Here is a 132,159-nt window from a genome sequence, read left to right on the forward strand (position 1 = left end):
CTGCTGGTTACCTGAGGCTGTCCTATTTTTATTGTCTTTTTTTCTTCTTTTCTGCTTGACCTTGTTGATTGACATCTTCAGTTTCCCCTCTAAAAAAGCTCCACGAGTAAATACCAGCGACGCGATTCTACCATAACCAACGACTTGACATTCCCTTGACGAGACCAACGAAAACGACACCAAAGATCCCGTGATAGCCACGAGCTTTCTCTACAATCCATAAAGCCGGTACCACGGTCCACGCCACATCAGGGCTTCTGAACACGCACAAAAACCACATATATACAGATATACACATACACATAGTCCGCCAACATGACCGATGTTGCCAAAATGGCCGAAGCCTTGGAGGCGCGCTCCGCTTATGCTCCGTCTGACATGGACTCGGAAACGGTAAGCCCATGGACTGTGCCGTCCACCCGGCCGCCGGCCTCCGCGGCCCGCTTAAAGCTAACAATGGCACGTCTGGCAGGACAACTTTGAAGACGCCCTTTCGGTGCGGTCTCTAACTCACAAGGCACCCTCGATTTCTAACATACACACCCGGACGCTCGCTAAGACGGAAGAAGAGAACGAGGATGAGGACGACAGCAGCGAGAGCTCGGAAGACGACACTGATGAAAACGAAGGCGAAGCTGATGATGATGACGAGGAAGAGGAGGAAAAAACAGACAAGGGCACGTTGACGTCGGCCCGCACATCACCTATCAGCAGCCCAGGCACAAGCAAGCGGTCAAGCACGGCCAGCAGCATCGACAGCAAGGATCAGCACCTGCTTGCCATGGGCCAGCCCGGCCTAGCCCTGGCAATTCCCATGCCGGCCCCCACGGCCGTGGTCAACGTGACTTCGCCCGTGGCCAATCGGCCGACGACGCCCATGGTGCCCATCTTCGACCACAGCCTCAGCAACGGCGCCAACCTCGATAATGTCAGCCTGGACGACGATGCCGGACCGGCCGTGCCCGCTAAAGACGACAAGAAGATGCCGGCGGGGTCCAAGGACTCTTCTGTGGCCCCCCCGCCGCCGCCAAAGGGTGAGTTTATGTGTTTTTTGTCTGTCTTCAGCTCCATCTCCGCCTTTTCCGCCTCCCTGTAGTTGTCTCCTACAACCCTTATTCCCGCGCGTCCAACCCTGGCCCTACCAACCGCCCTTGCTCCCTTGACCTCCCCCATCCTTCGTGTCCGCTGGCCACATGCACCCGGCTCCATTTTTATGCAGTGGGAGTCTGTGTGCTTGCGCGGGCTGGATTGTCCGTTATCATCCGTTGTCCGCTATTCTAGTTGTTTGGTGTTTGTCTCCCTTTGGCTCGCAAGTGCGGTGAGGACTGGCCATGGGCTCTACGGGTGGTCCAGTGGTTCCATGGGCCAACCCCTCTGCTGTGCATGAGCCACCCAGCACTAATCCATTTATTGGATACGCCTAAATCCCCAAAAAGAAGCACTGATGCTTGTTCCCTGTCTGTCTTGCACAAGCATACGAAAGTACACAGTACAACCAACACCCACACCTGCCCCCTCTCGTTCAAAGAAAGACAGCTTGACTGACCCGTGCTGTGTGCATTTGCCGCCGTCTGCAGAAGCCTCCTCTACTTCCACTAAATCACATGGTACCAAGTCGTTGTCTCTTAGCACTCTGACTTCGGCTTTCCCGTCTCTGCCATGGTCACCAGCGGCGTCTGATACTTCCGGAAAGAGCCCGAGCCCCAGCGCCAACCCGACTTCGTCTCCCAACACGAGCCCCAAGAAGGCCCAGAACACTCCTGCCACCACTGCAGGCACCACCATTGTGGCCCCCGCTCCGCCCACCCGCAGACTCACCAGCCCGTTTTCGTGGCTCTCTAGAAGCAGCTCCCGCGAACGTGATTCTGCCATGTCCGCCAAGGACACCCGCAGCCGCCGCAACACCGGCGGCTCTGTTGCCACTGTCAACAGCAACCATGAAACAATGCTAGACCGCCTCGACGAGGAGAACGACAGCGATGATGGCATCCGTAACCCGCACCGTGCCAGCCTCAAGGACCGCTTCAAGGCTCTGCGTCTCAAGGAAGAGTCTGGCGTTCTCGACGGCGAGGACCCCAACGGCCAGGGCACTTTGTCCCCTACCAGTGCTACTGCTACCCCTGACGACCCAGAGACTCCCGTTGACCGCACTATTCACTCACCACTTGTCTCCAACCCGAACCCCAGCCTGGCTCCGGGCACTGTCTCTGGCATCTCAGCCGGGCCCTCTGCCATGTCTTCTTCTGAAGTCGACTGGGACCTGTGGCAGAATGTCGTCTACGAGGGTCCTGCCGCTGTTGCTCGCTCTAGTGCTGAGGAGCTCAATGCTGCCATTGCCAAGGGTATCCCCCACGCCATCCGTGGAGTCATCTGGCAGGTGTTGGCCCAGAGCAAGAACGAGGAGCTCGAGGTCAAGTACCGTGAACTTGTCAATCGTGGCACTGATAAGGACACCATGGACCGTTCCAGCAGCGGCACTGCACTAAGCTACACCAGTGGCGCGGCAGCTGAAAAGACCGACTCATCTGCTTCATCGGTGCGCTCCAGCTCCTCTAATACCAAAGACGCTACCACTCCGTCAACCGTGACAACGGAAAAGAACGAAGAGCTCTCCGTCAAGGCTCTTGCTGCAGCTGCAGCCGAAAAGGCCCGCAAGCAAAAAGAGGACACTGCCACGCTGCAGAAGCTCGAAAAGGTCATTCGCCGTGATATGGGCGCCCGGACAAGCTACTCTAAGTATGCCGCTGCCCAGGGCCTACAAGAAGGCCTGTTTGGCGTTTGCAAGGCTTATGCGCTATTTGATGAGGCTGTTAGCTACGCCCAGGGCATGAACTTTATCATCATGCCACTCTTGTTCAACGTAAGCTTTCCCAAGCCTCCCCTCCTCTCTGTTGACCTCCTTCCGAAGCTAACATTAGTCTGTAGATGCCCGAGGATGAAGCCTTCTGCTTGCTTGTGCGTCTAATGAACCACTACGAGCTTCGTGATCTGTTCATTCAGGACATGCCTGGTTTGCACATGCGGCTGTACCAGTTTGAGCGTCTACTCGAGGACCTAGAGCCTGCTCTTTACTGCCACCTGCACCGCCGAGGCATTTCTCCTCACCTTTACGCCACACAGTGGTTCCTGACTCTGTTTGCGTACCGCTTCCCGTTGCAGCTCGTACTGAGAATCTACGACTTGATCCTGTCCGAGGGCCTATCTGCTATTCTCCGTTTTGGTCTGGTCCTAATGCAGAAGAATGCGTCTGCGCTGCTGGCTATGAACGACATGCAGCAGCTCACAAACTTCTTGCGTGACAAACTATTCGATGTCTACATTGACAAGGACCCCAGCGCTGGTGGCATTCTTGAGAACGGCTTTTTCGGCTCGTCCAGCTCCAGCCTCGATAAGGAAGTTTACCGGGCTGATCAGCTGGTGCGCGACGCATGCGACATCAAAATGACGCCTGAACTACTCAAGACGTACACAAACGAGTGGGTGGAGCAGACGAAGGCCAAGAAGGAGCATGAGGCCGAGCTCGAGCACCTGCGCACGTCCAACGCCAGCCTGACCATCCGCCTGCGCAAGATGGAAGAGCGCCTCGAGGCATGTGACGGCGAGCAGACGGCCATGGCCAACGAGCTCGTGCACACAAAGGTCGAGAACGAAGAGTTGCGCGACGAAAACGAGGGCCTGCGCGGCCAAGTGCGCGAGCTGCGCATCGTTATTGAGCATCAGCCCCAGGAAATCGAAAAGACGTGGAACCTCGAGCGCGACGATCTGATGAAGCGCAACCTCAAGGTCCACGAGGAGAACCAGAAACTCGAGGCTGAGCTGGCTACGCTCGAGGAGGAGCTGGTCCAGACTAAGCTCAAGTACGCCGAGATCAATTCGCAGCACGAGACGCTGAACCGGAAATGGACAGATCTCAAGCGGCAGTTTGCATAAGCCCCAGCGTGCAGTGTCTTCTGCTCCTCGACTTTCTTACCTTTATTTCTCTGCTTTTTCTTTTTACTGGTTTTTTTGCGTTGGTATTAGACCCTCCTCCTCCTCCTCATCTTGCACGTCCCGCTCGGCTGTGTCCCTTCTTCCCCATCATAATGCTTGGTACGCGCCCTCTCCTAATCACCTGACACCAAAGACAAACTCGGCGACATGCGTCCTGTGGCGTTGTCCGTTCCTAAGTGTTTCCTCTTCTTTCTCTTCTTATCATGGCTTTGTACGACTGGCCCAGGCGCCATCTCTTCTTGTATCCATCCACGGTCCTCTCTTCCCTTGCGCTGTTTCGTTGTTTCTTCCCTTCATGTGGTTACGCCTCTCCTCACAACTTATTTTTTTTGATCCTGTTGGTGGATATTCTCTATTCTTCTTTTCTTGTTCGCCTCTTTGTTCGTCGTGCCTTATAACATGTATTGTTTGCGATGAGCTTGAGTCTTAGTTTCCCCCCCCTCTTCTTTTTCTTCAAGATTATGATGACATATTTATTTACTTTATTCTTGTTTCTAACAGTCTTTTTTTGTCTTGTGCGTGCATGTCTCGGTGTGTCTATTAAAGTTGTTGTGTCGCTTCAAGATACTCGTTCGAGATGCTCGTATAGTTGACTATTGCATACGACTCGTGTAGTTAAACTAGTTTCAAAATCTATGTAATCCCGTCACTGGAAAACGAGGGAGCGGTAAGACCAAAAGCGTCCAATGTTCACTAGTGCAGAAATAGATGATGCCAAGACAAAGGGAGCCCTCGTTTTACTCATGGCGCCTCATATTGACGCCCAGCCAAAGAAAAAACAAAAGAAAACAATGACATCATTTCACATAATACATGGGATCACGGTAGCTTTTATATGAGCAAGAGAGACAATGGACTTGACTAGTGATTCGTCGTGACAAGAAAATACACGCTTTTTTTATTGGGGTGAAACCGCTTATTTGTGCAGCTTGCGCTGGTAGAAGGCCAGCTCTTCACCCTCGAGGATGTAGCCGTCGCAGCGACCAGACTGGCCGGGGCGCGAGGCGATGACGGCGAACAGACGACCGGCCTCGAACTGCTTCTGGAGGACGTGGTCGACCTTGCCAGAGGCGGCGAAGCGGACAGCCTGCTTCTTCTCAACAGACTTCGACTTGGGCTCGGGCTCCTCCTTGGCGGCCTGGCGCTTACGGCCAAGAGGCTGGCCGTAGTGGGCCTCGTACCACTGACGGAAGGGAGCAGAGTCGATCTGGACGACGGCGGACTTGGTCAGGGTGTTGGTGCGGACCAGCTCGTTGTTGGAGGGGTGGTAGACGACACCGACGATACGGGTCTTGCGGGTGCAGCCCTCGGAACCCCAGGCGAAGTTACCGGTGTCGAGACGGAGAGCACGGTACTTGTGGTTGCCACCGCGGGTGCGGACAACGTGGACACGCTTCGGGCCGATACGGGTGTTGGCACCCTGGCGGCCAGCCTCGAAAGCTCTCTTCTTCCCTATCGAAAAGGTCAGAACGCATGGTTCTCAAAAGTGGTTTGAGTCCGCATACGGGCTTCGAATGGTTATTATATCACGTACGGTAGTAGGCGCGCTTGGCACCGGTGGCGGCGCGCTTGTGGCGAGAGTCTCTGGAGATACCCATTTTGTCTGATTCTGTGGACAAGAGAAGGAGAGAGTCAGTTTTATCGTCACATTTGGGTGGCTAGCAATGTTTTGCCAGGAATTGGGGATCGGCCAAACGGCAGCATGACGGCAAAGACGTTGCTTCGCAGTTCGTAGTCGAAAGTCGATTCGAAGTAATTATCGTCTGTCGTGACGCTAGCCGCAAGCAAAGGGATATGGTATCGTACTGACCTGACGAATATGCTGGTCAACCAGTTGTCGAATTGGATGATAATCGGAACAAGGACCAAAGCGAGATCTTCAAAATTTGGTTTGGTCAATGTATTTTCGCCAATTTTTGTGAGGGCTTACCGCCCCACTTTAAAAGTGGATAGGGCTTCGATTTGTGTGCCAACGCCACAGCAGTCTACAGTGCGCCACTCAATGCTGGAAGTCATGCTGGAGTGCCACATCTATCTTATGCTATCACAATCAATCAACAATCAACAGTCTATGGCTGCAGAGAACTTGAAGCTGTGGTACATGGGACCGTTCAGTTAGAGTGCATATTGTGATTGTCTGTAAGAAGAAACGCCGCCAAATTCCAGACTGTAATTTCAAAACAAGATTCACTCAACAAAGAAAATACTATGTGAACTCTAACATGGGAATTCGTCATACACGCATGTATACACAGTTCTAATGATTATCCCGGAGTCTCGGAGCGGGGTCCCACATTTGTTTGGAAAAGAGAGCCGGGCTCAACCCGAAAAAATTGGCCTGTGTGATGACTAAGCAATCTCAACAAATTTGGAGGATCTCATCAAGTTGGGGGGACAAGACAAGCTTCACGATACGTGCTTGAAGGCTTTGCGACTCTGCCTACAATACAACTACCACATTCCGGTTGTATAGCAAACATGGCGTCAACCATTACGCTGAAGCTCTCAAACAGAGGTAAGGCAGCCTGGGATGGAGTTTTGCTCGCCTAGAATTGTAAGGGTTATAATCAATACTAACCATCACCTCCGCCATAGCTAAACCTCTGAAGAAGCTCCCGTCAGAGATCACGGTGCCCTCCACGGCAACAATTGAAGATGTCAAAGCCATCATTTCCAAGAAGTGCGGCATTCGTGATCAAAACCGAATTGGTCTTTACTACCCCGCGACCAAAAAGACCATCAAAGATCGCAAGGCCCTGGTTTCCAATGAGACTGAAGTCATGGCTAGCGGTGAGCTGCTAGTTAAGGACTTGGGTAAGCTTTTATACTTTCTCGAGTCCCTTCGTGGGACTACTTGGCTGACTGAATCTTCATGTAGGCCCTCAGATTGCCTGGAAGACTGTCTTCCTGGTTGAATACTTTGGCCCGATTCTCTTTCACGTCGCCGTCGTCGCTCTCCGCCCGTACATCTACACCGGCGCCGATACCACGCCGCTTTCCAACACACAGCAGCTTGCCTTTTGGATGATTGTGCTGCATTTTTTCAAGCGCGAGCTCGAGACGCTCTTTGTGCACAAGTTCTCCGCCAGCACGATGCCGGCCTTCAACATCTTCAAGAACTCCTTCTTCTACTGGGTCTTCTCTGGCCTGCTCTCGGCCTGGGCCATATACTCGCCGACCTCGCTAGCCGCCACGGCCAACCAGCCGCTAGTCGACTATGCTGGCCTTGCCGTCTACGTGTTTGGCGAAATCTCAAACGGCCTTGTGCACCTGCACCTCTCATCGCTGCGGTCGCGCGGTGGCACCGAGCGCAAGGTTCCGAACGGCTACGGCTTCAGCCTGGTCACGTGCCCAAACTACTTGTTCGAGACGATTTCGTGGCTCGGCGTGATTCTGGTCAGCCGAAATTGGGCTGTGACGCTGTTCATTACCATTGGTGTGGCCCAGATGTCGGTTTGGGCCAAGGGCAAGGAGCGCGCGTATCGGAAGGAATTCGGTGACAAGTACAAGAAGAAGCGCTTTGTCATGCTTCCTGGCATTGTTTAGGCTGCTATGGATATGGAGCGGGCGTCTATGAAGCGGATAAATCACAGGGGCGTATAGACAGAAGTATGGGTACGCAGGTGGATGCCACATTACTGCAAATTTACATATTTCTATTACGCTATTGGAGACGCTTCGTGAGGGAACTCAAAACTAAGAATATTGAAAAACTGACTCTGCAGTATAACCACCCTGACATCTTTAGACTGACGGGATCTTGGCTTATGATACTGCAGCCTTTCTGTCGGGCCACAGCAGCGCTTTTATATAGCTCTGGTGGATGATGGGGTGCCAATGTGGAGGGAGGGGCTTGGCTGTAGCATTCGCACCAGCTCTCGGCAGTGCCTCGCCGGCTAGACACGACTCTGGTATTTACACGATGCCATAATCACTGTACTGCTCGTATTCCTCTTCGTGATTAACATTTTTAACATTTTTTCCTTTGTCCTAGTCGTCGTCGTCGCCCCGAACAATCTTCATCGTACACTCTAAAACCAGCATATCCTGCTCTAGGACCTCAGCCCAATTGCGTAGACTGCCGAGTTCCTTGACCATGCGCTCCGCTTCGCCAATTAACCGGCCCAACATTTTATTTTCGCGCCCGAGCGCTGTTGTCGCGTGTTCCACTTTGTCGCGCTGGCTGGCGATTGCCGCGTGTCCGGCGTGTAGCTGGTGCGCGTAGTCTTGTAGCTTTGGGTCTAGCGCGCTGCTGATGTTGGCGACGATGGCAGCGTGTGCGGCGGCGATGTCTTGTGTGGAAGGTCTGAGTGCACTGAGATGGAGATGTGCGTGGGGGCGTGGGCTTGGCGGGACCTCGAGATAGGCCCGGAGTTTGGTGATGGTAGATTGAGGTTGTGAGCCGGTTCTATATAGGCCAGAAATGCCTATTTCCGCTTTAGAAGGAGTTTCTGCTTTTAATGAAGTGCAGGAAAAAGCATTTGTAGAGCTGTATGTGGGAGTAACGCTGGGGGATGACGGAGAGCGACAACGTGCTTTGCGGCCATGGGAAGAGCTCGTGGTCACTACAATGATGGAAGTAGCCGGGGCAGAGAAACAAGGGGCAGACGGAGCCAAGGCACGCCGTAGTCTATGGCCGGGATCAGGGCTTCTATCGGCTCGAGGAAAAACTGGCGTCGACGCCGGCATGACGGAAGATGACATTAGGCAACAGAAACAGTAGATGAATTGATTATGGGCGAAAGATGCAACTTGTTAGCTCAAGGGCGAGAGAGAGATCAAACTGCTAAGAATACTTCTACAGGAGACGAATCTTAAGAAAAAGACAGAATAGAAATCAGAAAGGGATGCGGAAGACATGGGTCGCACAAAACAGTTTTGTGCAACCGGGGATCTTTGCTTGATGCTTGTCATCGTGGTCCCTTTGTCCCGGTAAAAGGCTAGCCATATGACCCCGGCCTATAGCTGAGCAACAGTTGCAGAGTATCTACTACGCCAGAGCCATGAGATGGGTTGAAAATAACCGAAGACATGAAGAGACTGGCGCTTTGTGGCGCAATGGATCAAGACGACATCAACAGATACAACAAGCATCGGAGAAAATAGAGACAGAGTCGTTGTGAGCACCCTGGCATAAAGGAAAGATACATTTGAGACATGCCCGTAGCCTAATGCAAGTGATTTGGAATTAGCACGAAAACAGCGCGTGGGGCTGAAGATGTGGTTACGCGCAGTTTTGCCGTGCTCCATCACGATGAAGGCGGTTGAGGGCGTAGTTACACAGAATATACCATCTGGATAGTATAGCCTTGGATTCTTACCTCCTTTCTTGAGCCAAGGAAGCCAGGGTAATTCTTGTACTGCGAGGAGTGAACGAGAGACCCCGAGAGCGGGACAGACCAAGGGACATACCATGTGTACCAGAGGTCCCGACGAAAAGCTGCCGCACGCCGTGCTGGACAACCGATTACTATCACCAATGGACTGGCCTATCCAGGACTGAGAGAGCCATGGGATGGATGGTTTTGGTGTGGGCTCGTGGCATATGGCCGGGCCGTGGCATCTCATGTGCGTCTACATCTGTGCATATGACGCCTGCTGACATACGGCGTGCAGGAGTGTGCAGTGTAGCGAATCTGACGAGGGGCCCTGCGGCAGTTCGTGTCACAAGCAGTAGGAGCAGAGGAAGCCGGCGGGGTGTTTGTCCGATGCAGTGGCATACTCTAATCATGCGTGGTAGGTCACTTGGAGCTGCAGGCTGTGGCAATTTTGGTAGAAGCAAGAAAAGAAACGCTCTTGAATAAAGTACAGTATAGCTTTGTCTAGATCCACATGACGACCATCAATAACAACAAAAAACAACACGTAAAAAGTATAAAGACATAACACAGCCATGCCCTGCATGCGCTACATATCAAGATCAACAGGAAAACCTCCATCCCGCCCATTATCATGACCTACCCGCCTCTCTTGTCTAAAAAGGCACCTTTGTTCCGTTCATCCGCCCGTGGCCCGACGGGCTCAGAATGCCGTTAAGCGACATGCCCATGCCCATGCCCATGCCCATGCCCATGCTTCCCGAGTCGCCTGAGGCAACCACGTCCATCATGCCGTTCAGACTGCCCATTTCACCCATCGACCCCGTCGACGACTGCGGGTGATGCGTGCGCGATAGCGAGCCCTGACGGGGCAGCATGCCCAGCCCGCCGCTACCCGGCGCACCGGCTCCTGCGCCGCTTGCAGGGCCGCCTACACCATTGGTGCTATTGGCGCCGCCGTACTGCTGCAGAAGAGCGTCGGCACGTTCAAATAGACCGCCGTTGAAGGCACCAGAGAATGACGCGCTCTGGGGGGTGGCGGGGACGCCAATCATGTGCGGTGGCACGCTAGTGCCGCTGCTATTGCTCGGGTTGTGGCGATGTGTAGATCCAACAGGGCTGAGGATGCCACCACCGCCGCCAGCTACAACAGGCATGGGACGCAGGAAGTAGCCCCATGGCGAATGCTGCATCTTTTCAACCGACTCCTTGACGCTGCGGTGGATGGGTCGTAGGCGTAGGAGATGCTCGGTGAGCAACGGCAATTTGGAGCCGTCCGATTTGAGATGAGCGCCAAACTCGCTCCAAGCCTCGAAGAAGTTGTTACAGAGACTCCAAAAGGCCGTATGAGTTCGGATTGCGGGATCTTTGAGCTTCACCATGGACATACGTGACTTGAGCAACTCAGTTTGCCGGATCACAGACCCTGTTTTATCCATGAGTGTTTTCCATGCGCGAATGACTTCTTCGCGCGCACGTTGACTGGTTGAGCTGCGTAGACCCAGGCCGAGTTGTGTGTTGAGGCCTGGCAGAATGCTCAGCACTAGATTAGTTGAGTTGACAAGACTCGAAAAGATGGCCTCAAACTGCTTGTCTTCTTCGGTGTAGTCCACGGCAGCCTTGTTGGCAGAGTTTGCGCTCGAGGCAAATGACTCGCCTGAGCGCGGTGTGGCCGAGGACATTTGCATTGAGCCTTTCCTGCCGGTACTCGGGGCTCCTGGTCCATACGGCATGTCTGTGGTAACTCGAAGCGCTGAGGGTGTCTGGACGGGGCCTGGTGGCCTTCTGTTTTGCCATGCGCCAGGCCGGTCGGCGGTGGGTGTCATGGCAGCATCACGAGACGAAGTCCGCGACCGAAGAAGCATGGGCCGTATAGTCTCGTCAATCGAGGGCCGCAAAGACGGCACCGGAGAGGTGGCAGCAGTAATGACGGTAGAAGCGGCAGTGGAAATAGAGATATTAGTACCCCGAGTAGAGCTGGATTTTGTGGTGGTCATGGTGGAATAGCCTACGACGTGAGGTGCGATTGAGCTGAGTGTCACACGCAGCTCCATGATGCTGTTGTAGAGCAGAACGAATAGCGTGCGAATGTATCTCGGATCTCCATGGTCGACAAAACTGTCGACATTTTCTGTCAGAAGCGCACAAACGTGAATGTACGCGCCGATGAGGGCTTGGCATGCACGGTAGACGTTCTCGTTTTCGCCGAACGCATAATTTTCATCGTGGTTTGCCGGGTCGTGTTTCTGAATTTCCTGCTCCAGCTCTTCCACATGGGAGTTGGTGTTGTAGAAGACAATCTCCAGACTGGAGCGCTTGGCGGTGCCATCGCCGGTCAGGCTCATTAGCATCTGGATGGTGGGGTGGACTTGAAAGACAGAGTACAGAATGCCCTTGGCTGCCTCGACGACAGGATCAAAGTACTTGGATTCGCGGCGCCGCTCGGGTAGAATCGATAACCTCCGCACATAGATGGGTCTTTGCATGTGTGCATCACCAGGGCTCAGTGGGCTTGGGCTCTTTTTGCCAGTGGCATTTCCCTGCTGCATGGCAGATCCATGGCTGAGGCCGCGGTAGTGACTGAAGCGGTTGTTGGCGTTGGCCTGGACTTCATCGAGCGTTGTCAGCTCGGGCTTCTTGGTGACGATGCCCATGCGGCGGTTGCGGCTTTCGGGGCGCTCGTGGATTGCACGCTGGGTGGCTTCGGAGTTGCTGCGCAGACGCTCGCTGGGATTTCCAATGGTAAGGGGCATAATACCAGGCTTTCTCATGGCGGTGCTTTGCTGCGATAGCCCGCGATAGTGTGAGCGTGAAGACATGGATGTGGGCGGCGGCTGGCGACCGTTGGGCGAGCGGATATCCGGCACGTCGCTCCCGTTGACCTTGATGGGAAAGCGGCCACTAGCCGCACGTCGAATGTGGTGGCGGGGAGTTTCGGTGCCTTCGCTAGATTCGTCGCCCGTGAGCTCGACTTCCAGCCGGCCGCTGAGGGCGCGCTGCCGCAGGTACCTCTTGATGTGTGTTGTCAAGGCCACTTCGTGGTCACTTTCGCGCATGCCTTCGCTAGGCGGGCTCGGCGCCAGCAGCTGCTGCATGACATCGGGAGCGGGGAATGTGAGATCGTTGCCCTCCAGCTTCAGGACCTGCAGCGAGACCATGTCTGCCAGACAGAGCGGGAGTTCTTGGATTCGGTTTTTTTGCACAGCGAGCACTTTTAAGGAGGACAACTTGACGATTTCTTGGGGAAGGGCGCGCAGTTTGTTGCGGCCCAAGTCGAGGATTTCCAGGGATTTAATGTCACATATCTATACGAGAGGAGTGTTAGGAGAGGCAGGGTGCGGAAGCAGGCCGAGGGGGTGGAGAGAGCACAAGGGACATACCGTCAAAGGAAAGTCCTTGATCTGGTTATTTCGGATGTTCAAGTAGCGCAGCGAGGAACACTCGATAAAGCGCGCGGGAAAGCTCGTGAGGAAGTTGTGGGAAAGGGCGAGGCTACGAGGGCGGTGGTTAGCATGGTGGTGTCTTGTTCGGAGGGGGTTTAGGGCGCAGCCAACCGTTCCAGTTCGTGGTTGATGATATCGACGACCTCGTCAGGCAGTTCGCGGATGTTGTTGCGGCTGAGATCGATGGTCACGCCAGGCTTGATCTCTGAGCCCATGCCGCTGGCTCCGGCCGTGGCATTATTATCGCGCAGGGCCGTCTCGAGGGCGGTGCGGGCCAGTTGTAGCACCTGGTCGTGCGAGGGCGCGGGCTGGGCGGCCCGCGGCTGCGGAAAGCCGGACAGCGGTGGCAGCGTCGACCGCAGATTGGCGGGAATCGGGGGGACCTGGGGGATGGTCGGCGGAGGCAGTCGGCGGAGAGCATGAACCGGGTTCTCTGGGAGCCCGCGGAGCTGGGTGGCGGCCCCGAGGTGTCCCGAGGGACGATCCATTGGGCCAGGGGATGCGGCGCACCCTGGGCGTCAATGGAGAGGGCACGAGCAGCGATGTGTTGGGACGACGGAGCCGGTGTTGGCGCTGGAGTCGGGGATCGGCGGTGTGTGATGGTGATGGCGGAGAAGAGGCGGCTGGTCAGGACGAGGGATACTCGGCACAGGCACGCAAGACGGGCTCGGAGAGGGACCAAATAGGCGGGCAGAAGACAGCAGATGGAAGACGAAATACAGCTCACGCAACAGGCCGGCAGACACCAGCAAAACAAACCATTCCTTGGATGTACGGCCACGACCAGGAATCGCAGACCACGCGGAGACTTTGCGAGCAGGATCGACAGAAGAAAAGAAGATCGGGGCGGGAAAACAGTTCCTGGGTAAACACTGGCTGGCTGGTGGTTTTTGTGGCCTGTTGTATGCTGGGCGGCCCTGGACATCCCCCTATAAGCCGCCCGACCACGACCCAGACAGGCCTGTATTACCTGCGTTTCAGCGTGTGCCGCAGGGGTCCAGCGCAGGCTCAGCACAGGTCTAGCACGATGTTTCTGAGTGTTTCTGGGGGGCTTTGGGGGTTTCTGCCAGACTAGCGCTGGAGCTCCGGCGCTCGGGCCCCTGTAAGCCGTAGTGGCTGCGGTGCTAACGAGCCAGAAGGAGCCAAAGAACAAACATCGAAGCCGTGGAGGAAGCAACGGCCAGAGGCTAGGCCCCAGCAAGGAGAACGTGACAGGGTCCAGGCTCGCAGGCCCGAGCGGACTGGCTGATGGGTGCACTGGAGTTACATGAATGACATCTTGTGGGCATCTTTGGAGTTCTGTAGTTCTAGTCTTGCTCTCTGAGCCATCTGATCTCAGTTTCACACGCACCTCCTCTTAGTTTCCATTTCCAGGCATTTCCTCCCACCACATCTTTGCCCCTATCCTGCCTGTGCCGTCTTTGTCTAGCCTGTCCATTTGCCTTGAGCCCAAGCCCATGGCTACGCCTCCCGTGCGCCAACTCCCACGCCAGTGACCCTTGAAAAGGCTCCCCCTTGTTTCTTTGACCTGTCTAGCATGTTGCTGCTGGTCTTATCTACAGCTACGATGGACCTTATCGTCCATTTGGCTGAGCTTCCTCCTCGATCTCCAAACCCTGGCTAACCCTCAATTACTCACGTGCTGTGTAACCATGAGGGTTAACCCCCGATTGCCATCACAGATCGAAACCACCACTTACACGGCAGTTACTCTATTCAACCCTCCAAGTCCTAAAGCCCCTCTTTTCTCAGCCTCCTCCTTCTCTCCCAGACAACACATCAACATACAGCCACCGCTTTGGCGGCCTTTGTCGTGGCTGACTGTAAATACTCCACCAAAATCTTGCTCCAGCACCAAACATAGCACCGCTTTCTCCCCCGTCAACACCTCCCCGTCAATTGTGTTTTCCTAGCCTCAGTATTCTTATCAAATTTGCCATCATCACATAAAATGCCCGGGTCACCACCCCGCCGTACGAAGGGCAAGCAGATGCCCCGGTCCTCTCGGGCTTCTCCGCAGAGCTCTCTCCGGCCCCCTCCGCAGCTTTCGACAAGTGACGTATATGAGCTCCCTTCGCTCCATTCCAGCCAAAGCACTCTCGCTCTCAATGATGTAAGCCCCCCCGAATCTGATGATCCTGGCCTCTAACCACTTACCACATCGTCTTTTTTGCTATAGCCCGCTTTACAGTGTACTTGCCCCCCAGACATGACGAACTCCCGGCTGGGCCGAAGGCTACTTCTGAAGCAGGATCTCTAGCTGATCCCTCTCTGCTTCTTTGTCTACTTCCTGACCTTTGTTGACCGACCCAGCATCACCAAACCGAAGCCTTGGGCATCTGGTCCAAGTCATGGCATCGTAACCATGTTGATTACAACTCCCAAGGAATATTCCATTGTCACATCCATGTTCTTTGTAGCCTACACCATCTTTGCCGTTCCTTCCAACTTCGTATTCAAATCCCTAGGACCGTCTACCTGGCTCGCTGGCATGGTGTTTTTCTCTGGTTTTATCTCGCTCATGACTGGCTTTGCACGCTCGGCCTGGGAGTTGACGCTTTTGCAATTCCTTCTTGGCATGTTCGAGGCCGGTGTCATCCCCGGGCTGGTTTTCTACATCTCGTTCTAGTATCGACGTGAAGAGCGAGCTATCCGACTCGCCTTGATATTTACAACAGGAGAGTTTGCTGCAGCCTTTGGTGGGCTGACCTCAGCCACAATCACCGGTATAACTCAAAACTACCACCTCTCAGGTTGGCGCTGGTGTAAGTCAGTCCCGTGTGTCCAAATATACATGTGCTCCAATGCTGACTGTACTCAATAGTATTAAGGATGGAGGGAGTACTAAGCATGATAAGTGCCATCGTGATCAAGATTGTGCTACCTGACTACCCAGAGAAAAACAACTTTTTAGACCCTGCTGAGAGAGAGCTTGCTGTTCACAGACTGTTTCCCTTTCGATCGCATAGATCCTCCGAAAATTTCGCCTGGAAGGACGTGCGCTGTGTACTCAATGATTGGAGGCTCTACATCCACTATCTTCTCTACTTCTTAAAAACCATCCCTCTATCCGGTCTTTTTGTTGCTGGCCCTCTGCTCATGCACAGCATGGGCTATACTTCATATCACGCTCAGCTCATGATTATCCCACCTTGTAAGTTCCCGTCTTGCCCTGTACTAGTATAGGCTTCACCATCTCTGACCATCTGCTGATTCACAGACGTCACTGCTTTGGTGGTAACGGTGATCACTGCTATTCTTTGCGACAGGAGAGAATGCCGCGGAGCTGTCTCTGGCTATCTAATGATTGTTGGTGCCGTGGGCTTTTTGTTTCTTGGTAGTCTTCCTGTCAAAAATATTGCTGGGCGTTACATTGCGTTGATGTTAGCTGCCACTGGCTCCTTCGCAACATTTCCGATTCTTCTTGCCTGGCTGTCAATGAACATGCCGTCAACTCCTACTCTGGGGTTTGCCTTGGGCTTGAATGTTGCGATTGGTGCTCCTGCCCAACTTCTGGGAGCTCACATTTACTCGACCTCCAACTTTGTTTCTCAGCAAATATGGGGACATGGTATCAACTCCCTTTGTCTAAGTGTTGCGGCGGTCCTATCGGTGTGGCTGTCTTGGATATACGCCCGTCGTAACCGTCCCACTACCCTGAATCCCGGCCTAACAAATGTGTGGGCATGCTGAGTAGTAGCTTAGTGTACTAAGATGATTATTCATATCTAGACAGAAGAAACACTCATGCCAAGATGGAAACGCCATGGTGTGGCAACCACTTGCAGTATTTTTATGTAACCATTCGCCAGCAAGCTATATATTAATAGACTGTCTTCTTTGTTTGAGTACACTAGTGTTCTTTTCTAGTCGCCTTGAACTCATCTAGACCTCTAGTCGTAGTAGTCTTCATAAGCCAAGTTCTCAGCCTGTGTACTTACCCACTCCTGGCTTGCCAACCCGCGCCGGAAGCGCTTGCGCAGATCATTCGCATCCTTGTGCCAATCGCAAGCATAGTCACAGTCAGGCACCTGTTCCTCGCCAAAGTACTTGCAAATCTGGGCATGACGACACTGGTTTGTTTCTTCACAAAAGAGCGACAATGCCTGTAAGCTGCGCAGACGTGCCTGCATGTTTGGCGTGCCGGCGCCGCTCTCGGAGCGCACCATGCGATGCACGCGCTCAAAGTCCTCGCGGCTGTAATACAAGAAGCAGTAGCTGGCGTTGCCGTCACGGCCGGCGCGACCAACTTCCTGATAGTATCCCTCAAACGACTTAGGCAGGCGCCAATGTACGACGAAGCGCACGTTGTCCTTGTCGATTCCCATGCCAAAGGCCGTGGTGGCGACGATAATGTCATAGCCCTCCTCGTTGTTGATCCAACGTGCCAGTGTGTCCTCCTTGGTCTCGTTGGAGAGTCGTGCGTGAAAGGGCCGCGCGCCCAGCCCGTGCTCACGCAGCTGGGCCGAGAGCGATTCGCATTCATTGCGGGACATAGTGTAGATGATGCCGCAGACGTTCTCTACGCGTGCACCAGCAAGCTCTTTCAGCCGCTCAGGGTTCTGTCGGCGACTGTGCACGCCTCGAAGCCACTTGACAAAATCAGCTAGGCGATTGTCGCCCTGGTCGCTGGTGTAGCGGACCTCGAGGTGGAGATTTGGCCGGTGAGCACTGAGAGAAAATCGCTGCAGTCTTTCGGGGGTGGAGTCGATTCCCAGCACGCGCAAAATGTCCTCGCTGATGCGCGGGTTTGCCGTTGCTGTGAGACACATGATTGGTACGTCTTCAAAGGTCTGGCGAAACCAGCTCAAACGCTTGAAGTCGCGGCGGAAATCGTGGCCCCATTCTGATATACAGTGAGCCTCATCGATTGCTATTCTTGCGAGCTCGCGCTGGCGATGAACAGTTTGCAAGCGCTCGCGGAATCGGTCGGTTGAGCACAGCTCGGGAGTCACGTAGAGAAGCTTTGTGCGCGGGTGGCCGGTGGCGAGATCGCGGAGAATCAGACTCCGCTCCTCGGGAGTTGTGTTGGAGTTGAGTGAGCGAGCATTGATTCCGGCAGCTTGTAGTGCTTCTACCTGGTTCATCTGCAATGAGAAAGCGACAAGTCAGTGGGAAGGTCGGGGGAGAAGATGGGCCACTAGTTCTCAACAGACCATCAGACTGAGCAATGGCGACACAACAACAGTTACTATTTTTAAAGGGCAATTCAGCTGTGTGTCCTTTAAAGCCAGGCGTTATCGCGGCCTGCATTGGCTGATTGAAGCCATCACGTCGTGAGATCTACGGTTGACGTACTGCCCTGGTCTACCACAGCGGGTAGCTGGAAACACAGGCTTTTACCAAAAGAGGTTGCAGCCTGCACGTAGACATCGTGTTTCTTCAAGGCAGCCTCGATTATTTCTCGTTGTGGCGGTCTAGAAAGATCTCACGAGGGACTTGGTAGTCAGCTTGGCTGTGTCTTTGGCTGGGGTCAACAAGGCACGCTATGACATCATTGGCGGGTCGGGATGGTAGCGTGGAACGAGGGTTTGGGGAAAGCGCAGAGAAAGAGACATGGGGATCGGGGATCGGGGATCGGGGATCGATGGGCATAAGCACCTGAAGCTGGTCTTTTTGAACTGCCGGCGCAAGGTGAATTCAATGTCGACGATTTCGGACGAGATCATGCGGGCAGGCAATGCAGTGGACATTCGACCGGTTTCCGTGGAAATTTACTTGTGGAAGAGAGCAAGCGAGCTCTGGACGGGCGCGGCCTCGAATAATTGGATTGTGAAGGAGAGCCTAAGTGACTGGGTGGCTCGTCTCGGGAAGTCTCTGTCGGCGAGTGCGGCTTCGGACTAATCTGTGGGAAATGCTATCTTGTGCTCTCTTCACGATGTCTCAACTGGAAGGCACCTAGGCTATTTTCCAAATAGGGTTATATAGGGTTGTACAACAGCGTGGCATGCGTGGTAGTGGCATGGGGTGTGATGGATCCACTTTGCCAATCTTCCCAGCAGCCAATCAAATGAGGGGCTACGACAACACAGGATGAAGCTAAGGGATACGTGCAACATGAAGCATGCCTTGCAGAGAACCACCGAGAAGCCAAGCGAGAGGTCGTGAAATAGCGAGATGCTTTTAGCCAGAGCCTTACAGGCATACGGGCATACGGGCATACAGACATGTCAGAGTTAGTCCGCCACACCTCAACGCCGACCGCCGAGAGTCAGTGTCAGCCCAATGAGAAGGATTTTGACTGAGGCGGATGTACTGTACTGTACAGGATAAGGCAGGACTTGTGCCTGTATAGAACTATGCATGAAGGTGCTGATATTTTGGTGCAGACATTGAATATAGTCAAGCCAAGTCCTAACATCTCAAACATCTCGATCTCTGGGTGGGTCGATGTGTGTACCTGTACATGTGTCTGAACGCTGATGTGTATGTGAATGTATGTACAGGTACTTGGGCTAACATGCCTGTTCTTGCCGCCCGCATCTGGCGATGCCCCCACTATACGGCCAAAAAGGCAAGCTTGCTTATCGCAGCGAATGTTGCACCTAGGAACGGCTGGAGCAAGAACGAAAGTCAGCTATAGTCATGACTCGGTTTGGGTGTGATGACTGAAAGGCGACGGGGCCGAGTAAAAGGGTGGGTACAAAGCCGGGACACATTGCCTGTATTAGTAGCCGCAGCATAGTACTTGTTGCTTAGTTATAGTTAGTTACTTGTGTATGTGTAGGGCCCAAAGCTAAACAGGTGCAAGTGGGTGAGTGCCTTTCCTGTACTCACTCTCCTGTGCCCCTTGTATACTATACCTGTATTAATGGGCTAGAATGGCGCTGCAGCTAGGTACTATGTGACCCCTGACTAATCAGCCAATGACAGCACGCTAAAAAGGTAACATAGAATGCCAGAGTCGTGGATGGAAGCAGCAGGTTCTTTCCTGATTTTAGACTTGCACTTACGACAAACAGTGAGTGGCAGCACCCCCTAGCGGATATTTTTGCACCCGCCTGGGATCTTTTTTTGCCCCAAAAGGGAAGCAGAGAGCGATACACAAGCACTATATGCAAGCACTCGTACAATACACTGGGTTGTGCCTGTAGAATCGCAAAGAAGCACAAGACAGTGGTAGAAGTAGAAGGGCAAAACAGAATATAATAGAACAGATCAGAACAGAACAGAACAGAATGAAGCAGAAAAAGCCAGCATTGATGCATGGGCCTCGAGTCGCTTAGCAACTGGCGGGGTTTCCAGATGGTGCTATGCTTAGTGTGTCTGTCCTTGTACCTGTACAAGTGTAAAGCTGTGTCTAGCTTGCGTCCCTAGTTTGACTGCCAGTGGGGAGCTTGGAACAGCATCGAACTAGATCGAAGTTTCCATGCGCGGGGCTCTCCTTTCGGGCAGCTTCTCCCAGGCTCTCCCAGGCTCTCCCACCTTCTCTGGCCCCGCCTCTTTGCCAGGCCGCAGCCAAACAACCGGCGGCCAAGCCCCAATATTCAGCTAATACAAAACCCTCTTCTCTCTTCCTTTTCTGCAGGCCAGCTTCCTCTTTCATCCTCATACCCAAACAATTCAAACCCACTCTTCTCTTACACAACAAACTCCGCACACAAATTTTCCCCCACCCAAAATAAAAAGGGAGCTCTGTCCGGTTTTGCCGTCTACTGCATTGCAACTTCTGCTCTTACTTTTCTCTTCTCTTCTTTGATACCCATCTTTAGCCTTTCACTCTTCTTTTTTAATCACGCTCATCCACACATTCACAATGGCGCCCGCTGTTGGTATTGATCTTGGTACCACCTACTCGTGTGTGGCCATCTACCGTGATGACCGCTGCGATGTTATCGCTAACGAGCAGGGTAACCGTACTACCCCTTCTTTCGGTAAGTTGTTCTCCTATGCTCCCTTCACTCTCCAATTCACTATGCTAACCACTTCGCCCTCACACAGTCGCCTTCACCGACACCGAGCGTCTGATCGGTGATGCCGCCAAGAACCAGGTCGCCATGAACCCCAAGAACACCGTCTTCGATGCCAAGCGTCTGATCGGCCGCAAGTTCAGCGACGCCGAGGTCCAGGCTGACATGAAGCACTTCCCCTTCGAGATTGTCGATGTAAGTGGCAAGAGCCAACCCCACCCCTTCTCTCCATGTACACAGTTTGCTAACTCACTCACAGCGTGCCGGCAAGCCCATCATCCAGGTCGAGTTCAAGGGTGAGACCAAGCAGTTCACCCCTGAGGAGATTTCCTCCATGGTTCTGATCAAGATGCGTGAGACTGCCGAGTCCTACCTGGGCACCACCGTCAACAACGCCGTCATCACTGTCCCTGCCTACTTCAACGACTCCCAGCGTCAAGCTACCAAGGACTCCGGTCTGATTGCTGGCCTGAACGTCCTGCGTATCATCAACGAGCCCACTGCTGCTGCCATCGCCTACGGTCTTGACAAGAAGGTCGAGGGTGAGCGCAACGTCCTAATCTTCGATCTGGGTGGTGGTACTTTCGATGTCTCGCTTCTGACTATCGAGGACGGTATCTTCGAGGTCAAGTCCACTGCCGGTGACACCCACCTGGGTGGTGAGGAGTAAGTCTAGCCCAAAGCGTCGGTTGCTTACCGACTTACACCAACCCCTGCCATTTCTGACCAATCAAAACTCGCATACTAACAATGCTGTGTTATTTAGCTTCGACAACCGTCTGGTCCAGCACTTCGTCAACGAGTTCAAGCGCAAGCACAAGAAGGACCTGTCCCCCAACGCCCGCGCCCTGCGTCGTCTTCGCACTGCTTGCGAGCGTGCCAAGCGCACCCTGTCTTCTTCTGCCCAGACCTCCATCGAGATCGACTCCCTGTACGAGGGTATCGACTTCTACACCTCCATTACCCGTGCCCGTTTCGAGGAGCTGTGCCAGGATCTCTTCCGCTCTACCCTGCAGCCTGTTGACCGTGTTCTGACTGACGCCAAGATTGACAAGTCTCTGGTTCACGAGATTGTCCTGGTCGGTGGTTCTACCCGTATTCCCCGCATCCAGAAGCTCATCTCGGACTACTTCAACGGCAAGGAGCCCAACAAGAGCATCAACCCCGATGAGGCCGTTGCCTACGGTGCCGCCGTCCAGGCTGCCATTCTGTCTGGTGACACTTCCAACAAGACTACTAGCGAGATCCTGCTGCTGGATGTTGCCCCCCTGTCCCTGGGTATTGAGACTGCCGGTGGCATGATGACCAAGCTGATTCCCCGCAACACCACCATCCCCACCAAGAAGTCTGAGGTCTTCTCTACCTTCTCCGACAACCAGCCCGGTGTCCTGATTCAGGTTTACGAGGGTGAGCGCCAGCGCACCAAGGACAACAACCTGCTGGGCAAGTTCGAGCTTACCGGCATTCCCCCTGCCCCCCGTGGTGTTCCCCAGATTGAGGTCACCTTCGACCTGGATGCCAACGGTATCATGAACGTCTCTGCTCTGGAGAAGGGTACCGGCAAGTCCAACAAGATTGTCATCACCAACGACAAGGGTCGTCTGTCCAAGGAGGAGATTGAGCGCATGCTTTCCGAGGCCGAGAAGTACAAGGACGAGGATGAGGCCGAGGCTCGCCGTGTCGCTGCCAAGAACGGTCTGGAGTCGTATGCCTACTCTCTGCGCAACACCATCTCCGACCCCAAGGTTGACGAGAAGCTGGATGCTTCCGAGAAGGACACCCTCAAGGCCGAGGTTGACAAGGTTGTCACCTGGCTGGACGAGAACCAGCAGGCCACCCGTGAGGAGTACGAGGGCCAGCAGAAGGAGCTTGAGGGTATTGCCAACCCCATCATGATGAAGTTCTACGGTCCTGGCGGTCCCGCTGGTGGTGCTCCTGGTGCCCCTGGCGCTCCCGGCGCTGCCCCTGGTGCCACCCACGACGATGGCCCCACCGTCGAGGAGGTCGACTAAACAGCTTAGCCCCTGGACTAAGCTGTTTTGCCGCGGAGCTGCGGCTACGACTTTCTGCTTTCTCGTGAGATGATGACGATCCGGAAAAGGGTTTTCTCTTGAGCAGACGGGCTGTTGTGGCAGCAAGGCTCTTGCGGAAGTGATGACTTTGTAGATGCTGTTTTTTTCTGTGTTTATTTTTTTCTTTTGGTTTGTCAAGTGTTCATGGTATTGAGGTCTTGTTTTTGCTTTACATTTTTATAATGTTTTTTTTTCTTTCTGGGTCAGAAAAACAGGTCGCGGAATTGGTCCGTGGCTATTGTACTTTAGTTTCGTTCCCGGAAAGCAGGGAAAGAATTGAGTCCAGTTAAACAAACGTTCGGCACAAAGTGAAGAGTGAATGAGTGCTTGTAGTAGTGATTTTTTGATGAGCTCCAATTGTTAACTATGGGATTTCCTGATTGGATTTTATGCCAGGACAATTGGATTGGTTCTGGTTCATTAGGGTGTTGGTAGTACAATGTTGTTACACAGGCTTGTTGGCACAATTCACTTCTACTAAGCATGTAGTTCTATAAAGAACAGCCACGAGAAGAGCAGATTCTACATAATATCCTAGCGTGCTCACTCGGCCTCGTCAAAGATCGGCACAGGCGTTTTGAAGGTGCTATGCAGTGGCACACGGTCATCTCTGCTACGCCAGACATCCTCTGAGCTGCGGCAGCCGGGAGCATAGTACTTGTCCCACTCCTTGCGGCGATAGTGGCCGCGAATCAGGTTCTCAGTGACAGGGCCGGATGAGCCGTTGTGACGCATGCAGAACCAAAAGTCGCTCCACAGCTCGCTGCACGAGCGCATCTCGCCCGTGCGGTAGATGGACGTCCATTGTCCGCCGAGCGACTGGCAGGCGAAAGCCATGTCAAAGGCTTGACTGCAGGACATTTCGGTCGGAAGGATGGCTTCGGCAATGGGAGCGAGGGCTGGAGGGCTTGCGACGGAGTCGGTGGTGGAGAGGCTGGGGGGCGCCGTGACGAAGGCGGGTAGCCAGTATGGGCGGGTGGACGGGGCCTGGGCTGGTTGTTGGGGGTTGGCGGCGGCGGCGGTGGAAGAAGCAGTGTCGCTGGTGAATAGGTCGACGAATTTTTGGATCTCGGGGTCAGCGCTAGCATTGGATTCGGCGCTGGTGCTGGGAGTAGGCGCGCTCGGCAGCGCAGTCGGCTTGGCCTGCGAAGGCTCTGGTGCTTTGCTTGACCCAAACCAGCCCATGGCGACGACGATTAGGGGTGGGGGAGGGGCGGAATTAGGAGGTAGCAGGTCGAGGATGGGGCGGGATGTAATGCAAAGATGTTGTGTGTGAGTAGGCTGGGTATAGACGTAGGGCGTGGAGGGTCGCAATCGAATTTCTCTTCACAACGTAGAGTAGTCGACAGATTCAGATGATAATTTCGTCCCCGCAGGTAGAGACCCAAACCCTAATGCAAAAGTTGAGCTGAGTGTGGACCAAGCAAAATTGGGCTTCAACTTTGGAACAGTGATGCTGCAGTTAGCATTTGACACCGGTAGTTTCTATAGGACAGGAGTTGGGCTGCAAAAAAGACAAGTAGAAAAGTCAAGGTAATGTAGACGCTGCCAGATTTCTATTGGTGGCTGACTGGAAAGAATTGCTGCCTCAGGCTGGCAGAGAGAACTGGCGTTCTTGTTAATTGTGACTGTATTTGCGTGTAGGCCATGCCCAATAAGCATAAGCACGGCTGCCGGCTGAGCTTGGTTGCCCCTCCATGAAGCATCCATGCAGCATGACGCTTTGCGGCCTGAGGGAGACGTTTTGAGCTTTGCGCTTTGAGCTTTGCGCTTTGAGCTTTGATCTGTGCGCTGTGAGCTTTTGAGCTACGAGCCCCCCGATCACACGATCTACGCACCTACTGCCTCACCCTCCAGCAGGCCCGGCCTTTGATCATCCACTTGATACCGCCATCGCCCGCAACCATGATGCTCCTCCGTCGCACGCAGGTGCCGACACTGGCTTCTCAGCAGCGCCTTTTGCTCCCGCGGCTGCGCGTATCCGGCCCCACCGTCTCCCGTGCCGCCGCCCGATGGCAGAGCATGGCCGCCGGTGGTTCGGCCGGCGACATGCCGCAGCCGGTTGAGGATGCCGAGGTGGCTGAGGACCGTCGGGGCGGTCATATCGCGGCCAAGGAGAATGAGGCGCTGTTCTTTGTCAACAGTGGGTCGAGGCTACAGGCTCTAGCACGCATGCATTCCCGTACTGACAATTGCTACTTCTCCCTCCAGACACGTCTTTCTTGCCAGTACGCTTCGGCTTCATGCTGGAGTGGCTCAGTCCGTCGCAGTCGGACGTCATTCGAAAGCTGGCGAACCCCTCGCGCGGCTCCGACCCTATCAGCCTAGCCCAGGAGGCTATTGAGATCAGCCCCAATGTCGAGATCATCGAGGTCATCCCGCGTCTCAAGGATGGAGGCGCCTTTGTCAAGATCAAGTATAAGCCTGGGACCGACCCGAAGATTCTCGCCGGTGAGTGTCAGCCCGCGGGCTAGTCTCGGGGTAGAATGTGAACTGACTTGACGTCTATACAGAAACCATCAAGCTGCGGCTCAAGGAAAAGCCCGTGCGCACGTGGTACAGCCCGTTCCGCGGCATCGACATTGGTCTGGTCAAGGGCATCCCGTGGCTCGAGGACCTGCGGCGCTTCCCCGGTCGGCGCATCAAGATCGAGTTCATGCCGAAAGAAGCCAACGGCACAGCAGCCGAGCTGTCGCAGGAGAACATGTACAGCCTGTTTCGGCGCTACGGCAAGATCTCGGAAATCACGTCACAGCCGTTCGACTCCAAGATCCTGCCGCGCTACGCCTACGTCGACTTTGCTGCCATGAACGACGCCATCATGGCCCGCAACTGCCTGCACGGCGTGCTGGTCCCGACTGAGCTGGGCGGCGGTAAGGACGGAACACGGCTGCAGACCTCGTACGAGACCAACGTGCGCATGCGTACCTTCTGGACGTGGATCACGTCACACCCCCGCATCGTCATTCCTATTGTGGCTGCTATCGTAGCTACTATCACGGTGTCCGTGTTCGATCCAATTCGCAAGTTCTTTGTGCAGACGCACATCCAACACTCGTTCGACCTGAACAAGACAGCTGTCTACACATGGTTCAAGAGCCGCACATCCGACCTGCTGTCGTTTGCCGGCGGCTCCTTCCACGACACGGCGGCTTTCAGTGCGGTCTGGGAACAGCAGCAGGACCTCATTGACGAAGTCAGGATGTGGACCCGCGAAAACACAGATACCTTTGTCGTAGTGTACGGTCCGCGCGGTTCTGGCAAGACTGAGCTCGTCCTGAAGCAAGCACTTAGCGACCGCAAGAACGTGCTGGTCCTCGATTGCAAGCCTATTGCTGACGCGCGTGGTGAGAGTGCGGCTCTGAAAAACCTCGCGGGCTCTGTAGGATACCGCCCAATATTTGCCTGGGCGTACAGTCTGTCGAGCCTGGTTGACCTGGCGATCCAGGGCACCACGGGCGTTAAGTCGTCCTTTAGCGAGACTTTTGAGGCGCAAGTCGCACGCATCCTCAACACGACCGCTGCTGCGCTCAAGGATGCCTCGGCTTCGGACCGTAAAAAGATGAAGGACTCGGAGCTGTCCGAGGATGCCTATCTGGAAGCCCACCCAGAGCGGCGCTCCGTGGTGGTTGTTGATAACTTCCTTTACGGCGTCGAGGGCAACACCGCCCTCTACGACAAGTTGACTGAGTGGGCTGCCATGCTGGTGCAGAACAACGCCGCCCACGTCATCTTCCTCACCAGTGAAACTGCCTTTACCAAGACCTTGGCCCGCGTGCTTCCCGACCGCGCCTTCCGCCAGGTAGCCCTTGGCGACCTTGCCCCTGAAGTCGCTCGCAGCTTCGTGCTGAGCAGACTGTCTGCCGAAACTGACGACGCAACGACCGACGACGGGAAAGCAGCAGCTGCTGCGGCGAAGCAGCGTATGGAAAAACTCAACCACAACGACCTCAACTGCGCTATCCACATACTTGGCGGTCGCGTCACGGACCTCGAGGCACTTGCGCGCCGCCTCAATGCCGGCGAACAGCCACTTGCGGCTCTAGATGAAATGATTAGCCAGCTGGCGGCCGAGATTGTCCGCATGTACCTAACACCGCGCGCGGCGCCTGCCGACGCTTCCAGCTCCTCAGCCCGCACATGGACGCCCTCGCAGGCGTGGACGCTGGTGTCCCAACTCGCGTCCAAAGAGAGCCTGCGCTACGAAGAAGTGCTACTCTCGGGCCTCTTCGCAGGTGACGCCGTCGGCGCAGCGGCTGCCATTGATGGTCTGGCTGCGCAAGAGCTTATCAGTGTGCGCTGGAAGGCCGGCCGTCCGCGGGCCATTACGGCGGGCAAGCCGGCGTACCGCGCGGCGTTTGAGGCGCTGGTCGGCGACGCAGTGGTGCATGCGCGGCTACAGCTGGATGCGCTAACGGAGCTGGTCAAGGTCGAGACCAAGAAGATTGACAAGGTGGAGGCGGAGCTGGTGATGCTGGGTGGCCTGCCGAAGCAGCCGTGGCAGGTGGGCGGGCGCGTCAAGTATTTGCTGGAGAAACTGGACGTGAGCCAGCAGAGAATCAACGAGCTGGAAAAGGAGATGGGGAGGATGAAGAAGATTTTGAGCGGCAAGGCTTAGGCTGGTGGAGTAGTGCATGTGTATTAGATCGTAATGTGAATAGCGGCAAGAAGATGAAGAAGAAAGCAATGTATGATATCTAGACACCTGAAAAAGCCCCAAGCCCCCGCCCCCCGTTTGCCCGAGATGAATAGACTAACCGGCAACTCCAGCATGGCTAAAAAAAAAACAAAAAAAAAAGAACTCGCTTGAACATTGATGCATTCATTTGCGCGAACCGTCTCACGCGCCCAATCTTAGTCCTCCTCTTCATCTTCCTCCTCCTCCTCCTCCCCGTGCCCCTCCCCGCCCGGCTGCTGCTCCGGCTGCTGCTCCATCTCACACGCCTGCGCGAAAAACACGCGCGCCGGGCTATCATAGTCGTTGACAATGCTATAGTAATTCCCGCGCGGCACAAAGAACTGGCCGCCAGCGCCAATGCGGAACTCGTTGTCGTGCACCGTGACGAGCACCTTGCCCGTGACAATGAAAAAGACCAGCTGCATGCGGCGCGAGTTCTTGGGCTTCTTCTCGCTGCCCGGCGGCAGATCCACGATGCCGGTGCCCATGAAGCCCATGCTCAGCGTCTTGGCGTAGCGGAAGCCGGCGTCCTTGATTTCGCGCGTCTGCACCGCCGCGCCGGCAATCGCGAGCGGCATTGTGAAGGCGTCGAATTCCTCGTCGGGCCCGGGCGGGTCGGTTTCGTGCGACGGGGTCCACAGCAGTACTTCGCCGTCGACGACGCCCGGGTTGCGCTCCCATGGCTCCAGCGGCTCGGGGCGCACGGCGTGCAGGGCGGCGGTAGTAGCTGCGGCGGCGCGCTTCGCCGATGTGTTTGCCGTGGGCCGCGTGCGGCGGCGCTTGGCGGGCGGCGGTAGCGGCTCGTCGTCTTCGACGCGGATGATTTGCTTGGTGGCCGGCAGGACAAAGCGCTGGTTGGCGGTCGGGTCGCGGAAGGTCTCGGCGGCGACTTCGGTGCGCTCGCCCTTCCAGAACTGCAGCGGCGCGTACGACGAGCGGCCCGAGCGCGTGGTGGTGATGGTCTGGTTCGAGTGGACGGACATGAGCCCGCGGCGCTTGGGCGGCGGCGGGCCGCGCTGCACTTGCAGGAGCGATTGGTCGGCGGGCTCGTTCGTGTCGCTGGTGGCGTGGGCGGCGGCGGCGGAGGACTGCGATGCGGCTGTCTTTTTGGGCCGGCTGGCCACGCGCGCGCGGCGGTTGGCAGTCTGTGCTGGCGTGGGCTTCGTCCTTGACTTGGCGGGGCCGGCGGCGCTGGGTTGTGAAGAGGTGGCAGTAGGTTTTGTCTTGGGCGGCGCTGACCTTGAGGTTTTTCGTTGGGGGGGGCGAGGTGGAGGGAGGCTGGCGGGGGATTCTCCTTCTGATGCTGAACCATGGGGGTCTTCCTCTTCTTCCTCCTCTTCCTCGGGCGGCGAATCGTACATGTCTTCGACCTGCCGCGATCGTTTCAAGGGGCTGCGCCGAGCCGCAGGCTTCGGTGGATCTGGTTTCTTCGCGGGCTGGCTCGGCGGTCGGGCTGGTCGTTTTGTAGGGCGAGGCGGTGTCGGGTCTGGTTCTTCTTCGGGTATGTCGTCGAATGGCTGCGGCGCGTCAGACTGCGGAATGAACTCTTCAATCATCTGCATCGACTCGTCGAAAATGTCGCCCTGCGTCGGGGGCTGGAGCACGTCGTCGTCGTCTTCCTCCTCTTCGTCGTCGGAAATGGGCATGAAGCGCCGCGGCTGCGAGCTGCTGGTCGGCTTGGCGGTTGGCCGAGCCATGTGGTGCGCCTTTGGCACGGCGAACAGGTTTCGGCTGACGGCCTGCGGGTTGCCCTTGTTGACAGCGGAGGCGGGAACAGAAGCCGCAGGCGAGGCGTCCGAAGTGCGCAGGCGCAACGACCCTGACGCGCGCCCGCTCAGGCGCAGGTTCTTCAACGCCGGCGAGCCGAGACTGGTTCTAACAGGCGAGCGTGAAACGGGAAGTGCTGAAGCGCCCGAGCGGCGGTTGCGCATGACGGTCGACGGGCCAGGGCTGGAGGCTGCGGGCACAAGTGTGTTAGCAAGGCTGCGGGTATCAGTGGGGGCGGGCGACTCGAAGCGCGCGGCGACATACCTTGGTCGATCTCCATTTCCTGCTCGCCCATGGCGCTCCGGTCAGCGGCGCGCGGCGTCGAGCCATCGGGCTTTGTTGGCGACGAGAAGAGTCCGTCGAGCGGCTGCAGGCCGTTTTCGTCGCGCTGGCCGTTGTCGGGAAGGATGACGCCGGTTTTGCTAGAGAGGGGCAGCGTTAGCAGGAGAATGGCGGAGGCTCCGGGCTCCGGACCTGCGGGACGACAGAGACTCACCGGCCGGCTTGGCCCAGCTCGTAGATCTGCTGCGTCTGGCGACGAGCGGCACCGCGAGGCTGGGACATGGTCGCGTGGGCAGGCTGCGAAGCTGGCCGTGGGAGAAGTCGGCGATTGGTCGGCTGGAGAGAAGGGAACAGGGCGCGTTGGTGAGGGGAGGCAGTAGAATTATCGCGAGTTTTTGTGGCGCCTTGACCCGGAGCTTGTTCTTTTTGTCGAAGCTGCAAGAAAATAAGGGCAAAAATAGCAGAAAATGAGGGGGGAATTTTGCGATTTTCTCTATATTTTCTTCTTTTTTGTTCGTCTAGAAGATGGGCTGCAGAAGAAGAAAAAGGGAAGAAAAAAAACAAAGCCAGAGCTTTCCGGCCTGTCAAAGAATCACAGCGTCGCACACAAAGCGCTGAAAGAAACCGCAGGAATTATCGCCAGAAAAAAAAAATGGCTCACAGCCTTGATTCAGCCGCCTAGAAAGCAAAGAAAAAGAGAAGCCGCGGCTGGCAGCAAAAGTCGCACAGCAGAAAACGTCGCGATAGTTGCAAGAAATCACAACCTCTGGAGCAGAAAACCCAGCTTGGTTCTCGCTGGTCGGCGCATCGCCTGATTGGCCGGCTGCCTGAAAAGCGGGGCGGCTCTCTACGCGTCTGTATACTTTTGGCCTGTCTTCAGCGCGTCGGGCTTTCCCACATGTCGAAAAGCTGCCTCTCTTGCCCGGAACGGCTCTTCTCTGCCACCTGGACATCACCCACAACTCCTCAATGATGTCCGCCGAAGCCAATCCCGTCGTTGACCTCACCGTCGACTCTCCCGCCGCCGCCTCCCCTGCCGCCGCCTCGCCGGTCCCTCGCGCCTCCTCTGCCGAACCCGCCGCCGCCGCGCTGCTCCCCTCCATCAACGAGGCCGCCATCGCCGCCGGCGAGACCTACTCATACTACTCGCCCGTGCCGCCGCGCCTCGCCGCGCCATCTACCACCGCCCTCGGCGAAGAATGCATTCTCGGCGTTGACGAAGCCGGCCGCGGGCCTGTCCTCGGCCCCATGGTCTACGGCGTGTTCTACCTCCCGACAACCCTGTCCGACAGCCTGCTGCGCACGACGCACCACTTTGACGACTCGAAGGTGCTGTCGCCCAGCGTCCGCGCTGGCCTCATGCGCACGCTCGCCAACCCCGCGTCCGACCTGCATGCCGCGTGCGGCTGGGCTGTGACGGCGCTGTCGGCGCGCGCCATCAGCAGCGGCATGCTGCAGGGCGTGCCGTACAACCTGAACGCGCAGGCCATGGATGCGACCGTTGCGCTAATAGCCGGCGTGCTGGCGCGCGGCGTCAACCTGACGCACGTGTACGTCGACACCATTGGCAGTCCGGCAGTGTACCAGGCCAAGCTGCAGAAGCTGTTCCCCACCGTCGGCATCACGGTCGCCAAGAAAGCCGATAGCTTGTATCCCGTGGTCAGCGCGGCGTCGGTGTGCGCAAAGGTCACGCGTGATGTTGCGCTCGAGGTCATGTACCGCCCGCACGCCACCGGCGCTGAGGGCCGCACCAAGGATGGCGAACTAGCTATGGACTGGGGCTCGGGATATCCCGGCGACGGCCGCTGCACCGGCTGGCTGCGGGACAATATGCACCCGGTGTTTGGGTGGGGCCCTGAGTGCCGCTTTAGCTGGGGCACGGCCAAGGATCTAATTGACGGCAAGACGAACTCAGTCAAGGTCGAGTGGCCGGTGGAGCCGGACGGCAATGAGAGCAGGCTCACCGACTTTTTCAAAGCGGACGCCGAGGAGGCCAAAGATGAGCTGGCGGTGTGGTACGGCGAGCCGTCGGGGCTGGCGTTTTAGAATGGCGTTGTGTTTTGTTTGTGTTGTGGGCTGGTCACTAGACAATCACGGTGGGCGGGCGTCTGGAGTTTGGGCTTTTTGTCTTTCATCTACTTTCATACTTCTATTGCGCTCTTCAATGCATAACGACGTTATATTCATACCAAGGATAACAAGAGCAAAACAAGGAACTGCAGTTGCTGCAAACACACAAAGCACATATAAGTACATACTCGCAAGCCCTCAGGCCCGGCCGCCGTACGGCCAAACCAGGCCCTCTGTATGTATAGTCGTCCTCCCACGCCCCCGTTCTTCACAGGCCGTTTTCTTTCACACACGCGCTGCCACTGCTTCCAAACGCAGTGTCTCATATGTCCTCGACGGGCTCGGCCTTTTTGCCGCGGCCGTCCAAGTCCTGGAGCGCAATGTCGTCAGCAGCAGCTGCCGCCGGCATGCCGATGGCGCTGCGCGCCGTGTCCGAGTTGGCGATAAAGTCGCGTAGACGCTCTTTGCCCAGGTCGACGCCCTGTGTTGCGGCAGCGTTGGCCATCTGCATTATCGGGCCGAGCATGTTGAGCATGTAGGCAAGGTATGTACCGCCGGCAATCAACAGCATCAGTAGGAACAGAATAGGGTTGCGAAGCACTAAAGAGGGTTAGCCATCTGTATCGCATCTCGTCTCCCTCGGAAGGACTTACCCATAAAGATCTCGTTCCATCCCAGCGCGAGCATCAAGCCGTAAAAGTACCACGGCACCATGGCCACACCACCGAGGGCTCCACGCTTGGCCTCGACGTAGACGCCGTCAGCCGTCTTCTTGAACCGCACAATCAAGTCCAGTCTCTTGGCCTCGGCCAGCATCGTCATCTCCTCCTCCAGGCTCTTGCCCTCGGCCTCATCGACACCGCCAATCGGCGACGCCTCCTCCTCCTCGTCGACACCCATGTTGGCCGGCGGCGCTCCGATCCACTGTGGCAGTTCAGGCAGGGCGCCGGTGCTCCGCAAGCGGAACTTAGCCAGCAGCGGGATAAGTGTCAGCGTAGACTCGCGCGCCTTGGTGTACACGCCCTCGATGTCGTCGGTTGGGCGCCAGATGCGCGGCACGCCAAGCTCGTCGTAGCGGAACTTGTCCTCAAAGTTTTCGCGCAGCTTCAGCAGAATGTTACCCTCCATGACTTCCTCTTGCACGCGCTCGCGCAGCGCCACCCAGCTCATGCGCCGCAGCTTCCACATGCCGGTGGACACCTCCTCCTCGCTCGCGTCAAAGCTGATGGCACGCTCGCGGAATCTGGTCTCAGCATCGGCCACAATCTCAGTAAATACCTTCCACACCTGGTCCCACAAGTCCTGCTCCGCGCCCGGGCCAGCAGTCGAGGCTGCCACGCCGTCTTCGGGTGCTCCGGAGCCGCCACGGCCCGAGCCCAGCTTTCCAAACTCAAGCCCGACGGCATCGCCAAGCCGCGATCGCACCCAGCGCTCGACACGTACAGCCAAGCGCCGCAGCTCGTCCTTGCGCAGCCGGGCGCTCTGCTGGTCAAGCTCCTTCTCAAACACCTCGGCCAAGTTAGCAAGGTCGGTCCATGCCAAGTCCTCGATGACAAGGCTCTGCACTTCTGCATTGAAGGTCTTGAGCGCCGCCTGCTTCTCGCCCGACACAATCTCGGCAAACTCGTACGAACCGGCACCAGACCGCTGGCCCTGCTTGACCTTGGCGCTGACGCCCTCGTTGAAGGCAGCCAGACCGGCCTTGTGGACGCCGTGGAGATGCAGGTGATACATAGCCTTGAGACGACCGTCAATCTTGCTCTCGAGCTCCTGGCGCTTCCGCGCATAGACACCCTTGTGGTAGCGGCTGGCCTGCACCTCGAACGAAGCCACGCACTTTTGGCGTGCACTGGAGCCCTGCTCACCAATATTCTCTAGCACGACGGGCTGGCCCACACGAACACCCTCGGCCTGCTTCTCCTCAAGTGGGGTTATCGCAGCCTCGAAGTCAAGTAGAACCTCACGCGAGATTTCATCGCAGCGGAACTGGGCCAGAAGTTCCTGTTGTGTGGGCAGATCCAGGTCCTTGTTGTCGACAATCTGATCCCAGATGCCCTGGGCATACATGGAGAAACCGTCGGCAGGAATACGGCGGTGGTACTCGGGCAGGAAAATACCGCCCTCAAGGGCTTCGGTGCCGCTGGCGCCTTCGGGACGGTGGCCACCAGCAAAGCGAGCCCGCAGCTTGTCGACTTCCTCGGTAAACTTTTCGGCCTGGAGAATCTTGTGCGGCAGGGCGGCAAAGCCAAAGTCAAAGTAGTCCTCGATGCGCGAGTTTTCCAGACCAGCGGGCTTGGATATGGACGACCAGATCTTGGTCAGGTCCTGAATTAGGGTGTTCTGGAGGTTGACCAGCGGCGTGGTACCGAGATGGTCACGCAGCACGAAAAAGAGCAGCGAGCGGGGACTCGATCTGTGTGCGGCAAAACGGGAATGTCAGCGGGCTGGGAGCAAAACGGAACGATATAGATGGTGGACATACTTTTTGTCCTTGAGGAACAGCTGCAGGTTCACCTCAAAGACCGTCTTCAGCAGCCCCATATTGGCGCCCTGGTACAGGCCGACCTGGGTCTCCCACAAGTTGACCAGCAGCACCTCGCTGGTGGCCAGCGCGAACAGGGCGCTCTTGCGCTCAAAGTCCTGGTCCTCGCCGCGCTCGCGGCCGTCGGTGCCCTCGACGTCCATGACGAGAATGTTGTCGGCCATGCGGGGCTCGATGTCGCGGGCCTTGTTCTTGGACATCCAGATGCCCTTGGTGGTCTGGCGGCGCTCGGTCTCGGACATGACGGAGAACTTGGTACGGAACAGGTTGTTGAGCAGCGTCGACTTGCCCGTCGACTGCGAGCCGAACACCGAGATGATGTGGTAGTTGAAGCCGGCCGGGGCGACGTCGGTGGCCCGCAGGTAGGAGCTGACGGCGGAGCTGCGGAGAGAGAGGGGCGTCAGTAGCGGGACGGGGCCGGGGACACATTGCGGCATAGACTCACTTAAACTCCTTGTCCTCGTCGATCACCTGTATGCCATGCTCAAAGTTCTGCTCGTCGTCTTTAGCGCCCACCGGGGCGAAGTGGCCGTTCATGGCGGTGAGCTCGGGAGGGGGTAGCAATTAAAGAATCAGAAGAAAAGACAGCGCCCAAAAAGTGCCGTGGAGTGCTGCGCTGTCTGGCCGCGTGGTTGTGAGCCTGGAGCTTGTCTTGTGCGGCAATGGAGGAGAGGGACCGAAGGAACAAGGAGGGGGAAGCTTTTGCTGGCAGTCCCCAGATGTACCATGTACTTGGGGCTAGGAGGAAGAGAAGAGCGCAAAAGACAGGTGGCTGAGGTTAGAGCAGCTACGAAGCGATGGTTCCGCGGAGTTTTGGAGAATTAAAAAAAAAGAATATTATTTCCGGTTTCCAGGAGTCACAAAAAAGATATCGCCGCATCGCATGCAGGCCAACTCTTTATACAGACAAAAATGTGACAAAACAGCCAAAAAGGACAGTCTTACACAGCTTAGCTAAGAAGGCCGCCCACTGCTGGTGGCTGATTTGCGGTGAGCTGAGCTGCAAGCTGCACGTCGCAGCTCTGCAAATACTAGGGTTAGTGTTAGGGTCTGCACCAACAGCCACACCTGCCACACAACTAGCGGTGTAATATGCACAGAACAACCCGCAGCAGCCACACACAGCCACCTCTCCTCGTCTCCCTGTCGTGTAACCCAGCCAGCGTCCACCAAAATGACCAAAAAAGCGGGGGCCGTGGCTTATGCGTTGGTTAAACATCACCTCATGTCCAACACATTCACCCGCTGTGGACAGATAGTCACTAGTAAAAGGCACTATTGAGCCGTATTTTCTGCATACCTTCCGTGCCGTCCCACCCGTGGGCTTCCCGGGGCCCGCCATCCTTTACGTTGTCTTAGGCTCCGGCATCGCATATGCCGAAGCTTGCATGATCTTCTCGATCTCGAGCGATAGCATCTGCGTCTTTGTCGCGATTGACGCCAGCTCCTTAAACAGGCATGACGCTGCGATAACGCGGAAGCCCTTGAGCTGCGCCTTGGGCGTTATGCTGCCGGCAGACATCGCAGCCGCCGTCGGCCGCGTCTTGAAGCAGGCGAGACACATTTCTAGCGCCGTATAGTCCATGCTACCGCCAGCCAGGATCGTCTCGGCCGTGACCTCGGGCGCTACGCGGTCCTTGCACCGCATGCGCTTGACGATAAAGTCAATCAGGTCGTCGACCTGTGGGCCGATCTTGACCGACGCGTCGCGCTGGCGACGAGACTGGACGCCTTCACGTGCGAAAATAAAGCCGCAAAAAACTTCCACCTCGGACAGCGGGTTCATGTAGTTGGGCGCAAAGTTGCGCATAATGTCGCGCATTCCCTCCTCGTAGCTGTGTGCCGTAAGAAAAACTAGTCAGCATCACCCAGATCCAGACTGAGGCATCATCAACACTTACATATTCATGAGCTCGTGGGCATCGCGCTTCTTGGTGTACCAGTCGAATTTCCGCACATCAATAGTGGCGTTAATCAACTTGTCCACCCACTCTTGCACCTGCTTCCACACTGATTCATCATCCGACTTGGCATTAACTTTAGTCGAGTTCCAAATCATGCGCTCGTCTACATTGCGGTACAAGATACCCAGAATGCGCTTTGATTCGTAATAGAGATGGGCCGGCGCGATTTCATCCTCATTGTCAAACGGGTTGGCATCTGGATTGATGGGTGTGTTGTCAAACACCAGCTCGTCAGATTTACACACGATAACAGGCGGTGAGGGCGACATGCTGCAAGGGAGAAGGATGTGTTAGATATTTTTGAACCGGAGCATAGCAACGATGGTGATATAAGGCTTACAAGTCAGGGCGAAATTGCGAGGCTTTCGGCATTTGGTTCACATCGACAGCCAAACCAGTCTTGGAGAAGTCCACTGCGTTAGAGTGCATCTCTGCCAGTTTTAAGCACTCGGGATCCAGCGAGCCGAGCGGCTTCTGGTCAGCCAAAATCAAATGACGGTTGGCGATAATACCCAGCTGATCAGTCTTCATGAAGTCAACAAAGAAATCGGCCATGTCAGATCTAGTGACATCGCGGTCTAGTGTTCTCGGTGTGACGCGCGGGTAATCTGCCGGTTTGAAGGTCTTGAGACCTGGTGTCTGCAGCAGAACCGGGTCCCATATTACGTTGTAGATATCGCCGTCTAGATCACCTCCGCTCAGTTGCGACGGCAGATCACGTTCTCCGTGCTGGCTAAAGACAATGCAGTTGACCAGTTCACGCAGAGGATGGCCATCCGGCGGTGTCCGCTGCATGGCGATTTGAATATCTCCCGGATGGAGGGCCGGCGAACGAGTCACAATGACGCGACCATGCTCAGGCAAATCCTCAAAGACGGCCTCCTGTGGCTTTTGGTCAATGGTAATATAGATTTCGCCTTCGGCCAGAAAGCCTGTCTCGTCGACAATGCCGAACAGAGTTGCGCCGCGGCGCACTGGGATACGTGCCTTGTTCTTGAGCATGCGAAGTTCGCGCAGTACAGCCATTTCAACGACCCGGCGCATAAATGTGTCTTCGTAGTACTTGATATCGCACTGGTGCAGCTTGCGGATCAACGAGGAAAACTCTAGCTTGCGGCCAATCAGCTGGTTGCGTAGGAACGAAGATGTGTTGTAAACATCAGAGGAGATGTTTCTCAAAGCGTCGATTTCAACGCTTTGGAGATCAATAAACCACTGGTTATCCACACCCATGTCTTCTAGAATCTTGATCATCTGGCGGTTCAGAACAAGCCGCAGAGGGCGAGAAGCCATGTCGCAAATCTCCAGGTTGGCAATGTCATCCGAATCGAACTTGACCATGCTCTCATCGCGCACGCGGAAGACCTTGTCGCCATCGCTGATACGCGAGTCAAGAGCCAGCATGCCCTTGGCACCGCCCCAGCGAACCTGAAAACAGACCGGGTAAGAGTCGTTTTTCGGGATGTGGTCCCAGACAACCTCAACGGCGGCATACGAGATGGTGCCAACTCCGTCACTGAAAACACGGGATTCATCGGGGGATTTGAGATCTGGAATGAACTCATAGCGGATGCTGTTGGGTTCCAGAGGCACGGAAAATGGCGTTTCGGAAAAGGCCTGGCCAATACGAGCAGCACAGCGAGCGGGCGTGCGGATGTTTCCAAACTTTCCAAGACTATTGATGATGCGCCCGTAAGTCTGAAGCTCTCGGTTTTCCTTGTCAAAGAAGGCAGCCGAGAACCAGGCGGAATGGGAGCGCAGAGACGAGTGCGAAAAACCAAGGAACTTGTACAGACGGCCGCCAATTTGAATTCCCGTCTTAAATACCTCTTTGAAGCGGTCCATGAGCTCTTCGTTGGAAATGCGGCCGCTGAAGCGCAGATCCTCGCCATCTTCGTCACAAAACTGCACCCGCAAAAAATAGTCGAGGTAGCCGGAGAACTTGCGGAGCACTCGGTTCTTGCTCTCGTATTCTGGGCCTTGCAGGGTGATGCGGGTCGGCGTGACACAGGCCTTATGCACCAAAACCTGCTTATCGTTCATGTTGCGATTATAGACACGGCCCATAGCCATACTTGAGTCTAGTTCTTTCTGGGTTTTTTCGAGCTCTTTGAAAATGACGAGCGGGTTGAGAGACTCGACGTCGGCGCTGTTGGTTGGGTAGGGGATGTCAAACATGGCCTTTTTATACGCATCAACGGAAAACAAGGGCTGTCTGAGAGGGATGGGCTGGTTTCCCTTAGCCTGCTGCTTCTTTGCTTGTTCTATGTTCCGCCGTATTTTCTCTCGGATAAGCTCGATGAGCTTGATGACCAGATCTGGCGTAAGATAGTTGTTCCACACCATGGCTTGAAGCTGGAAGCAGACTGGGAAGGTCAGCTCGGTCTCGACTGCACTATCTCTCAGAAGAGCCATCAGGTTGTTGTAGCTTTCTAGGAATAGCAAGTCAGAACCAGCATTAGGTGTCACGGTCTCAAAGTCGTATTGGTCCACGAGATTAAAGAGATCTCGTTTGTGGAGGCTACTGATAAGATTTTGAAAGGTGCCGCTATTGCCCTTTATAGTGATCTTGTACACCAGACACATATTGGCGATGTATGAGTGATTCTGGATAGATGGCAGATAGCTCGATCTGACTTTTTTGTAGTTGGCGGCCTTTTTTCCAGACATGTTCAGAGAGGAGAACTGGGTTTCCAGCGAAACAGGGCGGAAGAACCGCGGCGGGTATTGCAGCGTAAACATGAGCTCATTGTTGGCACTCGAAGCGACCTCCCAAATTGACTGGTAGACAATTTCGATTTGTGACTTGTCGCGGAAGGTGATGAACATGGATAGGCGACTGAACTTGACACTGGCAGCGCTCAGGGACCACCCCTCGGCCACATGGGCCATCTTGCCATCGGGAAAAATGTGGCATTTGCCGCATGTGAGCTGGGTGGCAGTGGCGTGGATGGGCTGGCTGATCAGCTGCTCCTGGGTCTTCAAAGCCACCTCGTACTTTTTGCGCTCCTTGGTGACATGTTTCGCATGCATGATCTCTACGCTGTCAGGAATCACGCGGCCGGCCGAGGCCACGATCTTGGCGCCGACGATGATGAGTTTGGAGTTGAGCGGAACGGTGGCTGGATATCGGGATAGGAAGAGCTCAGCCTCCTCTTTCTTCACAAAGAGAATACGGGCCGAGGGCTTCTGACGCATCTTAATGCAGGTGAATTCGGTTATTTGCAGTTTTTCCAGGTAGGGCATGAGATTGTCTGCCACCACCTTTTGCGGGCACTGCCGAGGCACATTACTGAGAATGACCTCCATGTTGGGTATTAAGAGGATCTAGAGTCCGGTTAGATGGACGTGACGCTTACTGAGGGGCGGCTGGGGATTACCGGTGATTTTGTCCAAGAGATGGTGTGTAGATGTTACTTTGGCCAAGCGTGGAAGCCAGAAATGAGGGACAGAGGAAGGCAATATAGAGGGGAGGATGGAGAAGCGATGGGATGAAGATATGGGCCAGGATATGGAAATACGGAAATGTGCTTTAGGAGACGGGTAGCCGTAGTTTGGGCCTAAGTAGCAATCTCGCAAACAAGGTGGCACCTATAGATGGCGTAATATGGCAGAGGGCATAAGCTGACAGTGGAGGGCGGAGAAGGGCAAGGACATGTGAGGCAAAGGCAGAGAGGCAAAGAGGCAAAGAGCAGATGTCTGAAGGCGGAGAGGCGCTCGAGTGGGCGCTGGGCGGGCTGTCCGGAAGCATGCGGAGGAGGCGGAGGGCGGGAGCGGGTGGGGTGGGAGCTTCACGTGGGAGGATGAGTGAGAGTGGGTGAGGAGGGTCTGGGAGTCCGGGAGTCTGTTCCAGCGGTGTCGATCTTCACGACACGCACACTAAAGATAAAGAGCGGTAGCGGGCCTCACAGGCGATTTCGGGGAAGGATGCAGTTGGGATAGTGTGTCCACTGTCACACAATGAGTGCCTAAGGTTAAAGCATCGCCGGCATGGCCCTGCGTAGCCGACCTGTCTAAATCTGGCTGGGTCGTGGAAACTTTGAGTGGGGAAAAGTGGAAGCGGGGAGCCTGTTTCATTCAGTGGGGAGCAGTTCGCGATTGGTGCAAGTGTCTGATGTTGTACAAACAGACCCTGGCCTTAGGGTTATGTAGCATGTGACTCTCCTCGACAGCAATTAACGGCATTAGAAGAAAGCCTTCACAAACAAAAACATTCAGCGCTAAAACTACTAAGAAGACCCCTTCAACAAGCCCACAGCTTGTTGGCGAGCCAGAAGGGGGAACCCCAGGGCTTTCCGCAGGCGCGGAAGACCCGGTCATCTCTCCGTGCTTTGCCGGGCGGACCCACACCCGGGAAGGAATCTGAATGCCGGCCCTCACTTGTACGGGTCTACGTCTTAGTCCACGCCTGAGTCCAAATGGGCTACAGGCTCAGGCACTTTGTCAGTCTATAACTCACTCAACGTTGTGCACTAACTCATGCCCGCCGTCCATGGCGTCATGCTTGTCTTTGTCTATCCCTTCCAACCACTCCTCCCCCAGTTCCCCGGCACTCTCGCCCACTTGCTGCCATGTAATACTTGTGCTATTGTAGATAGCCCGGGCTTCAACGGTCCGTAGCCTGTGGGAGAGCAGGCCTTGACACAAAGACAGGATTACAGGTACATCCATCGAGCAGATTCTGCAAACCCGAGGGCGACTTGGCCGATCTGCTTCTATTCTTCTTTTTCTTTCGCTCCCGTCCGCGTTTTCTCAAGTAGCCGGGAGCCCTTGTGCTTACTTCCTCCCTATACCTCTGCCGACTTGCAAGTCTCTGTCTTTCCCTTCCTCTGTTCTCCCCCGTTACACCCTGCGACTCGCTCCGATGGAAGTTGCTCCCGCAGCAACCGAGCTGCTCCAGAAAGCGCAGAAAATTGCCGCCAAGTTCGACTTTGGCCCGGAGCAGGCAAACACTGCTGTGGCCCATCTTGTACAGCATCTAGGTGAGCTGCCCATCTCCCGTTCTTGGCCTTCCTCCCTCTACCGTACCCTCAAGCTAATACCCACAACTCGTGACCCACTCAAGACTCTGCCCTGCGCAATGAAAGCACCACTCAGATTCCATCGTTTATCACCAGTCTGCCGACCGGCACCGAGACCGGCGTGTTTCTCGGCGTCGATCTTGGTGGAACCAACTGTCGTGTGTGCTCGGTACAGCTTCATGGAGACTCCACCTACACGTTGCTCCAGCAGGCGCGTGAGATCCCGCGCAGCGTCATGACTGAGCACAGCTACATGCCGCTGTTTCTCTTTATCGCGCAGTGTATCGCCGACTTCCTCGCTGCAAACGCCCACCTAACGAGCCCGGACACAGCTGGGTCACAGACATCGCCACAGCGCCTGCCGCTCGGCTTCATCTTCAGCTTCACGTTTGAGCAGCACTCGCTGGCGCGCGGCGTTTTGCTGCAGTGGGACAAGGGCTGGGCCATCCCGATGGCTATTGGCCGTGACCCGTGCCAGATGCTGCAGGAGGCCGTCGACACCCTGGAGCTGCCTGTATCAGTATGTGCACTGGCCAATGACAGTGTGGGCACGCTTTTGGCCCGTGCGTACACACATCCGACCAACCCGCCGACACTCATGGGTGCCATTTTCGGCACCGGGACGAACGCGGCATACGCCGAACGACTAAGTAGAATCCAGAAGCTTGGCTTCAAGGCCGATGCGGTTCCGAGCACAGGCCAGGACTTGATGCTCATGAACACTGAATGGGGAGGCTGCTTCGACGACAACACGGCTGCACTGTCGTCAACACAGTACGACCAGGTTCTTGATCGCGAGTCAACAAATCCTGCCCAACAAACGCTGGAAAAGCGGACGTCGGGGCTGTATTTAGGTGAGTTACTGAGGTTAGCGCTTGTGGATCTGTTGAAGGCAGAGCTATTCAGATTCACCATAAAAGACAGCACAACGTGTCCGCTGCTTAAGCGATATCAACTCGACAGCGAGCTTCTGTCGGTCTTTGCAGGCGACAGTAGTCTAGATCTTGCAGAGAGTATCAAAGTTGCGGCGGATAGGCTGCAAGTCAGCGGTCTAACACTCCAGGATGCACAGGCAATTCGGACAATCGCCATGGCTATTGGCCGGAGGGCAGGGCGTATATCGGGTGTAGCTGTTGCAGGAATTATAATCCAATCTGGCCGTGTCTCCAAATCTAGGGCTGGAACAATGCCGCTAAAAGCAACCGAAACACAACCCCCCAAATCTCTTGCTAGAAAAACCAGAGACCCCCGGGAGAACGACGCGACAGGGTGCACCGCTATTTTCAAATCCTTGTATCAGTTCCTAAGACGCATCTGCGGATCGACTTCCCCGCCGGCACCCACACACCCCTGCAGTCAGGAAGCCAAGGCGGCCCCGAAGCTAAATGCAATGCCACAGACATCCTCGCCCACGCTCTCCAGCACCACCACGGCCGTGTTTTCGACAGACTCGGAATCCGAGACAGACGTGGGCGTGATTGACATTGGCGTTGATGGGTCTCTAATTGAATACTATCCGTCGTTCGAGGAGCACTTGCGCAGTGCGCTGCGAGACATTGCCGACGTTGGTGTAGCGGGCGAGCAACGCGTCAAGATCGGTCTAGCCAAGAACGGATCGAGCATCGGGGCGGCTATTGCGGCGTTGTATCAGAGCAGAGAACTAGGGGAGGAAATATAGCCTGGGTCAAGCTTTGCATGGAAGAGTGACAGCGGTGTTTTCTTGTAATGGGTAGCTCAAGTAGGTGCAGGAGGAACAAGGAGAATCATCAACAAAAGCGGTTATATTTCAAGGTGGCTAGGAACTTTCTTGTGGCTGACTGGGTAGTACTAGCCGTCAGGGGACGAGAGTATCCATGGCATTCTGTGTAATGCCAGTCAAGATCGCTAGCATGAACTCAGCGGAGATCTACCCACAGACCAAGAGCGATGGCCCCGAATAACAAATCATTACAAGTTAAGAATTAAATATGTGGAGGTCCAAATACAATAACTATGACAAGAAAATAATGTGCTCTGCCTTGCCAGTTTATGTGCCGTGTCTTGGCTTCTAGCCCAATCTCGGTCTTACTTCTCAAACACATCAGGAGTGAACTTGCTGCGCTGGCGCAAACGGGGTCCAAACTTGAACAGGATAAAAGGGATCGGGATCATGGCGACAGCCAGAAAGGCAAATGTACTGCCGGCCCAGTGCACGCCAAGCTTCTGGTACATTTGAACAGTAAACAGCGGGAACACGGCGCCCATTGTGTAACTCAGCATACCGTTGGCAGCGATGGCTAGTGCAGGGTAAACCCATGGTCAGTATCACGGCGAGGATATGAAATGCTCGAATCAAGGAGACTCACCAGAAGCACCAGAATCGGCGCCAAAGAACTCGACCTGGTAGATTATTATGGACAACTATTGAGCAACAGCCAGCCACTCGTCAGCAATGTTTTACGCAACTCTGGGTATAACCAAAGCACTTACAAAGATGGAAAACGCACCACACCCAAAAACGATGCCGGCTGCAACCAGCGCCGCCCAGCGACCCCCGGCGTGGGCCTCCCACGCATACCAGAACAAGCCAGCAGGAAGCAACAGGCTCCCAACACAAGCAGACATCAGACGATGCTCATTATGCATGCTAACGCTCTCTTGGGTTGCCTTGCGCTCGCCGATGCGAGTAAAGACGCCAAACATGATGGTCGCTAGAAGGTAGCCGATGATGACGCTGAGGAAGCTCAGGCCTACTTCCTTGAGCGTGAAGCTGTAGAAGCGCTGAAGAATGTATGACGTGCTGGCAAAGTAGCTGAAGACTAGCGCGTAGACGTAGGCACTGTAGAATGCCAGGACCGAGACTACGCTGTCGGTGAATAGCATCCTGGTAGGCTTTAACAGCGCTTTGCGCAGCAGAGCTCCTATGTTCTCTGCACTAAGATCAATCTTGTTCTGATATGCCGGGTCATTGCGCAAGATCCAGTTCTTAGAAGTCTCGCTCATGAGAACCGTCGCAACAAATAGAACTGAGCCTAGAATAAGCGCAGTATACAAAGTCCAGCGCCAGTCCGAGTGGCTACCCATGACGTATGCGCCGGCTAATGGGCCCAGCGTAGGACCCAAGAACGGGCCGAGAATGAAGAGAAGCCCGGCATAGGCTCCCGATGTGCTCAAGCCCCAGACATCAGCAATGGTGCCAGCGCCAATAGCCAGTACCGCAGAGCCCGAAAAGCCGGTACAGAAGCGGAGCACAAGCAAGCTGGCAAAATTGGGCGCAGCAGTGCAACAGCCGGTAAAGATGACAAAGGCGCCGCTGGTCGTGACGTAGATCCAGCGGCGACCAAACAGCTCGGAGAACGAGGCAATGAACAGTGGCCCAAAAGCCAAACCGATAGTGTAAATAGTCAGGGTTAAAGGTGCCGTGACCCGGCTGACGGCGAACTCGAGCATGATTTGCGGGAGGGCAGGAATCATAATGGAGGTGCTAAAGGTGCTGTTAGGCAATACAGGGTTAGCATGGTCACGGGCACATGTGTAGGGCTGTCAGGAAGACGTGCATCTGGAAGGCAAGAATGCCGGGGACAATTGTATGGAGTCCCCGGCGGAGCATACTCCAGTTGCGTGGGTTTCGGTACTAGCGAACATCATCGTAGGAGATAACAGGGCCGAGTTCCAGTGCGCCTGAGTCCATGCGGATGTTGTCTAGCGAGGGCGCCTTGGATGTGTCTGGTGGCGATAATAGCTGAGTGTCCATGGTGAAGACGAGAATGACGGGAGAAAGAAAGACGTCTCCCCTCCTCTCTCACCTTGGGCTGGCAGGCCATTTGCACATATGTACTCCTGTCACCCACCATCACTGCTTCTCTCTACGGACTTTGCGTGCCTCTTGATCAAAGTCCGCGGGTTGCACTCACGTGTGGACTTGCACTTGCATGCATATATCACAACAGCAGTCATCCTGCAGGATCAATAGCGTGGGCAGCAGAAGAGCCGCCGAATGAGATGAGCCCACGCAAAACAACGAGCTCACACCGTACCAAGGCAAGCCAATTGCAGCCCGGATGGTCGCAGAGCGTGCAGGTGCCCCCGGCCGCAGCTGACAGCAAAAGGCCTATCGCCAAAAGAGACCGGCAAGTGAGAGCCCCCTCAGAGCCTCTTTGGGTCTCACTGAGGCTCCTCCAGCTATAAAGAGCTGCTTTGGGGGTGACGGGCGGCTGTGAGACAAAGCGATGCAATGCGACGTTGGTGCTGGGTCGTCTTTCACATGATAGTAAACTGCATCATTTTGGACTATGAGAGACCCTTGAGAGCCGATGTCTGTGGAGCTCTGCGGCTCTAGCGTGGCGGCTCTGATTGGCCAGGATGTTCTAGCGTCGAAGCCAACGCCCGTGTATGGGAAAACAAAGTGGGACCAAAGCAACAAGGCATGCAACCCGATTTAACCCTAGTTTTGCAAGTATTACAAACCGCAACACCTGTACTTTGACTCCTAGAGTTGGTGCTGGCGTATAATGCCACCAGTCCTCGTTATATCGCCCTCCCCAACCAAGCCACCGCCCACAGCCACGAATTCCAAGAAGCACCGCCAAGATGTCGATGACCTCCAATACCGACAACTTCTTCCAGACCGAGTAAGCCGGCAGTCCTCGCCTCCTTCCGGTGGCCAATGCCCCGCCTTGGCCAAAGCTGCTAACCAGTGACACATGTACAAAGCGCTACACACGCCAAAAACGCCCGCAAGCTCGCCAAGTCAAACAATGTCTTTGGTAGCCCGGTAAAGCTCAAGAGCAAGCTGCTGGCGCTGGCGGCCGACCCCAGCGCGCCTCTTTCATCCGTCTTTGTCGCTGAGTCGGCGAGCAAAGTGCGCCGCGTCAATCTCGAGGTAAGGCTTGCTTGCACTGTGACCCCCTTCTCCGATAAGGGCGCATTGTGGCTGCAGGGTGGTACCGGGTGCTTTCAGCAGTCTCGCTTTGCCTGTGCCATTATCCATCCCTCGCGGTGCTTGTCTCTTCCTCCCGCATTGCTGTATGGACAGGCCTCAATCCTCCACCGTCATTCACCTGCACTATGCTCGGCCTTGGTTTCCCTCTTTGTACATGACATGTACGTACTGACACCCTTTACAACACTCCTTGCTAGACTGGCGCAGTCTCAAAGTCGTACTCTGGGCCCACAGCTCCTGTCACCTGCCTGGCTGCCACCAAGACCGTGATAGCAGCCGGCTCGTGGGACAAGACAATCCACCAATGGGACATCGCCTCGGGCAAGCCTGTAGGCAAGCCCCTCGCAGGCCACTCTGACTTTGTCAAAGCGCTCGTGTGGACGACACTTGATGGCGTCGACGTGCTTGTCAGTGGCGGCGCCGACAAGAAGCTGATTGTCTGGAACTCCCAGACTGGGACCCAGCTATACATGATCCAGGACCCGACCATCGCCATGGGTTCCGTGCAGCATCTCGCCATTGACCCTGTTCTCAGCACCGCTTCGGCTGCTGTCATCGTCTCGGCCGGAAGCGATCCACACATCCGGCGGTGGCGCATCTCGCTGGCGTCGCACGAGCAGTTACGTGAGACCCAGTCCGCCGCTGCGCCCGGTGCTCCCGCTGCCGACCAGCCCACTATCTGCGTCCACGAGACCGGCATATACCGCCTGCACTTTGCCACGGCCTCTGGTGACGACGAGGTCGATCTATGGACTGCCAGCGCCGACGGCACGGCCAAGTGCCTCTCGCGCGCGCGCGGTTTTGCGCCCGAAGACACCATTGTCCACGGCGACCATGTGCGCGCCGTTGCCGTCACTGAGTCGTGGGTTGTGACGGCTGGCCGTGACGAGGACGTCAAGGTCTGGGACAAGGCGTCGGGGAAACTAGCGTATGCGCTGTATGGCCACTTTGACGAGGTCACTGACCTATTGCTAGTTACAGACCCACGCGATCTGAGCCAGAAAGTATGTAGTGTGAGTATCGACGGTACCATCAGAGTGTGGCCGCTGAAGCGCAAGGAACTAGATGCCTTAGTAGACGAGATGCGTAAGGACGTGGTGGCTGATGATGAGAAGGACGAGGAAAAGGACGAGGGCCTTATGACGGCAGAGGAAGAGGCAGAGCTGGCGGCTCTGATGGAGGATGATTAGGGCATAGATAAAGACACAATATCAAAGAAGATACATGTACAAAGAGCGCCAACGGCTGTATTATTTAAATCAAGTTTTTAAACGCCTGCAACGCCCAGCTTCCCGATATCCACACAAGAATGTCCCCGGAGCAAGAAGTAGCTATGGCCGCGCACAATCTGCAGCAGCCTTGTTCTTCTTGTTCTTCTTCTTTTTGCTCTTTTGTTTCGCAGACGTCCCAACCCCCAGCCCACCAGCATCCACCATCGCCTCCATCTGCCCCCCCTTCACATCTTCATCGACCACCGCAACATCCTTGACCTGGGGCACAGGCTGTGCCCTTTTCACTCTCTTGGACTTTCCCAGGCCACTCCGTCCCTCGTCCTCATCACTGCTCTCGGCGCCCAACATGGCCGCCTCCGTGCCCCTCTTGCGGTGCAGCTGCAGCTTGCGGCGCAGCTCGTCGTCGGCGCGCTTAGCCTGGAGTGCCTGTGCGTCGGGCCGGCAGCCGATTCCGGCGTTGTGCTGTGGCAGGTTCCGCAGGTCTTCGGTCTCGGCGGCGCGCACCTTGGCGGCATACTTGGAGGCCTTGGTGGCGGTGGTTGTAGCGCTGGCTACGGCGGTGGCGGGGGGTTTGCGCAGGTTGAAGCTACTCCGCAGGAGATTGGTTCGTAGAGCCGCGGTGTTCGCGACTACTGCGGCGGAGATGGCGGCCGGAGATGCAGGGGCGCCAGTAGGCTCAGGAGTGGCGATAGCCATGATGATGGAGGGTATGAAGTAGTCAAAAGGGTAAGTGAGAGATGGTGTGTTCTTTGGTTAAAGAAGCTTAGCCCAGTGTTGAAGAAGGAGAACCTAGCTGCATGAGAGCTTTTATAGAGATACACGATAAATGGAAATTGTCAAAGACAACCAGACTTTAGCGATCTTGAAGTTTGTAAGAAAAAGAAGTTGGATATCAAAGTTCTTATATCAACCCTTAGAGCATACAACCCTAGTGCCACACAAATCTGTCAGCCCCGTTGAAAGAAGCGCCGCTAATTGGTTCAAATTAGCAGGGATCTAATTGACTTCAGCCTTGTGCAACGCGCTTCACGCGTCTTGTAATTCATCCAAGCGTACACCTATGAAGCTGCTTTTGCCGACTTGGCTATAACGTCTCGGTTGATGACGCCATAGAAGTGTTTTTTTCTCTTTACATGTGAAGTTTTGTTTTTGTTCCCTTTGCTTCTATATCTTGTCTGCGTCTCACGCCTAAATCCGCATCCGCTGTTCACCATGTCCGACAATGAGATGGATGTCGACGTCCCCGCCGTGAGCTTCCACGCCGATGCTCCCAAAGGGAAACGCAGTGCCGCCAATCTCCCGGTCGAAGCGCAAGACAGCCTCCCCTGGTGAGTCTAAGTCCCCGGGGTCTCCCCCTTCCTAGTAGGCCTGTTTCTGACCATGCCCGCAGGGTCGAAAAGTTCCGACCTGCCTCCCTGAGCGACGTCTCGGGCCATCACGACATCCTCGCCACCATCAACAAATTTGTCGAGAGCAACCGACTGCCGCACCTGCTGCTGTACGGGCCGCCGGGCACGGGCAAGACATCGACAATCCTGGCGCTCGCGCGGCGCATCTACGGCAGCGCCAACATGCGGCAAATGGTGCTGGAGCTGAACGCTTCGGACGACCGTGGCATTGACGTGGTGCGCGAGCAGATCAAGACGTTTGCGTCGACAAAGCAGATTTTCAACATGGGCGGCGGTGCAAGTAGCAACGGCTCTGGCCGCGGCATGGCCACTTACAAGCTCATTATTCTCGACGAGGCCGACGCCATGACCAACACGGCGCAGATGGCCCTGCGACGTATCATGGAAAAGTACACGACTAACACGCGATTCTGCATCATTGCCAACTACGCTCACAAGCTGTCACCGGCTCTGCTGTCGCGCTGCACGCGCTTCCGCTTCAGCCCGCTCAAGGAGGCCGACATCAAGGTGCTGGTCGACAAGGTGGTCGAGGACGAGGGCGTCAAGATCCGGCCTGAGGCTGTCGAGGCGCTGGTAAAGCTAAGCAAGGGTGACATGCGCCGAGCGCTCAACGTGCTCCAGGCATGCCACGCATCAAGTGAGTGTGATTCCAAAACACCAGCAACCAGACGACATGAGACGCGCAAAAACCCTCACTGTTCACGAATGGTGTCCGTGTTTCAACACCGACGGAACCCACCCCTCCCCCGGCCGTCTATGGGTTTGCCACACTTTCCTCCGCGTCATTCTGCATGCGTAATACATCCTGCTAACGTTTCACGTCCCTCTCCCAGGCGCCCCCCTCCAGCCCCGCAACGGCCCCAAAATCGCCGACCAGGACATCCAGCGCGAGCTCATCACAACCGACACCATCTACACGTGCATTGCGGCGCCGGCGCCCAACGCCATCCGCGAAATCGTCGACACGCTGCTCGGTACGGCAGACGTGACGGCATGTCTGACCACTATCAACGCTATCAAGACTACGCAGGGTCTCGCGCTGGCCGACATTATCACAGCGCTCGCTGACGAGCTTGCCAAGCTATCAGTGGCACCTGAGGCCATGATTACGTGGCTCGACGGGCTGGCCGATGTCGAATACCGCATTTCCGGGGGTGCAAACGAAGCCATCCAGACGGGTGCGTTGGTAGGTATTATCCGTAGCGGGGTAGAACTTTCAGGGCGGTGAAGAATGCCGGGAGTATCGGGTTTAAAGGCGCTTGTACTTTGATTTATGCGACAGACGCGAGTTATCTAAAGAACTGCTTAACTCTATTCAACCAACTAGTACAAGTGTCAGTCTATGCTCATGCTTGTCTTGTAGTGCAGTGGCCACACATTTACCATGTCATTGTAGTACTCGAGTGCTACCAGACTCATGGCAGGACCTAATTTATCAGACTTGGGGCTGTGTTGGTTGACCAGCGCAGACTACAGACTCTGTCCTTGCAGATTGCATGCTTTGCTCAAGTATGGATGCAGAGTACCAGACATGCTGTGCCTGTGTGCCAGTACCACTGCTACCTATGACTACAGCTACGTGTATATCCTCCGTATCTTGAATCTGCATCAACGCACTGGCACGCAGGTGCAACGCCACAAATCTGCGGCCGGAGAGCACGAAACAATGACAACGAATACACGCAAGGGCCAAGGAGAACAAGAAGCAGGGAAGACAAGCAAAAGCACAGACGCCAATATGCAGTGATTCGATTCAGGATTGTGAGGGATGGGTTCCAAGGACTTTTTGAAGCCTGCAACTCTGGGGAGAAGAATGCTGGGGGCTCTCCTCTTTCGCACCGAGGATTCTTATTCATTCATGCCTCAGGCGGGAAAACAGCAGGGTGCCAACACGCTGTGAAGCTCACTGGACTGACTCGTCCTGGTCTGCAACAGAAGACGGGGTGCATGTGTTAATCTTGAGTGCTGATTGGGGGGCTGTAGGAATAGCGCAAAAGTCGGAGAGCCCAGCGGCCAAGTACACGCGCCCTGGAATTCTTGGACACACTTGAAGACTCGCCTGCCCTCCCTCGAGCTCAACGTGCAAATAGGGAACATGCATGTCGCATGTTCTTCCGTCAAATGCCATCTTTGCTGGCCAGGGAAAGGCCTGTCATCCCTATCCAGCGAGAGGGGGGAGGCTCAGGCGATGAAATGGCAGTTCTTCTAGCCTTACTTCCCTGGTGTTCTAGCTGGCTTCTGCGCCAGGCCAATCAGCAGGACGGAGTGGTGGAATTGAGATCTTGATATAGCCTGTTCTATGGTGTTCTATAGTGTCTTGACATGGGCAGTGTTCTCGAGCCAGATGTGACTGTCAATGGGGGCTGGAATTGGAGAGTTGGCAGCGGTGAGCACCAACGAGCACAGGAGCGGTATTCAATTCCAGCCCGAAACGGACTTGCCATGTTGGCTGTTGGACGCTGGATTCTGGAGACTAAGGTTATGCTGCCCTTGCGATTAGCATAGGTTATTAGGTCCAAGGATCGGAGGATTAGAGATTCTAGCGAAGACTACCCTGGGTCTAGTCATCAGCTGTTTACGGTTACACTTCGGATATACCATTGTGAATCACCAGTAACCCAGATAGCCAGTTTCAGCCACCCACAAAAGCCCAAACGCCACAGTCGGTGGGCTGCACGCCACAGGAGGCGGCTCACAAGCGACCAGGATTCCAGAACAAGAAACGTGGATCAAACCTGGCCATCCGTTCTTCTGGTGTGCGATTGCTTTTTTTTTAGACTTAGTCACCCTTGGCGGGAAATTAAAGCGTCTGCGCAATGGTGCTCTGCGTTTCATGTTGCTTGAGGAGATGACCCGAGAGTTACGAACCGGGTCAATGCAGCCAGAGCAGTAAGCCACGGTCAAGCAATCGATCAATGGGAGAGGGCAGAGGGGGAATGGCATGCTACGACTGTGCTGACTAGTATTGAGGCATCCTTGAATCGACGGCCCGGACATGCGGCTCCTGGACTGGGCTGGCCTGGCTTGGATCTTCGACTATTGGTCCTGTCTGCCGAGAAGAGGCGGAGACATCAATGCCATATACCACGCCACAGACGCCCCGGTTGGCAGGCCCGGCCAGAGACACTAAGCTATTTGCAAGTCTCTCGTCTCTTGTCTCTCGTCTCCCACCTATTATCTCGTGCCTCGCGTGTCTTGACCGTTTTATCGGCACGCAGACGCAACCGAGTACAAGCGACGCCAGTCCAGCCCAGTCCAGTCCTTTGCTCTCGTGCGTGCTTGTTCTTCTCTTCTGCTGCTGCTGCTCGTGCAACTGACGTGATGGGGCGTCAACATTGAAACAGCGGTTTGACAGCAAACTTGCCACAGACAAACACCCGTCCAGTGTAGTCCTTACCACTCACTCCAGGTGCTGCTGGGAAACATCTAGTCAGTGGTGCTATGTCCGCATCCGCTTCCGCATCTGCCTCCATGGCGCCTGTCCTGCCTGTCTGTTTGTTCTCTCTGTCGTTATCGGTTATTTTGAGTACACGGCAAGATAGAGCCGACTTCGATCGCGATCTCGGGTGTCCTTGTGCTTCTTAGAATAGCACCTTGCAAGCCAGTTAATTACGGTTGCCCCTCTGGAGATGAGCACCTGGGCTATCGGGAGGCGGTCTGTCAACGCCCATGGAGCACGCGAAGCGGGGGTGGAGAACAGACGGAACAACCAACGAAGAATAAAAAGCGAGAATGAATGTGAATATGACAAATCAGGACCATGGGGGAAGGGGGGGATAAAGATGGGATGAGCCTTGCCTGATCAAGTTGCATCTTGTCGATCCTGCTCACCTGTTCTCAGGGGTTTATTTGCTTGGCTGCTCGGTGGTTCTGTGGCTCTGTCGGCTGTGGCCAACTTGCTGCAGCGTTACTGGTGTATTGGCACAACCCGGCTCGGATCTTACCAGGCGCTGTGCTAGTCAAGCCGCAGAGCGAGACATTGGCGTGCTACAGGCTCTAGTGGCCACTAACCACTAGTGCTGCAGCTACTTGTAAGACCAAGCACAATCTGTGTCTGGGTGCTGAGTGCTGGGGGCTGCGCGCACGCTGGTCTTCTCCTTAGCCCTGATCCACCCACCCACTCGCCGACGGGGCCAATCACACCGTATCGTATCCAACTATCCTAGCCTAGCCAGATACCATTACTTTAGGGTTTGGATGCCTGTTGAGGAACCTTATACGAGCCGGGCGTCCCTGAAAGCATCAGCTCGACAACATCAGTCAGTCAGCGTACGCCCTACCGGCACTCGTCGACTTCTCTCTGGCTCTGGCTCTGGCTCTGTGGGTGAGTGAGTGGGTGAGAGCGTGGCCAATTGTCAACTGCTACTTGGCTTGGCTTTGTTGGGTGTCCCTCGACCAGACCGTCCTCGTCCTGATTGACAAGTCCGGGCCACTGTAGTAGGACGCACAACCTTAATTTCAACCTCAGTCTCTTCTGCAAAGCACGCTGCTGCACTGCTGCCCTTTTTCACCTGTCCCGGCCTTTTCTTTCGTGGATCTGTCCTCAGATCTACGCCCCCTTGTTTTGAACGAACGGGGCCCTTGCACGCTTCCCATTCTCCACGGCCGCCTTCCTGACTGGCCTATTTTGGGACTTTAATTTCCCCTGCTAGTCTTCCCCTATATCTGTTCTGTTCTTGTTTCTAGTCTTGGCCTGGAAGCTAGAGCCAAGCTATAAGACGAAAGTGAGCCGACCTCTCGATTGAGCTTGGCTCTCCTTGTTTTTTTTAACTTCCGAACTGTGTGCTTGTTTTCTCCGTCTCTGTATTTCTTTTCTTTTCTTCTATATATTTTTTTTTCTCCACTGTCGTCTATTCTGACTGGCGCGGTGTGTTCCTTTCTTTTCTTTGCCAGCACCAAGGCCACGACTTCGGCCCCAGTCTTTGTATACAAACTGTCTGGCTTTATATTGTCCTAGTCTCTCATCTGCCATTTTCGCATATCGTATCCACGGGTATCGATCACCATGGGTTTATCAGCCGAAAGCCTTCCGGCTGTCCCCCGGACAGTTCTGCTCATGCTGTCCCGGAGACGTGTCCTTGTGATGGCCCTGCTGGTCATCATGCTCATGGGCTTCGCGTTGGCCCCTAACAACTTCATTCCCAACACCATTGGTGAAAGCGCTGCCGCGCCTGCCAACCAGCAGCCCGAAAACAATGCTCCCGCGGACCATGCCGCCCACCAGGACAAACCCGAGGAAACCACCCCCGAGCACCACAGCGCAGTCCACAGTGACGCTGCTGGCACCGCTCATGCTACCTCCGCTGCCCCTGCTGCTGCCAGCCCCGTTGCTTCCGAGGCTGCCCTGATCCCTGCGAACCTGGACCAGCCCGCGCGTCGCCTGGACCCCGTCTGTGATAACTTCCCGGACACCAGCAACATCCTGATTATCATGAAGACCGGTGCTACCGAATCCTACGACCGCATCCCTACCCAGCTGCTGACCGTGCTCCGCTGCATTCCCGAATACTTCATCTACTCCGACATGGAGCAGACCATCTCGGGCTTCCACGTGCGCAACGCCCTGGACAACGTCCTCGAAGAGGCCATGACCGACAACCCCGACTTCGACCTGTACCGCCGCCAGCAGCAGTGTGCCATTGACCAGGACACTTGCAATGCCGACCAGAGCGGCGCCCACAACGGCGCCTCGGATGGCTGGAACCTCGACAAGTACAAGAACATTCACATTGCCGAAAAGGTCTACGCCATGCGCCCCAACTACGACTGGTACATGACCATTGACGCCGATACCTACGTCCTGTGGCCCACGCTGATGCAGTGGCTGAGCAAGCTTGACCCTAACCACGCGGCTTACATGGGCAACGTCGCGCTCCTGGGCAGCTTCCCCTTTGGCCACGGTGGTAGTGGTTACCTGCTGTCCAAGGCTGCCATGAAGGAGTTTGTTGGAAAGCACCCTGGCGTCGCCAATGCCTATGACGTGACTGTCAAGTCGGTGTGCTGCGGTGATTACATGCTGGCTCAGTCGGTCAAGGACAAGACAGGTCTGGATATCCAGCAGATGGTAAGTTTGTCACTTTTACGTACTCCGCGCCTGACTGTTGCTAACCCAATTCCTAGTGGCCTACCATTAACGGTGACAAGCCCTTCACCATGTCTTTCAGCAGATCCACCTGGTGCCACCCCATTGTTACCATGCACCACATGAACAGCGAGGAGGTTGCCACCTTCTGGGACTTTGAGAACATGCACTACAACACCACCGATGAGATCAAGAACAAGCCCATGCTGATCAAGGACATCTACCACGAGTTTGTCGCGCCGCGCATCAAGGAGAAGCGCGAGCTGTGGGACAACATGAGCGATGACGTGCTCCTCTTTGACGCGACCGACGAGCGCACGCACAAGTGGCAGGACTGGGAGTTGCACCGCCGCCCCAAGGAGGAGGAAATGACGCCCGCGCTGCGCGAGGCCCACCACTCTGCCGACCAGTGCAAGGCTGCCTGCTCCGGCTTCTCTGACTGCTTCCAGTGGCGCTTCCGCGGCGGCGTTTGCTCGTTTGCCCGCTCGTTCAAGCTCGGCGCCCCGCACCACGACGACGACCAGGGCCGCTGGGTCAGTGGATGGGAGCTGTCGCGCATCCAAGAGTTTATTGATAACGAGGGCGACTGCCCCAAGGTCTACTGGCCCAACCCGCCCGCATAAGCGGCGAGAGGGTGAGAGCTTCGTGTGCCAAGAAACATGTGGTGGGCTCCCCATCTTTTTTCTTTTCTTTTTTAGAGACTTGGGAGGAGTACATCTGTTTTTCCTCTTTTTGTTTTTGTGTGTTTATGTCCTTCATTTGTATAGCATCTACGTTGGATCTTGGGACCAACTTGGGAACGGAGAACCTGGCGTTGATTTAGTTTTGCTTTTTTATTTGATCTTTTTTTTTTACATTTACATTTTGGTTTCTTTATACACACATATTTGCTCAGACATCACATGGTGCTTCTTGTTAATCGGGACATATGGCCGGGCTTCTCGATCTCTCTCGATCTGTTCGGATGAGATGTTGGAGCGGGTGTACTTGGACATGCTAACTCGTTTATGATACGGGTCGCCTCTGACACGTGAATGTCATATATCTTTGGAGCCCTAATTAATAGTGCTCGTCCTCGCACTGCATTGATGGGATGGGATTCTTCATGTCACGCCGTGGGTGGGTCGCCACAGCGAGGCAAATATGAATCGAGGCAGGCAAGATTAGCTCTGCGCTGATATGCCATTGCTATCAGTCAGTCGATCATACAGAAACGGCAGTTGGGAGCGGAGATGCACTGCCCAGAAGCGTACAGTGGCAAGTCAGTATGTATGTTAAAAGCAAGCAGAATATATATGCTTGGGCAGTTGAGATATAGTCCAGGAATCATCTACAATAGCGCCCGATCGAAGGGCATGCAAGTTGTCTTGCAGCGGCTCTGCCTGACCTGCCAATCATGGCACTGCATTGTATGTGCGTTGTGTGTCTATGTCAAAGGCCCAGATTCTGCATGCACGCTCAACCTGTTGAAGAGGCAGTGTGACGTTGTGCAGTGCTCTGTTGTGGTGAGAAAGAAGGGAGAGTCAGAGAGTGAGTGTGTGCTTGTTTGTCCTGCCGTGAGAAGGTTACACAGGCGGGAAGGACGGTGTTTTGTTTGTGCAACGCGAGGAATACCATTGGCACAGGCGCAGGACGAAACTAGAAAGGAGGATGAGACATTGAAGGTGGTAGTAGGTAGGTTAGACCCGGGCGAGTAGGCGGGCTTGGCTGGTCTTTATTTACAGTCTTGGCTACCGGATGCTGAAGCAGCGAGCATTAGGAAGGATGGCCACGTGTTTTGTGGGAGAAAAGGATAAATATTGGAAGGGTCAAAGGGTCAGATTGTTTACTTTACCTTATTTTCCTTTCTGGAAGGGCGCATGAAAAAAAAAATCAAAGAAGACGGGAAGAGAATATGGTGTGTTTGGTATGCGAGACCGGGGATATGTCGCAGCCTGATCAAGGGCGAGGCAGTGGTGGTGTGTTGGGGCGGTCCAAGCCACTGGGAGGGGTTTCCGATGTTATATTGAACATGATGAACGGTGAGCTGAGCCAGAACAGACTCCAAAACGGCACAGCCAAGGAATAAGAAGAACGGGGAAGCGGAAGGAAACGAAGAGATCGGCCAGGTTGATGTGTGTGGGTCTGAGAATGTAGTAGTTATACAAACAGCAAGTAACGAAGCGGGACACAGACGCAACCGCACCAGCAGAAGAAGAAGGTGGCGGATGTGAAAGCTGTATCTCGTGTGCGTGTGCGGATGGATGTCGGCGTGCGACGATTTGGAATTGCGATCGTGGATGCAAGGGAACCGCAACGTCGGAGCAAAGAAGCAGGATCTACAAGGACAAAGAACAAGTACAAAAGTGCATACACAGGAAATACGATGCCCTCTGGTATGCTTGTGCTCGGCGCCAATGGGGACTGGCTAGCTCCCCTCTCCATTCTTCCATGATTTGTTGCCGAATGGTGTGAGGCCCAGAGGCTCAGAGGCTTGGCGACTGGGCGGGCAAAAGAAGGGGAAAGAAGCAGTAAGAACCCGACTAGAAGGGGGGAGGAAGATTAACAGAACCACGGACGTTCTACTATTGACACCAAGAGCAAGTACGCTGGCTGACACAAGGAGCGCTTGAGAATCACGATACTAAGGCTGCATGTATAGAGGCAGCAGGTATATAGGAGTCCTATGAATTGTGTTGTATATCAGTACTACACAGCCCGCCTTTGGGTGGTGTTTCTTGGCTCACCCTGCTCTCCCCCCCTGCATGTCCTGCGTCATTCAAAGCAGAGACTTACACGAGCAGAGAGGCCCTTGTTGGATGCCTCTTTTGCACGTTCCTTCTGCCCAGCCCAGCCCAGTCCAGCTCAGAGCAGGCAAGGCCCAGAATGACGGCCAGAGCCAAAAGTCAGAAGCCAAAGGCCCTCCCTGACGGTGCATTGTGAGCAGGAGCTATTCGGGCCCAATATCGGCAAGTTGCAGAGTCTGGTTGTTGGGATATCAGCTTGTTCCAACAACACCTTTTTTGTTCTGCTTTTTCTTTGGAATCATGTTTTTGTTAACCCGTCCCCACCAACTTCACTAGCAACAAAGAGAAACACGCCAAAACAAACAAACAAAAAAAAAAACTCACACTATTGAATTTTCCCCCCTCCTCCTCTCCAATAGCTAGACAGCCTAGACCAGTATCAAAAAGAAAAAAAAAAAAAAGAAGAAACCAGCCAGAAATCCAGCAGGCCGAGCACTGCCTCACTGAGCCAAGACCAAAAAAGGCAAATCTCGCACTGTGACACACACAGCGCCCGCAGTGGAGAAGCTACAGTGCGCCGCACCGTGTCGCTTGCAGCGTGCCAGGAGGTGCATGCGAAGGATGTGGAATTCGGCAATTATGCTGTCCCGGACTCCTCGCTCTGTCTTCTCTCTCTGACTGCTTCGATTCACATATGATTCTCTGATGAAGAGAGGAAGGGGGGCGGGCGGGGGCTGTAAAAGGAAGATAAAAAAAAAAGAGAAAGCGAAAGCGATACTATAGACAGATGCTGCAGAAGGCAAGAACCGCACAAAAAGGAAGGAGGTCGAGTCCTTGGTGTCGATCCGTGCTTGCCCTCGGAGAGCTCCTGGTGTTTTTTGGTTTTATTTTTTTGGCAGCTGCCTTTTCTGATGTAAGTACTACATGGTTCAATGATTTCATGAGACGTCGAGTCTTCTTTTGCGTCGATTCCAGAGCGGCTCCTGCTGCAGCTCCTTCGTCGGTCGGTTGCCGGTCTCTAAGGATTACCCGACCACAGATAGAGAAGAATGGCAGAGGAAAAGAGAGAGAGAACGAGGAGACACGAAGCGAGCCAAAGGGGCGGTCCCCGGAAAGCGAGAAATCTCGCTGCCTTGAGCAATCAGCGCTTCCGCTGCGGTTCTTGGCCTGGCCTGTCTGTCCTTTTGTGTTCTTGGGGGTCTATTATTATGTACATATTACCGGTGTGATATCAGTGTGCTTGTGCTTGTGCTTGGTTCCTTGGGCTTGCCGCTGCTCTCACTGTCGAGTCCTCCTCTGCTCTGTCCTGCCCTGCTATTGCATTCAATATCAAGTTCCACCTCTGTGCTGGTGCCGGTCTGCCCTCTGCTCGTGCTGTGCTGTGCTGTGCTGTGCGTTCTTCTGCTGCGTTGGTGTTGGTGTGTTGTTTCTTTTGTGCTGTGCCCTTTTCCCCGTGCGCCGCAAGCTGGTGGCCGATCCGTCCTTGGCCTCCGCTGTCCGTCGCAGCCCTTTTTCTTTTATTTTTCCTTTCCTTGTCCCCCTTCCCTCCTCCTTCTTTTCTTCTCTTCCTTTGTTGAGACGTCACATCACCACTTTCCCTCTTCCATATTCTTCCTGTTCGTATCGTCGTGCCGGCCCCATCGTCTTCATCTGAGGCTGAGCCAAACCGCTGCCCCTCCTTCTGCCCTGGGCTCCGTTCCCTTCTGCCGCCCTCCAACTGGGCCTGCTTGAATACCAGCGATCCCGCCTTTGCCACCGCGCTGTCTCTTTCTGTTCTCCAGTGCTACTCTCTGCTGTGCTTGCCGGCTCCCACACTCTAGCGCCGGATCAGCCTCAACACGCCTGCTTCCATTTGTACCTATGCGCCTCTCCAAGCAGGGCTAGTCTGCTCGCTGACTCGACTTACACACTGCCTTTGCATATTCCCACTGCACCAGGACCAACGCTGTCCTTGCCGGCTGACGTACGCCCTCAGCCTGCTGTCTTGGCTTGCCTTGTTCTGGCTCACAAGTCCCCCCCGACATCTTGCGCCTCCGTAGTCCACCGCTTTGTCCCTAGATGGCCTTTGTTCTCTCTGCCCCGTGTGCCATAGTCTCTTGCCATTTTGCTGTCTCCCCCCTTCTTCCCTCCTGTCTTGGCCTGACTAGCTGTCCTGTCTTACGGCCAACCACAGAAATAACACCACCACTGGACGCAAAAAAAAAAGAGTAACTAGGAGAAAAGTACACCAGTGTTAGCCGCCTCTCAAGGATGCCACACCCTAGATCCGCTCCCGCCGGCGTCTCTTCCTCAACCCACCTCACCATCCCAGACTCCACTTCTTTTGACCCGTCGCTCTCTCCGTCACCGTCGCCGTCAACGCCGAGCGGCCGCCCCCCAAAATGGACCGTGCTGTCCATGTGGACGCTGATCATGGCTTACATGAACACCCATCTCAGTCTGTTTACCGTGCTCAAGGTCGTCGAGGCCTTTGCCCGGGACCCCAGCGATGTGCCCAAGTAAGTTGTTGCGCTCCAGCCTGTCTCTCCCACTGACGCCGCCGCATGCTAACCCGCGCCGGCCGCCAGAGAAGAATCCGCACATAAAAAGATCAGTTCCACTGCCGGCAAGGAGCTGCGTTGGGCCCGTGCCAACGACATGGTCGACGCCCTGAGCCGCCTCAAGTCGCAGGTGCTCTCGCCGCTGTTCCTGAGCCGCGTCAAGGAGGCCGGCCACTCGTTGTCGCTGCGTGTGCGCGAGCGTGCTGCGAGCACCGACAACGACGAGGACGCGGACGCCGAGACGGCGGCGGCCCACAAGCCGCGTCCGCAGATGGCTTTTGACTGCGAGTTTGCGCCGTCGCAGCGCTCCAACACCGAGCTGTCCATTGCCACCACGGCGTCTATGGAGAACGGTATCTCGCGCATCAGCGAGTCTGTGTCCGATTCGGTGCGCAAGGACCCGCTCGGCCGAGTCTTCATGAAGTACCTATACATTCTCATCACGCACATCACCTTTACGCTCAGCTCCAACGTGCACCACCGTCCCAAGGCCGAGTCGCCACTTGAGGCCGACACACAATACCGCGATAGCTGGGCGCACGACCCGGACTCACCGGTGGACTTGGCGGCGCCCCCGCCCGTGCCGTGGGACCTGCTTCGCCCAGGGACTCACAATGGCAAGCTAGACTCGGATGCTTCAGCGGCAGCGATGCAGTGCCAGGGGCCGCTGAGTCTAGGCCACAAACGACACCAATGCCCGTGCCACCTGCTGCCTGCGCTGCAGACTTCAACCTGGGTACAGGCCATGGACGCGGCCCAGGGGCCCACGCCGTTTGCCCACCTCATGCAGACCGGCGACGTAGCCCAGTTTGCCAGCCTGGTCGACTGCTTCGGCAACACGCCTTTGCACATGCTCGCGCTTGGAGACGCCCAGCACAACATGCTGCTGCAGGCCGTTCTCGCCCACCACGACCTCGCATCCCGCATGAACACCATGGGCCAGAGCTTTCTGCACCTGCTCGGCGCCAGTTGGCTACAAGACGAGCCGACACTCATGGCGCTGCTGGAGCCGCTGGCACATGACGTGCGTCTGTTGAATGCGCGCGACCATTACGGCCGGACGTTTGTACACGTGCTGGCCGACACGACCGCCGGGGACGATGCCATGGCGGGTGTGCTGAGCCGCGTGCTGCAGCAGTTCGAAGTGGACGTGCGGCCTGACGCCTTTGGCTCATGCCCAGCGTACCCCAGAAAGCGCGTGTCGCTGATGCCACAAGTACTTGACATGTTTCCTCGGCTGGACATGACGTTTGTGCACGAGCCGCGGCCGGCCACGTCACGCAGCGTCAGCGGCTCCGACCGCGGTGCCAACAGCGACGGGGCGGATGCAGAGAGCCTGCAGAACCCGTCTACGGCCGGCCTCAGCGACCAGGAGTTCTTTGACCACGCCCACCGGCGCAGCGAGGACTACGTCGTCACGCACACGCGCCTCCTCTCTGTCATCTCCCGCGCCTTTGCGGACCCGACGGTCCAGGACGACCGCGGCCGCAACGCCCTGCACTGCCTGGGCGCGGCCATCACAAGCGTGCAGACAATGCGCTCGGAACAGGCCGAGATTGCCGCCGGCAGCATGCCGCGCAAACGCAAGCACAGCCGGTCCAGCGTTAGCACAAATACCAACACGGGCGCTATCGTCAGCCCCTCGCAGGCAGCGGTCTGGCTGTCGCCCAGCTCGGCCGCGCACCCGCTGCCAGGCCCCACGTCGCCCGTTGACCAGGAGCTCGAGCTGGAAGACACCAGCAAGGAGCGCATGAAGCAGCGCATCGAGACCACGCGCAACCTCCTTGGCGTCGGCGTCGACGTCAACGCCTACGACCACCTGGGCAACACGCCGCTGATGGCCTTTGTCGCCAACAGCCTCGAGTCGTCGGCCGACCGCGCCAGCCCGCGCGCGCTGATCAAGCTGCTTGTCGACGGCGGCGCGGACGTGCACGCGCGCAACCGCAAGGGCGAAACGGCCCTGCACGTGGCCGTGCGCCGCGGCAACAAGCTCGCCATGCGCGCGCTCGTCGAGGCCGGCGCTAACGTGCACGTGCGCGACGGCCTGGGCCGCAGCGTGCTCGACGTGCTCGACGAGAAGTTCTATGCTGCCCAACGCGACGGTCGCCAGGTGCACGTGCGCGAGATCGCCCGCTTCCATGTCTGCCGCGCTATTCTGGCCGGCTCGGCGATGGGCGCCCGCCAGAACCCCTCGGCGCTTCAGGAGTGGAACAGGGGGCTGGCTGGCCCAGGGAGGGATGCAAAAAACCGCCGGAAGACGGCTACCGGGCAAAGGAGGAGCCCAAAGGTGGTCCCGGATGATGCGCCAGACGGGCCGGATGGCGGAGACGAGTACCACGTGCGTCAAAAACGGCGCTTAAGTTGACATTGAGATGAGCCTACATAAAACATTGTTCTGTTCTTGACTGTTGAGGTTGCGTGTGTGATCTTGTCTGATTCTAGTGTGGGTGACATCTATGCTTCGCCGGCGGGGTCTCTGCCGAGTTTCTGGTCGTTCACGGCCCCGTGTTCATTGGCGTTGTAAAAGCTACTCTGTAATCTCCGCCTCTAACTACATTCCCGGCTCCTCACACAAAGTCCTTGACCACGGCCCAAAACGCCTCTGCGTCCTCCGTCATTGGCAAATGCCCGGTCTTCGGCACCGCCCTAAACTCCGCCTTATCAAACCCGACCTGCTCTTCATACGCCTTCATGATGGTTAAGAATTTGCCTCGCGCATCGCCCTCGCCCGCCACAAATAGCGCCGGTACTTTACACCCTGCCATCTTTGGCCTCAGATCGTAGTCCCAGAGTGCCTGACACCCGTAACGGAAGCCCTGTAGGCTATTCCCGCTAACCATCTGCGTCATTTTATCGACCACAGCCGTCTTCTGCATCGACGCCGGGTGGAACCAGCGCTGCACCGTCGCCGGCGCGAGCTTTTCGCGAATCCCGCTGCCTCCGTCGGCCTCGGCAAGCACCGTGCGCTCCTGCCAGGCCGCTGTATTGACCGCGCTCCCGCACGTGTTGAAGTCGCAGGCAATGTACCTAGCGAGCCGCTGCGGGTGGCGGATGGCAAAGTTGAGCGTTGTCACGCCGCCCAGTGACACGCCGATCAGCGCGTGCAACCTGTCAATACGCAGCGCGTCAAGCACAGTAGCCAAGTCGTCGGCGAGATGGTTAGCGCTGACAGGCACCGCAGCCGGTAGCTCGCCTCGGCCACGATGGTCGTATCGGAGGATGCGCAGATCGGGGCGGTCTCTTTTCAGAATGTCAACAAAGTCATCCCACATGTGAAATGAGGTCAGCAGCGAGTTGCAGAAGGCCACAGTCGGCGCGTCCGGACCGGGGTTGCCTTCCAGCTGGTACGGAATCGTGAGCCCGTCGAGTGCAATGATTGTTGATTGTAGATTGCCTTCAGGCCCGGGTACGGTAACAAGACTCTTTTGGTCGGCTGACTGGAACGTTGCAGAGCTGAACGGAAGGGCTTTGAGGTTCTCCAGGTCCCGCGGTGCAGGCCCAAACACATAGAACAGCTCCATGGAGCGAATGGAAGAAGCCACAATCTCCTCGCCCTGCGAAGCTTCTATATTCAGCCAGGCGCCAGCGCGCTCAAACTCGTGCAGAACGGCAAACTTGTTGCGCTGCCCGAAATCGTCGGTGTCCTGCACGGTCGACGTGCGGAACAGCCGCGAGCGCAGCCATCCGCCTGTTTTGGCTAGCAGCAACGCCCTCTCTTCCGAAAAGCCCCGTATGTACTGCTCTGCAGCTGCATCGCCGGACCCATCCACCTCAACCTCCTCGATGACCAGAACGCGGCCCCGTGCCTGAGCGTCCGACAGCTGCTCGGCCGGCACAAAGCCTGGGCTCGCATGAGTGGCGACTAGGTCGTAGAAGCGGCGGTCGACGGCCACCTGGGCGATGGTGGCGGCCTCGCGCGGCGACCGGTTGGCGCGCAGGCCTGTGTACACCGGCTCGCGCATCCAGTCCATCGATGTCACGTCATAGACGGCCAGAAACGGCGGGCCGAGCGCGTCGGTGCTGGCGTAGCGCAGGCCGTTGGGGAAGATAGCTGGGAGCCGGAGGCGGGTTGGGCCGTGCTCGTTGTTATACCATTCGTGGAACTGCGTGAGTGGCAGAGTTGGCTTGGGCGCCATGTAGACGAACAGGAGACCGGGTGCCATGTTGGAGAGCGGGTTTGTAGGGTGAGATGGAGGAGGAGGTTGGCCTGCGGGTTCTCCTGGACGGCCGGACAGTGTCTATGAAGTATTCTTGGGCAGCGCCGGGTCTTGCCGCGTGGTGGAAGAATGAGGAACTCGGCAGTTCCATCGGCTGTCCGGGCTTTCTCTTTTCCTGGTGCACATCACTAACACTGTCGGATGTAGAGGCCGGCTATTAGTTTAAACAGTGCAGGGATCTAGAACGTGGGGATCGGCAGTTTGATTTAGAAACCCAGATGGTGTCTCTTAGGGTAAACACACATATATAACACGTGACCCACTTGCATAGGGTTAGTTCAATTGATTTTGACGCGTCTTGGCGCGCTAGCGCGTCTCTGCTGCTGTTGCTATGATCAGGGTTCAAGGGAAGCTTTTGTCAGGACCCAAGAGGAAAGCTGTTTGGAGCGGCATTGCATTGATCCCCAATTCGCCATCTGCCTACTTCCCGCGGCGTTGATGAGCACCTGACTCTTTTTGGCCTGCCAATTGCCATCCGAACATCTCGACCTCTCTATTCCGCTGCCGGATCTCCACCACAAACTCCGACCGCAGCATGTCCAGCTCCTCCCGGCCCCGGGCGCGCCCGGCTTACACCAAGGGCACCACGCGGTGTGACTACAACCGAGACGGAAGCCAGCTTGTCACAGTCGGCGTGAACCCGACGCTGCGGCTGTACAAGACTGGCTTTGATGGAGAACCGGCCAACATTGACGAGTGCCCACAATCCAACCTGGCCGTGGCCGCCGGTGACGAGTACTTTTACGTGGGCGACGAGGACGGCGTGGTCAGCATCTACACGATTGACCCGCCGGCTTTCAAGGAGTTTCTCGTGCGCTTCACAATGCCTGTGCGCGATGTGGCGCTGTCGCCGGACCAGAAGTGGTGTGCTATAGCAACGGACGAACTGACGGTCAAGTTGGTCAACACCGAAGACTACTCAAAAACCCGCGTGCTGCGCGAGCACAACCGGCCCGCGAAACACGTGTCGTTTGATCCGCGGGGGACCATGGTCGCAGTCTCGTGCCAGGACGGCATCGTCTACATGTACTCACTGACCAGCGAGCAACCCGAGCTGCTGAAGAAGCTGGACGGCATGATTGGCTCGATCGACAGCGAATCGCCAGGTTCGGCGCAGGTGGCCTGGCACCCAGACGGCAACGCCTTTGCCGTACCGTCGCCTACGCGCGACATCTACATGATTTCCAAAAAGGACTGGCAGAAGCACGCCACCTTTGATAACGGCCACTCGGGCATGATTACCGCCATTGCCTGGTCACCCAACGGCTCGATACTGGCGAGTGCCGGCCAAGATGGCAAGCTACTGCTTTGGGATGCAGCATCGCAAACGATATTCCAACGCTTCGAGTTTGCTGACATCATGCACCTGAGCTGGCATCCCACCAAGAACCTGCTCTCCTTCACCACGACTGAGGGTGAGGTGTACATCTACCCTGACCTGATCAATGATCAGTATGATGCTCTGCTGAAGCTTCCACTGCAGCGCTCAGTCAGCAACCAGATCGACCCGTTGAGCACAGCCAGCGTCGCGCTTGCAACACGGCCCAGGCCGTTTGATTCAGACCACGCCCGAGGCGCATATAACCTAGATGAATACAGCGACGTGGATGATTTTGTCGTGGACGATGACGGTGCCGGCTACACCACGGGGCGCAAGCGCCGTGCCGACGATGACGGGCCGCTTGGGCCTGGCGAATACCCTGCATCAAAGCGGCGCATGCTGATGGAGCCCCAATTCCACGAAGCCTTCCAGCCGGGCGCGACGCCGTGGCGTGGCAACCGCAAGTATCTGTGCCTGAACTTTTTGGGCGCCGTATGGACAGTCGACCAGGACTCACACAACACCGTGACTGTCGAGTTCTACGACCGCGATTTCCAGCGTGACTTCCACTTCACCGACACCTTTCTCTACGACAAGGCATGCCTGACGGAAAATGGCACATTGTTCTCGTGTCCGGCACGCAATGATGCACCGGCCACGCTCTTCTACCGGCCACACGAAACGTGGACCCAGCGCAATGACTGGCGTACCGAGCTGCCCAAGGGCGAGGAGGTGCTTGCCATGTCGCTCAGCGACTCGTTTGTGTCGGTGGTCACGACGGGCGGGTACGTGCGCATCTTTACCCTCTACGGCCTGCCCTTCCGTGTCTACAGACCCAAGAGCATGCCAGCTGTCACGTGTGCGAGTTGGAAAGACTATGTCATGACTGTTGGCAATGGGCCGGTGGGGGCGGACGGCCAGGCACGGCTGCTGTATACGATCGAGAATGTCAAGCGCGACGAGGTGTGCCAGAATGAAGACATCGTGGCGCTGCCAAGCGGAGCAACGTTGCGGAGTTTGTTTTTCTCCGATGACGGGGTAAGTAGTCATTGTTATGATTTCCGTGACTATGAAAGTACATGCATTTACTGACGTATGACAAGAACCCATGCATATACGATTCTACTGGCGTACTGTTGACGCTACTACACTGGCGCAAGCCCGGCCGCGCATACTGGGCGCCTCTTCTCGACACCAACCTCCTGGCGCGTCTCGCATCAGGCCGCAAGAACGAGACGTACTTCCCCATCGCCGTAGCCAACGGCAAATTCCACTGCATCATTCTCAAGGGAGGTGACCGCTACCCGTACTTCCCGCGGCCGCTGTTGTCCGACTTTGAGCTTTCGGTGCCGTTGCACTCTATCGCCGACGCACGCAAGAAGAAAAAGGCTAAGGCTGTCGGCGGCGGCGACAACGACGAGCTTGCTGCCAACTCGGACGACGAGGCCTCTGGAGCCGAAGACGGCGCCGGCGGAGCGCAGGTCTCCGAGGGGCGCAAGCTTGAGCAGGCCTTTTTGCTGCAGAACATCCAAGCGACACAACTGGACGACGCGGCGTCGGCATCGGCAGCGGGCGGACGGCACGCGCTTCGCTCGCAGCTCGCGCGCATGCACACGGAGCTTGACAAGACCCTGCTACAGCTGCTGGCCATTGAGTGCCGCGAGGGCGAGCACCGCGGTATGAAAGCGCTCGACCTCGTGCAGCTCTTCCACGACCGTACCGGGCGCATGTTGCAGGCGGCTGGCAAGGTGGCTGAGCGGTATGAGCGCGGCATGCTGAGCGAAAAAATCCGCGAGGTTGCGGAGAGGCGCGAGGCGGCCATGGACGAGGATGATGAGTGAGTGGGTTGGTTGGAGGGGTAGGAGATGGAGTAGAGGGTGGTGAGTGGCAGTGGTGTTGTGCAATTTGTACAGCTATGGCTGCAGCTATGGTTACGGGTACAGCTAAAGCAGCAGGCTACAGTTGTTCAGCAGGCAAGACTTCCTCTGTTTGACCTAGTGGGCTTGTTTATGCACGATATGATACAACAGCGGCGGCGGTGTTCCTAGAGTGGCGGCATACAGACATACAGATGCATATATAGATGCATATAACTATACATATGCATGTATGTACTGGTATGTCCACATAGTTATTGCTATGAATATACTAGCGCCTGTACAAGTATACACACATGTGCATGTGAACTGCAGTCTGTATTTCTCGGCCGCGGGAGACAAAGCCGGGCTCGAAGAAGGCATAACCAACTACAGCATAAAGCATAGACTGAGGGTGTCGGTCCTGGGACGGGGAGAGGGATACATGTGTGTACGTACATATGTATGTATGTATGTATGTATGTATGTAACTACTACCTGCACGAACTACAAAGTGATGTGATTATCCAGAACACCCAGCCAGCTGACTTGCACACAGGTAGCAAACATGCAGCCGCTTCCCGGCGAACGGTGTGTGTGTGTGACGGGAACGACGCAGCAGCAAAGGGATGAAGGGGGTGCGAGGGGGAGGAGGGGAGAAATCGGGGGACGAAATCCGGTCACGTGACTTGTATGCACGTCTAATCGATACGTCTGGTACACGCCTCGATGTCTCTGTCTCTAGCGAGTTTGGAGCGAGAGCGATAGAGGCAGGGAGAGGGTCATCAATACGTGCTTGTATATAAGCGAGAGGAGTTTGCATTGCAGCTTGGGACTTGGATTTGAGTTGCAGCGCAGCGTTGCGTGAAGAGGAGGAGGTGATGTTGTGGACGTGTATATATTTATGGGAGGAGTAGGGCTGGGCTGGGGCTCGCGTTGGTGGGCTGCAGCGGGGTCGGCCCTGGAGGGTTACTTGCTTGGGGCTGGCTTTAGTGGGGGTAGGCCTGTAAATGCCGGTTTCGTGGCGGCGGGTTTGCAGTGGGGCAGGCCTGTAGACTCTGGTGTTTGGGGCCAAGTTTGGTGGGTGAGCCGTGTATACTTTGCGGCCTGGGGCTTGCTTTGTAGTGGGCAAGCCCTGTAAAAAGTGTCTATGTAGGCCCGGGTCCAGTGCCGGTTGGCCCTCCAGAGCTGTGGCCAGGCTTGGACTTCAAGGGCCATAGCTTCGGCACTAGCACCAGCACCAGCACCAGCACCGGCACCAGCAGTGGCCAAAGCCAAGCGAAGCCAAGTCAAAAGGCAAAGCGCAGCAAAACAAAGCACGGCCGGCACAGCCCAAACGGGATAATGAATGGTGGGCTGGAGGGCAGAAGTGGAGAGAGATAGAGATTTGTACTATATGCATAGTTACTTGGCTAGTTGCAGCACTGGAAGCAAGGGAATACCGCGAGACATGCAACAGCGCAAGAGTCTAGACCACAGAGTAATATCCAGGGTTCAGCGAGGCAAAGAAGCTAGTTCTGACGACATTGCAGAGCAAAGCGAGGGTTACAACTAGAGAGCTGGAAGATTCAGCTTCTTATGCTTTTCTTTTTCCCGCTTGGGTTTCCGTCGCTGGTCCAGGGCGTGCAGGCAACAAGTGCCAGGCGATGAGACTACGAGACAACGTCATTGGCAGTGAGCGTGGTTGGAAGGCAGCACAGCAAGCACGGATATGTTGGCCACAGGTGGAGTGATATCAAGCAAAAGGGCTTACGTCGACGTCGAGGTACGGGCCCAAGTAGTACGTATGTATGTATGTATGTACGTGACAAGTAACTATAACTATAGTCAACTATCTGTATATGGATGCATGTATATGCCTTCGCCGCACCGCAAGGGCCAGCGGATGGCCCAGCCGCGCTGCCGGCTATGATCTTTTGCGAGTGGCAGAGTTCGGGGAGATAGCACTCTTCCAGATAGCTAAGTGGCGGCGGACGGGGAGAGGAAGGGTCCTTGCGTCCCAAGGTCGAGGCGGAGAGACGAACTCGGGCGTAAAGATAGATCCGAAGAGCGGCAGGTACCACCGTCGGAAACAGAGTCTAGAAGAGTTCAAGAAGACACAACGACAGGTAGTTTCCCAAGTTTAAAGCAAGGACTTTGTTGGTTCTCGTCCGGTCGGCCGGCATACGTGAAGAATCTCTGGGACATAAAATAAAATAGAAATTGGACTTTTTGAGAGGACAATAAAGAAGAACAAAAAAGAATTGTGTTCCCCTGTCCCCTGCCCCCCCCCGGTTGCAAGCGCTCAAGCTACAAAACAAAGTGCCAATTCCAATTATTCCCAAAGCACGGATCTTGGGCTCTGGGTGCTGGCTTGTCTTTCAACATCAGTATCTCGGAGGGAAGACGAAAAGAAAAAGAAGAGCAAAACAACAAAGATCAGCATGTTCAAGTATAGAGTACCTGGAAACACAGGGGCGAAGATGCTGTGGGTCCAGGTACAGGGTACATTGGCTGGTGTTCCAAGAGCAGGAAGTATAGGTACATAGTTGGTACTTTGGTATCGCAGCGAGTTTAAGCGTGTCTGGCTGTACTTGTCATGTACCGGTACTGCAGTATCGTCTCCGTGCGTGTACATATATAGGTCCTTCCTTGTCAGTAGATGCCACTTTTTGAATGTGGACTGTGCGCGATCTGGCCCGGGAGGCGTAGTTGTAGTTGGTTCCTGCCTTTTGTTGGTTCTCCTGGTCGGGATTTTTTCTTATTTCTTCTCTTTTCTTTCCTTTTACTTTGGCTCCTTCTCTCGTAGCCTCAAGCCCCTTCCTTCTTTCTTCTCAAAGTTCCTTCCTCCTAAGGATAACAAACTAACTACAATTATGTAGCTATCGTTAGTTGACTGGGTACAAATGTACAAAGGGACAAAGAGACACGAAGGTTGCGACAATCAAAAGCCTTGGCTTTCTTTTGGGAGAGCTCCCTTGGAGAGGTCCGTTGCGAGTAGTGAAGGGGAAGCCGAAGATTTGGTGTCTCGGCTGGCGAGCTAGGGAGGTGTCCAAAAGGAGCAGGCTCAAGGGAGACTGCGTGTACGGCAGAAAAGGAGAAAAAAAGACCAAGACCAAGACCAAGACCGACACCAACAATGTGCAGCTGGCAGAGACAGGCTGAGACTTTGGAACAAGAAGATGAGTGGTGTGAAGACGTCCCATGGGGGGCCCGAGAGCTGCAGGCAAATGAAGACGACGATGTCAGCATGGAAGAAGAAGCCGGCCAGTTCGCCCTGTGCTATAGCTAGCTACAGCCGCAGCATCAGCAGCAGGGCCAGGGCCGGGGCCAGAGCCAGAGGCAGGCTAAGGCTAGGGCTAGGAGGGAGACCAAGGATCATGTGGCATGGGGTTGATTTTGATGGATGGGGCGGCAGGGCCATCGCAATGGGCTTCCCTGCATGCGCTGTGAGGACAGATACAAATGCCCTGAGGCAGACAGAAGCCTTCTGTCCAAAGCGAGCGCCGGCGCCAGCATCAGCGCGAACGCGAACGCGATATATGTTTGCTGTGGGGCTGAGGGCTCGGGACTGTCTCCGTGTCCTTGGGCTGGGCGCTGCCTGGTCTTGGGCTTGTGGGACATCTAGAATGCCGAGTTGGTTGTCGAAGTGCGGGAGGCATGCCAGAATGCAAGAATGCCGTCGTATATCAGACAGGTGCAAGTATGGAGGTTGAAAGCTGGATATAGTTGTGGAGTGGATATTATTAGAATATTATTAGACGGGCATAGAGAAATGCAAAGAGGAAGGAGGGAGCTCCTCGGCTGGGTCTTGCTGGCTGTGAATTTATGTCGAATTGATGTGCGGGACTTTTTTTTTTTTTTTTGTGTAGTTGTGTAGTTGTGAGTTGTGGTCCTTCCACTCTCGTTCTGCTTGTGCTTCTCTTTCCTCTTGGGCGGTCACTTTTTTTTTTTTTTTTTTTTGGAAAGCAACTACTCGTCTGGTCTATTTGTAGGTGCATAGCGCTTGCACTTCTTCTCCTCCTGCTGCTTTGGTCTATGCCATTAATTGTAACTACCCTCTCTGCCTCTGCTCGTACCTGCCATCCCATCCCATCCCATCCCCACCTTCCCTCCTCCTCGCCTTCTGGCCTTCTGTAGCCTCTTCTTCTTGCCTTCTCTGCCACTGCCCCTTCCACTTCTGCCCATTCCTTCAGCTGCCATTGGCCCTTGGTCTGACTGATTCGACCCGCTCCTTCCTCTTCTGTCCGCCCGTCTTTCTTCTTTCTCCTTCCTTCTTTCGTCGCCCTCGCCTCCGCCTTTTCCCCCTCCGCCCTTTTTTTCTGCCTCGAGACACGCACCTGGCGGCTTTTTCTTTCTTCTTTGTTCTCTTTTCGTCGTATTCCATCGCCATTGTTTTTATTTGATTTTGGTCGCGCCGGGGCTCGTCTTCATCGCCGTCTCGTATTGATCACTGCCGCCGATTCTTCTTCTTGTTCTCCCTGCGCCCTGAATACACCGTCGCCGCCGGTCTCGCCGCCGCCGCATCTTTCGCGCACAATCATCGCAACCGGCCCCGCCGCCCGTCTTCCGGCTAGTCTCCTGTGGCCATTGATCTGGGCGCTCTCTTCGCCTCTTCAAATCTCCCACGCCACACGAAACGCGCGATTTTGGCTCTCCGGCCCTTTCGCGCCCTCTTTGCGCCGAGCCCCACATAACCCGCAGCCTCCGACTCCCGCACAACTGGCTGGCCGGGCCATCTCATTTCCCTCCGCCTCCCTTTCTGCATCCGCCGTCTCTGCTGCACCCTTTTTCGCGTCTCTTTGACCTTCGGTATGTCTTCCCCATGCGTGCTAGCTGCGTCTGGTTCCAGCTTCGTTGCGCTCTCTGAAATTCTTCCTGTGCCATCTTGGTGTTTCGCTCTCCCTTGACCTCATTCCTTTTCGGCCATCCAGTCATCCATTTGATTTATTGTGCATACCCTAAAAAGTGTCTGGCTCCAGGTAGCCTTGGTGATGAGTATCAAGATGCTGTGAGAGGAAGGGGGAGTGGCAGGCCGTGGCGATTTTGTTTTCTTTTTCTTTTTAGCTTGGACAGCATCTGTACTACGCTGCCCTCTACTATCTACCCTCTCTCTCTCTATCCGCTCGTCTGCCCTGGTCTTCTGTGGCCTTGTTCCCTGCAGACTCTACATGGAAGAAGAAGCCTTGCGCCTGGATGTATATTCCTTTTTCTTCTTCTTTTTTTCCCCTTCTTTTTTCTTTTCTTCCTCTTCCTTTTCTTAGCCCAGGCCTGCTGGCGACCCTCAATCATTTACCTCCCAAAACCCATCATCCTAGCCGGCGCTTTAGTCTGCGCTGCTGCTCTGCTTCCATTTCCATTCCCTCCCTCCCTTCTGCTTCTGCCCCCCCTCTCTTCCCTCTGTTCCCTCTTCCCTGGCTTCTTCTCTCTGGTCTTCTTTTCCGCCTTCGATTCGCGCTTCCATCTCTGGGCCATGCTTCTTGCTCACTCGTGTCTGCGTCCTGGTGCTTGATAACTGACTTTCCCAGACTGACTCGCCTCGTCTCTCGCCGTCTCCTGTCCTCTCCTCCTCGGCCCGCTCCGTTCGCCCTGATGGCTACTGTCACGGAAAACCCCCATCGTTTTAGTATGCCTATACCCGAGGGCCGCGACGACCACGCCTCGCGAGTCGTGCCCATCACAACGCCCACCATCAGAATGTCGGCACCGTCTCCTGGCGATCCCATGGACATCAGCACCTCCCCAACCCGCTCGGCGCCTCGCAATGGCTCGCTGGCCCCGATGCTCAAGATCGAAGAGCCCCCCAACGAGCCTCAAAACGCCGGCTCGCCCATGGACGGTGTTTCTTCCGCCAACCAAAGCTCCAACAACCAAAACTCCACCAACGGCACTGCAGCCCCCAATGCCGCCACCAATGCCAATTCGTCCGCCGTCAACGGTACCAGTAATGGCACTAGCAGCAACTCCAACCCTTCCACTGCCACCATGCCCGCTCCGCCCAATGCCGGCGCCGCTGCCCACCAGCCCAAAATCGTGCAAACTGCGTTTATCCACAAGCTGTATAAGTAAGTGGTCACGCCAGCTATTCCTGCTGCTCCCGCCCACGGAAACAGCCAGCTAACCCGCTCGCCTTTCCCTCTGTAGCATGCTCGAAGACAACAGCATACAGCACTTGATATCGTGGTCTTCCAGTGCCGACAGCTTTGTCATGTCGCCGTCCGCCGACTTTTCCAAGGTTCTTTCGTAAGTTGAACAGCCGATCGACTACCCGCCGTCACGTGCCTTGCTAACGACAATATCCGCGCCTTTGCAGCCAATACTTCAAGCACACCAACATCTCCTCGTTCGTCCGGCAACTAAACATGTACGGCTTTCACAAAGGTAGGCTCCATATATACATATATACATCCGTCACCGCGTGATTCCCAGAAATCTAACACCCCGCAGTGAGCGACGTCTTCCACACATCAAATCCAGAGTCAGCTCTCTGGGAGTTCAAGCACGGCGGTGGCAACTTCAAACGCGGCGATCTGGTGGGTCTCAGAGAGATCAAGCGCCGGGCTTCGCGCCACGCCTTGGTCCATCGTGAGCTGGGCACACAAAAGACGCCCCTACCGCCTCCCCCTGGCATGGCCTCAGAGCCCATGCCCATGCCTGCCGATGTCACCGATCCGCGAGTCCTCGACCACGCGTTATATGATTTGAACATGCGCCTCCAGCGCAGTGAGGAGGTCTCACATTACATGCAGCTGCGCCAACAAGCCCTGACGGACTCCATGATCCGCATGTTACAATTTTCCCAGGAAATGGCGCGTGCTGTGTCCACCATGGTGCCGCCCGAGAACCCCGTGCATCGCGAGGTTCTCGGGCTCCAGGGCGAGATGGCGCGTCAGCTGGACGCTCTTCGCCCCATGGAAGACCCGGCCCAGCATCACCATCCTCCACACGACCCGTATGGACGGGGCCCATACTACGAAAACGGCCAGATTTCGCCTCACCACCCGCCTCAGGACGACCCCCGCCGTGCCACGTTGGCCGTTCCCCAACAACCGATGCCACGCACCGGTCCCTACTACCGACCCGCAGTCCCCTCTAATCTCTCTATCAACAGCAATCGCAGGCCATACGGCTCCACCGGAGGCAGCCCCCAGACCTCTCCCAACTCCAGACACCCCGCTCCGCCACCGCCGCCGCCGCAGCAGTCGCCTCACCCTCTGTCCAATGTAGAAGCTGCTAGCCTTAACGCTGGCGGGAGAAGACACACTGCCGCCGATATTAGAGCCCACGGATGGCAGGCGAATGTTCCTCCCCCGTACCCACCACACGCAGGTTCGGGCGCACCTCCCCCGCCTCCACCAGGCCAACAACTATCACACCCACAGCAGCCCGCAGCGCCGCACTGGCCGCCATCGCCCAACCGGCCAACGCACGACGAGCAAAAGATTAGAGACTCGCTGTCGTCATTCTCCATGCAGGGCTTCGCAAACTCGTCAGCACCGCGGTCACGGCCGGCCACGCCTCCGCCGTCTGCGTCGTTCCCTAGCAGCAGCAGCAGCAGCGGCGGCAATATGCCAGGAAGCAATGGCAATAGCGGCAGTAACGGCAACGCGGGCCAAAACGGCGTCACGTTTAACGAGTTTTCGTGGGGCGGCCGCGACAATAAGAACCTCAGCGTGCGGGAGTCGTCGGTCCCGCCAACGCGCAGAGGCAGCATGGCGCACATCCTCAACCCCACGATGGATTCGGGCGAGCGCGACGACGATGACTTGCGCGGCGATGACGACAGGAAGCGGAAGCGCATCCAGTAGCTGGTGCGAATGAGGAGAGCCGTGCAAGAATGGGTAGGCGGGGTGGTGGCTTGGAGATAGAAGTCTTGATATTTGCTTTTTCCCTTTTTGCGTGTCTGCTATTGTTCCCCATGAGCTATGGCTGATGCATGCTCTACTATGCGAACGCGAGGCATACGAGGCGCCTTTTCTCTTTTTCCTTCTTTCTCTCGTTCATCTCTGCGCCGAGATGAACACAGGCGGACACGGTTTGGTTTTTTTTTGGGTGTTTTATTTTTCTTGATGGTCGGGTATAGCTACCCGTTTTTCTTTCTTCGCGTTTTTTTCTTTTCCTTTTTCTGTTGGCGTCTATGGAAATCACGGCGACAAATCAAAGCTTCCCCATGGCATCTTCTTTGCTCTTTTTTCTTGGGGAGGGGTAGGAGGGGTTTTTGTTGGCTGTACGTTGTGATTCTCGTCTCGTTATTTAAAGCTACTCTGTCTTGATATCTACTCCTTTTTTTTTTTCTTCTACTTCGTCGCATAGCACTTTGTAAATGTTTGACCACATCTAAACTTGCCCGCCTTGCTAAGCCCGTGATCCTCCCTTGAAGTTGCAAGCCTAGAGCCGTGCGCCACATCTGCGCCACAACCACATGCTCTTCGCTTCTCCGCGCTGCCAGCTGGCACAAGCTCGTGCTGCCGGGCCGCCACAGCCAGCTTCGAGGGGGACACCAAGCTTGGGGCATCTTGATGAAGCTTGGGGGGGGGGGGGGGAGGCTTTGCATGGATGACGTCTGCTCTCTTCTTTTTTCTTCCTCCGAGGGCAGCTGGCATTTACTGTCTCTTTTTGTTGTGTTCTTCCTTCTCTTGAATTGATCCTCCTTTATCCTGCGTCTCTCTGTCTTGGCCCAATTGCCTTGTGAGTCTGCTTGTTTTCTTCTGCCCCAAAGACGCTTGCGCTTGATTCGCCGCGGCCGCCGTGTTCATTCGCCTCTACCACTGACTCTCGTGGCCTCCTCGCCCCGTCCTATCTGCCACCATGCCCGTACGTGTTCTCCCTCTTCCGCCGCCCCGTCTCTGCCGACCACCCCCCATACTAACTACCCGCCGAGCTCTCGCCTCCGGCTCTCTGCACAGGCCTACAACTCCGCCTTCAACACGGACCCGAACCCGCCGCAGCTCATCGGCAACTTCCCGCTGCTGCCGCTGCGGACCAAGACGCGCGGGCCGGCGTACACGCTGCCGTACCCCAGCCCTGCGCTGGCGCCCGGCGAGGCGCCCGACGCGGGCTCCGAGAGCTACGACATCCTCGACGAGGTGCTGGCCGTCTTCCGCGCCAACACCTTTTTCCGCAACTTTGAGCTGCAGGGCCCGGCCGACCGCCTGCTGGTCTATGGCATCTGGTTCGTCAGCGACTGCCTGGGCAAGATCAAGCCGGGCCATTCTGTGCGCGATGCGACAAAGGAGGTCCAAAATGTCTCGCTGGACATGAACTTTGCTATCCCCGGCGATCCGGGCTGGCCGCTGAACCAGGTGAGTGCTGGGAGAAAGCGAGAGAGATGCATACATGGAAAGATACAGACACCGAGAAAGACCTGCTGCTGACCTTGTATCTTGCACCGCAGATGTACGAGTCCCCCCGCGACCGCCAGGAGGCTGAGACTCTCCGCCTGTACATGTCGCAGGTGCGCCAGGAGCTGGCCTCGCGTCTGCTCTCCCGCGTGTACGAGGAGGGCGGCGACGGCAAGCCGAGCAAGTGGTGGCTGAGCTACACGAAGCGCAAGTTCATGGGCAAGGCTCTGTAGCGGCGCAGTTTCAGTAGTCGATTGGCCGTTCTGGCTTCTTTGTGCTATGGACGCATCCGCCCACTGGCGGTTGAAATACATGTACTGTTTTGTTCTCGCTCCTTTTTTCGTGGTTCTATACAGGACTACTCTTGTATCGTGATGCATGTTTCTTTTCATTGATGCCGGCTTGCGTGGCAGAGCACAGCTGTGTGGATATCTCGAGCTCTGGGTATCTTTTTTATACATATCATTCCTCCCCCCGACTACACCCCGCGTCCCCTGCCCTTATGCCTCCGTCCGTCTCCGCTTGAACAAGCCCCGTGCTGCAATCGACCCCTGCACCGGCACCGCCCTCCACCCTGTAAACACGTAGCCTTCCGCGCCGCCCCTGCTCGTCATGAGCGGATGCGTACGGCCCGGCAGCACCTGCCAATGGCGCGCCCTACTGCTCTGCACCGTGGGCGCAACCAGCAAGCTCGGGTTAATCGGGAAGTCGTCCGAGCCAGGCCAGCGCTCGATTTCCTGCGGCGTCAAGCCGGCGGCCTCGGCGGGCAGGGCAGCCGCCCAGGCGCCGCGGCGCGCGACGCTGAAGCAGTCGGCCAGCGCAGCCAGCGGCTCGACGGTCGGCGCGTATACGGCGACGGGCGCGCCGGGCGCCAGCAGCGGCAGCGTGGCGCGCAGCACGGACACGGGGTCCATGGCGCTGGCAACGACGAGCCCGGCGAAGCCGCCGGCGCGCGTCGAGTCGACAATGTAGCGCGTGCGTGCCCAGCGCCGCCGCTTGCGATGGTACGTGCCGCGGCGGTTGGCCTTGATGGCCGCAAGCTCGGCGTCGCTGAGCGACGCGGGCGTGTCGGTGTAGACGTGGTCTTTGTCGGGCGACAGCAGCTGCAGCCAGTTGATGGTCAGCAGGCGCGAGTAGAGCGGCTGTGTGCTGTAGGGGGGATTCGGGTTCGACATGTCGTAGTCGTAGAAGCGCAGGACCGACAGATTCGGCTGTGCGTTGGCGTGGACTAGCGTTAGGGTGTTGGACCCGGCAAAGGGGACCTCGAGGTCGTCTTTGTGGTAGTGTTCGGGGCGGTCGCGCTCGGCGTCTTCGGGCTGCGGCGCAGCGTCGGTGTCGACGTCCATGGCGTCATCCTCTTTTTTAATGGCCACGTCGGCATTGTCATTCGTGTTAGCATTAGCAGGACCTTCTTGGCTGTCTTCAGAAAGAACCTTTTGCAGAATCTCCTCGGGGGCCAGAGGGTTGAGAATCCCCATGCGCTCGGCCATTGTAGCCACTAGTAGGCCGCCCGTGTCGTCAACCACAAGGTAGCGCCCGCCACCAATTTTCTCGCCAACAATCTGCGCGACATCAGCCTTGCCCTCCTCGGGCGGGCCATCGGCCTGGATGATATTCGCCACCTTTTCCTTGCTTGCGTCTTCGGCCTCGTCCTCCTCGTTGGCGTTGTAGTGCACATCGGCCCAGCAGCCCAGCAGGCCCAGCATCTCCTGGCGCAGCTCGAGGATCTTACTGGCGTCTCTCTTCTCCTCGAGCAGGAACTGAGCCAGCTGTGGCGTATCAAGCGGCAGCACCTGGAAGCGGCGAATGTACTTTTTCGTTTTGAGCAGCTTGTACTTTTCCAGCGAAAACTGCGTCTTCTTCTCGAGCGCCATGTGCGACAGCATCAGCTTCTTGATCAGGTCGCGCCCGGCCTCCTTGCCGTCCTTTTTCAGAGCCTCAATCTCCTCCATCGTCAGCGTCTGCGACGCCGAGTCGTCGATAATCTCCATGTTCGACCGCGCCACCTCCACGCCGCTCTCCGCGTCCACCAGCGACAGCTCCTCGCCGCCGCCGATGCGGATCGCATTCGGGTCCGCGTCCGGCGCATCCACGCCCTCGGCCACGCTGCTCTCCTCGGCAAGGATATCGGCCTGCAGCTCCGATGCGGGCACCACGCGCAGCCGGCAAAAGTCTTCGTCGGCCTGCTTGTCGAGCACCTCGTACGTCAGGTGGAACGGTCGGTGGATGATCAGGTTGCTCGGGAACGAGCCGTATTTGCCGAGCGAAACAGTCCTGCAGAGGGGGAAGAGGGGCGCGGCACGCTGTCAATAGTTGATCGGGGGCGGCCGGCGCAGAGAATGGCGCCGGCGACGTCGTGGTAGACCGGAAAGACTCGTCCAGAACTCACGTGTGTGGGGTGGCCTGCATTACGCGTAGGCTTCCCGACGGGATGCGCAGGGCGATCCATTGGTCAGGTTGAACGACAGTTCCCATGGCTGCAGATTCTGCGACTGGGAAAGGCTGTGAACACAAGTCTTGTTCCTTGCGAGATGGTGGATGGCGGATGTTCACCAGTCGAAGAAAATATTCAAGCGAACAAAAAGGGATCGCGGGGGCCCACTTTTACTCTGTAAGACAAGTCTTGATAGGGTTAGGGTATGTTTGATATTGGCTCTACTACAGAGGATGTCAAGCCATGTGCTTTATTGCCTACTGCTTGACTACTGTATTGTCCGCATGTTCGTGCTCTCTACCTTCTCCATCGCCTCGAGCGTGCGTGAAATCCTCTCTCCCATCCATCTCAGAACCAGCCTTAGAATCTCTGGAGCCCGAAGCCAAATTTCGGATATAGCCCCAGGCCGCCTCGGCAGCCATGATAGTCAGACTCAAGAAGCCAAACAGAACAAGCGGAATGATGGTGTATGTGACTAAATCTGTCCAGACAAGAAAAAAAGAAAGCACGTTAGTAAACATGTTCACGGACTTGCCAAAATAAAATCCACGCCAGCAAACTCACAGAACCTGCCGCCGCTGCGCTTCACCACGCCAAACAGCTCCGTCTCCATGATCTCGACGGCGCGCCGCTCGCTCTTCCACGGGCCGACAAGACGGAACTTGGTGTTGAAGTTGGCGCCCATGGCCCACGTGTACGGCAGCTTCCAGCTGCGCCGCAGGCGCCATACGTGCGACGCTGTCGGCGCTGCGCCCATATCTAGCGCCAGCTGGTACGCATAGCACTCGTGGTCGACGCCGCCCTTGGCCATGGCCAAGTCGTAGCCGCAGCGCGTGTGCAGCTCGTAGCTCAGGTCATACGGAGTCACGGCGTTGGGGAAGGTCGCCGGGACCGCAGAGGAGTAGCGGTGTTGGAGATAGCGATAGACCCAGAGCTGGGCCTGGAGCTCTGCGAGCGGGGGTATGGCTCCTTTGTAGAGCGATGGTGGTTAGAATATCTCACTCCCAGAGTACAACGGGGGGAAAAAGAGACGGGAGAGGGGGTAACAGCGCATCTCACCAAGACTAGGCCGCTGGAAGCCAATAAACGCGACCGAGATATCCTTGGACGAATAGATGCCGCGCACATCGGCGCTCATTGGGCTTCCGTACTCGTTCTCGTCGAGCCACGGAATCGCGCGCTTGTAGCCCGTGGCAGAGACGATGACGTCGGGCGAGAAGCCACGCAAGCTGGCGTCCACCTCGCCGTCGAACACAATGACGCCGTTGTCACCGAGCTTGCCCGGCCACGGGGCCGTTTCGATACGGCAGTCGCCGGTGTCGGTGATGGGTACATTGATAAGGGCGGCGCGGAGGCGGTAGAACAGAGATGTGGGGCGGTGGCCAGCCGAGATGTAGGACAGGGCGTAGGGCGTCTTGACGAAGAACACTGAGGGCGGCGCGGGGGCTGGTTAGCCGAGGAAGGTGGTACATGGCATCTTTGGCCGCTTGTCTTATGGCAAGACAAGGATAGCCGAGGCCTCAACTGACATAAGACACTTACCCGAGTCAACGTGGCCGCGCTTCGAGTCCATCAGGCCAGCCCACTGGTCTGGCCCATTGGGCGTGCCGCTAATCAAAGTCTGAGACGCCTTGATCCAGAGGTTGTAGTACTCCCACATTAGCCGGCTGCGCTGCAGAAGAGGCGGGACGTAGGCCGTGTCAAACAGCGAGGCAACGCTACAGTCGACGGGCTTGTTTGGCGGATCATTGGCAGGCTTGGAGAAGAGGCCGCTGAGGATGATTGGCCGCGGAATGATCTAACCGGCGCGGCGGGAGGTTAGCAAGCGAGGCCTGGCATACAGTGCGGTGGGCGGCTGTACTGACTTTGGGGCCACAGAAGAAACCGCTGCGGTGGCTGAGGACAGTCCGCTTTGCGCCAGACGTAACTGAGAGGTGCGCCATGTCTAGGCCTGTTTCACCGGCGCCAAGAACAAGCACATTCGTGTCCTGGCCAAACTGCGCGCGCGTCTTGAGCTGCGACGAGTGCAGCACTACGGGCGCCCTTTCAGCGCCGGGAAACAGTGGCATGTTGGGCTCTGTGTGCAGGCCAGTGCACACTGCGATGCCATCGAAAACCTCTGTCTGCAGAGACGAAGCGCTGGGGGATACGGGGTCTGGGCCATACGTCACCTGGTGCTGGCCGGTGGGTAGCCGCGAGACGTCAGCCACGCGCGTGTTGAACTTGATGGTCTCGGTGACGCCGTACGCATCGGCGTAGTCGCGGAGATACCGGCAGTAGCGTTGCGGTGTGATGAAGTCAGGCGCGTCGGCGGGCAGCCGGAAGTCCGAGAAGGCAGTCAGGTATTTGGACGAGACCAGCTGGGGATGTGTCAGTTATCCCTAGTTAATAACGACGGGGGCAGGGGCCGATGCAGGCTCACCTCGGCGCTTTCGTAGACCCGTTGCTCAAAGGTGCCGCCGACTGTGTCGGACTGCTCAAAGACGACGACCTCAACGCGAGGAAGACCGGGGAAAAACTCGTGTGCGTGTAGCAAGAAGCGAGCAGTTACAAGACCCGAAGGACCGGCGCCGATGACGGCTACGCGGGTCGGGATACCAGCGTCTGGAGTCATGATGAAGAGCCTGGGGAGATTGCAATAGTCTAGACGCGCGAGTATCGAAGGAACAGGGAGCCCAAGGAGCAGCAGTGTATCTTATACTTGTAGGGTAGATCTCGTGGGCCAATGAACTGCAGTCGCCCGGAGCAACCAGCTTTGGTTTGGCCCGTCCAGGAATGGCCGTTTTAGGCAAGACTCGCGATATACAGAGCACAAACAAAAACAGGCTGAAGCAAATATGTTGAGACTGGAGCACAGGATCAACAGACAAGCGTCACTCAGAGCGGGGGCATGCCGGGCTGGTGCGACCTGGACCTTGAATATCAGGAGCTTGCCAGCAAGACCATGGCGATAGGAGCATACAGACAACTGTGGGGAATACGTAGAACACGCGTAGAAGCCCCAGGCCGAGAGCAGGCCTCTATCCTTGCCCTGTGTAGCAATGGACTCTAGCAAACCCGGCAGCATGCATAACCAGCAAACATTCGTAGGCGGATGGCGCAGGCATTTGGGCAGGCCATCCGACAGGGGGGTTTCGGATGCTCTCACCGTCTAGATGTCCACACTGGCCTCATCCCTGCCCGTAAACACCTTGTACATGCGCCTACTAATTGCCGGACCCACAACGCCGTCGGCCTCATCGCCGTACCGGTTCTTAACCTTTGGCAGCGCCTGCAGCGCCAGCGGGCCTACGCCTTCGAGGCCGCGGACCAGGCTCTGTACGGAGCTGAAGCGCGCGGCCACGCCGTAGGCCGACGGCGCCGTCACGCGTATAATCTCCTGTAGCATGCGCGCGTATGTGTCCTCGGCGTCTTCGCCCGAGCGCACCTGCCCGGCCTGCATGCAGAAAGCGGCCGCCGCCGCGTCGCGCGCCTGGCGGTAGGGCGCCGTCGAGATGTGCTGCGTAAAGGTGGCGATCCATTGCGCCGTCTCGAGCGCGCTTAGCGTGTGGTGGATGAGTATGTGACCGTGGAGGACCTGCAGTTCAAGCAGGCCGTCTTCGATCTTGTCGTCGTCTATGTAGACTCCGGGCGCCCCCTTCTTGCCCCGCCGGGGCGCCGCTGCGGCAGTAGAGGAGCTGTCGCTGCCGAGGACGTTCTGGGAAAACTGCCGGTTACGTAGGTTCTTGTTCTTCTGCTGCCAGAGGGTCACTCCTTCCAGCAAGTATATCAGCGTGTACCCTGCAAAGCAGCGTTGCATTTGCGTGACATGGGCTACCATGTTATTCTCATCTGTGGCCAACACCCGCTCCACGAATGTCTGTGCATCCATGACCACCATGGCGTACTTTTCGTCCTCGACAACCGGCTCGACCGGCTCCCAGATGTCCTGGTCCTTGTTGTACCGAGACTTGACATTTCGTCGCCAGCGCACGACACAGGGCACCGGGCTCGTCCACTGGACATGCCGCACCTCCAAATCTTCCAGCAGCGTGCAGGCCTGCACCGTCGTTGTCTCGGGCAGATCGACAGGCAAGAGGACTACCATTTCCGGCGTCGAGACCTTCTTATCTGTGCGCACCTTGTTGACCTCCGCCAGCGCCGCAGCTCGCGCCTTGTCGCGCTTCTTCTGCTCCTTGGCCTCAGCCCGCTCAGCAGCGGCTCGTGCTTTTTCGGCTTCTTTGGCAGCCTTGGCCTCCGCCCTGGCTTCGGCTTTGGCGACAGTGCTTGCGCCGCCCGTCCTGCTGCTCAGGGCACTCATCGCAGACTCAGTGCGCGCCAACTTCGCGCGGGGTGCCGGCCCAGAAGTAGCCAGCGATGAGCCGGCGCTCGCAACCCGCGGTCGGGCAGCAGCCACCGGCGACGAGAGCAAGTCGTCAAAATCCAGGCCCAGATCCTTGGCCGTGGGCCGGTGGGCGCGGATGCTCTGCAGGTCTGGAAAGTCACTGTTCTCGGAGTCTGAGCCAAGCTCGATGATCGGCGCACTGAAGCTAGGTTTCAGTCCCGTGGTGGGCTGGCGCCGGGCCAACGGCGACGCATTGTGCTGCGAGCTGGTCATGATCTGGTTCGCCATGCCCCGAGAGGAGGTCTCGCTCGGTCGCGCAGCGTGCAGGGAGTTCTCCTTCTGGGCGATTAGATTTGCGGGCATTTCGGGGGAGCTTGAAAGCGTGATGGGGTCAAAGTCCCGCGCGTTTTTGGGTCGTTCGAATGCAATGGGAGGAGCTGCTGGTTTGGAGACGGTAGATTCTGGCAGGTTTGGCGATGGCTTCCTTGCAGGGTTGGAAACAACCTGGATAGAAGTCTTTGAAACGGTGGTAGTGATGAGCGATGAGGTCCCAGCCGATACACGCGATGTCAAACCAGTCCTTGTCGATATGCCTGCCGTGGGTAGAGACTCCTTGGCATTCTCTGTCTGAAGCTCAAGCTCCTCTTCAAGGCGAAAGATGGAGTCATCGTTCCAGTCATCAATCAGCAACGAATCGTCTGGAGGAGGACGACGTATTTCCTTTGGCGCTGTGCTCACTGCACCACTAGACACCGCCTTCCTCCTAAAGGCGCCCGGCCTTGTGGTGGACATGTCGGTCGGCATTTCACTGAGGTCGATCACGCTCGTCGGCAGCGGCGACGAAAGGTCAAAGATGTCGTCCATGTCGTGCAGACTCGCTACGCTCCGGGAGCCCCGGGCCGGGCGGACTGGCGTCGCCTCGAAGTGAAGGGGCAGCTGGCTCGGGGCATCAATGCAGACAGAGTCCTCTGTGCTTATCAAGGGCTGCGAGATGTGGCGCCGCTTAGCTGAGGCCCCGTCGCCAAAGTGTCCCGGCTCGGTCTCGGGTTCGGACTCGGGGACCAGTGACTTGCGCTTCTTGGAGGGCTCTGGACTTGAGGATAGCAGATAGATGTAAGTTGACATGGTGGGCAGGTGTGTTTTTCGGGGTGATAGTTATGGGTGGCCCTGTTATTGTGAGGCAAGATGAAAAAAAAAAGATAACCCGAAAGACACAGACCTGCTCACTAGCTACACAAAATGAAAGACTCCGGGTTGTTTTGATGCGCAGTCCCATCGCCAGACAAGACGCGTCTTTGTTTCCCTCCAGACAAAATATCACGAGAGTGACGCCTGGTCACGTGACCTCATCTCCATCCAATCAAGGACTACGGCTATCGGGCAGCCTCGCCGGCCAACTCCTACTGCCTCTCACAACAAACAAATCGTCGCCATGGCCCACTCAGAAGAAGCAGAGGCCTTCTTTTATGCCGTTTGGCAAGTCGTCCAGGAAATCCCCGAGGGCAAAGTCACTACATACGGGCATGTTGCGGCCCTGTTGGGCACACGTGAGCCAAACCCTAAGCCTAATGTTGTATATAAACGCAACCTCCAAATGCTGGTGCTAACTCGCCCACGTCGATTCCAAGCCGAACGTCCCCGACAAGTTGGCACAGCCTTGAAGCAGCTTCCTGTGAATACAGACCTACCGTACAATCACACAAATGTGCCGTGGCAGCGCGTAATCAACGCCCAGGGCAAAATCTCTCCACGGTAGGCCGTCCTTTCGGGGTACATCTTGCTGGACGCCGGGACTAACAGAGACACTTGCAGGTCGCGCGAGAGCGGAAGCAGAGACCAGGCTGAGTCCTTGCGGCGCGAGGGCGTTGAGGTTAGTGTCACAGAAATGGGCGAGTTCAAGCTCGACTTGGGGCGGTATGGTTGGTTTCCGGCCGAGCTGCCAAGCAGGGCCAGAGGCTGATGGAACTAGGGACGTATGGCTCACGTGGCTACTGGCATTCAGTTTTATTATACTTTGACTGTAGGAAGGAAATAGTTCTCATTCCTTGGGTAACTTGTCTGTTCTAGTTCCATCTTCTCATATCCCCCCTGCATGGGATTCTCATAGAACTTCGCGTTCCTTGTTATGACGTTTCTATCAAGCTCAGGAATATAAACTTTATACATTCGAGAACCGATGTGTGATAGGAGATATCCCTTGCGTGCATTGAGGGCGTATTTGGCACCTCTACCGTGGGTAGATCCATCGGCGTGCCTCACAAGTGCTCGTTCTTCAGGCGATATGTGTACCTGTGCGGTAGCTCCAAAAGTTACCAAATGTCCATTGTATGGAGGTTTCCCGTAGAGGGACTCGTGTGGAGTGAACCACCGATTGGCCTTTGTTGGGATGCGGTTACTGATGTACGTTGCCGTTTCAATGGCATGCGGCCAGAAGGTTTCTGGCAACGGGCAGTCTGCTAGCATCGACCGCGCCCGCGTCGCAATCGTGCGATTACAGCGTTCTGCAAGCCCATTTGAGCTGTGTGCGTAGGGCGCTGACTGCCTTATTACTGTGCCTTGTGAGGTGAGTTCTTTGGAGATTGTTGCAAACTCTAGTCCTCCGTCGATTTGCACTGACTTAATTAGCCTTTCGAACTAAGCTGTTATAAAAGCAAACATCTTCTTCAGCACTTGATAAACGGTGTCTGATCGCTTGTCTGTGAGACGGCGTACCCAGATGTAATGGGTTCGGCATCTGTTACCAGCAGCATATACCGGAGACCGCCTGGGGCTAAGGACTTATGGGTCCCATTAGACCAGCATGGATCCGATCGCCCAGTTTCTTTGGACTCTGTTCGTCCGAAGTGGGAGCATATGGTAGAACCTGTGTTTTGCTTTGCATACATACTTCACAGGCATAATTGGTTAGATCATCGACCGAGATGGCCATTCCCGTCGTCGTTTCCACAGTCCGCTTAACATATTCCGGCGAAGCATGTCCTAATCGTCGATGCCATAGCGCAGCCGAGACTGAGGAGACATGTGGAGCGTACTGCTTGTTAACAGCCGCCAACGCCTTCTGGATGAAGGTTTACGCATTACTGCTACTCCATTCAGTAGATAAATACCACAGGGCTCTCTTAAAGCGCGCACGGTGTGTCCAGTCAGGTTTACTATCACTTTCCGTTTGAAATTCACGTTTGAACCAGTTTTCAATATCTGTGATACTGAAAATACAGACAGCTGTGAGTCCGTAGAACACGCATAGAAGCATCCTTTTAAATATCGAGATGGGGAGTCATATGGAATGACGCTCCAGAATCAACAAACCAGCCTTCTTCAATAGCCTCCTGCTCAAGACCAACAATATCTAGAGCATGACCGAGGTCGGTCGTGTCGCCTTTATTCTTATGTGCTTCTTTTTGTTTGTTGCATCCCTCATCCGTGTGAGTTGAGGATCTGTGCACAGAGCACCATTTCGTTTCGTTGCGTTTGCAAAGGAAACCTGCGGTTCGAGTTCCTCGTTAACAGGCTTTGCACGGAGATCATTCCTCACTCCAGCCAAGAAGTCGGGAATTGTTGGCCATTGTTCAATGGAGAGAGAGAAGAATTTGGTCTTTTGCTATTGGTGCCACCCTGGATACTGAGTGTGAAGACCGTCGCACATCCAGGTGATTTGATTAGCTGGTGGGATATGGAGACCGTTCGCGGCTATATTCTCGAATGCCAGCTTCATCTTTTGGGTGTAGAAGCTGGGGTTCGAGATTGTCGAGGGGCTTTCCAGCTCTTTGAGAGCACGCCAGGCTAAAGATTTACTATGGAAGCCCCGTTTCGCCGAAATGAGCTTGTATCTTGGATAATGCTGTGTATGCGTCGACGACATCGTCGTTTTCGAAACCGCCGACTATTCGTTCAAGAAAAGATTCTATTAGACTGTATGAAGGAGATCTGGATTGGGTGAAAAGTAGAGAGCAAAGACTCTATCCTGGATTCTACCATCAAGAAAAGGGAAAACCCTGCGAATTGTATGCCCATCGGATTTGTCGTGCAGATGACAGATTCCCCGCACAAGCGGAGAAAGGTTCGCCACAGATCATACGATTTGGAGGTTGCCACCTCGCACGTGAAATTCCAAGGTCTAACGGGTAACCCTGAAGTCACCTGAGTTAATGATACGACCTATGGCATCGGACATTGGTAGTAGTAGTAGTGATCTTTTACGTCTTGCATAGGACATTAGTTAGACGGCGGTAGTTCCCTTCCAACAAGTTTCAATAGGACGCGGTACTATAACTACAAGATAGTATTGAGAGTCAACTGGGATATCAAGAAAGAATAGAGTAACAAAGGAAATAAAGTGCAACGACTATAGAACAGCAGCAACCAGACACCATCAGCTCCGCATCAGCCGGCTATCTTCCCATTTCTTGGCCTAGGTCTTCTTGGATGCAACCTCATTCACAGCCACAGCCATCTTGCCGAACTGCCACTCGGGCAGCGTGATGCCCGTCTGCTCATTGATTGTCGTCATCAGCGGAGGCAGCATCTGATACACATTGCGCATCGTGTCTACGCCCGCGTTGCTGCCGCTTCCGCCGCTTCCGCCGGCCTCGCCCGTCGTCCACACACTGATCTTGGGCTCCATGCCTCTGACAGCCGTGGCATTCGCCTTGGCCAGCTCGACGTAAGTGCCCTTCTCAATCATCATGAACTGCAGCAGGCCCTGCGGCCCGCCAAAGGCGTTGGCCATCTTGGCGTACGCATCAGCCATGGCGGCAATGCCTTCGGCCTCGGTCTTCTGCTTGGTCAGGAGTGCTTCGGCGTTCTTGGCCGCTGCGTAGCTGTTGGCGTCGGCATCGGCGCGCGTCTTGTAGGCCGCCGCGTCCGTGTTCTTGGTGACACGCTGGAAGTCAGCCTCGGCCGTAGCCCCGGCCTCGGTGCGCAGCTTGTACGCATTGGCATTGGTCAGCTGCTCGCTGCGGGTAAAGGCCGCGCGCGCGTCGGCCTCAACCTCGTACGCCTTTGCGTCGGCGGCCTGTTGCTTGGCTTCGCGCGAGACGACGGCCTTGACGACGTCGACGGCGCGCATGCGCTCCATCTCGGCATCGCGGCGTTTCAGCTCGACCTGGCGCTTGAGGTCCTCATCGCGGCTTTCGGTGGCGCGGCGCGCCTCGATGCGTGAAATCTCGACGTCGCGCGACAGGATCGTGCGCTTCGTGTCTAGCTTGGCCTCGGCCTGTGCGCGCTCAATGTCGCGCTCCGTCTTTTGCACGGCAGTGTCGGCGTTGATCTTGGCAATCTCGCGCTCCTGCTCGCCCTTGCGGTCGGCCTCGCCGACGTTGCCGCGCAACTGGGCCGCGGCCACGTCGATTCGGGCCTGGTTGGTGGCACCTTCGTGGGCCTTGCGCGAGAGCGACTCAAAGTAGACGCTCTGCGGCGCGTCGCGCAGCTCCTTGACATTGGCGTTGTAGATGCGCAGGCCGAACTGGTCGAGCTCGGTCTGGATGTTCTTTTGGATGCGCTTCTTGAACAGCTCGCGCTGGTTGAAGATCTCCTCAATGGTCATGGAAGATACCAGCACGCGCACCTCGCCCTCGACGATCGACTTGATCTTCTGCTCCACTGCGTTGACGCCACTGCGCCGTTGTGCTTCGCTCTCGGCAAGCAGCACGGCGTACTTGTGCAGCGCAGCAGCCGCCTCAGCCGGGGTGCGGACAGGGTTTAGCCCGCTCTCAACATCGTCCGCCGTGGCGCTATCGATGTCCTGAGTCTGCGGAACCCACGGACCGACGGTAAAGACCACGGGCAGGAGGAACTGCAGCTTTTCTTTTGTCATGGCCTGCAGGCTCATGACATAGTCTTGCGGCTGCACGCTAAACGGGATTTCGTTAGTCAGGAGGCATTTGTACACCGGCGCGGTCGTGACTTACCTGAAGCGCATGCACTTCTGGAACGGGAGCAGCCAGGCCGACTTGGTGATCTTGATCTCGCCGTCAACACCCATGCCGGTGATGGCGAGGTACTCATCCGGGGCGGCGATCTTGTAGCCCACCATGATGAAGGACGAAATGGCGGTAGGTCAGGGAGGAAAGTATAGGGCCGGGTTCGAAACAGCGGAAATAAATTCTAGCCAGAATATGCAAGCTATACGAGATGGCGAGAGTGGATTGAGAGACAGTGGAATCCAAGTTGTCTGGCGAAAAGAACAAGAGCCAGACTGCGTTTTATACTCTGTCACAGCCTGTAAACTGCGCCAGTCTCCCACAGCCACCCACTCCCTTTATCTCATGCTGCCCGACCTCTCACTTCGCCAAGGCGACGCCGTGCCGATGACCGGAGAGCATTCAGGCAAGCCAACTATCCTCGCAGCGCGAAAGCCAAAAGAACGCGCAAAGCCAGTCCTGCCACTGTCTCTTACACGTGGCTGCGTGAAACTTGGCAGCATGTCTCCACCCTGCTGATCAGGCGGTGCCTAGGGCCTTGTTTTCCCCAGAGTCGCCCGGCTTGTCTGTCGATGGCGTGACGTCATAGCTTTGGACACGTTCCTGTTCCTGGGGTCTGATTTCTCGGCGGACTGGGCCGCTGGTTAGGCGTTTTTTTCTGGCGTTACACAGGCGTAAACAGGGCGCAACGCGCCCGTTCGGCTTTGCTCGTCTAAGGGCTTCGTTGAGCCTTGAAGAACGCCTTGCCACGGCTTAAACGAGCTTGAACAGTTTTGGGTGGGAAATGGTCTCCCAGCGGCACATGGCTTGCTTTTATCTTGCAGCTGGCTGCAGATATATGTGTAGAACTTTTTTCTCAGAGTGCCGGGCTGCCCACGCCCGGCTAAGCCCGCGGACTCCCCATGCACTGCGAAGATGAAGATTGCCGATACAAAGCGACACTGCTGCTTTTCCTTGCATAAACTACAAACTTGGGACTGTTCCTTCTGTCAACGCCCCTCCAGCCCGAAAACACTCTCAACCCCAGAGTCCCAGCCATGAGCAAATCCACCTCATCGCCCGCGCCGTCTTCGCCGACCACAACCGCGACCGACTTGCCCCCTCCCTACGACGTCGGCTCTCCCCCGCCATCGCTCCGGGCTGTCAGCGAGCACATCCACGCCCGCCTTGCCTGTCTGCCATCGCTTCTGCGCTCCTCAGAAGCCGCCCACGCCTCTTCCCAACTCGCCCTCGACCTCTCCACCATCCAGTCTCTGATCCCCGCCATCGACGAACTCTTTAGCCATCTGACCCAGCTACCCCGCGCGCCCGCTGTGGCTGAAGTGACACTGGTTCCGCGCGCCGCCGTCGACGAGTCGTGGGTTTTTGCCGGCCACGAGACAGAGTATCAGCACGACGATGCACCCGTCGCCGGACCGCAAAGCGACTGTTCTCCGACAGCCGTGCACCGGCTGCGTCGAATCGACGGGCCGCAGGATCCATACAGTCAAGGGCCTGACAACACACCCGTGCCGTCGAGTCTCTTGTTCTGGGACGACTGGGAGCACGCCCAGCGCCTAGCACACTTGATGCGGCAGCCCGACCCGCCCCGCCCCGCACGACAATCCGCTGCCGCGCCGCCGTCCCCCTCGCCGAGAACGTCCGAGCCCAAGCGCAAGAAATGGCGGCTCTTCGGTTCTTCATCCTCGGCGCCTTCCGCAGCCCGCCAACGCGCGCAATCGACCCTCACCACAGCAGTACCAACACCACCCGAGCAGCACCACCCGAGTACCGGCGACGATACTGCCGCAGCGGCCATGACTGTTACACCAGAGGAAGTCACGTTTCGGCGACAAACTAAGCTGGGCCTGTGGGAGAGCATGTCGGGCTATGCGCTAGTGGTCCGCATCAAGATTCCGGGTCGCTGAGGCGGGAATGAGCGGGTGCGAGCGGAGGCCGAGGTGCGGTCGGCGTTGTCCTCGCCCCTGAGAGGCTTGGACTTGGATCTGTGATACATCACACGATACAAGACGCTTCGGACGCTGGCCCTTTATTTATCTTAGTTCCCTATCAACCGTTTCTTTTGTTCCTGATCGTCAGCTGTGCATCCTCCCTTGGATAGGGCTTCTCTCCAGTGTGATCTGCTGGTCTGCCTGCATATACTAGCACAAGTTTGTATGCACATACAAAGTCCTGTTGATTTTCTGGCCGTGGCTTATTCCTTCTGATGCATGTCTTTCTGCCAATGGGTCGATTTGATGCTTCGGATAAATCTTATCGTAGTCCACCTGTTTACTCATTTCGTTCTCGCTGATAGCAGCACGTCCGCTTCTTCGGCCGAAGATGTCGCTTCTTGATTCCGGACCAAGTTGGCCTCGAAGTTATGGTTTCAGTCCATACCATTTTTTCTTCTTTTTTATCAATGCTTCTCGATTTAATACTGATGTTCATCTGTTAATCAAAGAGAAAAAAAGAAAAAGAAAACACCCAAGTGAATATTACAAAATGTTGGTCTGTGTTAGGGTTTGGCATATCTTGCACAATTTTCTCCGCACTTATAACGCTTTCTTACGCGTGCATGGATGGATTCCTGTTTCACTGACACTTTATTACAAAGCAAAGAAGCTTTTCTTTCATCCTGTATCTTGGCGCCAAGAAGTGGATGGTAGGATAGAGAGAGCTTTACACAAACTACGGGCTTCTCTGAAGAAAAGGTCCCTCCCCTCCTGCCAACTGGTCAAGGAACATCAAGAACGACAAAGCTCTTTGCTCAAGGGCGCCCGGCATCAGGAATGTTCCGAGAAAGAGACACCATCTGTCTTTGGAGACATTACGCGAACAGATTGAAGCATCGCCTCGCTGGCCCCTTTAGCCACCAAGATGTTTGGAACGGGACTGGACTGCAGATTTGGGGGCTACATAGTTTGTCTTCCTCGCATGCTTGCGAAGCTAAGAACTAGGCCTCAATGCCAAATCTGACATCCAGAGAGCCAACACAGCATGCCCCTCTCCTCTGCTGCTTTGTAATCTGTGTGAGCAAGTAAAAAGCTGGCAGCCTGGGGCCAAGTCTGGTGGTGAACATGGCTACCAAAACACCAGAAATGACAATGGCTTGGACTTTAGCCGCCGCCCCCAAAGTGTCCCTGTTGTTTGGCTGTATTTGGTGAGTCCAGCTTGTGTATTGCGTGTAATGTGCTGTTGGTATCCGCGTGTATACGAGCACCCCCTGTCTCAGGGGCATCTGATAAAAAGCCTGGTCTCGAGCAGCGGCACTCATGGAAGCAGAAGCGGAGGGAAGGGGCCTTTTGTCAACTATAAATGTAGGGGAACCTGCCGGGGCCCTGCGTTTGTTTTCCGTGAAGCTCCGTTCTGTACCGACCCGGCCAACAAATAAGCCGCCGCCGGGTCAGCACATGGTCGGCTCCGGTGACTACCCTCGGCCCTTTTTCTGCATTCATTCTCTCGGGTTGTAGGTATTTTCCTTGCACCGAACCTCGCCGGGTCCCTGTGCATTGCATTCTGGAGATAAGAAGAGGCAGCAAAGAAAAACAAACAACATGTTGATGTTAAGTCCTGCCCTGGGTGTGCCCCGTGGCACAGAGCAATGGTAGAGCCACCTCTGCTCCTATGGTCCCCGTCAAGTTAGAAGGTCCAGGCGATTTAGAGTTACTTGTAGGCATGCGAAGAAAAAAAAGGTCTGGCACTAAAGCCACGGGCTGGCACAGGATGGAAGCTAGGGCTGTGTGCAGAGTCTACATGATGGTGGATTGCCGATGTAGTGCTATACTCGTACCAGGGCTTGTACCAAGTTCACGACACGACAGACTTAGTCACTGCACTTCCATATGCACATGCGCACGCACACACCCTCGCACTTGATGCACGGAAACATGTGTAAGCTCCAGTGCCAGTGGGCTTGGGGTGTTCAGAGGGGCTAGCTGCAAGGCTTGAAGAAGTATGGGGGGAGGGGGTGGCATGTTTTTTTACATCAACAAGCAAGAGCAAGATGTCAAGACTCTTTTTTTTTTTACAAACATCTGCTGCTCATCAATCTCTAGAACCTTTTGCTGTACCATAGTTTATCTCACTAAACAAACAAAAGCTAGTGAACAAATATCGGTGTCGCAGGGCTGACCTCCGCGCCAACATGGACATGGAGCACTTGGCTCTGAAGCAAGCACGTAATCCTTCGGTATGCCAATTCGCCGTGGCTCCTTTTTTTTCTTCTTCTTCTTCTACTGCGGACGCTTATTCGGCATGACAGCCGCGATCGCGATGGCGGTTAATTACAAAGCAGCCCCCTCAGCGAACTTCTTGGCTGTTGGGGGAGGCGTAGACCGTGGCCATGGCGTGGCGGGAGAGACGGGCCATGTCAGAAAAGGCATTAGTTATTATGAATCAGGACTCGGGCCGTGCAGGGAGTACAAACACACACAGATATATGTAGTAACTATGTATGCATGTACAGTGCTTGTGTCGACAAAGTACATGATACAACTATCTGATCAACTACTTGGCTAGCTATTGTGTATTATGTGGTGTTGCAGGCAGAGCCTCTTGAGGTCCAAATCAGCAAAGCCTGAGCCAAGCCTTTTCGAACCTTATACTTCCAGAGACTGTCACGGCGGAACTTGCAGCCGAGCAGGGCACAAAGATAGCAACGCTAGACCTAAATAGGCAAAGCATACAGCACATCAGACAGATAGATTTCCATCCGGTCCAACGTTAAGGCGGCGCTAGGACCCCAGGTTCCGATTTTAGGGGCGAGTTGGAGGGAGGGGGGCCAGAGATCTCCCAGAGCACAGCTCACGAGTTGGAAACCAGTACATGCCACGCCATGTATAGCATAGTTGACTAGTTGGTTGAGCCTACCCTGGGGCCTGTCTCTGTCTGTCTTTGGAAGTGTTCATGGGCAAGTCTTAAGCGACACACACGCATGCTTTCCGAGAGACTTGCATTCCAACTCAACCTCACCCACTTGAAAGAGACGCCTTGGAAGCCCGCGCCTAGTGGCAGAGGCAAGAGACCGCCGCGGTGGACGTAATGAGCAGAGCGCGGCAAAGAGAGAGAGCCATTGTCAGTGTTATGCTGGTAAAGGCCTCATTGTGCGGAACACCGCCCATATCTAACCGACTCCGTTTCCTCTATCACCGACAGTCCGTAGTACGCAGCCGACCTCACCAACCACTGGCCCCGGCAAAGAGCTCTTTGTGGTGATAATACTGGTATTCTGAGCGGCTACGGAGTTAAGGCTGGAGAAAACACCGATATCAATCAGCTTGATGACATTAACCCCATAACCCCACAACCCCACAACCCTAATATATGGGTAGTTTGCGGTGTAAATTCCGAAGCGAAGCTCCGAGTGCACATTGGCGGGACGTCGCTTGTTTGCATGAAGGTTTGTTGACTCGTGAGCTCGATAGCGAGATGAGCATTTCTAGGTTTCATGAGTGCTCAGCAAATTCGTGTTCAGTTCTGCGATTTGCGTGGTTGACGTCGGCGTCGGTGACGATGTTGAAGCAGAGCCTGTTCCACTTTTATCATGGGATTTAGAGGACAGGAGCCAAGGAGGAAATGTTGCCAGAATAGTCTAGACAGTAGAAAAAAAAGGAAAAGAACAAAAAAACAACCAGACCGTTGATACAAGGAAGAGAAACAATCTACGCGTGTAATCTTTTGATACCGTGCCTGGGATAACTAGTTTTTTTTCTGGTGTCTTTTCCTTTTTCTTCGTCCCTTGACTATGACATAAAAGTGGGCCATACCCTCTCACCGCCTTCCGCATTAGGCAAAAATCGATCTCCAGCGACCGGCACCGGTTCTCCGACAACAAAACGTCGGAGAAGAAATCTCCGACCGCCGACCGGCCTGTAATGCACCGTAGGAGCTATAAGCTTCCCGGCCAATTTTTTTTTGTTTTTTTTTCTTCGCTAGAGTGCTTGTAGCTTTCGCCGACTTACAAACCAAGTGCAGTCGTGCCCCAGGGTTTTTATATGATTTTTTTTCTTTGCGCAATAGGCACGCCCGTTCACATGTTGCTCAATCGTTTGCGGGACGCCCTTGTCCAGGGCGCCCCGGGGGGGGGGGGGGGGGGGGGGGCGTGCTGGTTTCTCTTCTCTGCGGCTTCGTGATGCGCGGGATGCGTCAAGGCCTGTGTCTTATGTCGATGGCAATTTGCGACGGGAGGGCATGCCTAGCCTTAGCCTCTGGTCTGGTCTGGGACCGGGGCGTCAAGGGGGGTGGGAGCCGTTGTAAACAGCAGCTCCGCCAGGTCTCCAGCTCAGCCCAGATGCCTGATGGATGGCAACATACACCCACAGAACCCACTCACGATTGCATCTATAACTCGTGGCCTTGCCCTCGTCTGGTCTTTTCCTTCAGTCTTCTTTTCTTCAGCAGCAAGTTTCTCTGGTGTTTCACGGTCTTAGACTCAGACCCAGACACTAGCATCTGACTTTCTCTCACTTCCTTTTAATAATTCAACCTACTCACCCTCTAATAATACCACCGCCCTTTTTGTCTCCTCTGTTCCTTTCATCGTCTTTACATAACTATCTTCACTCTAATCAACGAACCGCCACCACAATGGCCGAAGCTGAAAAGGCTTCTCTCGCGAGGCCACCCTCCGAGTCGGACTCGGCCGTCGTCCGCGACTACCTGGCATCTGAAGCCCCGCGCCATCTGGGTGTATCCTTTGTCGACCTTACTGTTCTGGGCGCCGAGGGCGGCGTCCAAGTCAGCGAGAATGTCTTGTCTCAATTCCACCCCTACAAACCGCCTAAGCAGTCCAAGTCGGGCACGTCCAACAAAAAGACCATCCTGTCCAACATCACCGGCTGCGTAAAGCCCGGCGAGATGCTGCTCGTGCTGGGCCGGCCCGGCGCCGGCTGCACCACCCTGCTCAATCTGCTGGCCAACCGCCGCCACGGCTACGCCGATATCCAGGGCAAGGTGCGCTTTGGCTCGATGGACGAAAAGGAGGCCGAGGCGTTCCGCGGCGAGATTGTCATGAACACCGAGGACGAGCTCTTCTTCCCCTCGCTGTCCGTGGCCCAGACCATGGACTTTGCCCAGCGCATGAAGCTCCCCGAGTCGACGGCTGCCGAGCGCGATGCCGCCACCCGCCACCTGCTGCGCATTCTCGACATTGAAGACACCGCTAACACCGCTGTCGGCAACGAGTACATCCGCGGTGTGTCGGGTGGTCAGCGCAAGCGTGTTTCCGTCGCCGAGGTCCTGACCACGTCCGCCAGCGTCTACTGCTGGGACAACTCCACGCGTGGTCTGGACGCCTCGTCAGCCCTGGCCCTGATCAAGGCCCTGCGCGCCATGACCGACATCCTCGGCCTGACCACCATTGTTACGCTGTACCAGGCTAGCAACGGCATCTTCGACCTCTTCGACAAGACGCTGGTGCTCGAACACGGCCGCAACATCTACTACGGCCCGGCCGCCGATGCCCAGAGCTACATGGAGCAGCTGGGCTTCATCTGCGCCGAGGGCGCCAACGTCGGCGACTTCCTGACCGGTGTTAGTGTGCCGACCGAGCGCAAGGTGCGCAAGGAGGCCCATGCGACGTTCCCGCGCACCGGCGCCGAGCTGGCCCGGCTGTACGGCGCCAGTGAGCTCAAGAAGAACATGGACGCCGAGGCCCAGGCCTTTGCCGACAGCGAGGCGACGCGCTCCAACACGGCCAAGTTCCGCGAGAATGTGCTGGCGCGCAAGGCCAAGCGCGGCCTGCCCGCCAACTCGATTCTGACGGTCTCGTTCCAGCAGCAGGTGACTGCGTTGGTCAGGCGCGAGCTGCAGCTGATTTGGGGCGACAAGCAAAGTCTGTTCATGAAGCACGGCTCGACGCTGGTCCAGGCCGTCATCTCGGGCTCGGTCTGGTTCGACGCCAAGGCCGACTCTAGCGGTATCTTCATCAGGGGCGGTGTGCTCTTCTGGTCCATGCTGTTCCACTCGCTGGTCGCCATGTCCGAGACCCTGAATACCTTCTCGGGCCGCTCGATTCTGGCCAAGCACAAAGAGTTTGCCATGTACCACCCCGCCGCCTTCTGCCTTGCCCAAATTGCTGCCGATGTCCCCATCCTCGCCCTCCAGGTCACTGTCTTCAGCGTCATTGTCTACTTCATGACCAACCTGCGCGATACCGCCGCCGCCTACTTCACCCACTGGGTGCTGATCTATGCCGCGACCTTTGCCATGACCGCCTTCTTCCGCCTCTGCGGTGCCGCCTTCCCGACCTTCGATGCTGCCTCCAAGGTTTCCGGCTTTGCTGTCAGCCTGGTCTCGACTTATGCTGGTTTCATGATTCCCAAGCCTGGTGAGTGCCCCCCTTTGCGCTTCTGTTGATCTGTTGTTCTGCTTGAGCCTTGCGGAACATTGCGCTGTTCCGGCCGTTTGTACCACCCTGTATTGCTTAGTCAGCAGCCATAACCACATACATCCACTAACACCTGCTCTCTTCTTTAGACATGCACCCCTGGTTCGTGTGGTGTTACTGGATCAACCCTCTGTCGTATGCCTTTGAAGCCCTGCTTGCCAACGAGTTCCACGGCCAGACCATACAGTGCGTCGGCAGCAACCTGGTGCCGTCGGGCCCCGGCTATGCCGATTCCAATGTGGGCTCGTGCACCGGCATCCGCGGCGCGCGTGCCGGCTCCTCGGTTGTCACTGGCGACGAATACCTCGCGGCCATGTCGTACTCGCACAGCAACATCTGGCGCAACTTTGGCATTCTCTGGGCCTGGAGCGCCTTCTTCATCGCCCTGACCATCTACTGCACCATGAACTGGGCGTCGCACATCAGCGGCGGTGTTCACCTGATTCCCCGCGAAAAGATTTCTGCCCATGGTCCCGTCTCGTCCCAGGAGACTGGCGACGACAAGGAGGAGCAGCGTGACCACAGCCAGTCCGAGACTATTGCCGAGACGCCCAATATCAGCGGCGACATGACTGACTCCGACCCGCAGAACCTGCTCCGCAACACCTCCGTCTTCACCTGGAAGGACCTGTCGTACACGGTCAGCACGCCCGACGGCCCGCGACAGCTGCTGGACAAGGTTTCCGGCTGGGTTGAGCCCGGTACGCTCGGCGCGCTGATGGGTACCAGTGGTGCCGGCAAGACGACGCTGATGGACGTGCTCGCGCAGCGCAAGACTGCCGGTGTGATTACTGGATCTGTCCTCGTCGACGGCCGCGAGTTGCCCGTGTCCTTCCAGCGCTCGGCCGGCTACTGCGAGCAGTTTGACGTGCACGAGCCCCTGACCACGGTCCGCGAAGCCCTCGAGTTCTCTGCCCTGATGCGCCAGAACCGCAACACGCCCGATGCTGAGAAGCTGGCCTATGTCGACACGGTGCTGGACCTGCTGGAGCTGCGCGAGTTTGAGCACTTCCTGATTGGCCAGCCCGGCGCCGGCCTGTCGATTGAGCAGCGCAAGCGCGTCAGCATCGGCGTCGAACTAGTTGCCAAGCCCAGCATCCTAATCTTCCTCGACGAGCCCACCTCCGGTCTTGACGGCCAGTCCGCCTACAACACGCTCCGCTTCCTGCGCAAGCTGGCCGCCGCCGGCCAGGCCGTGCTTTGCACCATCCACCAGCCCAGCGCACAGCTCTTTGCCCAGTTCGACACGCTCCTCCTGCTGACCCGTGGCGGCAAGACCGTCTACCAGGGCGAAATCGGCCCCAACGGCGCGACCATGGTTGACTACTTTGCCGGCCACGGCGTCGAATGCCCGGCGGGCGCGAACCCTGCCGAATTCATGATTGATGTTGTCTCGGGAAACCTCGGCCACGGCCACGACTGGAACCAGCTCTGGCTAGACTCGCCGCAGCGCGTCGCTGCCATGGAGCGCCTCGACTCGCTGATTCAGGACGCCTCGTCCAAGCCGCCGGGCACCGTCGACGACGGCCACGAGTTCGCCGTGCCCATCGCGACGCAAACGCGCCTGGTCACGCAGCGCATGAACGTGTCTCTCTACCGCAACACCGAGTACGTCATGAACAAGTTCATGCTGCACCTGATGTCTGGTCTGTTCAACGGTTTCACCTTCTGGAAGATTGGCAACAGCACCGCTGACCTGCAGAACACCATCTTTGCCATCTTCAACTTCTGCTTCGTCGCGCCTGGTGTCATTGCCCAGCTGCAGCCGCTCTTCATTGGTCGCCGTGACATCTTCGAGGTGCGTGAGAAGAAGGCCAAGATCTACCACTGGGCGCCCTTTGTCACCGGCCTGATCGTCTCCGAGCTGCCGTACCTCGTCATCTCTGGCTTCCTGTACTTTGTCGCCTTCTACTTCACCGTCGGCTTTCCCTCGGCCGCCACGCGCGCCGGCGGCACCTTTACCGTCATGATCCTGTACGAGTTCCTGTACACCGGAATCGGCCAGTTCATCGCCGCGTACGCGCCCAACACCGTCTTTGCGTCGCTGCTGAACCCGCTCATCATCAGCAACCTCGTCTTCTTCTGCGGTGTGCTCGTGCCCTACTCGACGCTGCAGGCCTTCTGGCGCCACTGGGTCTACTGGATCGACCCGTTCAACTACGTCGTTGGCTCCATGGCCGTTTTCGCCCTGCACGACCAGCCCGTGCGCTGCAAGGAGTCGGAGCTGGCCATCTTCGACCTGCCCGCCGCCGCCGCGTCCGCCGGCCAGACCTGCGCCGACTTCCTGGCCCCCTACCTCGAGGGCATCGGCAAGAGCGCCAACCTGCTCAACCCCAACGCCACGTCCGACTGCCGCGTGTGCCAGTTCCGCTCGGGCTCCGACTACCTCAAGACGCTCAACCTCAACGCCTTCTCGTACGGCTGGCGCGATGTTGGCGTCGTTGCCGGCTTTGTCTGCTCGTCGTACGCGCTCGTCTACGCGCTCATGAAGCTGCGCACCAAGGCCACCAAGAAGGCCAGCGACTCGTAGAGCGTCCTTTGTCTTGTGTGTGTGGTGTCCGTTGGAAATCTGCAATAGACTTGTTTGATTCTTTTTTTCTTTCTTGTATGGCATCTAGGAGGGGAGGACATAACAGCAGCCGTCTCGTTTCATATCGACTTGTCCTGTCTCTTTGGCGGCCATCTGCCCGACGTGTCTTGTATATAGTTTCAGTACCTTGTTAGTTAGAGTTCTTGTTTTTTCTTCGAGATGTCTTCATCTTTTGCTCTCAGCTCAATTAGACAATATTCTTTTTTTCCTGTTTTTTTTCCACGAGTTGATCTTTTTTTTAACACAAGAATATCGCCAGTTACAAGTGAAAAATTGCATGTATATCACACAGCAAGCTTGCATTTACAAAACTCTATCGCTTTCTAGTCTTCGCTATTTCTTACCCAAACCGGATGCCCGCACTCGGATCCCACACCCTCCGCTTCGCTGCGCCGTCCTGCTGCTGCTGCCCAAGCCGCCCGCCTGCCGAACCTTGCGCCGGTGCCCCTGTTGGCGTCTGCGGCAGACTGGAGAAGTTGATGCCCATGTCAGGCGTCCAGAGCGTCGCCGAGGGGACGCGCCGCGACCCGGGCGCAGCCCCGGCCGGACCGAGAGCCGGCGGGATGGAAGTTTGTGCCGCCGACACAGCGGGTTGCGGGGAAAATACGTGCGTGGGGGACTGCGGTTGCGAAGCAGGGGCTGACGGCGTCGGGCGCACTATGGGCGGCGACAGCGGCGCAGCGTCGTGGTATGCTGTAGCGTCTTGCAGCTCTGTATGCTGATGCTGCTGATGCTGCGGCTGCGGCTGCTGCGGCTGCTGCGGCTGCTGTTGATGGTGCTGCTGTAGCGCATGGTCCTGGTGCGGTTGGTACTGCTGGTACTGCCCATGGGCAGCCTCGGCCTCCTCCGGCCCACCAGACTCTAGCTGCTGGGATATCAAGAACGAAGGGCCCTCAAGCATAGAGACTTCGTGGAGCATGTCGGGCTCTGGAACCAGTCCCGAGTCGCGCCGGGGCGTTGGCGGAACAGTCGAGGCAGAGGGCGTGTGTTGGTGATGAAGAGAGTGGCGCTGCTCGAGTTGTGCCGGCGGCGAGCTGATGTGTGTGCGCTCGATGAGCGGGGGGAGGAGAATTTCTCTGCATTAAAAAAAGGTGGAATTTTAGTAACTTGTAGGGTATTTCGATGGGAGGGGGCGATAGGCCACAGGACTTAGCTTAACATACTCTTCGAGACTCTGTGCATCTAGCCGTCGGTCGTTGGCCCATACCTTTGCCGTATCGCGGAAGTGTGCGCCAACAATCTTACCCAGATCGTTGTAGAATTTTCTACCAGCCTCCGCATTCTCCAGAACCTCTTTATACTTGTCATATGCCGCGTTCAGACTCTGCAGAACCTCTTCGCGCTCGCGGCCGCCGCGGTCGCCAACCACGCGCTTCTGGCTCTCGAATTCGCGGTGCACGCGCGCCAGCTCGCCCAGCACATGGTTCTGCTCGTCCTCGTCGGCGGCCAGCGCCGCCAGCTCGGCTTCGTACATGGAATCCAGGCGGCTCTCGAGCCACTCGTCAAAGCTTGCGGCATCGAGGGCGATGCCGGGGTATGCGCGCTCGAGGCGCGTGGCCTCGCGGCCAATGGCACTGCGCACATTGTCGCTGCGCGCCTTTTCGCGCAGCATGTCAATCTTTTTGCGCCGCCGCGACTGCAGTCGCTGCACGTCATTGTAGCTGCTGCGCAGGCGCGCGAGCACCGTGCGCAGGCCCTCGGGTATGTCGGTCCGCCGGCTCGAGGGCACGTAGTCGAGCAGGGCGCGGTCGCTGCCGGCGAGCAGCTGCAGCTGTGGCTTGATCCCAGCGTACTTGGAGCGCACAAGCTTGTCGCTGGGGATGCTGGCTTTAAAGTAGCTATCAATCTCGCCAAGTTGCATCCACAGCTTCTTGCCCTGTTCGTCCTCACGGCTGCTGGGCCGTATCCACATCTCGCCGTAGGTGTTGCGCATGCGCTTGTCTTCTTCTTCTTCGCGGCGGAGAATGTTTTTGCCCTCCTCGAATGTTGCCAAGTCTGCTGCCACCAGCTCATCGATGTCCCGGAAGCTGTTCTCCACGCGATGTGGACCATTTGCCTGTCGCACTTCCTCGGCTCTTTGGATTAGGCTAGGCGGGAGCCCCAGTGGCTTCTCCAGGGCCTGCAATGAGCCAGGAAGACCGAGAGAGTCGAGTGTCGCATTCAAGGTTTCCGAAAGCCGGTCAAGAGGCTGCACAATGTCGTTGGTAACAAGCCGGTCTCGACGCTCTTCGTAAATAGAGACAGCCAGATGGACTGCAAATGGCACTAGCTTGCTAAACAGTGGCGGGCCAAAGGTTGTGTTCTCGCCAAGAAAGTCGCATGGGCTCGATACTTCCTGAGGGCACTTGGGTGTTGCCATGTTCACTCGATCCAGAGGCTTGAGTTCGATGCGTGTCGGTACGGGTTCTGTTCTCAGTGTCAGTATCAAATCTTCGATGAGCCACGAGTACCAACCACTTACGCAAGTAAATAACGTCGTTATCCTTCTCTGCTCGTTTCAGGTCCTCCTCGATTCTACCCTTGAGTCCGCTGAGGTCACGAGTCACCGTTTTGTTCACTTGGCCGCCCTTGGTTTCCCGCAGGCCTTCATTGACACAAGCCATGGCTTCCCTTAGGCGAGCCACCTCCTCTCCATACCGCCGTTTCTCCAAGCAATCACATGCCATCCGGTACTGCGCCGCGGCAGCGAAGTGATGCTGCTTGGCACTCATATGGTGGATCCATTGTGAGCTAATGGCATTACTTTTCATACTAGCTTCGGCAGCCTCGCGGTACAGATCAGATACGCGTATGGAAAGCTTGGAAATGATGCCGTCTTTGTAGCCATCGGTTACGGCCTTTTGCCACGAGCATTCTTGCGCCTCGGCCAGACACAGCTGTGACAGCGCTTCCAGCGTCACGTCGTCCATGTCTTCGGGTGGATCCGACATGCGCAGACCTGGCAGAATCTGCGTACGCATGTGTGAAAGAACACCCGCAGCTTGGGTGAAGTAGCTAGCAGCCGTCTTGATGCCCTCGGCGGTGCCCCGGGAGGTCGAGTCGGCCAGGTGGCAGTAGAGCGCGGCGAGGTTGTATAGCACATTAAGAAGCTCGTATTTGAGATTGTTGCGGACCATCGGCCGGTCCGAGTGGTAGCCAAAAGCAGGGTACCAGGGAAAGTCGACGCCGATCTGAGTACGGGTAGGGCGTTAGTCTGGGGTGCGAGAGAAGAGGGCCACATCGGCGAGAGCTGCGAAGGAAGGCGGGCGCAATAGTTGCTTCCTATAATACAAAAGACGACCTACATCTATGGGGAACTTGCCACCGATCCAGACTATCTGTGCCGCATATGCCTGTAGCTTTGTGATGCCCAAGACATGAGCCTCGCGGACAGTCAGGGCCCCCTGGCGCAGCGCATCTATGGCCCGGAGGTCCTGGCGGAACATGTCCGGCTGCTGGTCATATTGCGTATTTATGTACTGGCAGATGGCGCCGGAGTAGGATGCGCTGGCGCCGGCGCGAAACGGGAGAATGAGGGCATTCGGGGAGCTGAGGAGGTTGCTAGAGGTCGGCCGCGGGACGGGCGAGGAGATTAGCATGCAGGGCCGGGGGGGCGGGGGTGGCAGAACTGTTTGCGGCTGTTGGTGTTTCTTACTTGTTCATTCTGTGAGCATTTCAATCGGCAAGCGCAACGGACAGGTGCATATAAACAGCACGGGGTCAGCCGAAGTGGATGAAGAAATGCGATGACGATGGAATGCATTTGGCTTGTCCGCCACAACCCTTGGCATTTAGAGGGGCTTAGGGTTCAAGAGGCCTTCCAGCGCCATACTCAATAGCGCCCGATGCATGTTAACGCCACAGCGCCACACATACACTAACTGTGACTAGTTGGTTACCCAATGGCCCCTCGAGTTTCGATTCTTCATTGCTGCGACAACCCTCAACTCCTGGCAATACCCACACAACCCACCGATATTCTCCTTTGCCTTGGCAGCCTGCTCTACTTCGTTACCGTGAACCGTGAATTATCGTGACAGACGCAAGAAGCACAGACCATGGCGCCCACGATCGAGTCCATATGCAAAGATGTGTCCGAATATCTGGCGTCGCAGCAAGTCAGGCCGACGGGCTTGCTAGTCGGCGATCTAAAAAGCTGGCTTAGGTCTTACGTTACTAACACAGGGGAAGCTGTGCCCTTTGACGACTTTGAGGAGCGAAAGCAGTTTGTCCGCGACCTACAACAGTCCATTCCCCGGCTCCTCTTTGAGCAGTTCTCCACAAATGACGCCGCCGTGACCTACTTGTTTTCGGCCGATATCGACCGGGTGCGACGCTTCTGCCACTGCCTTATTGACGCCGAAAGCGACTCGGCATATGAAGTCGTGATTTCGACCGTGGTCGTACTGGTCAGCTCCCTGTCAGGTCTTTGTGAGTACTATATCCACCTTCTGTGAAGCGCTCCTTTCCAATCTAACGATTTATCAGGGGTGTCCCAACAATATAAGGATGCCCCTTCAAACAAGAGTTATGGCTGCCATAATCTGCCCAAGGACGAGACCGCCCTTTCCACTGATACTAAGTTTGCAATCAACTCGGCAGAAGATGAGGTAAGGAGCACTCGAACGGCAAATCCCGTGCCGGCATGTAACCGATTGATGGCTAATACGACACCAGGTTTTGGATCGAGACATGCACGTGTGTGTCGTATCTGGCTTTGAATTGCCCAATGTCTGCCAGATTGTACCCGTGGGGCTGTCAGGCGAAGTGTCTGAACTCTTCTATGACTACCTCGGCGAGCTGGACCCTCAGTTTTGCGAAGACGTTAAGAGTGTGCTTGAAGAGGGGCTGAATAGTCCTAGAAACATGATTTGCCTAACCCAAACCCTTCATGAATGGTGGCGAGACGGTTGGTTTGGCCTTGAGCCGTTCTATGAGGGTCTGGATGAAGGTGGCAACCCATTCATCGACGTGCGGTTCTGGTGGTTGAACCAAACCAACGTTGGACTCTACACCATCATGGGCGGCGGCTTCCCAACTCTTGGCCGATTCTTCGACTTTAGGGGCCGGGCAATTCATAACGGTGACGTTATCAGGCTTACCGCCCAGGACGGAATTGATCTGCCAAGCTTTGTACTCCTGCGCTTGCAGTGGTTGATGCAGCTGATGACCTGCTTGAGTCGGACTACTATGAAGAAAGTCATAGTGCCACAGAACGTGGCACTTCCAATCAGGACATCTCCAGGCAAGGCGTCTGAAGAAACAGCCCTTCAACTCCCAGCACCCGAAGGGCAGGCAGCTCAAGGTCAAGAATCTCAAGCACAAGCACCTCAGGAGAAAACCCCTCAAGCTCAGGAAAGCCCAGCCGAGGCAATTCCAACCAAGGTACTCCAAACCTCGGAAAACTCGCCCAAGGCGGCTCCAGCTCCGGCTCCGGCTTCAGCTTCAGCCCCAGCTCCAGCCCCAGCCCCAGCCCCAGTTCCAGCTCCAGCAAAGGTGCCCCAAGCTCAGGCAAGCCCAGCCAAGGCAGCTCAAGCTCCAACACCTCAACCCAAGGCAGCTCAAGCTCCAACACCTCAACCCAAGGCAGCTCAAGCTCCAACACCTCAACCCAAGGTAGCCCAAACCCCAACACCTCAACCCAAGGTAGCCCAAACCCAGGCAAGCCCGGCTAAGGCACCTCAAGTTTCAGGATCCCTCTTTGGCACTTTATCTCAGCCTAAGGCCCCTCAAATCCCGGGAACTCAACCCAAACAATCCATATTTGGCAGTCCATCTCAACCCCCGGCACCTCAAGCTTCAGGATCCCTCTTTGGCACTTTGTCTCAGCCCAAGGCACCTCAAATCCCGGGAACTCAACCTAAACAAACGATATTTGGCAGTCCATCTCAACCCAAGGTAGTTCAACACGAACCCCACAACCCCTGAAAGACTAAATAGACAAGATAAATATCAAGAAGTGGTCAATACTGGCAGTAGTTGCAACAATCAGACATTTAAGTACCTTGTATCAAAAGATATATCCTGTATTGAGTGACATTCAAGTGAAACTCAAGATTCAACCAATAACTAACGTGCAGAATGCCCGATGTTGTAGCCATTGACGCCCTGAAAGAAGATAATATAACATGCTTGGTTACAAAGTACTAATCTAGTTCTAATACAATTCACTGGAGTCATAGGACTCCTATGCTGGTATCCTTCGCAGTATGTAGCGAGTCCTCCAGTATATTAGACAGGCCAGGTGATATCAATATTGCATCCGAGTCTCAAAGAAGGCCAATCCGAATCCCCCCACGAACAGGTCCATCCAACACTTTTGCACAAGCTCATACGCTCTGCTTCCTTGCCCAGCCAATCCTGGACTTGACGGGGTCAAAGACTACAAATGCAGACTTGAAAGCAATGCTGCCAATCAAGCTGAAGCCGAGCTCATGCGACGATTGTATCCCGCCAAAGCAGTAGTCTCCGTTGCCATCGAATATGGAGAACTTCATGTACAGAGCAGGAATGGCTATTTCAACACCGCCGACATCAAAGGTGAAGTCGGGCATCTCGCTGTCACAGGGGAAGATGACGCCTCCATACCGGTCGCTCCATCTGGCACCGGGAACCTTTCCGTAGTATTCGATTATGTATGGCATAGGTACCATTACTAGAGGACTGGTTGTATCAGCCACTGCGTACTCGGTTCCAGTGCCGGAGGGCTTGGCCTTGCTGGTGAGCCCGCCTACCGTAAAGTTCCAGTAGCCGTCTTCGTTGAACACGTCTGTGTATCCAATGTCTCCTGTGTATTTGTCACTATCGATGGAGCCAAACTCAACAGTTCCGGCAACAAAGTGTTTCATATCCACGGTGAAGACCTTTTCTTCAAGTTGGTCCACCACGTTGTCAAAAAAGTTGAGCTGGGGCTCGGGCCTCACGGGGTTGCGGGAACTGAATGCCATGCCCATAACACCGGACATACCTACCGCAGTCTCAAAGCCATAGGAAGACCTGGCTACCTGAATCGCCTGATTCTGGCAGCCAAGCGACCTTTTTCTAGTACCAAACGATATAGAATCCCGATACACGTCACCTGAGGCGGCCTTGCCATTCAGGTGCTCAATTTGCCATGAATATCCTTGCATCAATCCAGATGAAATGGAGCCCCCCGGAGTATAGGGCTCTTGGAAGTCGTTACTTATGGCCTCTTTAGCCAACATCCACACACCGGCTGAGCTTGTATCAAAGATCAGATTAAACCTCTTGTTAGAATCCCCAACTCTAGTACTGACGGCGAATGAATTGTCGATGGAGCCTTTGATGGCCGCAGAAACAGAGTCACGCTTCCAACGCCGGGTCATTGTGGCGTCCAATTCTCCGGGGACAACAATGCCATATTTTGTGTACAGGCTAGCAAGCGCCAATGGGCCGTCTGGGCTTGATTCTGTGCTGCGGGCTTGCTTGATGGACCAGACACCTTTGGTTTCGGAAAAGACGTCCACGAGAGAGTTCGGGTCGGAGGAGGAATCACGGCCAGCAGAATTGAGAGTCGGCAAGAGTAAGGATAGAGCAACATGTGAGACGGCCAAGGCCGTAGACACAACCGAGAAAATGGATGGACTCATAACGAGTTCGGAACAAGTTGACTTTCAAACAGATAGCTGGAAAAGTACTAACTATGTCGGAGTGAAGAAAATGTATTAGAGTACAAAGGAAGAAGAGCGCGGGGAGGTCATCATTAATAGTACCCGCGTCACCATGATTCAAGGGCTAGTGTAAACTAGACGGTGTGGCTTAGCTTTGCTTTTTACGCTCAGCCAAAGGAACAGTAGGTAGGACGGCTTCACCGGGTGTTCGCTCGGTGGTCCGTGTGAGGACTTTCGTGATGGCTGAAGGCTCTTCCTTCACGATCGGAAAATCGGCCGTGAGAGAAAAAAAGTGGCATATTAACCGGGGCCGCAAATGGGAAAATCACAGGTGTGTGTAACAGGAGACTCTCACGGTTTGCAGAAACCTCCAGTCAACCTTTGGCTTTTCCCATAACTAACTGGTCTTTCGAGTCTGACCTATAGGCACAAAAGGAACTCTTTTCCAATTTAACAGCAGAGCTACTTAACCTGGTCCAAAGGTCACGAGTCTCGTCAAGACTCCCGAGCTGTATCTATTCGCTCGGGATACTTATTTTCTCGTAGTGGGGCCTCGCGGCTTCTTTGAAATGGCATGATGGAAAGGGGCCACTCCTAGAGCCGGGCACCTGAGCACAAGCTACCATGAATAATCAACAACTGTGCCTTTTTGGCCCTCCCTCTACAACGTGATCGGCAAGAGGAGATCGACTAGCTGTGGCCAATCCGAGAAGCAGTTCTCACTCGAACAATTTGCGGAAGTACCTAAACTGAGAAGTATAGTGCCAAGGTGACCAAGTGCAATGAGAGGTCCTAATTTGATAGCAAAGCAGCAGCTCTCGCATCTAAGGGTCAGTTCTTGCACGAGCCACCTGGAGGATCGTTGTAGTACATCGCTCTCCACGAAAAACAAAAATCACTAGTTACGTCATTGACTTCAAGCACCCGTCGTCAAAACGCTTTTGATCTCCTGTTCTAGATGAGCGCCAACGTGTTATGTGGAATATCTACATATTACCAGTCTCCCCAGGCGTCCTTGTAAAGAGTCAGGCGAGGACGGTTTTACAAAAGCTATCCAATCGAGTTGCAAGGAGCTAAACGCAGGGCCATTTTTGCCATGATTGAGTGTATTCTCCAAGGTCAAACCACTGTTATCTCGCACCAATATGCCGGGCCTAACCCTGCACACTTTTTTTTTCATTTCATTTCATCTATTTTACATCAATCGGAGTGTTCGTCAAACACTCATAAGATGACCAGGCAGGTCCTGGCAACCTGGCAGCGGCATAACCGGCTGCCGGGATCCTCCGATTCAGACTGCCTTGGTGACCGTAGTCTCCCAGCTCCGAAGAAACTGTAGACGCCGACTCGGGATTTCCCTGTGGTGATAAGCACCTCCTGGCGCAGGATACATCAGGGGGGATACATGAAGACTGTGATAATGAAAAAGGAAAAGAACAGGAAAAAAAGAAAGAAAAAGAAACAAGTAATACACGAAAGAAAGCACCCAAAGACAAAACAGAAATACAAAAACAAAAACACACCACGCCAAACGCCATCGCAGCTGGTCATTCCTCTCTCGCCCTCTTCAACTTCTTGAGGAGCTGCTTGCTTCCTTTGACTGTAGGGAGAAGCTTTTTAACGAGTCTCTCCGTCAGCCGTAGCCTCTGTGGGATCGAGTCACACGTCCACGGGTGCCACGGGGTCTTCTCCTGTCCACATCTCGGACAATCGTGAGCGGCCCCGGTGTGCTCGAACCTCTGGTGGTACGTGACAAAGTCGCCGTGTCCAGAAATTGCTGCCATCAATGTGCCAATATCGAGTCGGTCGTGTTCCCTGTAGTCCTTGAACTTCCAGGGTTCGACGGGCTCTGGCTTGTCTATATGGGAAGGCCCGTTCTGTGCCCCCCACCACGTCTTGAACTCTGTGGCCGCTTGCTCCCGGCACCAACGTTTTGCCCTGGAGAGCGACATCTCGAGCCCGCCAACTTCAGTCCCAGCAACCCCTCTGGCTAACCGGTCGGCTCTTTCATTGCCGGGGATGTTCTTGTGGCCCGGTACCCATCTGACTCTTGCCTTTGGCGCAAAGAGCCCACCCTGTCTCAGCTTCCAGCTTGCCAGGAGTCGTCTCGTCTCGTCGATGACTGTTTGGGATGTCCCCAGGTCGCCCTCTTCTGCATTCAGACGGTTCACAATGCCCCTGTTATCAAGACATAGGTAAAGGTCGCCGGTCGTCTCTTGCGGTAGCTCGTGGGCCGCTTGCACGGCGTGTAGGGCTGCGATTGCCTCAGCGTCAGCCACTTCTTGCCAGGTGCCCAATGGTTTGCTACCTTCGGCGCAGGTCGTATTGTCTACCACCAGGGTCCACCCGGCCCCTGCGCCGCCGTCTTTGACTTTCGCCCCGTCTGAGTAGGCCCACACCGTATCAGGCCACGCCATGCGCAGGTCCTCTAGATGTCTGGCTACCTCCTCATCTTTGTCGCCCTTTGCCTCGATGGGGTCGTCTGGTCTCTCCTTTGCAGGTCTCACCCCGCCAGGGCTAGGTATCGTCCTGGGCAGGAGCCTAGAGAGAGTCTGAATTCTGTTGCCAGTGTCCCAGTCCTTACACAGGTGGGCGTCGTCAAGGTTGTGCAGCCGGGTTGCCTCTCTTCGAGCGTTGCTATCGAGGAGGATCTCTGCTGGCGGAATCATCGCTGCGCGGTGTAACAGTCCGATTGGCGTCGTTCTGTACATTGGCAAGGCTGCTCGGATCGCTTTCCTGAGGGCTATATCAAATAGCTTGGCTGTCGTGGCGATCTTCCGTTCCTTGTGCATCGGCCACCAGGCGGCCGCAGCGTACGTCAGTTTGGAGACTGCACAGGCTCTCACTACATGTAGTAAAAGGCCCGGGGGAGCTCCCTTGTGGCATCCTGCGAGGAGTCTCAGCCCGCTGGCTGTGGTCTCAATCTTCCTGATCGTCTTGTCGCGGTGCTGAGTGAACGCTAGCTTCCTGTCCAGCTCTAGTCCGAGCCAGCGGAGAGTGCTGCCCTGTGGCGTGGCCTCCATAACGTTCCCGTCCGGTAACTTCACGGGAGGGTTCCCTGCCTGCTTTTTCTTGGTGAGGTGCAGGATCCCCGTCTTTCCCTGGTCCAACTGTAGGCCATTTCCTCTGCACCAGTTATCAGCCCGTTCCAAAAGGAGAGCCAACCCCTGTGCATTGGTCTTCAAATCTGGCGAAGCCCACAGGACACATCCGTCGTCTGCGTAACCCCTGGCTCCCGGTAGAGAGCTGTATAGAGGGGCCATGAACAGCATGTAGAGAATCGGGGAGACCGGTGACCCTTGGGGTAGTGAGCCTCCCAGCTGTCTCGTGTCCGTGACATGACCGTCCATCGCTAGCGCTGCGCTTCGTCCTTGTAGGAACGACCTTGTCCATTTGCACAGTGCTATTGGCCACCCTTCCTCCTGGAGTCGGTTGACCATGCGGTTCGGCGTGACAGTATCGAAAGCTCCTTTGACATCAAATGTAGCTATCGACACTGCGTTCTTCATTTCCCAGCCCCGTTCGATCTCGTCTACCAGACTGAGCAACAGGTCTGAACACGCGCGCTTTGGAATCGCACAAGCGTACTTCTTGGGAATGACGTCTCTTTCCACGGCTTCATAGGCCAGCCGCCTTGCCACCAGTCGCTCCAGGCCTTTGCCTAGGGTCGGTAGTAGCGAGATGAGTCTGTATGCCCTTGGCTCTCGACGGTCTCTCCCTGGCTTGGGGACCGGACACATACGAGTCTTCTTGAAAATGTCAGGGTGTACTCCGTGGGTCAGGGCCACTTGGTAGAGGCGAACAATGGCTTCTTTCAGGTGCGGCCAGGCCTTTTTCCACAGATCGTTTCGGAGTCCGTCCATTCCCGGGGCTGTGTTTGCTGGCTTTTTGATGGCCCGCAGCACTTCTGCCTCGGTTGGGGGGTCCCAGACCCTTCTCCCGTCTTCGTCTAGTGGACCCAGTGCTTCGTCGTCTTCTCGTCTTGTCGGTGCATGCACGTCCAAAAGGAGTTCGCACTTGTCCCTGGTGTCTGACAGCATCTCCCCGTTGGGCTTCTTGAGAGGAGGGGTGCGTTGCTTGGCCTGTTTATGGGCCCAGTTGGCTGCTTCGAAAATCTTTCTCGTGTCGTTGATCTCCCTGATCTCCTTCGCGTAGTAGTTTTTCTTCGCTCTGCGAGCCTCTTTGCACAACTTCTTCTTTGCCAGGTTCCTCTGCTCTGCGATCTCGGGCCTAGCTCCGCCGCTTCTCATGGCTTGTTTCCACCTTCGTCTGGCTCTCCGGTGTACTTTCGCGGCTTCCTTGCACCTGTCATCCCACCAGGGCACTCCTCGTTTGTTCGGCCGTACCTCCGGGGCACAGACCTCCACTGCTTGTTGTAGTCCCACAGTGAGGGCTTCAGCAAGCTTGTCAGCATAGCCCTGCGGGCCCCCTTCAATCGTCTCGGGGTCGTCGGCTGTCAGTCCCTCCAGATCGTCTTTGAGTCGCTTGCATTCCTTGGCGAATCGCTCCTCGTCCAACTTCTTCAGGTCTCGTCGCTTTTCCGTGGCGTCGCTGTCTGCTGGTGCTCCCTCTATGGTCGTCATGAGGCCTTCATGGTCGCTAGGTGATAAGTCTGGAATGATTTCCGTCCTCACCGTCCGTTGCGCTAAGAGTCCTCTGGTCGCAATGGCCAAATCAATGGTGTGTCCCCTGTCGTGGGTCGGGCCTAACCGGGCGTTGAGTACGACTGCCTCATGCTCCTCTACCCACTCCAAAAGTTTTTCCGCTTCGGGAGACGTCCTCTCGCATTTCTCGTCCCATGCCCGATGGTGGAGGTTGAAGTCTCCAACTATCAGACTAGGGCTGGATATGCGAGTCTCTAAAAGTCGTAGGACCGCCTCGTTTGTTCTTACAGACCCTCTGCCTGCGTTGTATATGTTTATTATCTGGATTGTCGTGTTTCCAGATCGGATCGTCACTGTCGTGATGTCAGGGTGCTCCTCTCCAAGTGACCTGCACTCAAATCGTAGTCCCTTCCTCACGTACATTAAGGCCCTTGGTCTTGGGTCCCATGTCGTCATTGGTGCCACCAGGTCGTATTGATGGTGCGTCTGTGTTTTATTGGCTTTTTTATCTTTGCCCACCCAGGGTTCCTGGATGGCAATGATATCTGCTCCCAGAGTATATGCCTGTTGCAATGCGGTTGCGTGTGATGGCGCTGCCTTCTGCACGTTAACCTGCGCTATTCTGACATTCTGCTTCCTTGTTGGCTCTGTAGGGCCCTCCATCATAGTTCTTCTTCCCGGGTCTCCATCGCGTCGGCCGGGGAAGTGGCGACATCATCCTTGTTCTTGGCTTGGGGGGGCCCGGGCTTCTCTGCGTCTTTTGCGGAAGCAATCTTCGTCGCGTCGTCGTTATTGGCGGGGGGCTCTGTGGCGTCCATTTCATGGTCACCATTGTCTCGTATACCGTGGGGGGAGACAACCCTTCTTCTCTTTCTTGAAGCTTCATCGCCGGTGTTGCGCCCGGTTGGCTCCTCCGCGGTGGTTTCCTGGGAGTGACCGCGGGCCCGGGGACGTCTGGACGGGTACGAGACCGGTCGTGTCGTTCCCATGAACGCCACGTGGTTGGGTCTTCCCTTCATCTTTTTGGGATCCAGCGCAATCGACACTGTTCCCTCGTGCATGCCCTCCTGGATCCACCACGATAGGGCCAGGGGTGCACATCCGAAGGCTTCCGTGGCCGCCGTTCGGATGTCCTCTTCAGTCACGGCGCGGGCGGCAATTTTCCCGTCGCTTCCGAGCTCCCGGATGGTTCGCTCAACCCGGTATACACGCACGAATTGCCACGTGCAGGGTTCTTCGACTGTAACTGCGCCTAGAGCCTTCTTGATGTGCTCTGCGCGATCCATTAGGTCTTTCGCCTTTCCTTCGGCGACAAGTATCAGTCCCTTCTTGCTGAAGCCCGCCTCCAGCACTCCCTTCCCTTTGGGGACTCCCTCGTTGAGGCGTCTAGTGATGGCGCTCGGGCTAAGTTCCCTAAACTGGGATCCTTCCGGGAGCTCCACGAATACCTTCTTCTCCGCGCTCGTGCGCTTCTTGGTCTTGGGCTCTGGCTGAGGCGCCGGTTCTTTTGCCCCCTTCTTGGCAACTTGCGACCATGTCGAGTTGTTCGTCTTCGGACCGCTGGTCGGTCCCGTGGCCTTGTCCCGTCCCTCGCTGGGGGACGCCTTCGTAGTCCCGTTATTGGCGGGCGTGTCTTTTCCCGACTTGCTCGGTGTCTCCTTTGCGGCTGGCGCTGTGCTGTTGCCGCGGGCGTTGTTGGTCGTCGAATGTAGAGGGGCTGGACCCGCAGTCGCGGTGTCCACTCCTCCGCCTGACTCGCACCACCACTTCAGGGTGTCTGCCAGCGCCTTCTCCAACTTCTTTCTCTTCTCGGCCCCATTCTTGATCGAGGCGTCTTTGAAGGCTTTAGTAGCCCCTTCGTCCATTTTGGCCGCGATTTCACCCGCGATTTCGGCCAACGCGGTAGCTTCCTGGATCTTTTTCGCGTGCCAGTTGGCCAGGGTGTCCGCCATGTTGTTCTTGGGCGGCGCCTCCGGGCGTGATGGCTGCGCCTGCGCGCTTGCAGTGCTGCTCGGCTCCGTCATTCTAGTAGTACTTCTTCGGTCTTTCTTAACGGAAAGAGGCGTCTGAAATCGTTTTTTGAGGTTGTTGAGAGAGAAAAGTCGTGTTGATGATGTAGTGAATAATAAGGGTTGCTTAGGGTTGACCCCTATTCCTGTAGGTGTAAGAGGGAAGTTTTTGTAACCCTGCACACCCATAAAGGACTTCCTTTATCATTGAATCTTAAAGTAAGCTCTTTCACATACGACCATAGCCTGCGGAAAATACGGGGTCCCGTCTGCTCCCCCTTAGTCAAGCCACAGAGCGCCGAACCAGTAGTATGGTGGGTGACCACATGCGAATCCTCGGTGTTGTATGTCTTTTTGATTTTTCTCCACTGAATTTGGTGGTTACACAAACATTATCATCACGACAAATCTTGTCCATGCCTGTTGTGATATCAAGTCCCAGCCACAAAGCCAGCCACGGCTCAGCCACATCACGTGAATACATACCCCGCCTGCTCCTCCTAGCATACATGAACCCGTGCCCTGCTACATAGAACTCTCCCTTGAATATACTTAATTTCCATGCAAAATCTCAACAATGCCTGGGTTTTTTTTTTTTTTTTTTTTTTTTTTTTTTTGCACGCGAAGAGACCGCCTGTTGCAGGCCCCTGTCGCATGTCCAGAATCGTAAACTTGGCTTGGTAGAATCTTCATCGCACGTGCTGCGCCACGACGTCGGTCTCCTGGACCATCCGCAAAGTAGCCCTCAAAGACACAATGCCGGCGGCTGTTCTGTAGATCCGGAGATCATTTATACTTGTCTTAAACCCGAATTCCATGAATTGCCGCGCATAGACGCCTTGCGCGCTCCGCGGATACTCACTCGCCGGAGGCTTAAGCGACGTAAGTTAAACGAGGATACATCACCTCGGATAGATGTACGTTCGTACAGCTCGCAGTCAGATCGTACCCCTGTCGTCTCGGTGAAAGCTAGTAACTTGTCGCGGCCCATGGCTAGAGAACTACCACTGGGCCATCGTGTGTCGTAAAAGTAAAGATGCTCGTCTTCAGATGAACACCAAGGAGTTAGGAGATATACACTCGGCAGACTTGCCGGGTCGGGCCCGTGGGGAATGAAGATAGCCCGCTCGCCATGTATAACGAGCTGGTGGTGTCTTCCTCGACCATATCGCTTTTGGTTCTCTTCTCCACCACTCACTTCTGCATCTGCATTTTCTGCACCAGAAAATACGACGACGAGGACAACTACCTGGACCGCGAGCCCGTCGACTGCGGCGCCGACACCTGCACGGGCTACGGCTGCAACTTCACGCCCTACGACCTCGACGCCATGAAGATGGGGGCCCTCGGTGAATACGATTTGCACTCGGTGATGCATAACAACCTCGCCACCTACGGCTCCTGGGACATGGTCGGCAACCCGCTGGAGCCCAAGGCCGAAGTCGAGTTCCCCCCTCTGCCCGACTATCCCTTGGTTGTCGATGCCCAGCGCGTCTGCGAGCTGTACCCTGAAAGCCGCACGAGTGTCTGTGGCAACGGCATTGTCGAGGCCGGCGAGCAGTGCGATGATGGAAACAATGTCAACGGTGACGGCCGTACTGTAGAGTACACTACTGAAGAAGCCGGCCCATCGACTACTAGAAAGTAATGGAGAACGGCGAGAAGTCGGATGTTGCCGAGTGTGCCAACCAATGCAAGCCTTGGCCCGGGTCCAACCCCTTTCGTTGCTTCTTGCTCATTCAACATGAGCAGATTGATGGCTGATGATTTAGAGAACCTGTTAGCAATAGACAATACCTGCTTTGTACTTTGATGTCCCCGAGTCCTGCCACAATGTAGTTTGTGTTACACAAGACACACGACATAGAAGCCCCCAACCGCCTCCTCCTCTTCCTACTCCACCACGTTCTATATATCCAACTATCTCCCCCCTTCTGCCACATACGACCACAGCTTGTAGAAAGCACGGGATCCCGTCCGCTCTCCCTTAGTTAACCCACAAAGCGCTGGATCAGTACTACGGTGGGTGACCACGTGGGAATCCCCAGTGTTGTATGTATTCTTTTTCCTTTTTCCTTTTTCTTCATGACTTGCGAGACATCTCACACATTCAGCATGGAAACTCCAAGTTGTATGTGTTCTGCCGTTTGAAGCACCAAGTTGGTCGGCGATATGGCATCCGTTTCTGAATTTTTATATTCGCAATCAAAAGAACTTTGTATTCCTTTAGTTACTCCAACCTTCCCTCCTACAACCCTCGGGGTGGCACCTTTGAGTTCAAGATGTCGCCCCCTGGCCAAAAAACGAACATTCCCCCCTCGTTGTGGGCTTGAACGAGCGCGCACATATCCCCAAAGCTGCGTCTATTCTTTTTTCGAGTTGTGAGGCCTTGAGCCCGTCTTTTTCCCCTCTCGTGGGTTGATCTCGTCGACGTTCGCCCCTTTTCTCACCACCGCTACGACCGTCGGCCCCTCGAGCACTCTGCACTGCACCTCAGGGAGACACACTCACTCTCGATGGACCGCCTTTCTGGAAGGTTCAGGTAGTCCGCCCCGTGGCGCGGGAACCGTATCGCTGTGCCTCATCCATTGCGCACGCTACGGTTACGCCAACTTTTCTTTCTTCAGGTCCCACGATCACCAGACTTCTGGAGGCTCATCTGGCCGTGGTTTTTTCGCTCTTTCGAGAGCCCCCAGGCCACGTCCGCTGATTGGTTCGTCTGCGAGAATTTTTCTCGTTTTCCCACCCTTTAGCCGACGAATGAATGTTGGTGGGGATGGTAGCTCCACAGCAGGGCTGCGCTGGTTTTGGTTCCACTTTTTCTTTGGGGGATGGTTTGGGGTTGTTGCGCTTTTTGCGCGGTACTACAGCAGTTAGCCAGGATTCCGGGTTTTGTTTGGAGGTTGCACGAGAGAGGGACAGTCCTAGCAGCTGGGCGGTGGGAAACTGCACGTCATTACACTTCGCCAGTGCAACTATCTATAGGCGGATTCGGGTGCTGGTTTTTAAACAGCTGTATGTATTTCTGGTACCAGCAATGGTCCCCTGTCGTATGCCGAGAATCCCTCGCGAGTAGACAGGTTAAATAAAGACTTTCAATTCAATTCCTTTAGTTACTCCTTGTTCACTTTCCACTTCAGTTATAAACCTCCTTGTCACTCCTTTCTGTTGCCGGATGAGCGCTTCCGGACAGAGTGGATGCCTCCCTAGAGACGTTGATAGAGGCAGCAGCATTCATTGCCTGCTGGGCCGCTGCATCAGCTTTATTCAGTGCCTCTAGCAGCCTGAATCCACTCTGGGGCCACATCAGCCTCTGCGTTGGCACTCCAGCCTGAGGTCCAACTCCCGGTTCAGCCCCACCACGGATAATTCTCTCTACACCGATCGGCCGGCCGTAAAACGCTGCGTTGGCCTCCTTGCGCTCGACAATCACTGTCCCGTCAACCTGCACGCCTGCGTAGAAGCCCTTGCTCTTGACATAAGAAAACACGGGCTTCAATGCGCCGCTGCTCGCTCGTTTGTGTTTCTTGTCATCGGGCTTCAGGTTATTATCAATTGGCAGTGGGGCTGTCGTGTTTGGCATAGGAGTATTCGTAGGTGGTGTTGCAGTGGCCCCAGGAGACGAAGGGACTGGGCTTCCAGAGCCCGTCTGCTTCCCAGAAGTATTCACATGGTCAGATCCTCTCTCACCACGCGAGCCCGCGCCTGCTCCCACATGGGCACCGCCACCAGCTCCATAGGGACCAACAGCCACTGCAACCTCAGGGCCCAGACTAACACGGGTGCGCAGGAATGCAGCCAGTGCAGCAGGACTATTAATAATCAAGACGCAATCGTGGACTTCAACGCCCACAAGGAAGCCACCACCTAGAGATGCTATCTGGATGCCAGAAGGCGGACTCCACGAACCGTCAGGCAGCCGCGCAACCAGCACGCCAGAGCCAGTAGTTCCTGAAATCTGGAAGCCGGCGCGCATGGCCGTGAAGATCACGACACCAACAGCGCGCGCAATAACTTTGGGTGGGATCTTAATCAGGGCTTTGCCTTTCTCCTTGGTGGGTTTTCCATCAGGGCCAATGACAGGTTTGTCAACTACAACGCCGTCCTCTGAGATATTGTTAGAAAAAGCAGAACTAGATGATTGGAAGACAGGGGTCCGAAACTTACTCGTGAAGCTAGTAATGATTCCAGCAGCTTTTTCACACTCCCTGTCCATGGTCATAGGCAAGAAGCTCTGCATTCCCATCTTGTTGGCAAAGTTGTTGATAGGGAAGGCCGCCTTTTCGCCATACTGTTGTAGCTTTTTGCCCCATTTTGAGAATGATGAGCCCTTGGCAGCTTCTTCGGAGTCGGCATCATGCGGCACGTATGCGTTTGGAAGAGGGTGATCGTCGAAATGGGTGAACGCTGCACCCGAGGCGGTGGGGCCCGGAGCCGGGGCTGGGGCTGAAGCTGAAGCATGATGCTCGGTCTTTGAGTCGTTGTAATAGGCCGGCGGGTGGCTTTGGAGTGGAGTTGGCTGGCTAACCTCGACAGGGGCATACGGAGGAGCAGCAGAAGTAGAGGACTGGGGTGGGCCCGGCGGCGATGAGGGGTTGTACGGCTCGGGAGCGTTGTGGACCAGATCATGTGATTGGGGCGGGGGTGGGCCTGGTGGGGGGGGAGGGTAATAGGCGGCGCCGGCTTCAGCGGCCTTGGCAGCATGTGAATCAGACATGATAAAATAATGAGTTTGTGCAAGTGGTTGTTGGGTGTTTGGATGATAGACAAATATGGCAAGACTTGAGTTCACACAGAGCGCGGGGAGCTTTTGTAGTTATGTCTCTCAATACGATGACGTCGCTAACATGTGGCTTGTGATGATGCCGAGTGTGGCGTAGCGGTTGACCTCTCTTTTTGCGGTCTGGGCATGTTAGGCAGCAAGTCGGATGTTAGGGTTATTTTGCATCATGGCTCGAGTGTCTTGGGGGCCTTGGCCAGCATTAGACTAGAATGCTTTGAGCTCCAGGCAGCTCTTAGCTTATGCTTGCCTCTATAAACCGCCGCCATAATAGCAGCAGGGGCCCTCTAGATAAGCCCATCAATACATGAATAGTTAGTGTGACTTGGCGGAGAGACATAGACATGCGGCTGAACAATGCATTTCTACTCACTGTAGGACCCGGAGAATAGCGGGTAGTCTTTGTTTTCTAGGGGGGATCTTTGCTCCCATACAAGATCAACCGACGGTATCTGTGTTCATAGTTACAGATCTTGTCTTGTTTTGTTCTCTATGCACGTAGCTATGTGGTCAACCATTGATGGATACACATGTAACTATGTACTCGGATATAGTTAGTTATGTATGTGTGTACTTGGGCTTGTACCCAGCAACCACACCACCCACAGCAATCGGGCATTAACTTGGCGGGCTCCGGACTCCCTTGGCCGCCAGCCACGAAAGCTTTTTCTGCCCGCCAATAAGATAAACACGAGACATTGGCCAAGGGGGAAAGAAACACAGCAAGAGTCGCCCGCCCGCCAATACTCCGATACGATACTCTGTCTCGGTCTTTCTGAGCTACTCCTACTCCGTCTTGAGCAGACAGGCATTACCATCGCCAGTAACTACAACAACACATTGAATCAACCGCGGAAACTGATAAATGCCCAGGCCCCAGGCAGCCACTCGTTTAGCTGCAAGAATACGCAATCAACAACCCCGACGATAGTGTCAGCCCCCAGCAGCCTACGTACTTCTAAGCTACCGCTTGGAGAAAAAGCCTCCACCCATCATGACCGTTGCCAAAAACATACCGCAAGACTTGAGTCTGCCTCGCATCCTCTGCCTGCACGGCGGCGGCGTCAATGCTCAAGTTTTCCGCATGCAGGCTCGCTGCTTTACAGCTACGCTATCTGCCCATTTCCGCCTGGTCTTTGCCGAGGCCCCATTTGAATGCCCAGCCCACGCCGCCATCATCGAGGTGTATGGCAACTGTGCCCCCTTCCGGCGCTGGCTCCGCTGGCTGCCCGAGCACCCCGAGATCAGCGCCTACGAAGCCTGCGGCAGGATACAGAGCGCGCTCCAGGCCGCCATGGACGACGACCCCGGCACGGGCCCGTGGGTGGGGCTGTTTGGCTTCAGCCAGGGGTCCAAGATGGCCAGCAGCATTCTATTTACGCAGCAGGCGCTCCGAGAGACGCTGGGCCGCTCTGCGACGCCGTGGAACTTTCGCTTCGGCGTGCTGATGGCCGGGGCCGCACCGCCCGTCAGTCTTGACATGCGCATCCAGGCGCCGCCCGGGATCGACACGGCCGACAAGCTGGGGTTTGCGTTTGACGCTTGGCCGAGCAAGCCGACCGACGGCGACGACGACGACATGATGCTGGAGCGCAGCGAGCACATGATCCGAATCCCGACCATCCATATCCACGGCCTCAAGGACCCCGGGCTGGCTCGGCACCGGCGGTTGCTGGAGCTGTACTCAGAGCCGGGCTCGGCCCAGCTGATCGAATGGGACGGCGATCATCGTGTCCCCATTACGCGCTTTGAGGTCGAGAGCATGTGCAAGGCAATCGTGGCCCTGGCCGAGAAGGTTGGCGTCCTGAGAAAAGAGGCTTGAGCGGGCGTGACCGGCAACCCAAGGAGGCGAAGCGGGCGGGGCTGGCAAAAAGCGGGGCGGGGACGCGAAGGGCCATAGCTCCAAGCACGGACGCCAAATCGTCAAATCGCGGCGCTTTCGTTGGCGGCCGCAGCTGTTCTTCTCTGTGGCGCTGGTCGGCTGGTCCACGCCGTTCTGGTATCTTCTGTTTTCTCATCTGTCTCACTTATTGCCTGCTCATCACGAACCCAAGGAACCAATATTGGTGGCCTGAGGCTCCGACTTGCACACTTGCCCACCTCGCTCTTTTCCCTTTTTCTTTCTCTGGTGTGCCCCCACAGCCAATCACAGCACGCGAGCTTCTTTCCTTTTGTCTCTTTCCCCCTCCCCCACCACCAATTCTGCTTCCTCCCTATCTCATCGCAACTGCCTATGCCACAAGACTGACGCTCAGCATAAGAAATTGCTCACAGTAATCTATTATGGCGTGAAATATAACAACCCTTAGAGCTCACAGCAATTTGTCTGCTGTCTTATCGCACCCAATCAGGGCCGCCGGGCTCCAGCTTTGAAGCTTTATAGCTTTACACAGTCACGAAGTACAAGTACTTCCAACTGTACTTCCGCCATCATCACCACCCCCTTTTCTGCCGCCAAAACAACGCTGGTGACAAACCACCAGCCTTCCTGCACCTTTCCTCCCTGTCTATCTCCTCTCCGCACGCATCACGCGGCCTCAACAATATGCAAATCAACGGTGCCGAGTTTCATTGAACTGCTTGTCGAGGGCACAAACCTGGCTCTCCCCAGCCCCTCTCTCTTTGCTCGTACTCGTAATGCCCCGGCGGTCTTTCCTATTTGTCCCCCTTCCCCTCTCCTTTGCGTTTCCAGGCCTTTCAGCTTGTAGTCATGCTTGGGATTTCCTTGCGTTGATCTCACGATCTGGATCTCTTCGAGTCAAGTTGCTGGGCAGTCAGAGTGGGGCCGTGTTGGTGAGGTGACTATGTACCCGCTTGTTTGTTCGAATGTAGCTCAGGGCGCAATATTGGCGGTGGGGGTACAAGCCCGCTTACCCCGCTATTCGTCTCACAGCGTTTCCCCTCACCTCACGAAAGCACCAAGTACAGCACCAAAGTTTGCCGTACTCGCACAGGCAGAGCGGCCAATTGGTACCGTCATAAACGGCGTCTTGAAGTCAGCCATGTGTGTGTATGTATGTACATATGTAAATATCCATGTCAATTGAACAGCTAACTACAACAAAGATAAGAACCTAAGTGACTAACTAAGAAAACGCCTCTCTAAAAAGTCTGCTGCGGGGCAGCTTCATCTCACCATAGATAGCCCCAGGTACAGGTACGGACGGACACAAGTACAGGTACATCACTCGCCGGTGTCTTTGTGACAGTCACCGTTATCGGCACCACTCGTTCTAGCCCCAAATGGTGTAGTTTCCTTGAACTTGCCTACTTCCCTTTTTGCCTCCATTCTGCAATTGCATCATTCATAGCTGCTCCTTCCTGCATTTACAACTCCTTCCTCGTCTCTTCGTGTTTGACTCTCTGTCTGTTCCCCCCTCTTCCTTTCCCTCGCCTTTGCAGTTGCCCGCTAGTTCCCATCACTTGCGTGATTGCTTGCTTCCTTGTTGGTTGTACCTGTACTTGTACCTGTACTTGCACATAGGTGGCTTCTTCTCCCATCCGCATTTGCCCGCTTTTTTGTACTGACTCCTGCCGTTCCTGCCGTTCCTGCCGTGCTGCTTGCTGTGCGTTCCAGCCAATCGCCGTTTGTCCATGTCTATAGAACCCCACCTAAACAGTGGCCCTGAGCCGCCATCAAAGCTGCCATTGGGCTATGGATTTAGACAGACCTTTTTCTTTTTTTATTTTCTTTTTGTTAGTCCCCTTGGAAAAGGCCCCGGTACAAACACCGTTGCTCTTTCGTTTGATTTAACAACCTTAGGTACAAGTACTTATACCGAGCCCCTCCGTCTGATTGTCTGAGTTTTCGATTCCCCTCTTTCTCTCTCTCTCTTTCTCTTCTTCTCTTCATCGTTTGTGACATCAAGACATTCCATCACATCTGTTGTTAGTCCAAACGTTGATCGTTTCTTGGACTCTTACACAAAAGTCTTGCCGTCAGAAAGGACCGTCTTTTCTTCCCTTATTTCATCTCTCCTTCATTTCCTTCTCCACACACAACCGCAATCATGGTTCAGTCCGCTGTTCTGGGTTTCCCCCGCATGGGTGTGCTGAGAGACCTCAAGAAGGCTACCGAGGCCTGTAAGTTGACGTTGCCAACTATCAATTGCCGTCGTGCAAATGCTAACTTCATCTACAGACTGGGGTGGCAAGATCTCCCAGGCCGACCTGCTGGCCGAGGCCAAGCGCCTGCGTCTGGCTCACTGGAAGATCCAGAAGGATGCTGGTGTCGACATCATTCCCAGCAACGACTTCGCCCTGTACGACCAGGTCCTTTCTCACATCCAGGACTTTGGTGTAAGTAACCCCCAGCTGGTGCTCCATTGAAATCTCCAAAGGTTGAATCTAACATCGCTTGCTTTCATAGGCCGTTCCCGAGCGCTACACTGTCAACAACCTGAACCCCGTTGACCAGTACTTCGCCATGGGCCGTGGCCACCAGAAGGAGGGCATCGATGTCCCCTCTCTAGAGATGGTCAAGTGGTTCGACTCCAACTACCACTACGTCAAGCCTACCTTCCAGGACAACCAGACCTTCAAGCTGGTTGGCTCTCCCAAGGCTGTCAACGAGTATAAGGAGGCCAAGGAGGCTGGTATTGAGACCCGCCCCGTCCTGGTTGGTCCCGTCTCCTTCCTTCACCTGGGTAAGGCCGACCGTGGCCAGACCGTCGACCCCATTGACCTTCTGGAGAAGCTGCTCCCCGTCTACGAGGAGCTGCTGACCCAGCTCAAGGCTGCTGGTGCCGAGACCGTCCAGATCGATGAGCCCACTCTCGTCTTCGATCTGCCCGCCAAGACCAAGGCCGCTTTCAAGCCTGCCTACGAGAAGCTCGCTGCTCTGGGTGACAAGATCCCCAAGCTGGTCTTCACCACCTACTTCGGTGACATCGTCCACAACCTGGACCTCGTCCCCAAGGATCTGTACGCCCTTCACATTGACCTGGTTCGCAACCCCGAGCAGCTGGATGAGGTTCTGGCCTCTCTGTCCCCCAAGACCATCCTGTCCGTTGGTATCGTTGACGGTCGTAACATCTGGAAGACCAACCTGAAGAGAGCTATTGAGACTGCCGAGACTGCTATCCAGAAGCTGGGCAAGGATCGCGTCATTGTCGCTACCTCCAGCTCTTTGCTCCACACTCCCCACACTCTGGCCAGCGAGAAGAAGCTGGACGCCGAAATTGCCGACTGGTTCTCTTTCGCTTCTGAGAAGGTTGTTGAGATCGCTGTCATTGCCAAGGCTGTCACTGAGGGCCCTGCCGCTGTCCGCGAGCAGCTGGAGGCCAACGCCAAGTCCATGACTGCCCGCGCTACCTCTAAGCTGACCAACGACCCCGCTGTCAAGGCTCGCCAGGCTGCCATCAAGCCGGAGGACTACAACCGCAAGTCTGAGTTCCCTTCGCGTATTACCCAGCAGGAGGCCAAGCTCAAGCTGCCCCTCTTCCCCACCACCACCATTGGTTCCTTCCCCCAGACCAAGGAGATCCGTGTTCAGCGCAACAAGTTCACCAAGGGCGAGATCACCGAGGCTGAGTACGACAAGTTCATTGAGGCCGAGATTGTCAACTGTGTCAAGATTCAGGAGGAGCTTGGTCTGGATGTCTTCGTCCACGGTGAGCCTGAGCGTAATGACATGGTCCAGTACTTCGGTGAGAGACTTAAGGGTTACACCTTCACTACCCACGCCTGGGTCCAGTCTTACGGCTCTCGCTGCGTCCGTCCCCCGATCATTGTCGGTGACATCTCGCGCCCTGCCCCCATGACCGTCAAGGAGTCCAAGTTCGCCGTCTCTGTCTCCAGCAAGCCCATGAAGGGTATGCTGACTGGTCCCGTTACCTGCCTGCGGTGGTCGTTCCCCCGTGACGATGTCCACCAGTCTGTCCAGGCTGAGCAGCTGGCCCTGGCCCTCCGTGACGAGGTCGTCGACCTTGAGAAGGCCGGCATTGACGTCATCCAGGTCGATGAGCCTGCTCTGCGTGAGGGTCTGCCCCTGCGCTCTGGCAAGGAGCGTGACGCTTACCTGGGCTGGGCTGTCAACGCCTTCCGCCTGTCCACCACCGGTGTAGAGGACTCTACCCAGATTCACTCTCACTTCTGCTACTCCGAGTTCCAGGACTTCTTCCACGCCATTGCCGCTCTGGATGCCGATGTTCTGTCCATTGAGAACTCCAAGTCTGACGCCAAGCTGCTGAAGGTGTTTGTTGAGGAGGCCTACCCCCGCCAGATTGGCCCCGGTGTCTACGACATCCACTCTCCCCGTGTTCCCAGCACTCAGGAGATCAAGGACCGCATTGCTGAGATGCTGCAGTTCCTGAAGCCCGAGCAGCTGTGGATCGACCCTGACTGCGGTCTGAAGACCCGCCAATGGAAGGAGACCAAGGAGGCCCTGGCCAATATGGTTGAAGCCGCCAAGGCCTTCCGTGAGCAGTACGCCAAGTAAACCGCTTCAGGCCTGGATTGTGTCTGGAGCTTGAGTGTCTCTGACATCTAGTCTTCTGATCTTTTTTCTTTCTTCTCACCTTTTTTCTTTTATGGCATATTCATGTTTTAATGGAGTTGGCGACACTTTACGATCTCAACATCGACCCGTTGATTTAACAACAACGGCAGTTCTTGTCCTGTTTTGGTACTTTTTTGTTTTTCTTTTTCTTTTTTGCAACGGCATTCAAAAGCGAGGGTTTTTACGCGGATCATGGGAAATTATCGATATACAACGATCACGAATTCAACATAATAGAGGGCGAGAGAAACAGAACGACGGCACTACTATGTCTGTCTTCTTTTCTCTCTGTCCGGGAGGAGCATGAGGAGGTTCCCATCAACCGGGAACCCATGGTCTGTTACTCTCTACAAAATTTTTCTTTTCATGTTTTGCCTGCACATGGCCCAGCTTTCGGGGTGCTTGAGGCACTAGAAGCAACAGAACTGGTTTCTGATGCTCTGGTGTCTGGGTGCCTTGGAGGCTGCAGCTGTGAATAGGAGTTGCAAGCGCTCTTTTGTCTATACCAGGCTGAGCTAGCACTTGTGACTAAGTTTAATAATACAAGACGACCCGATTCAACTAGGGGAACAAATATTCTGGCTTTCTATATTTTGTGAAATTTATTTCTAAGTTGTTGTGCCATCCAATTGTAATTCTGTGATAGATGTTGAGTTTTTTCTTGGACATGGATCTGAGCCATCTTCCCCATCTAGATTTCCGTTCCCATATAAACACACGATATGTACCTTGTAACTACTTGTAGACACCTCCATGGTCTCGCTGTTCTTCTTGTTCAATCTCCTTGCGCTCAAACCCACGCATCGCTTCATGCAGCTGTGCCTTAACGCGATCATACACATCCTCATCAGCCGCCAAAATGCCAAAGTTATTCGCCATCAGTCTGCCGGCTGCGAAGTCCATCGGCTCACCGCGTGTGTCTGTCACTCGGCCACCAGCCTCGACATAGACCAACTGCGCGCCGGCATGATCCCAAATCTTGCTGCGCCGCTGCACATCACGATACACCCACACGGCCGCGTTGCCCAGGCCCAGCGCCAGCGCACAGTACCGCACGACCCACGAAATCAAGTCGGACCCGGGGAACGCCGCGCCCAGCCCGGCGGCTGTGCGCTGGTGCAGCTCGTCGTACGCACTCTTGGGCATCGACGCACAACCCACCAGTGCCACCGGCACCGCAGCTGCGGCTGCGGTGCCGGTGGCACGCTGCTTGGAGAGCCGCTGCGCAGGGCCCAGCGGCGCCACAGCGCGGTCTGCCGACACGCTCATGCGCTGCACAAAGGCGCCCTGTCCTGCGACAGCAGTGAACACGCAGCCCTCGTCTGCGGATACCGATGCATCCTGGATCGGCGCGCCGGCGGCACGCAGTGCGTCTGCGCAGAGGTTCGGGCAGCCTACGGCGCCAAGCAGCTGTGCGCCGTCGGCCACGAGCCCGATGTTGATGGCAAACAGGTGGCCGCGGATAAAGGCCTGGGTGCCGTCAATGGGGTCAAAGACCCAGGTGCGGGCCGTCGCTCCAGGCGCGCCGCCGGCACACAGGTCAATCACGCGGCAGATCTCCTCGGGTGCCGTGGGCACGTGCGCCAGCGCGTCGGCGGGCACGCTGGCTTGCAGGTCGGCGAGCTCCTTTGCGACGCGGGCACACAGCGCGGGGTCGGCGCGCAGAGCGCCGGCGTCCTCCTCGCCTACGAGCGCATCGGCGGGAAAGTGCGCGGAGAAGGTGGCGCTGAGCAGCGCCTGGATGGCGAAGTCGGCGACGGTCACGGGCGAGAGGTCGTCTTTGCTATGGATGCCTTTGTTGGCCGAGGCGAGCACCGCGAGGCTTAGCTGCGAAGCGTGCCGGAGGACGTCGGTTGCGACGGCGAGTTCGCGCTCGTACGACATGGTTGTGGCTTGGTGTTTGCGGGTTGTGTAGGCACAGGAAGATACTTTTCCCGGTGGCTAGAGGTACGGAATAGTGGTGGATGTTGATAGAGAGAAGTGGATAAATGGGATGCTCTCAGGGCTCTCCAGCAGAGCCCCACAAGCCCGCGTGGCCTGATGATCTCATTGGTGGGTGGGTGATACAAGATGGCCCATCTTTGATGCCTGTGTAACGCAAAACCGCGTCGAATACCTAGGGTTAGGGCCTCCGCCGAGGCTTGCAAGTCTTAGTAATATGGTCCCTAGGTGCTTCCGTTCCGTCAACTCCACAACTTTGGGCACCATCCTCCATGCAATTTCACACCAATTACTTGGACTCTCAAGGAACTTCAACCCCTCATCCCCTAGTCCTTTACTCATGAGCACTGCCGCCGAGTCAGCTGTGCGACCTTGCATTGCCGCATTGCTATCTCGCGGAACGGCGCCGGCACTGATGACACTTGTCGTTGAAAACATCCAGCTGGTTGAGTTGCCGAGTCGATCGCTGCCTGCCATACGGCTGTTGCTCGGTGATGGCCAGTTGTGTATCCAGGCGCTGCTTCGCACACAGGCGCATGTCCTTGTGCACACTGAGGCGTTGGCCGTGGGTGGCATTGTGGCATTGAGTCATTACGAAGCAGTTTTTGCTGATGCGCAAGATGGTAGGGCAATGGTGTTCCTGGATGTAGAACGATTTGAAGTCGTCGGCCAATGGAAAGGAAGTGGAAAGCAGCCGGAAAGAAACGGGGGTGAGCAAGGAGAGTGTATGACTGTAGATCAGGTCCAAAACAAAAGACCGCTAATAAGGGTAGACAGCTTCAGTGACGTACATTTCGACGAGTCATTCTTTGACCCTCCCAGCTCCTTCTCGAAGCAAAGCAGTCCTCATCCCGAGCCCAAGCAGTCATTCCCAAGCACGAATCTACCTTCAGCTGCACCAGGGCCTATAACTTCAGATCCAGCTCCATCATCCAAATCTACGCATCCTCTCACCATCAACCACCCCATCCCCAAGTTGCTCGCATCTTACAAACCCTCTCTTGACCTGCCCGGCCCCACTGTGCGCCCCGTCGCGCTGTTTCGCAAATGGCACGACATGCAGCAGCCACTCAAGCTCACGCCGCTCGGCTCGCTGCCGTATCTACCGTACAAGTCCAACTGGACGTGCAATATTCTGGCCATTGTCACATCGCTGGGGCCTGTGGAGACAGGTGCGCTGGCGGCGCAGCAGCGCGTTGTGCGGGTGGCCGATCCCACAGTATCAGCACCGGTGCGGCTGTCGGTCTTTTTGGACCCAGAGAGCTTTGTGCCGCCATTGGGCGTGCCAGTGTTGCTGGTGGGTGTCAAGAATCATACATATGAGGGTGGCTCACTAAATAAATATGAAAGCGATCGACCGCTTGAAGGACAGAGTTGGTGGTATACAGATCTACAACAGTTCCCATGGTGTAATACCGAAGGCTTAAAGCAATGGTGGGACTTGGAGGCCCAGGAGGTTGAGCAGTAGCCTGCACAGGCATAAAGAAGGCAACAAATGAGACAGATACCAAGGAAAGTAAAGACAAGAGTAAACAGGACGGTAACTAGTGTTTTTCATTCAGGTTTATTCGCTGGAGTTATTAAATACCAAGCTTCCATTTCAATCCCCAACAGCTAACTGCATTCATTAACAAAAAGAAAACACCCAAAACGCCCAATATGAAAACACGAGCAAACGCAAGACAGCAAGTCTATGTTCTCTCACCATTAATATCAGATCACAATGCCCCGGGCAGCCCAGCCCCCGCGGCCCTTCCAGGCAGCAAACACTAGACCGCAGGCAGCCCACACCGTGATTGTCATGCCCCAGAAAGTAGGCGCATAGCACTGCGCGCCATAGCAGAAGATAGGCTTCTCCTCCAGCGGCGCCGATACCCGCGACGAGTCGGCTGGCGCATGGCCACTGCCACCGCTAAATTCACTGTCTGCACCAGCCTGGTAGACAGTCGAGTAGACAATGCCCCAGAACGTCGACCCGAGAGCGGGCAGCATGGCCACGATGCCCCAGTTGGTGGCAAAGTTCTCAACGCCCCAGATGATGGTGATTATTATGGGCGTTAGGCTGAAGACGGCGCCGTAGCCCGCACCAACCAGCGCCGACACAATCCAGAAGCGCTCGCCGTGGTCCTGGATAAGCCCGGATGCAAGCGCCAGCAGGCCCGCCGACAACATCGCAGCAAAGGTCAGTAGAAACACGACGCGCGAGACGGTCGGGCGTGTGTTGCGCGAGCTCCGCGTGGAGGCGGCTGAGCCGTCGTGCTGCACGTGCTGTGTGGCCGGGGACGGCGCAAGGAGATCGGTCAGAGAACCGGTCAGAAGACGGGAGGCTGTGCTGGTTATGCTAAGGATCGAAACGTGGGTGGCCGGCAATGTGGGCCGGAACGCTGTTGACGGTGATACAGCTGCGCCTTGCGAGTTGAGAGACGAAATAACGGTGCCGAGGTTGTTGATAAAAGCCTCCCCTGGGCCAACCATCAACAAGAAGCCAAGCGCAAATAGCCACATGGTGCGGTCTTGTAGGAAGCTCTTGGTCTCGGCGTTCAACAGCCACTCTTTCTTGGTCATGGCCATGGGGTCCGACGATGGCATGAGCAGCGAGGCCTCGTCAGCGTCATCGTCACCCTCATGACAGTCTGTCCCGGAAGCTGAGTAATACGCGGTTCCATAGTCTATGACTGACTCGGTGCGCGACAGCAGCGGCGGCTCAAGGAACCCACTGCGACCGAGCTCATCAGCCGCCTCCTCGATCAAATCTTCCTCGTCGACAATACGCAGCATGAAGGCGCCGGCAAGGCCAGTAGCAGTCAATAGAATTCCAAGAAAGATAAAGTAGTGGTATACGTCTAGCTCGCGCGGCAGCATAATGCCCTGCGGCGCAGTGCTGAAGAATCGGCTACCCACTTGGCTCAGCCAGATACCACTGAGCCCGAAGCCAGCAATGGGTGACGACAAAGCAAGCCCGCGGTGCCGCCCCTTGCCAAAGTTCTTGGCGCACGTGGCCACGGCCGAGAGGTACATTGCCGAGGTGCCGATGCCGATGCACACAAACGCAAAGACCATCAGGCCATAGCTCCAAGCGGGGCTCTCAAAGGCTGCGCCGCTATCGGCCGCCATGTGTGCCATGATTTCCACGTGACGGTAGACGGCAGCCGCAAGGCCGTAGCCGATGCCAAACAGCAGCGCGGAGAACAGAGACAGCGGCACCGTGCCGTAGCGGTCGCACACGTAGCCGAGAACGGACACGGGGAGGTACAGCGCTACGGAGCTGCCGATAGCCACGCCGTTGACCTGCAGCTGAGTATAGCGCAGGCGCTCCTGGAAGATGTGGCCGTACAGCGAGAAGACGGTTATGGACCCGGCACACAGCGACGTGAGCACTGCGGCCACAAATGACGTCAGGCGCGTGCGGGCGTGGGTCGAGGCAGTTGAGCATGTGGACGGCGTCGGAGACAGAGGCGGCGGAGGACCGGAGCGATGGGCCGCGGGCGGCGCCGGAGACGAAGAAAAGGCCATGGGGATGGGGTGGAGGCGTGGGTGAAGAGGGGAGGGGAGAGTTGGATTCTGGAGCAGCGCAGGCGGAGAAGAAGCCCCAAGATAAAGAGCGAAAGGAGCGAAAGGGCAGCAGTGCCTCCCAGATTTGCGTTTGGGGCGAGGATTAGGCGGTGGCTTCAGCGGCCATCCCTTCTGTAGGGCAGAAGGTTACAGGCGGGTGGGAGCTGGAGGGAATGGGGCACAACAGTATAAATAAATGGCGGAATTGCACGAATGTCCCGCAAGAAAACAGAGTGATTGGCTCTCTTCAAAGCAACGCGATGACTGGCAAAGCTGTCGTCATCTCAAAAATAGCATAGAAAACAACAGAGGCAAAGAGTCATTGTTTCATAGCAGCGGCCAGTGTGCGTCACAAGAGGCACGCGACATGACCAAGGCTCAATGCGATGGCGTCGTTAGCGATAAGATAACCACCACCTCAATGGCGACAGGAGCGGCAGGATTCAGGTTCTCCCGTCTTTCCCGGCTGACAGCTGCAGGATAGTGGAGAGCCATCTGACAGCCGTCGCTGCCAGCTGCCACCATCGGACTCACTCTTGCCCCGGCTTCTGACACGGCCAGTCTGCCTGTCGCCCATTGTTCTCGAACCGCTGAAATTACCGCGTGGAATAGCGATGTGCAGATGTAAAAGGCTTGTTTTGCCCTTGATCTGCTTACTGGCTTCAGTTGATCCTAGCAGATAAACAAACTGCAGCACGACTCCACGGCGTCATTTCCGAGCGTTGCTACCGGAGCCTATTCCCGGGAGGTCCAGAATCAAAATAACAACATGGTAGGGTTAGGGTCGTCCCATTAACAACGTTTTGTCAATGGCCCCGCCGATCACTCGGAAGCACTGGCTTGAAA

The 132,159-nt window shown here is 55.9% G+C and overlaps 44 protein-coding genes across 44 annotated transcripts; 22 read left to right on the forward strand and 22 right to left on the reverse strand.

Annotated features, from left to right (window-relative positions):
- Nucleotides 1-315: 315 nt before the first annotated feature.
- On the forward strand, nt 316-3,930 carry BROUX77_007372 (uncharacterized protein; the record flags this gene model as incomplete). Its single annotated transcript, XM_073752460.1, has 4 exons — nt 316-393; nt 473-1,034; nt 1,578-2,860; nt 2,926-3,930. 4 exons carry the CDS (start codon nt 316-318, stop codon nt 3,928-3,930), a joined length of 2,928 nt encoding a protein of 975 aa, XP_073601665.1.
- A 976-nt stretch (nt 3,931-4,906) lies between these two features.
- On the reverse strand, nt 4,907-5,588 carry BROUX77_007373 (uncharacterized protein; the record flags this gene model as incomplete). The annotated part of the gene is made up of 2 exons (XM_073752461.1): nt 4,907-5,442; nt 5,525-5,588. The coding sequence occupies 2 exons, from the start codon at nt 5,586-5,588 to the stop codon at nt 4,907-4,909; spliced, it is 600 nt and encodes a 199-aa protein (XP_073601666.1).
- Nucleotides 5,589-6,468: 880 nt separating this feature from the next.
- Nucleotides 6,469-7,536, forward strand: BROUX77_007374 (uncharacterized protein; the record flags this gene model as incomplete). The annotated part of the gene is made up of 3 exons (XM_073752462.1): nt 6,469-6,505; nt 6,586-6,804; nt 6,869-7,536. 3 exons carry the CDS (start codon nt 6,469-6,471, stop codon nt 7,534-7,536), a joined length of 924 nt encoding a protein of 307 aa, XP_073601667.1.
- Nucleotides 7,537-7,980: 444 nt separating this feature from the next.
- BROUX77_007375 (uncharacterized protein) lies at nt 7,981-8,694 on the reverse strand (the record flags this gene model as incomplete). Its single annotated transcript, XM_073752463.1, has 1 exon — nt 7,981-8,694. One exon carries the CDS (start codon nt 8,692-8,694, stop codon nt 7,981-7,983), a length of 714 nt encoding a protein of 237 aa, XP_073601668.1.
- A 1,270-nt stretch (nt 8,695-9,964) lies between these two features.
- BROUX77_007376 (uncharacterized protein) lies at nt 9,965-13,239 on the reverse strand (the record flags this gene model as incomplete). The annotated part of the gene is made up of 3 exons (XM_073752465.1): nt 9,965-12,613; nt 12,689-12,800; nt 12,863-13,239. The coding sequence occupies 3 exons, from the start codon at nt 13,237-13,239 to the stop codon at nt 9,965-9,967; spliced, it is 3,138 nt and encodes a 1,045-aa protein (XP_073601669.1).
- A 1,463-nt stretch (nt 13,240-14,702) lies between these two features.
- Nucleotides 14,703-16,444, forward strand: BROUX77_007377 (uncharacterized protein; the record flags this gene model as incomplete). Its single annotated transcript, XM_073752466.1, has 4 exons — nt 14,703-14,864; nt 15,381-15,516; nt 15,576-15,905; nt 15,972-16,444. 4 exons carry the CDS (start codon nt 14,703-14,705, stop codon nt 16,442-16,444), a joined length of 1,101 nt encoding a protein of 366 aa, XP_073601670.1.
- A 200-nt stretch (nt 16,445-16,644) lies between these two features.
- On the reverse strand, nt 16,645-18,444 carry BROUX77_007378 (uncharacterized protein; the record flags this gene model as incomplete). Its single annotated transcript, XM_073752467.1, has 4 exons — nt 16,645-17,838; nt 17,908-17,942; nt 18,050-18,168; nt 18,353-18,444. The coding sequence occupies 4 exons, from the start codon at nt 18,442-18,444 to the stop codon at nt 16,645-16,647; spliced, it is 1,440 nt and encodes a 479-aa protein (XP_073601671.1).
- Nucleotides 18,445-20,507: 2,063 nt separating this feature from the next.
- On the forward strand, nt 20,508-22,673 carry BROUX77_007379 (uncharacterized protein; the record flags this gene model as incomplete). Its single annotated transcript, XM_073752468.1, has 4 exons — nt 20,508-20,625; nt 20,693-20,856; nt 20,921-21,327; nt 21,428-22,673. 4 exons carry the CDS (start codon nt 20,508-20,510, stop codon nt 22,671-22,673), a joined length of 1,935 nt encoding a protein of 644 aa, XP_073601672.1.
- A 603-nt stretch (nt 22,674-23,276) lies between these two features.
- Nucleotides 23,277-23,918, reverse strand: BROUX77_007380 (uncharacterized protein; the record flags this gene model as incomplete). Its single annotated transcript, XM_073752469.1, has 1 exon — nt 23,277-23,918. The coding sequence occupies one exon, from the start codon at nt 23,916-23,918 to the stop codon at nt 23,277-23,279; it is 642 nt and encodes a 213-aa protein (XP_073601673.1).
- Nucleotides 23,919-24,638: 720 nt separating this feature from the next.
- On the forward strand, nt 24,639-27,351 carry BROUX77_007381 (uncharacterized protein; the record flags this gene model as incomplete). The annotated part of the gene is made up of 3 exons (XM_073752470.1): nt 24,639-24,876; nt 24,945-25,184; nt 25,247-27,351. 3 exons carry the CDS (start codon nt 24,639-24,641, stop codon nt 27,349-27,351), a joined length of 2,583 nt encoding a protein of 860 aa, XP_073601674.1.
- Nucleotides 27,352-27,587: 236 nt separating this feature from the next.
- On the reverse strand, nt 27,588-29,742 carry BROUX77_007382 (uncharacterized protein; the record flags this gene model as incomplete). Its single annotated transcript, XM_073752471.1, has 3 exons — nt 27,588-29,368; nt 29,443-29,600; nt 29,675-29,742. 3 exons carry the CDS (start codon nt 29,740-29,742, stop codon nt 27,588-27,590), a joined length of 2,007 nt encoding a protein of 668 aa, XP_073601675.1.
- Nucleotides 29,743-30,432: 690 nt separating this feature from the next.
- Nucleotides 30,433-31,506, forward strand: BROUX77_007383 (uncharacterized protein; the record flags this gene model as incomplete). The annotated part of the gene is made up of 1 exon (XM_073752472.1): nt 30,433-31,506. The coding sequence occupies one exon, from the start codon at nt 30,433-30,435 to the stop codon at nt 31,504-31,506; it is 1,074 nt and encodes a 357-aa protein (XP_073601676.1).
- A 346-nt stretch (nt 31,507-31,852) lies between these two features.
- Nucleotides 31,853-34,609, reverse strand: BROUX77_007384 (uncharacterized protein; the record flags this gene model as incomplete). Its single annotated transcript, XM_073752473.1, has 4 exons — nt 31,853-32,130; nt 32,184-33,943; nt 34,013-34,453; nt 34,518-34,609. 4 exons carry the CDS (start codon nt 34,607-34,609, stop codon nt 31,853-31,855), a joined length of 2,571 nt encoding a protein of 856 aa, XP_073601677.1.
- Nucleotides 34,610-35,417: 808 nt separating this feature from the next.
- On the reverse strand, nt 35,418-39,345 carry BROUX77_007385 (uncharacterized protein; the record flags this gene model as incomplete). Its single annotated transcript, XM_073752474.1, has 3 exons — nt 35,418-35,907; nt 35,974-36,306; nt 36,377-39,345. 3 exons carry the CDS (start codon nt 39,343-39,345, stop codon nt 35,418-35,420), a joined length of 3,792 nt encoding a protein of 1,263 aa, XP_073601678.1.
- A 1,555-nt stretch (nt 39,346-40,900) lies between these two features.
- On the forward strand, nt 40,901-42,735 carry BROUX77_007386 (uncharacterized protein; the record flags this gene model as incomplete). Its single annotated transcript, XM_073752475.1, has 2 exons — nt 40,901-41,018; nt 41,102-42,735. 2 exons carry the CDS (start codon nt 40,901-40,903, stop codon nt 42,733-42,735), a joined length of 1,752 nt encoding a protein of 583 aa, XP_073601679.1.
- Nucleotides 42,736-43,121: 386 nt separating this feature from the next.
- BROUX77_007387 (uncharacterized protein) lies at nt 43,122-44,790 on the reverse strand (the record flags this gene model as incomplete). Its single annotated transcript, XM_073752476.1, has 4 exons — nt 43,122-43,333; nt 43,403-43,457; nt 43,527-44,529; nt 44,672-44,790. 4 exons carry the CDS (start codon nt 44,788-44,790, stop codon nt 43,122-43,124), a joined length of 1,389 nt encoding a protein of 462 aa, XP_073601680.1.
- An 836-nt stretch (nt 44,791-45,626) lies between these two features.
- Nucleotides 45,627-47,168, forward strand: BROUX77_007388 (uncharacterized protein; the record flags this gene model as incomplete). The annotated part of the gene is made up of 3 exons (XM_073752477.1): nt 45,627-45,667; nt 45,750-45,918; nt 46,176-47,168. The coding sequence occupies 3 exons, from the start codon at nt 45,627-45,629 to the stop codon at nt 47,166-47,168; spliced, it is 1,203 nt and encodes a 400-aa protein (XP_073601681.1).
- Nucleotides 47,169-47,309: 141 nt separating this feature from the next.
- On the reverse strand, nt 47,310-47,906 carry BROUX77_007389 (uncharacterized protein; the record flags this gene model as incomplete). The annotated part of the gene is made up of 1 exon (XM_073752478.1): nt 47,310-47,906. One exon carries the CDS (start codon nt 47,904-47,906, stop codon nt 47,310-47,312), a length of 597 nt encoding a protein of 198 aa, XP_073601682.1.
- Nucleotides 47,907-48,422: 516 nt separating this feature from the next.
- BROUX77_007390 (uncharacterized protein) lies at nt 48,423-49,847 on the forward strand (the record flags this gene model as incomplete). The annotated part of the gene is made up of 3 exons (XM_073752479.1): nt 48,423-48,538; nt 48,601-49,256; nt 49,453-49,847. The coding sequence occupies 3 exons, from the start codon at nt 48,423-48,425 to the stop codon at nt 49,845-49,847; spliced, it is 1,167 nt and encodes a 388-aa protein (XP_073601683.1).
- A 3,777-nt stretch (nt 49,848-53,624) lies between these two features.
- Nucleotides 53,625-55,324, forward strand: BROUX77_007391 (uncharacterized protein; the record flags this gene model as incomplete). Its single annotated transcript, XM_073752480.1, has 2 exons — nt 53,625-54,683; nt 54,740-55,324. The coding sequence occupies 2 exons, from the start codon at nt 53,625-53,627 to the stop codon at nt 55,322-55,324; spliced, it is 1,644 nt and encodes a 547-aa protein (XP_073601684.1).
- Nucleotides 55,325-59,677: 4,353 nt separating this feature from the next.
- BROUX77_007392 (uncharacterized protein) lies at nt 59,678-62,332 on the forward strand (the record flags this gene model as incomplete). The annotated part of the gene is made up of 2 exons (XM_073752481.1): nt 59,678-59,925; nt 59,995-62,332. The coding sequence occupies 2 exons, from the start codon at nt 59,678-59,680 to the stop codon at nt 62,330-62,332; spliced, it is 2,586 nt and encodes an 861-aa protein (XP_073601685.1).
- A 202-nt stretch (nt 62,333-62,534) lies between these two features.
- On the reverse strand, nt 62,535-64,130 carry BROUX77_007393 (uncharacterized protein; the record flags this gene model as incomplete). Its single annotated transcript, XM_073752482.1, has 1 exon — nt 62,535-64,130. The coding sequence occupies one exon, from the start codon at nt 64,128-64,130 to the stop codon at nt 62,535-62,537; it is 1,596 nt and encodes a 531-aa protein (XP_073601686.1).
- A 589-nt stretch (nt 64,131-64,719) lies between these two features.
- BROUX77_007394 (uncharacterized protein) lies at nt 64,720-67,346 on the forward strand (the record flags this gene model as incomplete). The annotated part of the gene is made up of 2 exons (XM_073752483.1): nt 64,720-66,543; nt 66,609-67,346. 2 exons carry the CDS (start codon nt 64,720-64,722, stop codon nt 67,344-67,346), a joined length of 2,562 nt encoding a protein of 853 aa, XP_073601687.1.
- Nucleotides 67,347-72,932: 5,586 nt separating this feature from the next.
- On the forward strand, nt 72,933-75,148 carry BROUX77_007395 (uncharacterized protein; the record flags this gene model as incomplete). The annotated part of the gene is made up of 4 exons (XM_073752484.1): nt 72,933-73,405; nt 73,485-73,583; nt 73,654-73,721; nt 73,788-75,148. The coding sequence occupies 4 exons, from the start codon at nt 72,933-72,935 to the stop codon at nt 75,146-75,148; spliced, it is 2,001 nt and encodes a 666-aa protein (XP_073601688.1).
- Nucleotides 75,149-76,148: 1,000 nt separating this feature from the next.
- On the forward strand, nt 76,149-76,914 carry BROUX77_007396 (uncharacterized protein; the record flags this gene model as incomplete). Its single annotated transcript, XM_073752487.1, has 3 exons — nt 76,149-76,154; nt 76,247-76,642; nt 76,735-76,914. The coding sequence occupies 3 exons, from the start codon at nt 76,149-76,151 to the stop codon at nt 76,912-76,914; spliced, it is 582 nt and encodes a 193-aa protein (XP_073601689.1).
- A 267-nt stretch (nt 76,915-77,181) lies between these two features.
- Nucleotides 77,182-79,156, reverse strand: BROUX77_007397 (uncharacterized protein; the record flags this gene model as incomplete). The annotated part of the gene is made up of 2 exons (XM_073752488.1): nt 77,182-78,955; nt 79,071-79,156. 2 exons carry the CDS (start codon nt 79,154-79,156, stop codon nt 77,182-77,184), a joined length of 1,860 nt encoding a protein of 619 aa, XP_073601690.1.
- Nucleotides 79,157-79,372: 216 nt separating this feature from the next.
- BROUX77_007398 (uncharacterized protein) lies at nt 79,373-81,729 on the reverse strand (the record flags this gene model as incomplete). The annotated part of the gene is made up of 6 exons (XM_073752489.1): nt 79,373-79,596; nt 79,680-80,084; nt 80,175-80,543; nt 80,658-80,913; nt 80,981-81,475; nt 81,538-81,729. The coding sequence occupies 6 exons, from the start codon at nt 81,727-81,729 to the stop codon at nt 79,373-79,375; spliced, it is 1,941 nt and encodes a 646-aa protein (XP_073601691.1).
- Nucleotides 81,730-82,266: 537 nt separating this feature from the next.
- On the reverse strand, nt 82,267-84,564 carry BROUX77_007399 (uncharacterized protein; the record flags this gene model as incomplete). The annotated part of the gene is made up of 1 exon (XM_073752490.1): nt 82,267-84,564. The coding sequence occupies one exon, from the start codon at nt 84,562-84,564 to the stop codon at nt 82,267-82,269; it is 2,298 nt and encodes a 765-aa protein (XP_073601692.1).
- Nucleotides 84,565-84,871: 307 nt separating this feature from the next.
- On the forward strand, nt 84,872-85,399 carry BROUX77_007400 (uncharacterized protein; the record flags this gene model as incomplete). The annotated part of the gene is made up of 2 exons (XM_073752491.1): nt 84,872-85,191; nt 85,252-85,399. 2 exons carry the CDS (start codon nt 84,872-84,874, stop codon nt 85,397-85,399), a joined length of 468 nt encoding a protein of 155 aa, XP_073601693.1.
- Nucleotides 85,400-87,850: 2,451 nt separating this feature from the next.
- Nucleotides 87,851-89,473, reverse strand: BROUX77_007401 (uncharacterized protein; the record flags this gene model as incomplete). Its single annotated transcript, XM_073752492.1, has 2 exons — nt 87,851-89,291; nt 89,349-89,473. 2 exons carry the CDS (start codon nt 89,471-89,473, stop codon nt 87,851-87,853), a joined length of 1,566 nt encoding a protein of 521 aa, XP_073601694.1.
- A 924-nt stretch (nt 89,474-90,397) lies between these two features.
- BROUX77_007402 (uncharacterized protein) lies at nt 90,398-91,267 on the forward strand (the record flags this gene model as incomplete). The annotated part of the gene is made up of 1 exon (XM_073752493.1): nt 90,398-91,267. One exon carries the CDS (start codon nt 90,398-90,400, stop codon nt 91,265-91,267), a length of 870 nt encoding a protein of 289 aa, XP_073601695.1.
- Nucleotides 91,268-95,927: 4,660 nt separating this feature from the next.
- Nucleotides 95,928-100,258, forward strand: BROUX77_007403 (uncharacterized protein; the record flags this gene model as incomplete). Its single annotated transcript, XM_073752494.1, has 2 exons — nt 95,928-97,668; nt 97,818-100,258. The coding sequence occupies 2 exons, from the start codon at nt 95,928-95,930 to the stop codon at nt 100,256-100,258; spliced, it is 4,182 nt and encodes a 1,393-aa protein (XP_073601696.1).
- A 400-nt stretch (nt 100,259-100,658) lies between these two features.
- Nucleotides 100,659-103,896, reverse strand: BROUX77_007404 (uncharacterized protein; the record flags this gene model as incomplete). The annotated part of the gene is made up of 4 exons (XM_073752495.1): nt 100,659-101,394; nt 101,482-102,724; nt 102,780-103,488; nt 103,603-103,896. 4 exons carry the CDS (start codon nt 103,894-103,896, stop codon nt 100,659-100,661), a joined length of 2,982 nt encoding a protein of 993 aa, XP_073601697.1.
- Nucleotides 103,897-104,355: 459 nt separating this feature from the next.
- Nucleotides 104,356-106,225, forward strand: BROUX77_007405 (uncharacterized protein; the record flags this gene model as incomplete). Its single annotated transcript, XM_073752496.1, has 3 exons — nt 104,356-104,728; nt 104,786-104,907; nt 104,975-106,225. The coding sequence occupies 3 exons, from the start codon at nt 104,356-104,358 to the stop codon at nt 106,223-106,225; spliced, it is 1,746 nt and encodes a 581-aa protein (XP_073601698.1).
- Nucleotides 106,226-106,626: 401 nt separating this feature from the next.
- Nucleotides 106,627-107,907, reverse strand: BROUX77_007406 (uncharacterized protein; the record flags this gene model as incomplete). The annotated part of the gene is made up of 1 exon (XM_073752498.1): nt 106,627-107,907. One exon carries the CDS (start codon nt 107,905-107,907, stop codon nt 106,627-106,629), a length of 1,281 nt encoding a protein of 426 aa, XP_073601699.1.
- A 1,568-nt stretch (nt 107,908-109,475) lies between these two features.
- On the reverse strand, nt 109,476-112,511 carry BROUX77_007407 (uncharacterized protein; the record flags this gene model as incomplete). The annotated part of the gene is made up of 1 exon (XM_073752499.1): nt 109,476-112,511. One exon carries the CDS (start codon nt 112,509-112,511, stop codon nt 109,476-109,478), a length of 3,036 nt encoding a protein of 1,011 aa, XP_073601700.1.
- Nucleotides 112,512-113,194: 683 nt separating this feature from the next.
- BROUX77_007408 (uncharacterized protein) lies at nt 113,195-114,556 on the reverse strand (the record flags this gene model as incomplete). Its single annotated transcript, XM_073752500.1, has 1 exon — nt 113,195-114,556. The coding sequence occupies one exon, from the start codon at nt 114,554-114,556 to the stop codon at nt 113,195-113,197; it is 1,362 nt and encodes a 453-aa protein (XP_073601701.1).
- A 1,117-nt stretch (nt 114,557-115,673) lies between these two features.
- BROUX77_007409 (uncharacterized protein) lies at nt 115,674-116,189 on the forward strand (the record flags this gene model as incomplete). The annotated part of the gene is made up of 1 exon (XM_073752501.1): nt 115,674-116,189. One exon carries the CDS (start codon nt 115,674-115,676, stop codon nt 116,187-116,189), a length of 516 nt encoding a protein of 171 aa, XP_073601702.1.
- A 1,488-nt stretch (nt 116,190-117,677) lies between these two features.
- Nucleotides 117,678-119,258, reverse strand: BROUX77_007410 (uncharacterized protein; the record flags this gene model as incomplete). The annotated part of the gene is made up of 2 exons (XM_073752502.1): nt 117,678-118,648; nt 118,709-119,258. The coding sequence occupies 2 exons, from the start codon at nt 119,256-119,258 to the stop codon at nt 117,678-117,680; spliced, it is 1,521 nt and encodes a 506-aa protein (XP_073601703.1).
- Nucleotides 119,259-120,315: 1,057 nt separating this feature from the next.
- BROUX77_007411 (uncharacterized protein) lies at nt 120,316-121,143 on the forward strand (the record flags this gene model as incomplete). Its single annotated transcript, XM_073752503.1, has 1 exon — nt 120,316-121,143. One exon carries the CDS (start codon nt 120,316-120,318, stop codon nt 121,141-121,143), a length of 828 nt encoding a protein of 275 aa, XP_073601704.1.
- Nucleotides 121,144-123,331: 2,188 nt separating this feature from the next.
- BROUX77_007412 (uncharacterized protein) lies at nt 123,332-125,760 on the forward strand (the record flags this gene model as incomplete). The annotated part of the gene is made up of 3 exons (XM_073752504.1): nt 123,332-123,404; nt 123,463-123,620; nt 123,691-125,760. 3 exons carry the CDS (start codon nt 123,332-123,334, stop codon nt 125,758-125,760), a joined length of 2,301 nt encoding a protein of 766 aa, XP_073601705.1.
- Nucleotides 125,761-126,555: 795 nt separating this feature from the next.
- BROUX77_007413 (uncharacterized protein) lies at nt 126,556-127,704 on the reverse strand (the record flags this gene model as incomplete). Its single annotated transcript, XM_073752505.1, has 1 exon — nt 126,556-127,704. One exon carries the CDS (start codon nt 127,702-127,704, stop codon nt 126,556-126,558), a length of 1,149 nt encoding a protein of 382 aa, XP_073601706.1.
- A 397-nt stretch (nt 127,705-128,101) lies between these two features.
- On the forward strand, nt 128,102-129,229 carry BROUX77_007414 (uncharacterized protein; the record flags this gene model as incomplete). The annotated part of the gene is made up of 1 exon (XM_073752506.1): nt 128,102-129,229. One exon carries the CDS (start codon nt 128,102-128,104, stop codon nt 129,227-129,229), a length of 1,128 nt encoding a protein of 375 aa, XP_073601707.1.
- Nucleotides 129,230-129,474: 245 nt separating this feature from the next.
- Nucleotides 129,475-131,274, reverse strand: BROUX77_007415 (uncharacterized protein; the record flags this gene model as incomplete). The annotated part of the gene is made up of 1 exon (XM_073752507.1): nt 129,475-131,274. The coding sequence occupies one exon, from the start codon at nt 131,272-131,274 to the stop codon at nt 129,475-129,477; it is 1,800 nt and encodes a 599-aa protein (XP_073601708.1).
- Between the last annotated feature and the right edge of the window lie 885 nt (nt 131,275-132,159).

This window comes from Berkeleyomyces rouxiae (assembly GCF_048999995.1).
Source record: "Berkeleyomyces rouxiae strain 22BRR77 chromosome Unknown BrBRR77_ptg000012l, whole genome shotgun sequence".
NCBI lineage: Eukaryota > Fungi > Ascomycota > Sordariomycetes > Microascales > Ceratocystidaceae > Berkeleyomyces > Berkeleyomyces rouxiae.